This window comes from Lissotriton helveticus, chromosome 9 (assembly GCF_964261635.1).
Source record: "Lissotriton helveticus chromosome 9, aLisHel1.1, whole genome shotgun sequence".
In the NCBI taxonomy this organism is placed as follows: Eukaryota; Metazoa; Chordata; class Amphibia; order Caudata; family Salamandridae; genus Lissotriton; species Lissotriton helveticus.
In genome coordinates, this window is record NC_136070.1 from 12,469,023 (window position 1) to 12,613,201 (window position 144,179).

General features: G+C 51.9%; 1 protein-coding gene across 1 annotated transcript; it reads left to right on the forward strand.

Annotated features, from left to right (window-relative positions):
- Positions 1-23,755: 23,755 nt before the first annotated feature.
- Positions 23,756-93,270, forward strand: FOXA1 (forkhead box A1). Its single transcript, XM_078659354.1, has 2 exons — positions 23,756-24,313; positions 88,892-93,270. The coding sequence occupies exons 1-2, from the start codon at positions 24,239-24,241 to the stop codon at positions 90,131-90,133; spliced, it is 1,317 nt and encodes a 438-aa protein (XP_078515480.1). The 5' UTR covers positions 23,756-24,238; the 3' UTR covers positions 90,134-93,270.
- Positions 93,271-144,179: the final 50,909 nt, after the last annotated feature.

Consider the following 144,179-nt stretch of genomic DNA (forward strand, 5'->3'; position numbering starts at 1 on the left):
GGAGCACAGCGTGGGGCCGTCTACTCCCTCGTCGCCATTGTCAGGTCTTAGGACCTGGGCTGGGTGCATGTACAATGCGCGCCGCGCAGGAACTTACACGGACACCGGCTTTGGTCTGCGCGTGGTCCCGACTGACTCCGGGCCACGCCTTCTTTATTTTTATACTATACGCGGCGTCCGTACGACACCACGTATGCGCACGCTTACGTGCGCCAGAAGGCTAGACTGCAAACCTGCAGTTCTTCAACATTACAGGGGCCTCTGAGGCCCAAACAGAAGTGCCACCCAGAAGTGTCCAGATGCAGAGGATCACGCACAGGCGTCGAAGGGGACAGAGAAGTGGGGTTCCACTCTCAGTGATGGTCCATAGGTGGTCCGGGGCCCTTCGACCTGCATCCCCAAACCTCAAAAGTTGCAAGCCTACAGCACGGCACCTCTGCAAGCACTGACTGCGCGTATGATGCTCAAGTGCCCGCGTGATGGCACTTCACAGGCACTTACATTCACAATAGTTGGCTTTCTCTCTCATGCTGATAGGTGTCCACAGCTCCTGCCTGGACCCCCCACCGCCCCACGGGTCCAGACACAGTTTGTGGTGCTGAGCTGAAGGCACCGGCCCTCTCTGACAATCTCCAGGTGAGCCCGGGGCACCCCTCAAGGTCTTGTGGGACTATCCAGGGGACAGCGGTGGAGTCTGAGCCCAAGGGACTCAGCACGGACAGCTGTGGGAGCTGACCCTCCCCTGGACCTGAAGCAGTGGAGATGGGTCTTCCCCAGGCACAGCTGCTGAGACCTCGTGCTCTGGAGCAGGCAGACATCACAGGGCTCCACAGGTCCTTGGAAGCAGCTGTTCTCTTCTAGACAGGCTCTCCTCTGCAAGCACACTCCAGATCCCCTCTCTGCAGACGGGATGGCTCTCTGTGCCTCAAGGCAGCCCAGCAGTACCCCTAGAAGCACTCCGAGCAACACGCCCAACAGCACTACCAGCAGCACACCCAGCAGCACGCCCAACAGCACTCCCAGCAGCACTCCTAGCAGCACTAGCAACAGCACACCCAGCAGCGCTCCCTGCAGCACTCCCAGTAGCGCCCCAACAGCACCCCAACAGCATTCCCACTAGCACACCCAGCAGCACTACCAGCAGCACTCCTAGTACCACTCCAAGCAGCACTCCTAGCAACACTTCAAGACAACATGCCCAGCAGCATTGCAGCATCATTCCTAGCAACACTCCCAGCAGCACACTCAGCAGCACTCCCAGCAGCACTCCCAGCAGCACTCCTAGCAGCACTCCTAACAATACACCCAGCAACACTACCAGCAGCACTCCTAGCAGCACTCCCAGCAACACTCCCAGCAGCAAGGCCAGCAGCACTCTCAGCAGCACACCCAGCAGCAGTCCCAGAAGCACTCCTAGCAACACTCCCAACAACATATGGCACTCCCTGCAGCATTCCTAGCAGCACACCTAGCAGTACTCCCAGCAACATGTCCAGCACCACTCGCAGCAGCACTCTCAGCAGCACACCCAGGAGTACTTCTAACAGAATTCCCAGCAGCACACCCAGCACCACTCCCAGCAGCACACCTGTTAGAAGGGGCGATCCCAGGGGGACAGGATATGCTCTCCCGACCACCCCGTGACCCACCTCTCCTAGGAACGCTGCCGAGCACAGACGGGAGGCCCTCGCAGGGGAGGGCTTCGTATCTAGGATCGTACACACTGAGCTTCCACCACACATATAAACGGACGCCACACCGTAGAGTTCAGTATTCAAGGTTATTTATCAACAGTTGATATGAGGTAATACGAGTACGTATTTACAAGGCGATCTAGGGATCGTAAAGAGTCTCGGTTGTGAGGAATAGGGATGCGGGATAGTCACAGTACTGGGACCAGTACGAAGCTTACCCTGCGCACAGCTCTCAATCCTCGAGCCGGGGGATACGGTAGATGGGGGCCTTACTGCTGCTCCACTCACTTCTTCTCGAGCCAGGTCGTACAGGTAGCGTCGATGGTCCAGCCGGACCAGAGTACTCCTCGAGCCGCGACAAAGTCAGCAGGGCTTGATCCGGAGTGAACGGAGTGTCGGTGAGTTCTTGGGGAGCCGCGACCATGTCAGCAGGGCTCAAGATGTTCCACGAATGTCCTTTTCCACAAGGATGAGCCGCGACGTCGTCAGCAGGGCTCGCACAAGTTACAAAGTTCCAGTATCGATCTTCTTTCTCAAAATGGCTGAGCCGGGGATTTCCAGACGCCTATCAGGGCCTGGAGCCAGCTCTCGGGGAGGCCAGAGGTGTGATCGAAACCAGTCCCCAGGGGGAGGCCAGAGGTGTGAGGGAAACCAGTATCCCAGGGGAGGCCGGAGGTGTAATCGAAACCCTTTGGCCTATCTCCCTCTGAGGAAACCTTCTACCCCCCAGCCGGGCATGGCGCGTTGGAAGCCTAAGTTTCGCTGGGGCCAGGGTCATGCAGGGGGCTATGGAGTCAGGGACCTCGGGAAGGGTGATGGCTACCGGGGGCCCTCAGGGCTGATTGCGGCTTCTGGGTGCCCGGTACCGGGAGGATAGATGGCAGGATGCGGGGATGGTCGTCCGTTTGGTAGGGTCCTGTAGGGAACGGGGCGGACAGGAGACGGGACGACCAGGGGTTTCTGCTGCACAGGGATAACTGTCGGGGTGCTGAGGATCGGGGGGAACTACGCCACAAGGCCAGGTCCAACAACACCCAGCAGCACTCCCAACAGCATTCCCAGCAGCACACCCAGCAGCACTACCAGCAGCACTACCAGCAGCACTCCTAGTACCACTCCAAGCAGCACTCCTAGCAGCACTCCCAGCAACATGCCCAGCGGCATTCCCAGCATCGTTCCTAGCAGCACACCCAGCAGCACACCTAGCAGCACTCCCGGAAGCACTCCCAGCAGCACTCCCAGCAGCACTCCAAACAGCACTCCCAGCAGCACTCCCAGTAGCACTCTTAGCAGCACTCCCAGCAACACGCCCATCAGCACTCCCAGCAGCATGGCCAGCAGCACTCTCAGCAGCACACCCAGCAGCACACCCAGCAGCAGTCCCAGCAGCACTCCTAGCAGCACTCCCAACATCATGTGGAACTCTCTGCAGCATTCCTAGCAGCACACCTAGCAGCATGCCTATCAGCACTCCCAGCAACATGTCCAGCAACACTCCCAGCAGCACTCCTATCAGCACTCCAGGGAGCATGTGGCACTCCCAGCAACACACCTAGTAGCACGCCCAGCAGCACACCCAGCAGCACACCCAGCAGTACCCCCACAGCACTCCCAGCAACATTGCTAGGAGCACACCTAGCAGCACTCCCAGCAGCATGTGGCACTCCAAGTAGCACTCTCAGCAGGACTCCCATCAGCACTCCAAATATCCCTCCTAGCAGCACTACCAACAGCACAGCCAGCAGCACTTTCAGCAGCAATCCTAGCAGCACTACCAGCAGCATGTGGCACTCCAAGCAGCACTCCCAGCAGCATGCCCATCAGCACTCCAAGCAGCACTTTCAGTAGCATTCCCAGCAGTGACCCCGCAGCACTCCCAGCAGCACTCCTAACAACACTCGTAACAGAGCTCCCAGCAGCACATGGCACTCCCAGCAGCAGTCCTAGCAGCATTTATAGTAGCACACCTATCAGCACTCTCAGCAGCATGAGGCACACCAAGCAGCACTCCCAGTGAAGGAAGTGACCCGATTAGGTCCACCCGGGTCACTCGCGACCATCTCTCAGGTTTCCATACAAATGAAGAGTTGGTCAGACAGTAGAGAATACAAACCAAGTATATTTATTCAGGGCACTCGAGCGTAGCCCAATCTGCCCAGTCTCTATGGATTGCTGCAGAGGGGACTGACATCAGAAAACATGGGGATACATTACGTAGGATTCAGAACCAATGAAGACACGCCCAGACTGGAAATTTCCAGATGGAGGCAGCTACGCAAAGGAGGTACAGAAGGATAAATTTCGATCCTGACACCGGGTACACACAATCTCTACACCAAGGTCGTTCTGCCCGTGCCCGCCACTGGACTGGTGGGAGCAGGCCTCTATCTAGTTTGAAAAGTATGTGCTAATAAGAACAGTGTATTCATTAGTGCATCAAGGCCCAACCTAAGAGGAAATGAAAATTACCAAAGCTGCTTCTTGCAGAGACAGAGAGTGATTAGTTTTGATCATGACTCAAAGTGGCGGCCAAACATAAAATGGTGCCGCGATTGCTAACTTATGCAAAAATTAGGCTGGTATCCGTCCTTGAAATCCTCAAACACGATACGGAGAGTAATCCACGTCAAATCCCGGTGTGTTGCGTGTGGATTAAACACGGATTACTCTCTGTATTGAGTTCGAGGATTTCAAGAACGGATACTGTTGGATCTGGCCTCGTGGCGTGGTTCCCCCCGTTCCTCAGCACCCCGTTAGCCTAGCTCTGCACCCAGAAACCCCTGGTTGTCCCGTTCTCTGTCCACCCCGCTCCCTACACGACCCACCAATTGACGACCAGCCTGCATTCCCCATACTCCTTCCCAGTACCGGGCGCCCAGAACCTGCATCACCCCACAGGGCCCCCAGCCGCCATTTTCCCTGCACGAGGTCCCTGACTCCCTAGGCCTCGCCTGACCCCGGCCCCAGCGAAACTTAGGCTCCAGCCGTGCCATGCCCGGCTGGGGGGTAAAGGGCTCCCTGAGCGAGAAAAGACCAAGGAGTTTTGATTGCACCTCCGGCCTCTCCTGGGAGACTGGTTTCCCTCACACCTCTGGCCTTCCCCTGAGTGCTGGTTTCGATCGCACCTCTGGCCTCCCCGAGAGCTGGCTCCAGACCCTGCTGAACGTCTGGGAATTCCCGGACGCATCTTCAAAAGGATCAAAGGGCCAACCGCCGGACCTCTCCAAAGACCAGCCCCCGAGGCATGAGACCTCTGCCTGCGAGGGTCCGGACATCAAAGGGCCACTGGACTATATCAAGGGCCGCCCAAGAACTAGCGGGCAGTTGTATCCTGGACAAGAGAGCCCTGCTGATCTGATCGTGGCTTAAACCTTGGGGAGAAGAATGAAAACTTCGAACTTATTGAGCCCTGCTGATGCTGTCGCGGCTCCTCCTCGTGAAGACGGAACTGGAACATCGGAGCCCTGCTGACCTCCTTGCGGCTTGTGGAACACCCTGAGCCTAGCTGACGTGGTCGCGGCTCCTCAAGAACTGACAGACATTCTGTTCCCTCCGGATCGAGCCCTGCTGACCTCGTCGCGGCTCGAGGAGTACTCTGGTCCAGCTGGACCATCGACGCTACCAATACGACCTGGTTCGAGACGAAGTGAGTGAAGCAACCAGTACGATCATCATCTTCCGTATTACCCCGGCTCGAGGATTGAGAGCTTTGCTCAGGGTTCGCATCGTGCTGGCCTAAAGATTGAGACTGTTCCGCTTCCCTCTTCCTATTTCCTGAGACTTTACGATCCCCCGATCGCTTGTAAATACGAGTGCATTTTACTTATACTGTTGATAAAGAACTTGCTTATTGAAATCCACGGTGTGGTGTCCGTTCATAAGTGTGGTGTGAGCTCAGTGTGTACGATCCTAGACTCGAAGTCCTCCCCGGTGAGGACCTCACGTTAAGACTCGGCATTATTTGTGGGAGAGGTGGGTCACGGAGTGGTCGGGAGAGCATAGCCTGGCCCTCTGGGATCGCCCCGTCTAACAGATACAAGCCTAATTTTTGCCGTTACTGAGTGATGGCAATTTATTAATTCTCTCACAACATCGCCTCTGATGGACGCATTTTGAATTTTGATGTTATATACTTGAAAACAGCGATAGCCATTCAACTCCAATTGCATATTGGATACTGCAGTTGGCGCCCTGAGGAAGTCTTTGGTTAAATCCAGAGGACAAAACATGTGTTGACATAAACCTGTGGCTATCTGTTCTGTTGCTGTTTTGTTATTGAAGAACTAAAAAACGAACTGTACCACGAAGGATACAGAATAAAGATTAAAGAAGAAGTACATTAAGAAGAACACTGCATTGACTAATTGTGGCTGAAATTATGTGACGCTAGCTCAGGAAATTGATTGTGCATTGTTGGACTTGGCCCTTTTTGCCGGGTCATCCCTGAACTCTTTTGCCTTCCTCCTGTATTTTGTCTGACCTGTTTGTGTTGGTTTTATTACTCTGGGCACTTTACCACTGCTGATCAGTGCTAAAGTGCCTATGCTCTCCTTATTGTACATTGATGTATGAATTGGTGATTCCATAATTGACTGTTTTGGTTTACTTGTCAGACCCTAGTACAGTGCACTGAGTGTGCCCTGGGCTTGTAAACCAAATGCTGGTGGTGGGCCTGCAGCACTGGTTGTGCCACCCACAGAAGCAGCCTTGTAAAATGTGTCTAAGGTCTGCCATTGCAGAGCCTGTGTGCAGTCTGGTACTGTCATGCTGACTGGGCAAGTGCACACCTAAACCTTCCCTTTTCTTCATATCAGACACCCCTATGGGAGGTCCAAGGGCAGGGTGCATTGTAAGTATACGGTAAGACAAGCCCTGATGTGTGTGGCATGTCCTAATAGTGAATTATAGCCATTTTTATTTTTCACTGTTGAAGGCTACCTATTCTCCATAGGCCAGAATGGGCAGTTAGATTATTACATTTTATAATCCTAACTGACTTAGGGAACACGGTAGACATTCGAGTTTAGTATGCCTGAACTCAGAATGATAAAATACATCTTTTAGTAAAGTTTATTTTACCACTTTTAGAAAGTAGGTATTTGCTTGTCTAACCATTCAAACCTGCCTCTGCTAGGTCGTGTGTTCCTATGTCTGGTTTTGTGAGTGACAGGGCTGGGGAATTCCAGGAGACAGGCTGAGTCACCCAGTGGTGAATAGAGAGATCTGCATCTAGATGGGAGGGAGGAGTTGCACCTGAACCTTGAATAGGGCTGTGCCTGCCTTCCACAATGCTGGCTCCACCCCCTGGGAGCGGCTGATGTCTCTGCCCTGCACACTGAAAGAAGAGAAGGAGCCCTGTAAACAAAGTTCTCCAGGGCTGTACTTGCCTTCCACAATGCTGGCTCCACCTCCTGTGGGGCATCTGATGTTTCTGCCCTGCACCGAAAAAGGAAAGAAGGAGTCATGTAAACAGAGTGCTCCAGAACTGGTTTGGACTGGGCAAAGGCCCATCTGCCCTCAGAGGACAAAGGATTTTGGGGTATAAATATTGGGACCCTGATCCCATGAAATTAGATCACTTTTGGACTACAAGAAGAAACCTTTGCTGAGGAGAGGAACCAGAAGAAACTGAGGATCTTTGTCCTAGTTGGAAGGCGATATTGGTGATGAGTACTGTGAGGCATATTATCAACGGCCACCGATAATTATCGCTGGCCGTGCTTAGCGATAATTTTGTTATCGCAGGCTATCTCTGGAATTTATCGCCCTGGTAGCGCGTTATTAACAACGCGTTTCTCCAGGGCGATAAAAATTCCTGCGATAGCGAGGTTCGCTGCAAAACGGCGATAACCTTGCTGATACGACCCTGTGGTCGTATCAACATAATCCACCCCCAATGTTAGGGATAGGTTAGTCTACATTTTAGGAGACGTTAGTTTTTGGAGAAAACAGCGGTTTTCTCCAAAAACTAACATGTGCTAAAATGCTGGGGCAGCCTTGTAAATATCGCGATGAGCACATCAGCGATATTTTACAAAGTAGTCCATCCGGGGAACGCTCACTTTGCATCTCATTAGAGATGCAAAGGGAGGCGTTGGGAAAAAGGGTGCTAACATGCGATTATGCATGTTAGCACCCTCTTGTAAATAGGGCGATAGTGTAAACCAAAAAAGCGGAGATAAAGCCCTTGTAAATATGTCCCTGTTTCACTTAACCTTGCGCAGCATATTCCCCACTACCTTTTCTGTATGTGCTTTGACAATATTTGGTAACTCTGACAGTATAACACACCCGGAGCACAGGCACAAATTTACACAACATTTCTCGGCCCTGACAGTATAACACACCCGGAGCACAGGCACAAAACTACACAATATTTGCAGCTCTGATAGTATAACAGACACAAAGCAAATACATAATCTACCCAACATTTGTCGGCTCTGATACGAGAACACATGAAGCGGAGACATAAAACAACACAATATTTAATGTTTCTCATAATATAACACCCAAAGCACAGACATAAAATTACACAAGATTTGGTAGTTCTGACAGTATAACACATTTGAAACACAGGCATCAAACTACACACTATTTGTTGGCTCAGGTAGTATAACATACCTGAAACGCAGACATGAACCACAAACTACACAACATTGTAGGCTCTGGTAGGATAACACACTTGCAGCGAAGATATAAAACTACCCAATATTTGTAGACTCTGATAGTATAACACACCCAAAGTACAGAGATAAAACTACACATTTGGCGGCTGTGATAGTATAACACACTTGAAGCACAGACAAAAAACTAAAATATATTTGGTAGCTCTGACAGTATGACATACCGAAAGCACAGTCATAAAACTGCAAAAATGTTGTCGCTCTGACAGTATAACAGACTTCAAGCACAGACACTGAACTACACATTCTTTGGTGGCTCTGAGGGTATAACACAACTGAAGCACAGACATAAAACCATACAACATTTGACGGCTCTGATGGTATAACACACCCAAAGCACAGACATAAAACCACACAAATTCTGTCAGCTCTGATATTTTAGCATACCTGAAGCACAGACATACAACTGCACAATATTTGGTGGCTCGACAGTAAAACACAATTGAACTGCAGGCATAAAACGATACAATATTTGAAGACTCTGATATTAGAACCCAGTTGAAGCACAGACATAAAACTACACAGCATGTATAGGCTCTGATAGCAGAACACACTTGCAGCTAAGACATAAAACTATCCAATATTTGGCGGCTCTCATAGTATATATAACAAAAACTCTAAAAAATATTTGAAAGCTCTGATAGTATAACATAGCCAAAGCACAGACATAACACTATACTCTGGCAATATAACACACTTGAAACACAGACATAAAACTGCAAAACATTTGTGAGCTCTGCTTGCATAACACACTTTAAGCACAGACATTAAAATTGACAATATGTGGTGGGGCGGATAGTATAACACACCCGAAGCACAGATATAAACTACTCAACATTTGTCGGCTCTCATTGCATGACACACCCGAAGCAAAGATAGGAAACTACACAATAATTTGCAGCTGTGATTCTTTAACATACTTGAAGCACAGACATAAAACTACACAATGTTTGTTGGCTCTGGTAGTATAACATACTTCAAACACAGACATAAAACTAGACAACCATTGTCGACTCTAGTAGTGTAACACACTTGAAGCACAGACACAAAACTACAATGCATTTGGTGGCTCTGACAGTATAACACACAGAAAAACAGAAATAAAACTTATCAAAAACTCTCGGCTCTGATCGTATAACTCATCTGAAACACAGACATAAATCCACTCAATATTTGGTAGCTCTGATAGCATAAAACACCCCTAGCACAGACATAAAACTACACAACATTTGTTGGTTCTATAGTAGAACGTGTATGTAGCACAGACATAAAACTACACAACATTTGTTGGTTCTATAGTAGAACGTGTATGTAGCACAGACATAAAACTACACAACATTTGTTGGTTCTATAGTAGAACGTGTATGTAGCACAGACATAAAACTACACAACATTTGTTGGTTCTATAGTAGAACGTGTATGTAGCACAGACATAAAACTACACAACATTTGTTGGTTCTATAGTAGAACGTGTATGTAGCACAGACATAAAACTACACAACATTTGTTGGTTCTATAGTAGAACATGTATGTAGCACAGACATAAAACTACACAACATTTGTTGGTTCTATAGTAGAACATGTATGTAGCACAGACATAAAACTACACAACATTTGTTGGTTCTATAGTAGAACATGTATGTAGCACAGACATAAAACTACACAACATTTGTCGGCTCTCATAGTATTGCAGACTCGAAGCACAGATTAAAATGATCCAATATTTTTCTCCCGAAGGACAGACATAAAACGACACGGGGCCAGATGTAGGAAGCCTAATTCCGGTCGGTAACGGCCGAAATTACCGAATTTCGGCCGTTACCGAGCGGAATTAGGCATTTGAAATGTAGGTGGCTACATTTCAGATTCGGTAATTTAATTTAAGGAATCGGTAAATTACCGAATTCTTAAATACCGATTTGATAAATTACCGAATCTGAAATGTAGAAAGCACTCAAGTGAGTGCTTTTCACCTGTAAGGATTCCTTATTTACCACCAACTACAAGTTGGTGGTAAATAACGAAAACTGTTAAAAAAGCTATTTTGTGCTTTTTTAACAGTGCCATGTGGCAGACATACATGCCCTTAGGGCATGTATTTGTGTCACGTGCACCCATGCACGATTCAGGGGTGCAACAGGGTGTCAAAGTGACACCCTGCCACCCTTATAGGTCTTCCCTCTTACGGATTCGGCATTTACTGAATCGGTATTCCCCATTCATTCCTATGGGCCTGGAGGCCCATAGGAATGAATGTGAAATACCGATTCTGTAAATACCGAATCGGTATTTAATTTTACCGATTCGGTAAAAAATACCGAATGAATAGCTACATACCATTTACCCATTCTAAAATACCAAATCGGTAAAATTCGGTATTTTAGAATCGGTAAATGGTATTTACCTACATCTGGCCCCTGAAGCACAGACACAACACTACACAATATTTGTCGGCTCTGATAATATAACACACCGAAGCACAGACACAAAACTACACACTATTTGTCGGCTCTGATAATATAACACTCCTAAAGCCCAGACATAAAACGACACAATATTTGGGGACTCCGATAGTATTTTTAAAGTTTAAAAAGGTAATTTTATTAAGATGTAAAATACAAATTTCGATAGATGTCATATAAAGCAAGCAATTATAACATTCAAATAGGAAAAAGAATCGCATATCAAGTAAATCAAATGTGGTAAACTGTGCTAGTTAATACCCATACACATTAATTAAATAGAGATAATATTAACGATCATGTAACGTAGAGTGTCAAGGAGGCTTCGAGACTTCTTGCTCTGCGGGTGATCTCATATTACAGCGATTCGCTCTTCCATCGATATACTGAGTAACAGGGGACCATAAAAGTAATCGCTTCATAGCGAGAGAAGGGGGATACACGTAAGCTGTATCTAATCTGTGGTTATGACAGACTGCGTACCACCAAGGCTGAAAAGACAATTTGGATAAGTCTTTCCAATTTTTTGTGATTTGCTGAAATGCCACTGCTATGAGCAAGTGCAAAATTCATGCACTTAAGGGACAATCATCCCAGTGATCTGACAGGGAACCTAAAAAAATATTAGCGGGGGAAAGAGGAGCTACACAATAAAAAATCACGACTATCTGCTTCCAGACATCCTCCCAAAAATCCTGTTACAAATGTAAAAATGTGTTTGACTGGTGTTAGCTGCTCTGGAGGTTTTTCTGATCTTAGTCCACCTTTTTGTCCAGGTGGGATTTGAGCAAACCTTCCCAAAATCTTGTTCCCAAGCTAATTCTGTCTTCCTTTTGTCTCTGGTGTTAGTTGACTTATTAAGGAAAGTGTAAATGTTAGGAACTCTAGGGTATGTGTGAAGGAGATTATGAAAAGGACTATTGTTTTGAAGGGTATTAGGGGTAGATGAAGGAAATTGGGAAAGGGAGTGGCATATAGCGTCATATAATAGTAAGTATTTATTTTGAAATGAAGGAGGAAGGTCAAATAAGGGGCTAGCCTGAGAGAAGGACATCACTCTAGCTGCCTAAAATACTTGATGTACCCAAAGTAAGTCCCTTTGTCTCCAAGTTTTCCAGTAGAAAGGGTTACCTTTGATCAATATAAGTTTATTGTGCCATTGAGTGGTATTAAGAAACATTTCGCAATTATCATGGCAGAATGAAAGAACCGATTCTAATAAGCGAAATGAGTCTTTAAGAATGGGAGTGGATATATGCTGGGGTTTACAGGTGAACGGCAGGTATTTCTTAACCCCTCCCATGCTCATGACGAGCTGAGCGCATCATGACCGCCGTGGCGCTCACACGCGGGGATAATTCCCCTGCTCTGCTGAACGTTCCACGGAAACGGGTGTGGTCATGACGAGTTCAGCTCGTCATGAGCGCAGCGCCACCGTGCTGCATGACGAGCGAGCTCGTCATGAGCACCGGGGTGCTGCGTGCGCCCCCCCTCCCCCCAGCACAGCGGGGGAATTACCTCCACGGCCAAGGGGTTAAAGGAAAAGGGAGATAAATAAGATTGCTCAAGTGATACCCAGAGAGGTGGAGCTCGTGTGGAATCTGATATCCCATTGGAGGTTTGGCGTAATAGGAATGCCTTATGGTATTTGGGAAAATCACGGAAGTTAACACCTCCCTCTGTTTTTGGGCGCATTAGTTTTAATCAAGACATGCGAGCTTTCTTGTTGTTCCAGAGAAAAGAAGAAAGTATATAATTAATTTTCGTGCAGGACTTTGACGATATAGCAAGTGGAATATTAGATATAGTTTAAAAGATAATAGGAGAAAGCATCATGTTGATAGTATCTAAGCAACCACACCATGACAAATAAAGCGGATGCCATCTGCTCGTCAAGTCAGCCAACCTTGACAAACATTTCTCAACATTCGTGGAAATTGAAGTTTTAATTGATGGAGCAAAATAAATGCCTAAATATTTTATATGTTTGGGATTCCTTGTGAACTTAGTACTAATAACGTCTCCATTGAAGGTAAATTTGGTCAGGGGTAGAATCTCGCAAGTTTATAACCAGAGATGAATGAATATGAATTCACCTCTTGTAAAAAGTCGGAAAGGGCAGATGGAGGATTTGGGATATATAATAAGACGTCGTCAGCATATGCTGCCAACTTCAGCTGTAAAGTATTCGATTTGAAACTATGTATTTCCTGGTTTTGGCGTATTTTAAATAGGAAGGGCTCTAAGGCTAAATTGAAAATAAAAGGAGACAAGGGGCATGCGTGTCTTACCCCTCTGCCTAAGGTAAAGTGAGGGGAAGAAGTGTTATTTACGTAAACTGCCGCTTTAGGATTTGAATAAAGGAGAGAAATCAGAGAGGTAATTTTTGGGCTAAAATCCAAACCATTTGAGAGATTGAACAAAAAAGGCCAATGGACTCTGTCAAAAGCTTTCTCACCGTCCAATGCAATTTCCGCTAGAGCCTCGGAAAAGTGGGAAGATTTAGAAAGAATATCAAAGAATAATCGAGGGTTATCCGTAATGTAGCGTCATTTAACAAAACCTGACTGTTCCCTACCAAGAAGATCTGGAGGGTAGGAGTCCATTCTCAAAGCCAAGGCTTTGGAGAAGAACTTATAGTCTATGTTCACTAAAGAAATTGGTCTGAAATTCGTACAGTAGCGCAAGTCTTTACCATCTTTGGGAATGAGGCAAATCAAGCCTTCAAGGAATGAACCAATAGCTTTGCCTTTTTGTAAGAAAAAAGATATGAGAGTAGATCATTTTGGGATGAGTAATTGAGAAAATTGCATATAAAATTCAACAGTGAACCCATCAGGGCCTGGAACTTTATCCTTTTTGAGTGTAAGTAAAGCTTTGTGTATCAAAGGGTTTTGTTATGGAAGAGATATTCTGTAATATGAGAATCTGAGGGAGAGGTATCTGATGTATATTGTATTGTAATATATTGTAATTGCATTTATATAGTGCTTCCTACCCCTGACGAGGCGTCTAAGCGCTTTTTCGGCGGGTAGCACGCTACTCCGGGACTCATAGAGGATTAGTGTTGAATTAGTACAGTGAAACATGCAAGTACATTTTAAGTGGTGGATAGGTTAGTCAGTTATTTGGATTTGGAATGATAGCAGAAGGATAGAGGAGGAAAAAAGGTTTGTATTTATGTACCGCTTGTTACCCCTGATGGGGGTGTTGACGCGCGTTATTCAGGAAGCCCATAAATGATTAGTGGTGAATTAATATGGTGAAATATGAAAGTAATTTCAGTGGTGGATATTAGTCCGTTATTTGGAGTGAGAAGGATAGCGGAGGGATAAAGGGGAAGACAGGTTTGCATTCATATAGCACTTGTTACCCCTGATGGATGTTGAAGCGCTTTTATGGCTAGTAGCACGCCACTCCGGAACTCATAAAGGATTAGTGTTGAAAATTAGTATAGTAAAATATGAAGTAATTTGAGTAGTGGATATGTTATTCAGTTATTTGGGTAGAGAAGGGTAGGTGGCGGGATAGTGAAAGGAAAGAGGTTTGTATTTATATAGCGCTTGCTACCCCTGATGGGGTTTTGAAGCGCAAGTAGCACGCTACTCTGGAACCCATCAGGATTAGTGTTGAATTAGTATGGTGAAACATGAAAGTAATTTTAGAGGTGGATATGTTAGTCAGTTATTTGGAATGAGAAGGGTTGGGGAGGGGTAGAAAAGAGGGAAGAGTTTAGAAAGGTTTGTTTTAGGGGATCGGTATAGTAAAAGAGGTGTAAGATGATGCAAGGAGGTTTAGAGTAGGAGAGAGTCTCGAAAGGGTTATTTTGGGGATTATAGTAGTGGTATGGGATTTGGGGTTAAATGAGAGAGTGGATGTAGAGGATATATTGAGCTAAGTATAGGCTGAGAAATAGGGAAGTGCATTTGAAATGCTAAATTAGAAGAAAGTGATAAACATATAGATCCATAAGTACAGTGAAAGTATATAGATGCATAAAGGAGGTATGTATATTGGGCAGCATTTCTGGCCCTGGCCCTGGTCAGTCTCAAACAGGCTCAAACAGGCAACTGCCCTTGTCCTCTCCGCCCTTAGCCTCGATGCCCAGGTTGAGACGCCCTAAGCTTGGCCTTTTATAGCCCTAGTAATCAGGTGACCCCGTCAGCCAAAGGGAAACCTAGCCCTAACACTATCCAATCACAACACTAGCGCTAAAAATCTAGAACCAATAGGAGACCAGGACCTAACAGCCAATCTTAGCCCTAGTCCAAGCACCCAATCAGTTCAAAAACCCTGAACTATGTCCAATAAAGGCCCTAGCCCTACCAGTAGTCCCACCCCAAGTCCAAGCAACCAATGACACAGGAAGCCCTTGTCCCTACTTCCAATAGAAAGCCTAACCCTACTCTTAGTCCACAACCAGTCCAGCAACCAATCACTCCAGAAGCCCTAATCGCTACTTCCAATTAGAGGTCTAACCCTAGCCCTAGTCCCACCATAGTCCCAACAACCAATAACACAGGAAACCCTAGTCCCTACTTCCAAAAGAAATCCTAACTCTAGCCCTAGTCCCAACCCTACAATGATTGAATCAGACACAGAAACCAATCAGAACACTCAAATACCCAACCAATTAGGACACTAACCCTAATCCAAAAGAAACATCAGATACAACCACCAATCAGTGCACACATGTACCAACCAATATCAGACTATGTAAGGTCCCAGTGATCTCAGACCAGGTTTGCTGGCCAGGGAGTTGGAAGCTGCTTCTCCTGTTCAGAATCTCCTTGGAGACAGACAGGCTCAATTCACACTTTGGACTTCTGCAGGTAAAGGCCTCACTTACTTGAAATCTAACAATACTGTTTGAATAAAACTTTACTCCCCCTGCTGGCCAAAAACCGAAGTGCACAGGCCCCAGTAAACACAGTTTAAACAGCTCACAGAAGCACCCTCTGATGTAGAATAACCCTGTTGCTGGGGGTGGGGGGGAGTAGGGGGGCTGGTTTCACTGGCTTGTGAACACAAAATGGGGGCTGGGGGTGCACTGTTTTAACATACAGGTCTTAGCACAGAGCAAAGGAGAGATTTGCAGGGAAAACTGAAAGTCATCAGCAAAGAGAGGGAAAAACTACAGAGTTTGGACTGCAAATCCCACAATTCAACACGTTAAATGGAAGCAATCATGGGCAGGAAAAAACACAAGTTTAAAACACAAAACAGGTGATAAAATATCCAATCACAGGCAGGTTAAAACTACAATTTTTAAACTGTAACAACCACAGGCAAAGACAGAAATCACAGAAAGGCAAAATCGTTTTTTTAAAAACTTTTTGGGGGGGGAAGAGGCAGCACTAGTCTGCCTCCTTACCACTTCCTGGACTCTGCTCACTGCAATCTGGGGCACAGGGAGGCTGCAACTCACAAGATGGAGGAGAATGATTTGGGGTACACCCAGCAAGGCCTTAAGGGGCCTGGGCAGGTGTGAGAGGAGGGCTCAGACTTGCCTGGTAGTTGAATAGCCAATCCCTGGTCCTGGGTCTGCTGGCCTAGGAGGGGGGGCTTGGGGGCTGGGGAGCTGCTTTTCCTGTTCAAAATCTCCTAGGAGACAGACCGGCTCAATCCACACTTTGGACTTCTGCAGGTAAAGGCTTCACTAACTTGAAATCTAACAATACTGTTTGAATAAAACGTTACTCCCTCTACTGGCCAAAAAACAACATGCTCAGTCCCTAGTAAGCACAGTTTAAACAGCTCACAGAAGCACCCTCTGATGTAGAATATCCCTGTTGCTGGGGGGGGGAGCAGGGGGGCTGGTTTCACTGGCTTGTGAACACAAAATGGTGGCTGAGGGTGCACTGTTTTAACATACAGGTCTTAGCACAGAGCAAAGGAGAAATTTGGAGGGAAAACTGAAAGTCATCAGCAAAGAGAGGGAAAAACTACAGAGTTTGGACTGCAAATCCCACAATTCAACATGTTAAATGGAAGCAATCATGGGCAGGAAAAAACACAATTGTAAAACACAAAACAGGTGATAAAATATCCAATCACCGGCACGTTAAAATGACAATTTTTAAACTGTAACAAACACAGTTGGTTGGGAATCTAGAATTGCTTCAATGTTAAGTCTATTATGTTTAATTTTAAGGTAATTTTCCAGGAGTTTGCCTGACTTGTTCTGTCTCCTATGGAATTTTGCACTGGGTTTTAGAAGCTATAATGAAGCATTAGCTGTAGATTCTTTATTGAATTTGCGTTTGGTATCAATAAGTTCATTTAAACAGTCTTTTGACCTAGAGGTAAAGTAGGAGTGCTCCAGTTTCTTTATTTTTGCGAAGAGATCAGTGGATTTTTTCCAAGCGATGTGTCTCTTTTTGGAAACGTAGTTAATAATAAAGGGACATATTATCAAACAGGGCGTTAAAATTATTGCCGTTTTAGCGGCAGAAAACTGCCCCTAAAGCGGCGATAATGGGCTTGATAATATGCCCTGGAGAATTCAAATAGAAGTCCAGGTTCACACCATAACATGGGTTTCTATTGGAATTCACAAGGGCATATTATCAAGCCCATTATCGCCGCTTTAACTGCAGTTTTCTGCCACTAAAACGGAGATAATTTTTAACGCCCTACTTGATAATATGCCCCAAAGTCTTTTTCTGTCGCTTAAAGGTGTCCCAAATGATGTAGAGTGGTAAGCCATCCGAATTATTGAGGTTAAAGTATTCATGCACAAAGGAGGTAAAATTACGATCGAGAAGTAAGGAATTATCAAAGTGCCAATGATTGGATAAATTGGGTTTGTTGAGAACGCCTAGTACGATAGAAACTGGGGCGTGATCTCAAATTAAAATAGAGCCAATGTCAGCGGATTGTAAGGACTGTGAAATGTTATGGTAGACGAAAAATAATCAATACGTGACTGAATTTGGTGTACCGGTGAAAAATAAGTATACTCTCCTGTGGTGGGATTGGAAAGTCTCCAGGCATCCAACAACTTTCATTGCTTAATGGTTTGTAGAAAAAGGTTGTGAGCTTTGTTCTGTGTGAAGGAAGCTAGGGAACTACGGTCAATAAAGGGATTTGAAATTTGGTTGCAGTTACCCGCAAATATGAAATTGTAATGAGATTATTGTGAAAGATTTTTTGTAAGATTCGCCCAAAATAAAGAATCTCTTGTGACAACAGGATGTGGGAGCACACCGCTGACCTCTCAGGCAAGGTTCCCCCTTGGCATTCTGGGACATGCAGTCTCTTGTAGCTCGCTCCGATATTTTAGAGTGTTTCGCCAAGGTTGGCGCAGATAGTGCTGATCTCTAGACATGTGTTTCTGGTTTATTAACCGTCATCAGTAGAGAACACAGTCTTGTATTTTGGAGTTTTCTGAGTAGGCTGACAAACATTATATCAGGTCCGGTACCTCTCACTGGTGCCCAGTTGCCTCATCCACGAGCTCGTCAGCTCAATGGTTCACGGGAGTACTCCAAGGGTGTAACAAAGGCCCCCGCAGCCCACGCGGTGCGGGGGGGCCCCTAGCTCCAAGAGGCCCCCTCGGCACTGAACTCTGGCCGGAAGAGCTCCTGATTGAGCCCGGAGGGGGGCCCCCTAAGTACCGTGCAGGGAGGCCCCCTCACTTTTCGTTACGCCAGTGGAGTACTCTAAATAGACAACAGAATGTGGGAGCACACCGCTGACCTCTCAGGCAAGGTTCGACCCTGGCTTTCTGGGAAATGCAGTCTCTTGTAGCTCGCTCCGATATTTTAGAGTGTTTCGCCAAGGTTGGCACAGATAGTGCTGATCTTTAGACACGTGTTTCTGGTTTATTAACCGTCATCAGTAGAGAACACAGTCTTGTATTTTGGACTTATGACATAGCGTGGCAAATCCATTCCTTTTGCTATTACCTGAGGAAAAGAAAACTGTACCCACCCAATCCCTTTTTAATTTCAAAGATTCTTTTTCGGTGAGGTGGGTTTCTTGTAATAGAGCAATGTCTGCACCAAGCTTCGATAAGTGTGTTAGTACACGCTGTCTTTTGATCGGGGAATTTAAGCCTTGTACATTCCATGAAATGATTTCCAATGACATAAGAGCTTTAATGCAAGAATGAAATAAACCACAATATGCATATGAAGGAGTTAGCACAGTACAAACCTTATAGAAGATAAGCATCATTCCGAACAAGAAGATAACTATCACAGAAATAGCTTGAACGTTAATATTGACATATTAAAGAGGGTTAGAGGGCCAAAGAAAATATTGACGAAGAATATAACGAGAGGACAGAAAGAAAAGAGATAGATGGAAGAAGGAAAAAAGACAAGAATAAATACAAAAATCAGAATAAAAATAGACAAAAGAATGCTCATACCTACAAAATTCTAAAAGAAGGTGGAGGGGACCACATGACAGGAAGGCAAATCCGGACTCCGTCGACAGCACAAATAAACCACCATAACCAACCAGATACAGAACACTGACAGGCACAAATACAGAGGAGAATCAACAAAAACATATCAAATTTAAGTATACACAAAAGTACAGAGACAAAGGTCAGAAGAATATATAAAACAAGCCTTGGCATAACCAATAGGTCTCGCTTTTTGCGAACTTCTAAGTATTTAGTTATGCAGCACAATGTCTTTCGTGCAACCAAATCTACTGTTGCGTGGCTAAACACTTATAAGGTCCCAAAGGTGAGACCTATTGGCTATGCCAATGCTTGGTGTGGTTGTGTATGTGGTTGTGTGTGTGTTTGTGTGAGTGGTTGTGTGTGGTTGTGTGTGTGTGTGTGGTTGTGTGTGTTTATGGTTGTGTATTTGGTTGTGTGTGTGTGGTTGTATGTGTGGTTGTGTGTGTGGTTGAGTGTGCATTTGTGTGTGTGTGGTTGTGTGTGTGTTTGTGTGTGTGGTTGTGTGTGTGGTTGTGTGTGGTTGTGTGTGGTTGTGTGTATGTGGTTGTGTCTGGCTGTGTTTGGTTGTATGTGGTTGTGTGTGTGTTTGTGTGTGTGGTCTGGTGTGGTTGTGTGTGTGGTTGTGCGTGTGTGTGGTTGTGGTTGTGTGTGTGGTTATGTGTGTGGTTGTGTGTGGTTGGTTGTGTGTGTGGTCGTGTGTGGTTGTGTGTGAGGTTGTGTGTGGTTGTATGTGTGGTTGTGTGCGTGGTTGTGTGTATGGTTATGTGTGTGGTTGTGTGTGGTTGTGAGTGTGGTTGTGTGTGTGGTTGTGTGCGGTTGTGTGAGTGTGTGGTTGTGTGTGTGGTTGTGTGTGTGGTTGTGTTGTTTTTCTCCATGTTTGTGTGTGCTGCGCCATTTTGGATCTTGCTGCAGGATCCCGCGGGAGTTTGTCGACGTCATCGCGGCTTGCCACCTTGCACAGCGAGAGTTTGGCAACGTGAGTACGTCATAAAGACCCGTGATCACGCATCGCGGGAGTAAACACTTACGAACACGTAGATGCGGCTCGGCAGCGACAATCTCGCAATTTCGCACAAGAAATCCACCAGCAGGCAGCATAAACCTTGAAAATTATGATTTTTATCAGAATAACTCCTCAGGTTGACATTTGCCTGCACTTTTTTTTTTGCAAGGAGTCCATTTTGGGTGGGGGGGTGGGAGGAAGGAAGTGCCCCACAGTCTCCAACTTCCTGTTCCTGTCCAGCAGGCTCCTCCCAGTGCTTTCTTCGTGTGCTGGTCACTTTGATTTGGATCTTGACCTGGAAGGGTTACTTTTTGTGGATGCTGCTGGATATTTGGATTTTTGCAAAACTGAAAGCACTCCGCAAGTGCAAAAGTTCAATCTTATCATTAGTAACCATTCCCTGTAGTGCTTCCTGAGGGGCCCCTTCAGAGTTCAGTTGCCTACTTGCAACTATTCTATGACCCTGCTCTGACCCTCACAGCAGGCTCAGAGAATAGCTACAAGTATACAGCAACGGTCCTGTTAAAAAAATTACACTGCAACAGAAAGCAATTACAGATAAGGAAGCAGGTGCCAGCCTGGAAGTTCAAATTCAGTGACACATTAATCAGCCCCTAATTCATTCATGTCAGTTGAGGCAGGGCAGGTGTGCTTTTCCCCCCATAATCTACAGTGATGAACTAGAGGGTGGCATGGGTGAGCCAGAGGGTGGCAGTGGTGAAACAGAGGGTGGCAGTGGTGAAACAGAGGGTGGCAGTGGTGAAACAGAGGGTGCTGTGATGAACCAGATGTAGAAACAACATGGTCGCGACCGTTGCTACCCGACAAGTAAGTTCGCGTTTGCGAACTGGTAAAAAACCCTTGCGAAATGGCAGAAACACTTACGAACACAAATAAAAAGGAATCCTCAAAATTCGTGAGAGTTCGCGGATTTTGCAGATTGCGAATCCGTAAATACGCAATTTCGCGGATTGCCAATTCGCAAAATCCGCCCATGCTTAGTGTTGATCTCGGCGTGTTTCCAGCTCTCAGGGAAGGTTGCGGTCTTGAAGGAGAGGTTGATGATGTTGCGCTGGTGGGGTGCGATGGAGCTGCCGGCTTTGTTGAAGATGTGGTGTGGAAAAGGGTCAGATGGCGAGCCGGAGTGGATTGTGCCCATGGTCTTGATTGTGTCTTTAATGCTCACGTTGGCCTAGGTTGTCAGGGGGTTGTGGTCGGTGGGGTGCGGTGGGTCCGGTGTGTTGGGGCCTGTTGGGGTTGTTCGGGGGTTGAAGCTGTCATGGATGTCGGCGATCTTGCGGTGGAAGAAGGTGGCGAGGGCTTGGACGGCGGGATGTCGTTGGCGTTGGAGCTGGGGTTGGAGAGTTCTTTAACTACGTTGAAGAGCTCCTTGCTGTTGTGGGCGTTGTTGTCGAGACAGTTTTTGAAGGAGGCTCTCTTGGCGGTCCTGATGAGGTGGAGTGGTTGCGATTGGTGTCTTTGTGGGCAGTGTGGCTGCCTGGTCAATTCACGCTGTGCCATATGTTCTCTAGCTTCCGGCAGGTGCGCCTAGACGCTAGGAGTTCCGGGGTGAACCAGTTGGCTCTCTTGCTGGTGTCTTTGAGGGTATGTTTTTTCAGCGAGTCTAGGGTATTGGCGCAGTCGTCCATCCATATTCTGAGGGTGCGCGCACCGTTGTCGGGGTTGGCGGGGTTGGTCGGAGGATTGAGTGCGAGGTTTGTCTGTAGTTGTACTTCGATGATTTTGCCCCAGCGGCGACGGGGGATCTGTAGGGTGTGGTGATGTGCGACGGGGTTCCGAAAGGTGTAGTGGATGCAGTGGTGGTCGGTCCAGGTGTGTTCGGAGATGTGGCTGAAGGAGACGTGGGGGCTTGAGGAGAAGATGGCGTCTAGCGTGTGTCCGGTGATGTGGGTCGGCGTCGTGACGAGCTGTTCCAGTCCAAGGTTGGCGAGGTTGTCTATCAGGGTGGAGGAGTTGCTGTTGTTGTTGTTCTCCAGGTGGAAGTTCAGGTCTCTGAGGAGGATGTAGTCGGTGGAGGTCAGTGCGTGCATGCTGATGAAGTCGGCGATGGCGTTGCAGAATTGTGGTCGGGGTCCGGGTGGTCTGTAGACGAGGGTGCCTCTTAAGGTGGTCTTGGGGTCCGTGTGGTTCTGGAAGTGCATGTGTTTGGCGGTGCTGAGCGCGTCATCGGTGCTAGTCGCAACCCTGATGCTGTTCTTGTGGACGATGGCGATTCCTCCTCCCACCCCGTTGGTGCGGTCTCTGCGGGCCATCTTGTATCCGTCGGGGATGGCTATGGAGATATAAAACGACACAGCATTTCTCGGCACTAATCGTATAACAGACCTGAAGCAGATACATAAAACCATGAAATGTTTGTAGGCTCTGATAGTATAACACACTAGAAGCACAGACATAAATCTACACAATATTTGTAGACTCTGATAGTATAACACACTAGAAGCACGGACACAAAACTACACAATATTTGTAGACTCTGATAGTATAACCTAGAAGCACAGACACAAAACTACACAATATTTGTGGACTCTGATAGTATAACACACTAGAAGCACGGACACAAAACTACACAATATTTGGTGACTCTGATAGTATAACACACTAGAAGCACAGACATAAATCTACACAATATTTGTAGACTCTGATAGTATAACACACTAGAAGCACGGACACAAAACTACACAATATTTGTAGACTCTGATAGTATAACCTAGAAGCACAGACACAAAACTACACAATATTTGTGGACTCTGATAGTATAACACACTAGAAGCACAGACATAAAACGACACAATATTTGTAGACTCTGAAAGTATAGCACACCCGAAGCCCAGACACACCTCCACCCCTCGTCTCTGCTCTGATTGTGACTCTCCTGAAGCCCAGACATAAAACGACACAATATTTGTTCACTCTGATACTATAGCACACCCGAAGCCCAGACACAAACCTCCACACCTTGTGTCAGCTCTGACTGGGCCCCTCCCGCCCGCACCTGCCGCAGGGACAGGTGTGGAGACGTCCAATACCTGCTCTTTTCTCTGCTCAAACAGATGTTTTAGGGGCGTCTGGGGGGGCTACAGGGGCCCCCCGCAGCTCGGACCACCAGTGGCCCCTGCCTTGTGTGGCCCCTAGGGTTGTGTGATTGTTTCGCTGTGTTATCTTGTGTTCTCACGTCTCTTGGGCCCCAAGCGTGAAACAGTTAATGGGGGGGGGGGCACCTCCTAGAGGTAGCGGGGGGGGGGGTGATGGGACAGGTGGAGGAGGGAGGGAGGGAGGGAGGAGGAGTGAAGGAGAGACGAGGTAGAGAGGGAAGGAGTGAGGGAGGAGAGAGGGATCGGCGGGGGAGGGGCAGGAAAGTGAAAGTATGTGGAGGGAGAGGGAGGGGGAGGGGAGGGCCTGGAGGGGGGAGGAGGAGGAGGAGGAAGAGCTCGACAGCAGCCTTCAGCCTCCCACCTCAGTCCGCACCTCTCCCTGCTCAGGTGCAGAGCGCTGGGCACAGAGGTGGGCGCTGCGGCTCTAGCGCTGCCTGTGCGGAGGGCGACAGGTGGGCGCTGTGTCTGCTGAGGGGACCGAGTGGGCGCTGGCTGTACGGAGGGCGGCTCTAGCGCTGTCTGGACTGAGGGCATCAGGTGGGCGCTGTCTGATCTGAGGAGAGCGGCTCTAGCGCTGCCTGTGCTGAGGACACCGAGTGGGCGCTGTCTGGACTGAAGGCATCAGGTGGGCGCTGTATGAACTCAGGACATTAAGTGGGCGCTGTACAATCTGAGGACATCAGCTGGGCGCTGTATGAACTAAAGGTTCCAGGTGGGCGCTGTACCTGCTGAGGGCACCGGGGCAGCGCAGCCTCCGCTGGACCCCGGCTGGGGGACCCCCGCAGCCCTGGGCCGTCTCTGAGGGGGGCTCTCGAGTGCGACCTCCCCAGGCTGAATGTCTGCCCCCGCCCCCCCTCTGCCATGATGTTAGGGGCGGTGAAGATGGAAGGACACGAAGCCCCCGACTGGAGCAGCTACTACTCGGAGCCGCAGGAGGTGAGTGTTTGGGGGGCTCGGAGGGGTGGAGTGGGGGGGGTCACTATCTGTTGAACAGTCTGGAGAAGGGATGTCCCGTTCACCTGGTGCCGCCACCCCTCTGGGGCACAGTGGGGGAGGGGGGGGGGCGGGGGGCTGTGGGTTCAAAGAAGCTCCTTCCGGCCGGGGGTCGGACTCCTGCACCCCTGGGGTCCCTGCGGGCTTCGGGGACGGCCGGGGACGGTCCTTGCCACTGCAGCCCCTGGGGGTGCCCGGGGCAGGTGCCTCCCGGCCTCTGGGGGTGCCCGGGGCAGGTGCAGCGGGTCTTGGGGTTCTTGCAGTCAGCGGGTCTTGGGGTTCCTGCAGTCAGCGGGTCTTGGGGTTCCTGCAGGTCTTGGGGTTCCTGCAGGTGCAGCAGGTCACGGGGTTCCTGCAGGTGCAGTGGGTCTTGGGGTTCCTGCGGCGGGTCTCGGGGTTCCTGCGGGTGCAGCAGGTCTTGGGGGGTCTTGGGGTTCCTGCAGGTGCAGCGGGTCTTGGGGTTCCTGCGGGTGCAGCAGGTCTTGGGGTTCCTGCGGGTGCAGCGGGTCTTGGGGTTCCTGCAGGTGCAGCGGGTCTTGGGGTTCCTGCGGCGGGTCTCGGGGTTCCTGCGGGTGCAGCAGGTCTTGGGGGGTCTTGGGGTTCCTGCAGGTGCAGCGGGTCTTGGGGTTCCTGCAGGTGCAGCAGGTCTTGGGGTTCCTGCGGGTGCAGCAGGTCTTGGGGTTCCTGCGGGTGCAGCAGGTCTTGGGGTTCCTGCGGGTGCAGAGGGTCTTGGGGTTCCTGCGGGTGCAACGGGTCTTGGGGGGTCTTGGGGTTCCTGCAGGTGCAGCAGGTCTCGGGGTTCCTGCAGGTGCAGCAGGTCTCGGGGTTCCTGCAGGTGCAGCAGGTCTCGGGGTTCCTGCAGGTGCAGCAGGTCTTGGGGTTCCTGCAGGTGCAGCAGGTCTCGGGGTTCCTGCAGTCAGCGGGTCTTGGGGTTCCTGCAGGTGCAGCAGGTCACGGGGTTCCTGCAGGTGCAGCGGGTCTTGGGGTTCCTGCGGCGGGTCTCGGGGTTCCTGCGGGTGCAGCAGGTCTTGGGGGGTCTTGGGGTTCCTGCAGGTGCAGCGGGTCTTGGGGGTCCTGCGGGTGCAGCAGGTCTTGGGGTTCCTGCGGGTGCAGCGGGTCTTGGGGTTCCTGCAGGTGCAGCGGGTCTTGGGGTTCCTGCGGCGGGTCTCGGGGTTCCTGCGGGTGCAGCAGGTCTTGGGGGGTCTTGGGGTTCCTGCAGGTGCAGCGGGTCTTGGGGTTCCTGCAGGTGCAGCAGGTCTTGGGGTTCCTGCGGGTGCAGCAGGTCTTGGGGTTCCTGCGGGTGCAGCAGGTCTTGGGGTTCCTGCGGGTGCAGAGGGTCTTGGGGTTCCTGCGGGTGCAGCGGGTCTTGGGGGGTCTTGGGGTTCCTGCAGGTGCAGCAGGTCTCGGGGTTCCTGCAGGTGCAGCAGGTCTCGGGGTTCCTGCAGGTGCAGCCGGTCTTGGGGTTCCTGCAGGTGCAGCCAGTCTTGGGGTTCCTGCAGGTGCAGCCAGTCTTGGGGTTCCTGCAGGTGCAGCAGGTCTCGGGGTTCCTGCAGGTGCAGCCGGTCTTGGGGTTCCTGCAGGTGCAGCAGGTCTCGGGGTTCCTGCAAGTGCAGCAGGTCTCGGGGTTCCTGCAGGTGCAGCCAGTCTTGGGGTTCCTGCAGGTGCAGCAGGTCTCGGGGTTCCTGCAGGTGCAGCAGGTCTTGGGGTTCCTGCAGGTGCAGCCAGTCTTGGGGTTCCTGCAGGTGCAGCAGGTCTCGGGGTTCCTGCAGGTGCAGCAGGTCTCGGGGTTCCTGCAGGTGCAGCCGGTCTTGGGGCCCCTCCTGTGTCCGGGCCCCTCCTGCTGACACCTGCAGAGCCAGCCTCCTCACACGTCCCCATGTCTGTCCTGCAGGGCTCTCCGCCGCCGCCGGGTGGCGCTGTTCAGCCTCCTCCGCGCTGCCAGTCCCGGGCCCGCCGGCAGCCTCAGGGGATCCGTGTCCAGGGAGGAACCGGGGGCAAGGAGGGGGCAGAGGGGCAACCAGGCGGGGCTGGGGGGGGCAGAGAGGGCAACCAGGCGGGGCTGGGGGCAGAGGGGGCAACCAGGCGGGGCTGGGGGCAGAGGGGGCGAACATGCGGGGCTGGGGGGGCAGAGAGGGCGGGGCTGGGTGCAGAGGCAGGGGGCAGCACAGGGGGCACGGGTGCCAGGCAGGAGCTGCAGGGGGGGGGCACGGGTGCCAGGCAGGAGCTGCAGGGGGGGGCACGGGTGCCAGGCAGGAGCTGCAGGGGGTACGGGTGCCAGGCAGGAGCTGCAGGGGGGGGGCACGGGTGCCAGGCAGGAGCTGCAGGGGGGGGCACGGGTGCCAGGCAGGAGCTGCAGGGGGGGACTCGGGTGCCAGGCAGGAGCTGCAGGGGGGGCACGGGTGCCAGGCAGGAGCTGCAGGGGGGGCACGGGTGCCAGGCAGGAGCTGCAGGGGGGCACGGGTGCCAGGCAGGAGCTGCAGGGGGGGGGCACGGGTGCCAGGCAGGAGCTGCAGGGGGGGCACGGGTGCCAGGCAGGAGCTGCAGGGGGGGGGCACGGGTGCCAGGCAGGAGCTGCAGGGGGGGGGCACGGGTGCCAGGCAGGGAGCAGGCTTTCTGGGCACAGAGTCCTGACACTGGGCTGGGTCAGGAGCCTGGGTTGGGGGAGGGGGGCTGCACCTCCGGGGGGGCACCAGAGCGGGGGAGGGGGGGCTCTGGACACCGAGACCAGCCCCTCCCAGACTCTAGACTCCCCTCAGAGTCTGGGAACCCCCAAACTTCCTGAAACTCCTGCGTGACTCGGAGTGAGTGGGGGGGGGGGGGGCAGTGCTAGGCCTGCGAGGTCCCCCGGGGGTGGGCGACACAACTAAGACCAGGTGCATTTAAAACCGGATTGTGATGATTCTTCTTAAGTACGTTTTTATCTACTCCAGGGGGGTATTGCCATGATTGTAATTAATCAAACAATAAAAAAGAATTTGGTTTGGTTTGAGATGCGTTGTCGCTGCCGCGGGTCAAACGGTGCCAGGGTCGAGGCTTTTCACAAAGGTCAAAGGGCGTCCGTCAGTGGCTCGGTTCTGAATCCGTCGCTAAAGTGGCGCAAAGGGTGAGATCTGTACTAGGGCAGCGTGACCCGGCGTGAAACCTACAAACGAATCTAATAAAAAGGCGCCTCGATATTTCGCATGAAATGCCTTTTTTGCCACATGATCCGGCGCTCCCCGGACACATACCTCCAGGGCTCTTGAATAGCGCTTCGTGGCACGGTTCTGCTGCTTCTAAGCGCTGTTTATACTTTTGAAATCACCTCATTTCAGGGGTCTTCGCTTCAGAGAGAGGTCGAGGGGCACGAATATTCACCCCATCGGAGGGGGGTTGGGAAAAACTATTTAAATCCACTTCAAACTCTGGGTCTGCGGCAGGACGGGGGGGGGGGGGGGGGTACGGTGGGATCATTTTTTTTACATTTATTATCTGGACCCCGATGACTTGAAAATGGGGGGGGGCAGCGCGGCATGGACTGGGGTCACCCGGTGCTCGAATCAAAAACGGAGATATGAGAACAACGAATGGAGGTCAGTGTTATGCATCTGCTGATAATTTCTATATTATAATATCTCGTATTCCTATATGTTTTATTCTTGCTCCGCCGCCCGCGGTCGCCCTCCTTTCTAAACCCGGATATTTTTATATTTCTAGGTCCCTCGCCCCCGCTCCTCCACTGTCTACAATATATTTATTTATTGACCGTTTTAAATTAAAATCCGCTCTTCTCTCACTTTAGGAGTCCCCGGACAGGGTCACTCAGGCCCCCGCCCAAGGATGTCTCTTTATTGATAATTGAAGCCGTTTCTGTTTATTTCCGATATTTCGATAGCGCCCACCGCTCCGCCCGGAAACCAGGCGCTTTACTGAAAACGAACCCCCTCTTTGCAAGTGAGGCCGGGGTCAGGTGCAAGGGGAGGGCCGGGTGGAAAGGCGGGGGGGGGGGGGGGACACGCACCCCACGGTGGGAAGGTGCGTGAGCTGAGGTGGCATCTCTGCGGGGGGGGGGGGGGCGAACCCTCACTTCTGGGGGTGCGGACTCAGACCCAAGAGGGCAGGGGTGTCACCTCCCTCCCCACCCCAGGGAGCTTCACCCCTTCAGGCACCCCGTCGGCGCTTTATATGTGCGTGACCCGTCCTCGAGGCGCTGTGCACGCCCGGGGGGGGGGCGCCCCGAGGACGCCGTGGGTTCAACGCTCGCTGCTGACACTGGCGGGGCCTGACGGCCGCACTCAGCCTTCCAGGGTCGGTGCAGTGACTCCCGTCACGTTTGGGAATAGACAAATGGAATTCACAGCGCGTAGAAACGAAACTGCGTGCTACAAGGCGCTATATAAATGAGGTGATTATCAATATTGTAGGCACTAGTCTACGTGGAGCATTTATAGGAAGCGACGAGTCCTTTCTTTTATAATTTTTGATTTACAAGCGAGTTCCCATATTTGTTTGTTAAAAGCTCTACTGAAAGTAAAAGGGGGGGGGGGTCCTATACTGTGAAGCCGACCCCCCCTCCCCCTCGGGGGGGGGGGGGGGGTACAGAGGGCCAATCAGAAAGCCCCCCGCTCACCCCGGCGCCGGCCAAAAATGTATTTTGACGGAATCCGTGACGTTGTCGTTTGAAGGAGACCCCGAAGCTGTTCACGGGCCTCTTTTGGGGTCATTTACTCACATGTTTGCACCAGATACGGTCTGATTGCGAATTAACAAAATGTATATTTGAAAAAACATCTATGTCTCAAACACGAAATGTTTTGAAATATATTTTGCATAGTCTGATATTGCGTTTAATACGATTTACGTTTACAGAGTGCGTTCTGTCCGTGGGTCCGGCCTCGCAGCACTATAAGAACACGGGTCACTCCTCTCCGGTGCAGGAGGGGGTCACCGCTGTGCCTCTGGTCGCACAGACACCCGCAGGGGTCGCACTATTATAGTGCGACCCCTGCGGGTGTCTGTAGTCTATAAGGACACAGGTCACTCTTCCTCGGTGCAACGGGTGCAGGACAAGACACACAGACATTCGCATGGGTCGCACTTTAAGGACACGGGTCACTCCTCCCGGTGCAGGGAAGGGTTCCTTGTTCTTTGCCCTTTGAATGGTTTAATTCGTTTGTTTTTCCTTTTCTTGAAGGTGCCTTCGTCTGTTCTCACATTCATTCACCTGAAAGACCGCCAGTACTTGCATTATATTATTTTTTTGCCCCATGTTTGACCCTTTCCCCCACTCCATGGCCCGGGCCTGGGCCACAGGTCCCCATCTTTGTATACATTCTATAGGCGCAGATGTAGGGTGGAGAAACACGCGCCCTGCGGCCTCTAGGCGCCATATGTGATCCATAGCTCCTCGGTGCGCACATCACCGGCCCCACCTGTACGTCTCATAAATAATACACAGGAGGGCGTGCCCCGGGGGCGCCTCTGGGCGCGCTGAGCACACCGTGTAGACGGCACTGTGTACATTTAACAGACCCCCCCTCCATCCTATGCCCCCCCCCCCCGTGAAACAGATCCTGCTCTCCCTGATCACCCCCTGCAGACACCTCACGCACAGGGCGTGGGCCCCACGCACTCTAACGCCTGACAGCCGGACCTCCTAGCGCCTAAACACGAACGTGCGCAGATAAAGCCCCGACACCGGGGGCGAATGCAAGCGAAATTTTACTAAAAAAATAAAAATAAAACCACGGCGAAATATACAGACATGGCCCAGTGCGTAAAACACACCGCGGGGTCGAGGCGCTATGAAGGTGCTACAAGCGCCCAGATCTACCCTTGTGTTCCTCCGGCCTCGGGTGGTTGAAGGGCAGAACCAGCCCCGCCAGCACCACCGGGGCTTCCAAGCGGAGCTCAGCCGTAGGCCGGAGCCGACCGAGCTATCCCAGCTCCGCGTGTGTCAGCGTGACCCGGCGTGACCGGGCGTGACCTTCTGCTCCAGCCCCGTGTCCCGGCCCGGGGCGGGTCATTATAATGATCACAACGGAGTAAATACAGGAGGGGGGAGCGCTCCAACCGCCTCAGGAAGCGCCTAGAAAAGGGCGCATACGAGGCAGCGACCCCCCCATTATAGGAGTCCCCCCCGGCCTCTGTGCCTGGTGCATGGAGGGGTCTTTATATTCATATTTCTATACTTCAAATATTGTACTGGATTGTTACGTCTCTTTGCATGTACGTCTGTCTGTCTGTGTTTGTACATCGGCCTGACTCAGGGTGCGTCTGTCTGTCTGTCAGTCTCTGCGCGTACCTACCTCCCCACCGTCCGTCTGTCTATCATATCTGTCTATTATCTACGTGTCTGTCTGTATGTGCACCTATCGTTCTGCCTGTCTGTCTGCGCATCTGTCTATTGTTCTGTATGTCTGTCTGCGCATCTGTCTATTGTTCTGCATGTCTGTCTGCGCATCTGTCTATTGTTCTGCATGTCTGTCTGCGCATCTGTCTATTGTTCTGTATGTCTGTCTGTCTGCGCATCTGTCTATTGTTCTGTATGTCTGTCTGTCTGCGCATCTGTCTATTGTTCTGTATGTCTGTCTGCGCATCTGTCTATTGTTCTGTATGTCTGTCTGTCTGCGCATCTGTCTATTGTTCTGTATGTCTGTCTGCGCATCTGTCTATTGTTCTGTATGTCTGTCTGTCTGCGCATCTGTCTATTGTTCTGTATGTCTGTCTGCCTGCGCATGTATTCCTCGTCCTGTCGCTCTGTTCAGGTGTGTGTGCCTCAGTCTGTCAGCCTCTCCGTCGACCCGTCCACGGGCCCGTGTCTGTCCGCCGTCCCCCCCCCCCTCGGGCGCCTGCAGTGCCCCCCACCCCGGTTGGGGCAGTCTCTTGGCGCCGGGGCTGCGCCCGCGGGGCTCGGCGGGGGTTGCTCCTTCCAGACACACGTGTGTTTGTTAATGACAGATGCAGGATCAACATGTGACATGTGACGCGTGTTGTCCAAAGGGCTGGTGCCAGACGGGGCCTGTCCACGGGGTAACGGAACTTGAGGGGCCCCCGGCACCGCGGGGGGCCTGTGTTTCCCCCCCCCCCCCCTGGCGCCGTTGTTGCTAATGCCAGGGGCATAAACCCATCGAAGGGGTGCCCTGCGGATGCCAGCTCTGGGGGCGGCGCTGGGGGGAGGGGCGGATGGGTCCGATGCCCACAAGGGGATGTCCTGCCCCCCTTCTGTCCCCCCCCCCATGCGGCAGCCCCAGCCACGTGTCCCTGTGCACAGGTCACCTTATGCGCACCCTGGCACTCCCGAGAGCAGGTGTTTGTGCAATACTTTACTCGTCTATAGCGCCTTGAGTGGCGAGAGTCCCCTCGAGGCGCTGTGTGCGGTCAGGCTGGAGGCGGGATTGACCGCTCGGCAGCCCCAGCCACGTGTCCGTGTGCACAGGGCACCATTTACGCACCTTGGCACTCCCCAGAGCAGGTGCGTGTGCACAGTAGCACTTCACTCGTGTATAGCGCCTAGAGTGGCGAGGGTCCCTCGAGGCGCTGTGTGCGGTCAGGCTGGGGCGGGATTGACCGCTCGGCAGCCCCAGCCACGTGTCTGTGGGCACAGGGCACCATTTACGCACCTTGGCATTCCCCAGAGCCGGTGCGTGTGCACAGTAGTACTTCACTCGTGTATAGCGCCTAGAGTGGCGAGGGCCCCTCGAGGCGCTGTGTGCGGTCAGGCTGGGGGCGGGATGGACCGCCCTGCAGCGGAGGCTGGAGACAGAGAGAGGGCCTCAGAGCAGGTCAGAGGGGCACAGAGAGGCCTATCGGAACGCCTGCTCATCCAATCCCTGGCCTCTCTGCAGCGCACACACAGCAGCGCCCCCCTGGGCCAGCTGCGCTTGTGATTCCATTCAAAGGTGTGGCAGGGAGGCCGGAGCTGTCGGAATATTGACAGAGCCTGCGGGGCTCGGGGGTGGGCGGGGCGGTGCGGGGAAGGAAGTGTGCGGGGACTAGAGCGCGGGCAGGAAAGGGGGGGGGGATTCACAGAGGGAGGGGGCTTCAGAAAGGGGCGGGAGGGATGGGGCACGCTGTCTGAGAGACCCCGGAGGCAGGTGGTCTCAAGGGGGGACGGGGTGAGTGACACTCGAACTGCACCCCCCTGCTGGACATGTTGACATCACTGGTGTGTGCACGGGTGTCTACATATATGTACACACACCTGTAGATCAAGACCCATGGAATGACGCGCTGTGCGCGGGGGCCACCGGCGGCCGCGGATTCTGCAGACTTTATTTCTGTCTCAAATGTTTCAAAAGGTACTCAAATGCAGCGACACGTTGTGGCGCAGTGCCCTGTCAGTGCAAAACAATGTAAACACGAAGTAAACCGAATTCAAGATGCACCGCAGAATTTGCCTTCTCTTGGCTCATAATTTAATCAATCCGGCCAAATAAATTGGCCCCCCTCACATAATTCCAGTGTCTCATATATATATATATATATATATATATATATATATATATATATATATTAATACTCACACACACACACACACATATATTTATAAATATGTATGCATACATATATATTTATATATATATATATATATATGTACACACACATATGTGTATATGAGAGATTCCGCCGCTCCAGCTTGGATGCTTTATTCTCGCCTCAGCTTGCAGGTACGGGCACGGAGCACAGATTTAAGATGACGATTATTGTATTAGTGCTGCCGATATGCACACACATATATATATATTTATACATATATTATAAATATATATATACACACATCTCTCTCTATATATATATATATATATTGAAGAACGGAACCTGAATATCAGTCTCAACCCTCAATTCCAAATACCTCACCATAGAGGCAGGCACAGGCTCCTTCCAAGTGCCAAAGTGCTTTTATTGATTTAATCCATATAAACCAGCGGAATGCTTTGTCCATGACGCGTTTCGACCGCGGCCGCGCGGTCTGGATCACGTGACTCACCTTCTTTTAACCCCTTGTGCCGCGTGTGCCTCTCACTCATGGAGATACGCAAGAGACTTCCATATTGTATGTTAACTTTACACGCTTTTAACAAACCATGACGTCATTTCCGTTTCCAAACACCTACAATGTACAATAAATAGGTCATTATCAACTTGTGGTTAAAAATGATGTAAAAAGCACAGAATTAATGCACTTTAAGCCTCGAGCGTTTGCTGCTGCAGGGGTCTAATGTTGCCACTTCCTTAAAGTGCAAACTGATCAACAAAGTGCAGAATATGTGCAAAGTGCGAACTGAGGGAAATGGAGCAGCATCTTAATGTTACTATCCAGATGTTTACAGGACTCGGAGCCTTCAATAACTCACTCTCTTTAGATTGAATGGATTATTGTCAATAGAATGACTGGGGCAAGAATATAAAAAGGTGAGACTTTAATTATCAGAGTCCTCCGCCTATAGAAATGGTGCCATATTATCCTATACTGGGTCTATCTATTCCCATCACATTACAGCATAAATGCATTTTATTCTAAGTTACCTTCAGTCTGCTCGCCTCGATACACACAGATATCAATAGAAATATACAGCAAGCTATAAAGAATTCTGGAATGCCAATATAATATATGCAATCATCACTGAAGAAAACCTTTCTTACTTTCATTCCATGTGTAAGGGCAATGGTTAAAACTTCCATTGATTGTCATTTACAAATCGATGCCTTCATTGTGGTATTGATGGTTGTATTAAGGCGCTGCGCGTGCTACTCCACTTTCTAAAGCGACTCCTGCTTACATTACCTCAAGAAAACTTTTAAATATTCCTAAAACGTGCAATGCGATCAACTTTATGATGTTGACTTCACACTGAAAGTACTGCCGCAGTCAGATGCTTCCACAGGCCGTAAAAAAGTTTGTTTTTATTAATTTTTATATAAAAAAAAAAATGGAGATCCTGACTAGTGTTACGCCCATTAGGGATCTTAGGGGCATATTAGCAAGAAATAGCGATATTTATCGCCAAATTCGATTGGCACATTTTTCTTTATCGCTGCCTATCGCTAAATATGTTAGCAGAGAAAACCTGCTATTAGCAACGCTTTTCTCCATTGTGCTAAAATATCCACCGATAGCGGCAAAATGTGAGAATATCGCTGGAAATCCAGCGATATTCACTCATTAACGCCAATGGGGACTTAACCTGACAATCCACCTCCCATTGGATAAACAGGTAAGTCATATATACTATAATCTAACGCCTGCTAAAAACATTGATCTCTTATTTAGACAATATTCAGCAGGTCTCAGACCAGCATCGTGCGCTATTCTAGCGTACAGCCAAGCAATGTCCATCGCTATTAAAATGTAATCATTGTGCCAAGGCACTTCATGTATTTTCCTTAGAAAATCTCCTGTATCCTTTATATACGACGATACACTCGCGACAAATTCTTGCAAAAAGAAGTCAACGTATTGGGAGATCTTCTCAAGAAGGCCTTTCCTCACGAAGAAGATCGGTCGTCCTGGTATCCGTGTCATTAACTTGTGCACTTTAGGGACGAAGTCCATTACTGGCACAATCGGGAATTCATTGAGTAGAAATCTAAATTCATCTCTTGCAATCAAACCCTCACACTTCCATTGAGCTCATTCTTCTTTCAATGTTGTTTTTTCTGTCCTGAAATGTTGATCTGTTGTTCTTAAATAGCAGCCAGTGTCATCCAAATGTCTGTGGGCCTCTTTAGGATTTTCCACCTTTGGCCAGGGCACTACATTTCATCCCTTGTCAGATTTGTTTACAGTGATTTCATTGTTGTTATTCAATTGCTTCATTACATTGTGATATTGTATTTCCAAATAATTGTGTTTTTCTATTGCTTGTTCTTATTTTGTCGTGAGCTTTTTCAACTCATCAACAACACGATGATTGAAAATATCGACTGCATCCCTGGGCATTAAATGCATAAATGTTGAAACAGGTTTAAACCGGCTCTTTGTTGTTCCTGAAATGTCTTTACCTGCTTCCTCCATTGCTTGTTGGGTCTATATGGTTGACGTGAGGGTCTCATCTTCATCCTCTAGTGCTTGTAATGTTCTTACAGTTCCAACGTCAGAAGCCTGTAAAGTATTGTACTGGCTGTCCAATCTCTGATTTTTGGGTGGCTGATTAGAAACATTCTTAAGTAAAAAAAAAATTGTTAGCTCAAGTTTTCTTATACATTTAAACACGTTGATCCGGGTTTGATTGTAATTAGATTTGCTTTCTGGACAAAAGGTAAGGCCCAAACATAGTATTTGCCTTTCCGCCTTTGTTAATGCAACATCCGTTGAAATTAATTACTGTGGTGTCATTTACTTTTACGTTCTCCTCCACTTGTTATTTTGTGGTCTCTTGTTTACGTTGGTCCTTAAGTTTTCTCCTCACCCATCTTCTTATATATATATTGTGCCCGATTAACTTTGAACCAACTGGATCGGTGTGGCTCGTTCTTCGTTTCCGGACTGGAGTGAAGTTTTTTGTTGGATATATATATATATTGTTATATATTGTTATATTGTTGAAAAAACCCTCCTTGGACCCATCTATGCCGGGCAGCTACCGCCCTATCTCTCTCCTTCCGGCCGTGGCGAAAGTCTGTGAGAAAGCTGTCGATAAACAGCTTACCAACTACGTTAAAGGTTCTGGTTTGCTCCATCCAGCCCAATCGGGCTTCAGAGCCTCTTGTAGTGCGGAGACCGCCCTTGTCGAAATCACTGAAGCAATCAGCAATTGCTTGGATGCTGGTGGCAGAGCGACCCTAATTTTGTTGGACCTCTCTGCTGCGTTCGATACTGTGCCTCACTCTTTGATATTGGCCCACCTTTCGGATATTGGTATCGCTGGGTCTGCATGGAGCTGGCTAAAATCATTCCTGGAGGACAGATCGCAGCAAGTTTGGCTCCCCCCGTCCTCATCCGCACCTTAAAAAGTGACCACAGGAGTGCCTCAGGGCTCCACCCTGAGTCCTCTCCTTTTCAATATTTATGTCACCCCACTGGTTCAGCTGGCGGAGGAGCTGGGTGCTAAGATCATCGCATAGGCTGACGATACTCAGCTCCGTTTCTCTTGGAACAAGAATGACGCGTCCACTCTTCAAGCTGGAACATGCCTTTCGGCTGTGTTTCAATGGCTCCTCTCCGCGCACCTTAAATGTAATGAGGACAAATCAGAGCTCCTCCTGTTTGAGACTTTTCCACCCGAGTTTAGGGAATCACTCTGGCCGGTGGACTATCCACTGCCCAATTCCGTGGGGCAGCCTACCAAAAACCTCAGAATTTGGTTCAACGGAAATCTCCGGGTTGCCACACAGATTAAGAGGCTAGCGGGGCAATGCTTTGTCAATCTTAAATCCTTCAGGAAATTCCTCTCCCCTCCTCCCTAGGGCAGCCAAGGAAATAGTTACCCGTGCCGTGATTCTCTCACGCATCGATTATGTGAATGCTCTGTATATTGGCCTGGAGAGAAGATTGCAAGTGGTGCAGAACGCTGCGGCAACGTCTCTTCTTAACATCCCTGTGAGATCTATCATAAAGCAACACCTGCATGATCTTCATTGTTCCGGTGGTTGAAAGAGTTAAATTTAAAGCCCTCACCTCAGGAATCGCTTCAAGTTCTATGCTCCCATGAGACAGCGGCGTTCGGCCCCGCAGCTTCCGGCGGTCATTCCTCGTTACCGGCCCACGCGAATGGGCCGCTCTTTGGCCCATAGGGCAGCGGTGGCCTGGAGTCTCTTCCTTGGGACCTTCGTGGTATTCAGGACCCGAGGCTTTTCAGGAAACGGTTGAACACCTTTCTCTTCATAACGTTTCGTTGACCTCCACCCCTACCTGGTTCACACCGGGACACTCTTTGAGTAGCTGTGCGTGCTATAATTGTCAATAACATAACATAACAACATATATATTCCAGACCTGCACAAAATCTCCAGATTGCGGCGTCTAGGTATTGTCGGTAGCCCCACTACCTTTATCTGTGTTGTGTCCCCTTGTGTGCCCCCCTAAACTCACCCCTTCAGACACCACTGGCCATTTCTGCAATGTTTTTCATTATTAATACATGACTATTTGTAGACATTACTGCAGTGTTTATTATTAATAATACATGGCTATTTGTAGACATTGCTGCAGTGTTTAGCTCTAAAAATACCTGGGTATTTGTAGCCATTCCTTCGGTGTTTATTATAAATAATACCTGGTTATTTTTAGACAGTCACTCATTGTTTATTGTTAATAATATCTGAGTATTCGTAGATATTCATGCAGTGTTTATTATTAATAATACCTTGGCATTTGTGGTCATTCCTAAGTGTTTATTCTTAATAATACTGAGGTCTTTTGGGACTTCCTTCCCACTTCAGGTGTTGTTTGGGAAAACAGACCATGTAACATAGATTTGCTTCTATGAATCTCACCACCAGAGTGGAAAGTGTGAGACCATTTTTCACAATCATGTGAACGCTTCTAGTGCTGTCAGAACAATGCAACATTAAAAAGAACATACATAGAGAAGTGCCTTTTAATGTCGCATTAATTTGGAACATTCATGTAACATGGCAAGAAGCCACGATAGACTTACTTTCCATTCATATAACTTTCCAGATCTTCCAGATATAACACAACATCGGTGACGTATGTACATGTATTTTCATTTTCCTCGCATGCAGTAGCATTTCAACTAAGTGTTGACAGGAGTGGTGTCAGGGGTAGCAACCCTTGCTCCCGAAGACTAGCCTCGGGGTAGGGCCGGGAACATAAGTCCATTAGTATAAAATTTCCCTATTTTTTAACCATACCAGATAGAGGTAAAAATGAAACATTTTTCCTACTAGCCAGGTACTTTTAACCAACAGGCTGTGGCCGGAATTCTGCGCCTATGCGGCTCATTCCGATCGCAGGTGTGGTCATGACGGCTAACAGCCGTCATCAGCACACGCCCACCATAACTGATGACGACCGGGAGCCGTCATCAGCACCGAAGGGGTTAATCTTCCACAACCTCGCATGTTGTCTTCATCTAGTAAAGACAACACTAAAAAGTGATCCCAGTCACTCGTCGGTCGTAGCACGCCTTCCGCAGCGGACCGGAAGGACGCAATGATGACGCATGCCACCGAGGGGAAACCCTGGAGGGTGAGGCTTATCTAAAGAAACAACCCCTGAAGTGGAAAGGAAGTCCCACAGGACGGGTGGGCTCCCTTTGTTTACAGTACGACCAATAGAAGGACGAGTCCTTTTGTCTGTCTCCTCTGCCGCTCCTTTCTTGTTTTTTGGGTATTATCGATAATACTTGGATTACTGGAGTGTTTATTTCAGATAATGCCCTGTTATTATTATAGTATCCATTGCCAATAATGCCCTGACACTATCACAGTGTTTATTAATGATAATACTCTACTGTTACTTCTGTCTTTACTACTGATAATGCCCCGGGATTATTGCAATGATTTTTTCCAATATTGCCTTGTATGATTGTAGTGTCTATTAGTGGTAAAGACATGGTACTATTGCAGTGTTCAATACGGATTATACCCCGGTATTATTGCAGCGTCTATTACTGATAATGCCCTGGCATATTTGCAGTGTCTGTTACTGATAATGCCCTGGTATTAATGCAGTGCCTGTTACTGATAATGCCCTGGTATTAATGCAGTGCCTGTTACTGATAATGCCCTGATATTAATGCAGTGTCTGTTACTGATAATACCCTGGTATTATTGCAGCGTCTATTACTGATAATGCCCTGGTATTAATGCAGTGCCTGTTACTGATAATGCCCTGGTATTAATGTAGTGCCTGTTACTGATAATGCCCTGGTATTAATGCAGTGTCTGTTACTGATAATGCCCTGGTATTATTGGAGTGTCTATTACTGATAATACCCTGGTATTATTGCAGTGTCTATTACTGATAATGCCCTGGTATTAATGCAGGGTCTATTACTGATAATGCCCTGGTATTAATGCAGTGTCTGTTACTGATAATGCCCTGGTATTATTGGAGTGTCTATTACTGATAATACCCTGGTATTATTGCAGTGTCTATTACTGATAATGCCCTGGTATTAATGCAGTGTCTGTTACTGATAATGCCCTGGTATATTTGCAGTGTCTATTACTGATAATGCCCTGGTATTAATGTAGTGCCTGTTACTGATAATGCCCTGGTATTAATGCAGTGTCTGTTACTGATAATGCCCTGGTATTATTGGAGTGTCTATTACTGATAATACCCTGGTATTATTGCAGTGTCTATTACTGATAATGCCCTGGTATTAATGCAGTGTCTATTACTGATAATGCCCTGGTATTAATGCAGTGTCTGTTCCTGATAATGCCCTGGTATTATTGGAGTGTCTATTATTGATAATACCCTGGTATTATTGCAGTGTCTATTACTGATAATGCCCTGGTATTAATGTAGTGCCTGTTACTGATAATGCCCTGGTATTAATGCAGTCTGTTACTGATAATGTCCTGGTATTATTGCAGTGTCTGTTATTGATAATGCCCTGGTATTATTGGAGTGTCTATTAATGATAATACCCTGGTATTATTGCAGTGTCTATTACTAAAACTGCCCTGGTATTAATGTAGTGCCTGTTACTGATAATGCCCTGGTATTAATTCAGTGTCTGTTACTGATAATGCCCAGGTGCTGACGCCGTGTTTATTACTGATAATGCCCTGGTATTATTGCAGTGCCCAATACTGATAATGCCCTGGTATTGATGCAGTGTCTATTACTGATAATGCCCTGGTATTATTGCAGTGTCTGTTATTGATAATGCCCTGGTATTATTGCAGTGTCTAATACTGATAATGCCCTGGTGCTGACGCCGTGTTTATTACTGATAATGCCCTGGTATTATTGCAGTGCCCAATACTGATAATGCCCTGGTATTGATGCAGTGTCTGTTACTGATAATGCCCTGGTATTGCTGCAGTGCCTGTTACTGATAATGCCCTGGTATTGATGCAGTGTCTGTTACTGATAATGCCCTGGAATTAACACAGTGTCTGTTACTGATAATGCCCTGGTATTATTGCAGTGTCTGTTACTGATAATGTCCTGGTATAAATGCAGTGTCTGTTACTGATAATGCCCTGGTATTGATGCAGTGTCTGTTACTGATAATGCCCTGGTATTATTGCAGTGTCTATTACTGATAATGCCCTGGTATTATTGCAGTGTTCATTACTGATAATGCCCTGGTATTATTGCAGTGCCCAATACTGATAATGCCCTGGTATTGATGCAGTGTCTGTTACTGATAATGCCCTGGTATTGCTGCAGTGTCTGTTACTGATAATGCCCTGGTATTGATGCAGTGTCTGTTACTGATAATGCCCTGGAATTAACACAGTGTCTGTTACTGATAATGCCCTGGTATTATTGCAGTGTCTGTTACTGATAATGTCCTGGTATAAATGCAGTGTCTGTTACTGATAATGCCCTGGTATTGATGCAGTGTCTATTACTGATAATGCCCTGGTATTATTGCAGTGTCTATTACTGATAATGCCCTGGTATTATTGCAGTGTCTGTTACTGATAATGCCCTGGTATTATTGCAGTTTCTATTACTGATAATGCCCTGGTATATTTGCAGTTACTATTACTGATAATGCCCTGGTATATTTGCAGTTACTATTACTGATAATGCCCTGGTATTATTAGAGTATGTTACTGATAATGCCCTGGTATTGCTGCAGTGTCTAATACTGATAATGCCCTGATGTTAATGCAGGGTCTGCTACTGATAATGCCCTGGTATTAATGCAGTGTCTGTTACTGATAATGCCCTGGTATTGATGTAGTGTATGTTACTGATAATGCCCTGGTATTGATGCAGTGTCTATTGCTGAAAATGCCCTGGTATTGATGCAGTGTCTATAACTGAAAATGCCCTGGTATTGATGCAGTGTCTGTTACTGATAATGCCCTGGTATTATTGCAGTGTCTGTTATTGATAATGCCCTGGTATTATTGCAGTGTCTGTTATTGATAATGCCCTGGTATTGCTGCAGTGTCTAATACTGATAATGCCCTGGTATTGATGCAGTGTCTGTTACTGATAATGCCCTGGTATTATTGCAGTTTCCATTGCTGAAAATGCCCTGGTATTGCTGCAGTGTCTGTTACTGATAATGCCCTGGTATTGCTGCAGTGTCTGTTACTGATAATGCCCTGGTATTGATGCAGTGCCCAATACTGATAATGCCCTGGTATTGATGCAGTGTCTGTTACTGATAATGCCCTGGTATTAATGCAGTGTCTGTTACTGATAATGCCCTGGTATTATTGCAGTGTCTGTTACTGATAATGCCCTGGTATTATTGCAGTGTCTGTTATTGATAATGCCCTGGTATTATTGCAGTGTCTGTTATTGATAATGCCCTGGTATTGCTGCAGTGTCTATTACTGATAATGCCCTGGTATTGATGCAGTGTCTGTTACTGATAATGCCCTGGTATTATTGCAGTTTCCATTGCTGAAAATGCCCTGGTATTGCTGCAGTGTCTGTTACTGATAATGCCCTGGTATTGATGCAGTGTCTGTTACTGATAATGCGCTGGTATTAATGCAGTGTCTGTTACTGATAATGCCCTGGTATTATTGCAGTGTCTATTACTGATAATGCCCTGGTATTATTGCAGTGTCTGTTACTGATAATGCCCTGGTATTATTGCAGTTTCTATTACTGATAATGCCCTGGTATATTTGCAGTTACTATTACTGATAATGCCCTGGTATATTTGCAGTTACTATTACTGATAATGCCCTGGTATTATTAGAGTATGTTACTGATAATGCCCTGGTATTGCTGCAGTGTCTAATACTGATAATGCCCTGATGTTAATGCAGGGTCTGCTACTGATAATGCCTTGGTATTAATGCAGTGTCTGTTACTGATAATGCCCTGGTATTGATGTAGTGTATGTTACTGATAATGCCCTGGTATTGATGCAGTGTCTATTGCTGAAAATTCCCTGGTATTGATGCAGTGTCTATAACTGAAAATGCCCTGGTATTGATGCAGTGTCTGTTACTGATAATGCCCTGGTATTATTGCAGTGTCTGTTATTGATAATGCCCTGGTATTATTGCAGTGTCTGTTATTGATAATGCCCTGGTATTGCTGCAGTGTCTAATACTGATAATGCCCTGGTATTGATGCAGTGTCTGTTACTGATAATGCCCTGGTATTATTGCAGTTTCCATTGCTGAAAATGCCCTGGTATTGCTGCAGTGTCTGTTACTGATAATGCCCTGGTATTGCTGCAGTGTCTGTTACTGATAATGCCCTGGTATTGATGCAGTGCCCAATACTGATAATGCCCTGGTATTGATGCAGTGTCTGTTACTGATAATGCCCTGGTATTAATGCAGTGTCTGTTACTGATAATGCCCTGGTATTATTGCAGTGTCTGTTACTGATAATGCCCTGGTATTATTGCAGTGTCTGTTATTGATAATGCCCTGGTATTATTGCAGTGTCTGTTATTGATAATGCCCTGGTATTGCTGCAGTGTCTATTACTGATAATGCCCTGGTATTGATGCAGTGTCTGTTACTGATAATGCCCTGGTATTATTGCAGTTTCCATTGCTGAAAATGCCCTGGTATTGCTGCAGTGTCTGTTACTGATAATGCCCTGGTATTGATGCAGTGTCTGTTACTGATAATGCCCTGGTATTAATGCAGTGTCTGTTACTGATAATGCCCTGGTATTGATGTAGTGTCTGTTACTGATAATGCCCTGGTATTGATGCAGTGTCTATTGCTGAAAATGCCCTGGTATTATTGCAGTGTCTGTTACTGATAATGCCCTGGTATTGATGCAGTGTCTATTACTGATAATGCCCTGGTATTGATGCAGTGTCTGTTACTGATAATGCCCTGGTATTATTGCAGTGTCTGTTATTGATAATGCCCTGGTATTATTGCAGTGTCTGTTATTGATAATGCCCTGGTATTGCTGCAGTGTCTATTACTGATAATGCCCTGGTATTGATGCAGTGTCTGTTACTGATAATGCCCTGGTATTAATGCAGTGTCTGTTACTGATAATGCCGTGGTATTATTGCAGTGTCTGTTACTGATAATGTCCTGGTATAAATGCAGTGTCTGTTACTGATAATGCCCTGGTATTGATGCAGTGTCTATTACTGATAATGCCCTGGTATTATTGCAGTGTCTATTACTGATAAGGCCCTGGTATTATTGCAGTGTCTGTTACTGATAATGCCCTGGTATTATTGCAGTTTGTATTACTGATAATGCCCTGGTATATTTGCAGTTACTATTACTGATAATGCCCTGGTATTATTAGATTCTGTTACTGATAATGCCCTGGTATTGCTGCAGTGTCTAATACTGATAATGCCCTGATGTTAATGCAGTGTCTGCTACTGATAATGCCCTGGTATTAATGCAGTGTCTGTTACTGATAATGCCCTGGTATTGATGTAGTGTCTGTTACTGATAATGCCCTGGTATTGATGCAGTGTCTGTTACTGATAATGCTCTGGTATTGATGTAGTGTCTGTTACTGATAATTCCCTGGTATTGATGCAGTGTCTGTTACTGATAATGCCCTGGTATTGCTGCAGTGTCTATTACTGATAATGCCCTGGTATTGATGCAGTGTCTGTTACTGATAATGCCCTGGTATTGATGCAGTGTCTGTTACTGATAATGCTCTGGTATTGATGTAGTGTCTGTTACTGATAATGCCCTGGTATTGCTGCAGTGTCTATTACTGATAATGCCCTGGTATTGATGCAGTGTCTGTTACTGATAATGCCCTGGTATTATTGCAGTTTCCATTGCTGAAAATGCCCTGGTATTGCTGCAGTGTCTGTTACTGATAATGCCCTGGTATTGATGCAGTGTCTGTTACTGATAATGCGCTGGTATTAATGCAGTGTCTGTTACTGATAATGCCCTGGTATTATTGCAGTGTCTATTACTGATAATGCCCTGGTATTATTGCAGTGTCTGTTACTGATAATGCCCTGGTATTATTGCAGTTTTTATTACTGATAATGCCCTGGTATATTTGCAGTTCCTATTACTGATAATGCCCTGGTATTATTAGAGTCTGTTACTGATAATGCCCTGGTATTGCTGCAGTGTCTAATACTGATAATGCCCTGATGTTAATGCAGTGTCTGCTACTGATAATGCCCTGGTATTAATGCAGTGTCTGTTACTGATAATGCCCTGGTATTGATGTAGTGTCTGTTACTGATAATGCCCTGGTATTGATGCAGTGTCTATTGCTGAAAATGCCCTGGTATTGATGCAGTGTCTATTACTGATAATGCCCTGGTATTGATGCAGTGTCTGTTACTGATAATGCCCTGGTATTATTGCAGTGTCTGTTATTGATAATGCCCTGGTATTATTGCAGTGTCTGTTATTGATAATGCCCTGGTATTGCTGCAGTGTCTATTACTGATAATGCCCTGGTATTGATGCAGTGTCTGTTACTGATAATGCCCTGGTATTATTGCAGTTTCCATTGCTGAAAATGCCCTGGTATTGCTGCAGTGTCTGTTACTGATAAGGCCCTGGTATTATTGCAGTGTCTGTCACTGATAATGCCCTCATATTATTGCAGTGTCTGTTACTGATAATGCCCTGGTGTTAATGCAGTGTCTATTACGGATAATGCCCTGGTGTTAATGCAGTTTTTGTAACTCATAATTCCCTTATATAAATGCAGTGTTTTCACTGATAATGCCTTGGTATTATTGTAGTGTCTATAAGTGAAAGTGCCCTCATATTATTGCAGTGTCTATTACTGATAATGCCCTGGTGTTGATGCAGTGTTTGTTACTAATAATGCCCTGGTATTATTGTAGTGTCAATTACTGATAATGCCCTGGTATTATTGTAATGATCAAAAAGAATGAGTCACTGGGGTCAGATCCCAGAGTCTCTTGGATATGTTCTGATGGGGCCCCTCGCCCCACTGTCACTGCTGCATGAATCCTCATAGGGTGCTCCCTCTGGGGTCAGACAAGAGGGGCTGCCTGTCAGACCCCCAGCCCCCGGTCTGCTGTGCCTGTCGCTAGACTGTTCGTCAATAATGATGGGGTGTCCAGTAACATGCAGACCCTGGGGAATGACAGCAGCAGAAAGCAGAGGTTCTGTCGTGAAAAGGATCTTTACTTGCTATGTGTAAAGTTTGTCCTCAAAGATTTAGGACAATCAATGAATATATAAACCACACTACTGACAGACATTAGAAACGAGGCACTGTTTGCTTGAAAACATGTGTAAATGACTGATATATTTAAAGCCATATATAATCTGTGCTAAAACATGAACAAATATTGAGGGAGCAGACCTAATATAGACTGTGAACAATGTTTGTGACATATATATATATAAATGTTTGAGCGTGTGTCTCATAAATAACACAGGTGCTATCACAATAAACAATCTAAGACAGTCAACACAATTACCATATATACACATAAATTCTTTTTTGCGCCCAAACTGTAGTAGAAGGCCCTAAAAAAGACGTGTTTTTCATCCTGTCTTGTACATGTCTATTTGAGCATGGTACGCTGTGGCAACGCCAAGACACCGCCGGGTATTCGTGCGCTTTTATAAATTTCATTAACATTCATATAACGTCGACGTTTCGACCCCCAGAAAGCGTGTGGTTGGGCAACATCACATTGGGGTCTTCTTCAGGACTAGAAACACAGTAGTGCACAGCCTGTTATGCCAAAATCTCAGGAAAGAAGGTAATCGCGTGTTATCCTCCCTTATTGGTAAAAAAGCCTTAATGTGCGGATGAGAACTTCAAATCCGCGTCAATGTCTTGACGGTGCTAATCGTGTGCCTTCTCTGTAACAGGCCTCCAAGATCTAGAAGCACAAAGTGCCACCCAGGTACCGCCGGCGTGCTGAGACATCAGCCGGGCTCGTCGTTCAGTCCCGCACCTCTGTAGAAGTGACCTGTGTATATATGTTAATTGTGTTGACTGCCTTAGATTGTTTATTGTAATAGCTCCTGTGTTATTTATGAGGTACACTCTCAAACACACACACATATATATATATATATCATCGCTCTTGCTCCTCCGTGGACACAGAAGGCGGCTTTCCGCCGAAACGCGTTTGTCGCTGGCTATGGAATAAAGTTTGTTTGGAAAATGCCCCTGCGAGTGCGATGTTCTTTCTAAAACCGGAGGAGCAAGAGCGACGATAATTTGCGGAGTCTACGTCCGCATATCGCACCCGCCCATGAGTGCTTCGTTAAAAGGTGGAGTTGGAGCAGTATATATATATATCTATATATGTCATAAACATTGTTCACAGTCTCTACTTAGTTCGGTCCCTCAATATATTTTTATGTTTTAGCACAGACAATATATGACTTTAAATATATCAGCCATTTTTATATGTTTTCAAGCAGTGTCATAGTCATTTCTAATGTCTGTCAATAGTGTGGTTTATGTATTAATTGATTGTCCTAAATCTTTCTGGACACACTTTACTCATAGAAAGTAATTTCCCTTTTCGTGGCAGAACCTCTGTCGCTGGACTGTCCATCGCTGACAGGCAGCGGGCCCATCTTAGGTCTGGCTGTCCATCGCTGACAGGCAGCGGGCCCATCTTAGGTCTGGCTGTCCATCGCTGACAGGCAGCGGGCCCATCTTAGGTCTGGCTGTCCATCGCTGACAGGCAGCGGGCCCATCTTAGGTCTGGCTGTCCATCGCTGACAGGCAGCGGGCCCATCTTAGGTCTGGCTGTCCATCGCTGACAGGCAGCGGGCCCATCTTAGGTCTGGCTGTCCATCGCTGACAGGCAGCGGGCCCATCTTAGGTCTGGCTGTCCATCGCTGACAGGCAGCGGGGCCCATCTTAGGTCTGGCTGTCCATCGCTGACAGGCAGCGGGGCCCATCTTAGGTCTGGCTGTCCATCGCTGACAGGCAGCGGGGCCCATCTTAGGTCTGGCTGTCCATCGCTGACAGGCAGCGGGGCCCATCTTAGGTCTGGCTGTCCATCGCTGACAGGCAGCGGGGCCCATCTTAGGTCTGGCTGTCCATCGCTGACATGCAGCGGGCCCATCTTAGGTCTGGCTGGCACCGCCGCTGACTGTCGACCCATTGCTGACAGTTCTTTGAAGTGCCCTCAGACTGGACTATGCTCCGCCCACTGCCAGTCTTTTCTCTCAGCTCACGCTATTGGCTGTTTGGTACCTATCACCCCGCCTGGGACGGAGTGCTTCCGCGTCAATGCAGGGGGGACTATTTGACCCCCAAAAGTCCTCTGAGGCCACGCACTTTGCATGCTCGCATCGAGGCGCTGCACACAGACAGCATCGGGCGCCTCTTGTTTCTACACCGCGGCGCTCTTTTTTAATGAAACTAAGTTTCTTTATTCGTCTTTTTATTTAAGCCATAAAAGATAAAATAATTTGATAACAATAAAATATAAAAATCAATAAAATCACCAGTAAAACAATAATTTTCCATAAAACATTACTAATATACAAAAATGTCATCCACAGTCCACCTTAACAAATCCGTCGCGTTCCTCTATTTCGCAAATAGCTAGAAATCATCCCTCATAAAAGCAGCTCCGCTGATCTAAAAGCATTTATAAGTGCAAGAGGACAGGTTCAGCTGAGTAAAGTGCTTCTCTTTAACCCTGGAATGATACATTGTGACACATTTGTAGAAGAACAACACAACTTGGTAAAGTGCATCAGGTCCTGTTTTGAAATCAGATCACAATTTCAAGGCTCTGCTAATTCGGATTTAAAATCCCGGTCTAGTGGCTTTGCTAGTGCTTGTTTTTCCTTGCGGTTGAGGGGTGGGAGCGTGTTTGTGGAGGGGGCCCAGACTAAGCTTCCCACGGCCTCCCCCTGCTGCCATGGGACACTGTGTGCCTTGTTTCTTTGAGTTGGGGGGGGGGGGGGGTGCCTCCCGGATGTGTGCACTCCTGAGGCGCGTGCAACGCAACAGCACAACAAACCACATCCGGCGTCAGCGGCCACCTGACTAGTGCTTCACATGAGTCACACAGCGCCTGGAGCTGAGGCTGAGCCTCGTGGCACCTGGTGTCCCAGGACGCAACCCCCCCCCCCCCCCCCCCCACGCCTGCAGAGTCTCAGACTTGTGGGCCCAGTGTCTAGATCTGTGTGGAGTGACACTGCACTAGAGTTGTATATCTGTGAGTGATATTGCACTAGTGCCTATAACTGGGTGGAGTGACGCTGCACTAGAGTTTTATATACGGGTGAAGTGCTGCTGCACTAGTGTTCTACATCTATGTGGAGTGATGCTGCACTAGTGTCTAGATCTATGTGGAGTGACGCTGCACTAGTGTCTAGATCTGTGTGGTGTCACGCTGAACTGGTATCTTATATCTATGTGGAGTGACTCTGCACTAGTGTCCTATATCTGTGTAGAATGATACTGCACTAGTGTCTAGAACTGGGTGGAGTGACGCTGCACTAGTGTTCTATATCTGTGAGGAATGACGCTGCACTAGAGTTTTATATACGGGTGAAGTGATGCTGCACTGGTGTTGTATATCTGATCGTAGTGACGCTGCACTAGTGTTCTATATCCAGACGAACTGATGCTGCACTACGGTTCTATTTCTGTGAGGAGTGACACTGCACTAGAGTTTTATATACGGGTGAAGTGATGCTGCACTACTGTTCTATATCTGTGTAGAGTGATATTGCACTAGTGTTCTATATCTGTGTGGAGTGATGCTGCACTAGTGTCTAGATCTGTGTGGTGTCACGCTGCACTGGTATCTTATATCTATGTGAAGTGACACTGCACTAGTGTTCTATATCTGTGTAGAGTGATATTGCACTAGTGTCTAGATCTGTATTGTGTCACGCTGCACTGGTGTTTTATATCTGATCGTAGTGACGCTGCACTAGTGTTCTATATCCAGACGAAGGGATGCTGCACTACTGTTCTATATCTGTGTGGAGTGACGCTGCACTGGTCTTTTCTATCTATGTGGAGTGACCTTGCACTAGTGTTCTACATCTATGTGCAGTGACCCTGCACTAGTGTTTTATATCTGTGTGGAGGGATGCTGCACTAGTGTCTAGATCTGTGTGGTGTCACGCTGCACTGGTATATTCTATCAATGTGGAGTGACACTGCACTAGTGTTCTACATCTATGTGCAGTGACCCTGCACTAGTGTTTTCTATCTGTGTGGAGTGACGCAGCACTAGTGTTCTATATCCAGGTGGAGTGACACTGCACTAGTGTTCTATATCTGTGTGGAGTGACGCTACACTAGTGTTCTATATCTGTGTGGAGGGATGCTGCACTAGTGTCTAGATCTGAGTGGTGTCACGCTGCACTGGTATCTTCTATCAATGTGGAGTGACACTGCACTAGTGTTCTACATCTATGTGCAGTGACCCTGTACTAGTGTTTTATATCTGTGTGGAGGGATGCTGCACTAGTCTCTAGATCTGTGTTGTGTCAAGCTGCACTGGTGTTGTATATCTGATCCTAGTGACGCAGCAGTGGTGTTCTATATCTGTGTAGAGTGACGCTGCACTAGTGTCTAGATCTGTGTGGTGTCACGCTGCACTGGTATCTTCTATCAATGTGGAGTGACACTGCACTAGTGTTCTACATCTATGTGCATTGACCCTGCACTAGTGTTTTATATCTGTGTGGAGTGATGCTGCACTAGTCTCTAGATCTGTGTTGTGTCAAGCTGCACTGGTGTTGTATATCTGATCCTAGTGACGCAGCACTAGTGTTCTATATCTGTGAGGAGTGATGCACTGGTATCTTATATCTATGTGGAGTGACTCTGCACTAGTGTTCAATATCTGTGATGACTGACGCTGCACTAGTTCTATATCTGTGAGGAGTGACGCTGCACTAGTGTCTAGAACTGGGTGGAGTGACACTGCACTAGTGTTCTATATCTGTGAGGAGTGACTCTGCACTAGTGTTCTATATCTGTGTGGAGTGAGGCAGCACTAGTGTTCTATACCTGGGTGAAGTGACACTGTACTGGTGTTCTATATCTAGGTGGAGTGACACTGCACTAGTGTTCTATATCTAGGTGGAGTGACACTGCACTAGTGTTCTATATCTAGGTGGAGTGACACTGCACTAGTGTTCTATATCTAGGTGGAGTGACACTGCACTAGGGTTCTATATCTGTGTGGAGTGAGGCAGCACTAGTGTTCTATATCCAGGTGGAGTGACACTGCACTAGTGTTTTATATCTGTGTGGAGTGACGCAGCACTAGTGTTCTATATCCAGGTGGAGTGACACTGCACTAGTGTTCTATATCTGTGTGGAGTGACGCTGCACTAGTGTTCTATATCTGTGTGGAGGGATGCTGCACTAGTGTCTAGATCTGTGTGGTGTCACGCTGCACTGGTATCTTCTATCAATGTGGAGTGACACTGCACTAGTGTTCTACATCTATGTGCAGTGACCCTGCACTAGTGTTTTATATCTGTGTGGAGGGATGCTGCACTAGTCTCTAGATCTGTGTTGTGTCAAGCTGCACTGGTGTTGTATATCTGATCCTAGTGACGCAGCACTGGTGTTCTATATCTGTGTAGAGTGACGCTGCACTAGTGTCTAGATCTGTGTGGTGTCACGCTGCACTGGTATCTTCTATCAATGTGGAGTGACACTGCACTAGTGTTCTACATCTATGTGCAGTGACCCTGCACTAGTGTTTTATATCTGTGTGGAGTGATGCTGCACTAGTCTCTAGATCTGTGTTGTGTCAAGCTGCACTGGTGTTGTATATCTGATCCTAGTGACGCAGCACTAGTGTTCTATATCTGTGAGGAGTGATGCACTGGTATCTTATATCTATGTGGAGTGACTCTGCACTAGTGTTCAATATCTGTGATGATTGACGCTGCACTAGTTCTATATCTGTGAGGAGTGACGCTGCACTAGTGTCTAGAACTGGGTGGAGTGACACTGCACTAGTGTTCTATATCTGTGAGGAGTGACTCTGCACTAGTGTTCTATATCTGTGTGGAGTGAGGCAGCACTAGTGTTCTATACCTGGGTGAAGTGACACTGTACTGGTGTTCTATATCTAGGTGGAGTGACACTGCACTAGTGTTCTATATCTAGGTGGAGTGACACTGCACTAGTGTTCTATATCTAGGTGGAGTGACACTGCACTAGTGTTCTATACCTGGGTGAAGTGACGCTGTACAAGTGTTCTATATCTAGGTGGAGTGACACTGCACTAGTGTTCTATATCTAGGTGGAGTGACACTGCACTAGTGTTCTATATCTAGGTGGAGTGACACTGCACTAGTGTTCTATATCTAGGTGGAGTGACACTGCACTAGTGTTCTATATCTAGGTGGAGTGACACTGCACTAGTGTTCTATATCTAGGTGGAGTGACACTGCACTAGTGTTTTATACCTGGGTGAAGTGACGCTTTACTAGTGTTCTATATCTAGGTGGAGTGACACTGCACTAGTGTTCTATATCTAGGTGGAGTGACACTGCACTAGTGTCCTTAATCTGTGTAGAGTGATATTGCACTAGTGTTCTATAACTGGGTGGAGTGATGCTGCACTAGTGTCTAGATCTGTGCCAACAGTTATCCCCGCCAAAGATGCAGCGTACTGCAATTCTGCAACCGGCACAACTCGAGCCGTGATCTGGACGGTCTAATTGACTCAAAAGCGGGATAATCTGAAATACACGCTATCATTGGTCCAAATCGATCCACTTCTCTCGACCTGCACTCCCTCCCCGCCTAAGGACCTGTCTTGCATGAAAGGCAATTGTTTATAATTCCAAGACAAACATGATTTATATATTTGTCCTGAAGGTGATGCCATTTATCTTGTCTTTCGGCATCGAAACGTCGTCGACACAATAGGATCATATGTACTGAATATGCTTGTGAATACTATGTACAGTGGTCACTCAAACTACAATCAAGTCTGTTCACTGATTATAAGTATACAGACCGGTTTACTCGCTCTTGCCTATACTTGTTGTTTTGTCTTGTTCACTGTGGGTCACGGGCTCTGCCCCCTTGACATTACTTTCTGATTGTGTGCATCGCCAAATAAATTCCTGTCCGGCTGGACAAAGGACATAAATACTATTCCAGTTTGTGTCTATTCTTACCCTGATCACCCAAACTACTAGGGTCCACTGTTTTTTGTAATATAGATCTGTGTGGTGTCACGCTGCACTGGTGTTCGAGAACTGGGTGGGGTGACGCTGCACTGCACTAGTGTTCTACAACTGGGTGGGGTGACGCTGCACTGCACTAGTGTTCTACAACTGGGTGGGGTGACGCTGCACTGCACTAGTGTTCTACAACTGGGTGGGGTGACGCTGCACTAGAGTTCTATATCCGGGCAAAGTGATGCTGCACTACTCTTCTATATCTGTGTGGAGTGACGCTGCACTAGTGTTCTACAACTGGGTGTGGTGATGCTGCACTGCACTAGTGTTCTACAACTGGGTGGGGTGACGCTGCACTGCACTAGTGTTCTACAACTGGGTGGGGTGACGCTGCACTGCACTAGTGTTCTACAACTGGGTGGGGTGACGCTGCACTAGAGTTCTATATCCGGGCAAAGTGATGCTGCACTAGTGTTGTATATCTGAGCACAGTGATGCAGGACTAGTGTTCTACATCTTTGTGTAGTGACACTGGACTAGTGTTTTACATCTGTGTGGAGTGACGCTGCACTAGTGTTTTATATCTGTGTGGAGGAGTGACACTGCACTAGTGTTTTATATCTGTGTGGAGTGACTCTGCACTAGTGTTGTATATCTGAGCATAGTGATGCAGTACTAGTGTTGTATATCTGTGTAGAGTGACGCTGCACTAGTGTTTTATATATGTGAGGAGTGATGCTGCACTAGAACTCTATATCTGGTCGTAGTGATGCAGCACTAGTGTTCTATTTCTGTGTAGATTGACGCTGCACTAGTGTTCTATATCTATGTGGAGTAATGCTGCACTAGTATTCTATATCTGGGCATATCTGGGCATAGTGTTCTATATCCGTGTAGTGTGTCATTGCACTAGTGTTCTATATCTATGTGGAGTAACGCTGCATTAGTGTTCTATATCTGTGTGGTGTCACGCTGCACTAGTGTTGTATATCTGAGCATAGTGATGCAGGACTAGTGTTCTATATCTATGTGGAGTGATGCTGCACTAGAGCTCCATATCTGGGCATAGTGACGCAGCACTAGTGTTCTATTTCTGTGTAGATTGACGCTGCACTAGTTTTTTATATCTGTGTGGAGTAATGCTGTACTAGTGTTCTATATCTATGTGGAGAAACTCTGCATTTGTGTTCTATATCTGTGTAAAGTGAAACTACACTAGTGTTCTATATCTGTGTGGAGTGACGCTGCACTAGTGTCCTATTTCAGGGAGCAGTGACGCTGCCCTAGTGCGCTACATCTGGGAGGAGTGACACTGCAGTAGTGTCCTATATCTGTGTGGAGTGACGCTGCACTAGTGTCCTATTTCAGGGAGCAGTGACGCTGCCCTAGTGCGCTACATCTGGGAGGAGTGACACTGCAGTAGTGTCCTATATCTGTGTGGAGTGACACTGCAGTAGTGTCCTATATCTGTGTGGAGTGACACTGCACTGCTGTTCTGTAACTGCAAGGAGTAATGTTGCCCAAGTGTTCTATAATTGCTGGAGTGACACTGAACTGGTATTTTATATATCCCTGGGTGGTGAACTATGCTCCGCTCGCGGAGTTTGCGGAGTTTCCCGCACTCCGCATTAAGCGGAGCTCGCAGAGTTCTGAAAAAGTCCACGGAGCTGAGTTTTTTTCCTCGCTCGTGATCGTCAACGTCAAGTTGGCAACCCCGAGCGAGGAAAATCAACCTCCCGGCGAGATTTATCCTCGTTTACGATCGTCAACATCAAGTTGGCGAGCGTGGAAAATCAACCTCCCGGCGAGATTTTTCCTCGTTTACGATCGTAAACATCAAGTTGGCGAGCGTGGAAAATAAACATCCCGGCGAGATTTCTCAACGCGGGGTGGTCAGGTTTCTCACTGCGAGTGGTCGCGTATGCTCGCGATGGCTCGTAATGAGAAACTGTTTGTTTGTGTTGAGAAAGCTGCTGCTCGAGTAAAAATCTACTTGAGCGGCAGAAAAGGGAAAGAAAGGACTGTTTGCTCTATGCAAGGTGTCGTTCGCGATGATTGCACAGAGCGGACAAGCATCTGCACTATGCAATCACCGCGAACGGCATTTTTCTATGGAACTCCGCCGCTTGCGGAGCTCCACATAGCGCAGCAGAGTTTTTTTGCCATTTCATGGAGTTGCGCTGCGCGTAACTCCGCGAACTCCGCCCAGGCTTAATTTTATATCTGTGTGGAGTGACACTGCAGTATTGTTCTCTATCTGTGTGGAGTGATACTGGACTATTGTTCTACAATGGATGTAGTGATGCTGCACGAATATTCAATGTCTGTGTGGAATGGCGCTGCACTAGTGTCCTGTATCAGGGTGGAGTGACGCTGCATTAGTGTTCTATATTAGAAGGAGTGACGCTGCAGTAGTGTTCTTTAACTGCAAGGGGTAACGTTGCACTAGTGTTCTATAATGGGTGGAGTGATGCTGCACGAGTATTGAATGTCTGTGTTGAGTGACACTGCACTAGTGTTCCATAACTGGACTGTGTGCAGCTGCAGTAGTTTCCTATCAGTGGGTGAAGTGTTGATACTTTAGTGTTTTATACGTGAGTTTAGGGGCACTGTAGCAGTGTTACATAAGTGCATGGAGTGACATGCAGGAGGGTTCCGTATCAGGGAAGAGTGACGCTGCACTAGTATCCTATAAGTGGGTGGAGTGCCGGTGCAATAGTGTAATATAAGTGCATGGAGTGACGCAGTAAATGTCTATGTCTGGGTGGAGTGACGCTGCGCTAGTATATACGTTGGTAGTGTGATGTGCAGTAGTTTTCTATCAGTAGGTGGAGTGTTGACACATTAGTGTTCTATAAGTAGGTGGAGTGACACTACTGTAGTGTTATATAGGTATGGTGAGTGACATGCAGTAATGTTCTACATCTGGGTGGAGTGACGCTGCACTAGTATCCCAAAAGTGTTTACTATGACATGCAGTAATTTCCTGTCAGTGGGTGGAGTGTTGACACTTTAGTATTTTATAAGTGGGTGGAGTGACACTGTAGTAGTGTTATATGAGTGCATGGAGTGACGCAGTAGTTGTCTATTTCTGGGTGGAGTGACGTTGCACTAATATCCTATAAGTGTTTAGTGTGACATTCAGTAATTTCCTATCATTGGGTGGAGTTTTGACACTTTAGTGTTTTATAAGTGGGTGGAGTGACACTGTAGTAGTGTTATATGAGTGCATGGAGTGACACGCAGTAATTGTCTATATCTGGGTGGAGTGACGCTGCACTAGTATCCTATAAGTTGGTAGTGTGATGTGTTGACACATTAGTGTTCTATAAGTGGGTGGTGTGACGTGCAATACTGTGCTAGAAGTGCCTTGTGTGACATGAAGTAGAGCTCTTTATCTAGATGGAGTGAAGCTGCAGTAGTGTCCTGTAGGTGGGTGGAGTGAAGCTGCAGTAGTGTCCTGTAGGTGGGTGGAGTGTTGACGCATTGGTGTCCTATAGGTGGGTGGAGTGTTGACGCATTAGTGTCCTGTAGGTGGGTGGAGTGTTGACACATTGGTGTCCTATAGGTGGGTGGAGTGAAGCTGCAATAGTGTCCTATAGGTGGGTGGAGTGTTGACGCATTGGTGTCCTATAGGTGGGTGGAGTGTTGACGCATTAGTGTCCTGTAGGTGGGTGGAGTGTTGACGCATTGGTGTCCTATAGGTGGGTGGAGTGTTGACGCATTAGTGTCCTGTAGGTGGGTGGAGTGTTGACACATTGGTGTCCTATAGGTGGGTGGAGTGAAGCTGCAATAGTGTCCTATAGGTGGGTGGAGTGTTGACGCATTGGTGTCCTATAGGTGGGTGGAGTGTTGACGCATTGGTGTCCTATAGGTGGGTGGAGTGTTGACGCAGTAGTGCTCTATAAGTGGGTGGAGTTATGTCATATTAGTGTTCTGGGTGGAATGAAACTGTAGTGGTGCTCTATATCTGGATGTCTGGATATACTGATGATGTACTGGTGTGCTAAATGTGAGTGTAGTGAAGCGCAGGAGTGTCCTACAAGTGGGTGGAGTGATGTTACAGGAGTGTCCACTAGGTGGACAGAATGAGGTGCAGTAGCATTTTCTATATGGGTGGAGTGACGTTGTAGTGACGTCCTGTAAGTGTGCAGAGTGGTACACAGCAGTGTTCTGTACGTGGGTGGAGAGGCCCGCAGCACTGTGGTCGAAATGGGTGGAGTGGCGTTGCTGCATGGACGTCATTTAGGGGTCACTAGGGTCATAGTTGCGACCCCTGGCACTGTCTTTGCGACCGCTGGCTTCAGCGGTGGTACAGTCAGTACCAAAAACACAGGGGTGATTCCCCACTGTTTATTTTCTGTCTTTTTCGTTATACTTATAGTGAATAATAGTGCATTATTCACTGTTGGTGTAATAAAGAATGGGGCACAACTAGTTGAAATGGGACCTTGGTGGCAGCTAAGATAAGTAAAACAGGCTTTTAAATGTCTGTTGTGAGTATGCTTGTGCGTGAGAGTGTGTTAATGTGAGAAGGTGTGTTTAGGTGTGAGTAAGTGTGAATGTACGTGTAAACGCATGTGTGAGAGATTCAGTGACAGGTAGTGAGTGAGACAAAGGCCTCATTTATGAAAGGTGTCGCATTGCTGGTTGAAAACATCGATGCAACACTTTCACTGTACCCACCTTGAGACCCCATGGATGCGCTGTATTTACTGTACAGCGCTCCATGTCGCAAGGATTGACCAGATATGTCAAGAATCCTGGTGTATCTGGAGGCGCTGTAATGATGCATTGATGGAGTGTGCCACAAAACAGACGCAACTCGAGGAAAGTGTCATTTCACATGGGTGAATCTCACGTAAAACGTCCCGCGTCCGTTCTTACGCCTGCGTGAGGATTTGACGCAGTGAACTTGTAGAAGTGGTGCAGTGAAATCTCATAGATATCACTGCGCCACTTCTACAAGATATAATGTAGCGCTGGGGTTTACAAAGTGACGCATCTACGTAGATGCATCACTCTGCAAACATGGCACAGTGTGGCACATTTTTCACGCCCCCGCAGCGTCACACAAAGTGACGCAACGGCGACGTAAGCCCTTGGAAAACAAGGGGCTAAGTATCAGTAAGACTGAGTGAGCCATACTGAGTGAAGATAAGTGACTGCTAGTGAGTGTGAAGGAATATGAATCAGTGTAAGGGTACAAATGGGGGTGGGGTCGCACACTACTCACACACCGGCGGTGTCGCCCCTAAGGACTCTGGTCAATGTAGTAAAGTGTTCGCGATGCATCATCTTTCGATCTTCTGCTATCTTCGCTGTCTTCGCCATCCCTGGACACGTGTTTCGGGGTATTACCCCTCATCAGCAGGGATAGGCCGTGTACTGGGGTTGCCGATGGCTGCCAATATCTGCCAGGTATAGTACCACTCAGGCGCGTAGGTGCGGGATACCAGGGTCGTCAGCCCGCTGCTCAAGGGAGCTTTAAAGTTACAAATGGGGGTGGGGTCGCACACTACTCACACACCGGCAGTGTCGCCCCTAAGGACTCTGGTCAATGTAGTAAAGTGTTCGCGATGCATCATCTTTCGATCTTCTGCTATCTTCGCTGTCTTCGCCATCCCTGGACACGTGTTTTGGGGTATTACCCCTCATCAGCAGGGATAGGCAGTGTACTGGGGTTGCCGATGGCTGCCAAAATCTGCCAGGTATAGTACCACTCAGGCGCGTAGGTGCGGGATCAGTGTAAGTGAGTGTTAGAGAATGTGAGTGAGAATGAATGAGTGAGTGCGAGTTAGTGAAAGTAAGTGAGTGTGAGCTTCAATGTAGTGTTATTCTTGCAAGCCTGTGTTTGCCTCTCGATTACTGAAGGTAGTTCTCATCTGGTAGACACACGCAGTAGGATACCTGTGCTGGCCTTCTTGAGTGGCACACACCTGTACCACAATACTGACACATGACAGGTAATCATTGACATCACGAACACCCACGGTAAAGTACAGGTAATGACATAGTAAAAGTAATGCTTGGGAGTATGCAGTGCTTCACCACATTCATTTAAAAATGTCACAGGGGGTGGGGAGAGACCACCTAGTGGCCTGGCTTCACTCACTCACTCACTCACTCATTCACTCACTCACTCCAATTCAGACCAAGTGTTACGTCCTTTGAACTTTAAAAAATCAAGTAACAAGAATGATATAGATGGCATCTAAAATAGGTATGTGTGCATGTGTGTGTGTGTGTGTGCGGGTGTGTGTGCGTGTGTGCTCGTGTGCATGTGTGCGTGCGTGCGTGTGTGTGTGTGTGTGTGTGTGTGAGTGCATGCGTGTGCGTGTGTGCTTGTGTGCGTGTGTGTGTGTGTGCATGCGTGCTTGTGTGCGTGTGTGTGTTCGTGTGCATGTGCATATGCGTGTGTGTGCGTGCGGGTGTGTGCATGTGTGCATGTGTGCATGTGAGTGTGTGCGTGTGCGTGCGTGTGTGCGTGTGTGCATGCGTGTGTGTGTGCTCGTGTGCATGTGTGCATGCGTGTGTGTGCGTGCGTGTGTGTGCGTGCGTGTGTGTGTGTGCATGTGTGTGTGTGAGTGTGCAAGTGTGTGTGAGTGCATGTGTGTGCGTGTGTGCTTGTGTGCGTGTGTGTGTGTGTGTGTGTGCGTGTGTGTGTGCTCGTGTGCATGTGCATATGCGTGTATGGACCAAAAAGAAGGGAATATATTGAAGAAAATCTTGAAGGTCTCTGAATCTACACCGGTGCAAGCTCTAAGACTTGAATTTTCAATCACAAGTTCCTATGCTACAGCTGTTGCTAATGTTATCAGGTGGGCTTACAATCTCCTTCATGCAAAAGAAGGATCACTACGATCCTTGCTAAAGATCGAGACCTTTGATCGAGACGCTTCAAATCAAATATTCTTCAGAAATATGACCGTGGTATTTCAAATAGCTAAGATCAGCACTGAAATTCTGCTCACCTGGTCACCTTCGCAACTGAAACTTTTTTTAAAAATGTTTTACTCCTAAATTGAGTTTTGAACTTGATCTTGCACACTGTAGCAAATTATCTTTGTATAAACTCTACTTGAGACATTGGAGTACAAGCATGCACAGACATACCTAGGGTTTTCCCTCACACATGGTGCAAGGAGGGCAATTACAATGCTGCGATTAGGTATTTTACCAGTGTTAACTTTCACATCAAGATGGACATCAGGGGGATCCCCATTATGTACTCTCTGTCAGGGGGGAAATCAGAACATTGAGCACCTTTTATTTATATGCCCAAACGAAAACGTAGTAACAGCACGGTCAAGACATCTTGATCCTATATACCGTAAATGTAGAATTTCATCGGTTAAAGAATTGTTACTTGTGTGCAAACAACCACCTAATGAATTTGTATGTTACAATTTCTATACATTTTTAAAACCCTTTTTAACATTATATTAACCTGTAATGAATCCCTTTTCCTGTAACCGTCTTTTTATACAATATTTGTGGTCCTCAGTTGAGTACCAAAACAAATTAAAAAAATTAGATTTGATTTGATTTGTGTGTGTGCATGCGGGTGTGTGCATGTGTGCATGTGAGTATGTGCATGTGTGTGCATACGTGCGTGCGCGTGTGTGTGTGCATGCATGTGTGTGTTGCATTAATCATGGTGTTATAAAGGAGCTTCAGTGATTTCAATTGTTGTGATGTCAACAGGGTTAAGGCCATGTGACATGACTTCCTTGAAAAAATGAAGGTCAAGGGTCATCTGAAGTCACTTTCTGTGATATCATTAAGGTTAACTGGCATGTGATGTCACTTCTGGTATCCCTGGCATTTTGGTGATACCATGCCCCTGCGGTGCAGTAGAGTTGTATACATTTGCAGAATGGGTATGGGATGTACCCAAATGGCTACGACGATCGACCTCAAATCTGGGGGAGCCGGGTTCAAGTCTCGGCAACGAAGCTCAACATCCTGTGATTCTGGGCAAATCACTCAATCTCCCCGTGCCTAGCAAAATGAATGTGTCCTCATGTAACGCAACTGGTGCTCATGTAAAGGGCTCTGATACCTGATACTTTTAGATCAAGTTCTCACTATATAAAACTTCAAAAATGGTGCAGTAGAGTTGTATACATTTGCAGAATGGTGCAGTAAATTTGTGTACATTTGCAGAATGGTGCAGTAAATTTGCATATATTTGCAGAATGGTGCTTTAGAGCTGTGTGCATTTTCAGAATGGTGCAGTAGAGTTGCGTACATTTGCAGAATGGTGCAGTAAATTTGCATACATTTTCAGAATGGTGCAGTAAATTTGCGTACATTTGCAGAATGGTGCAGTAGAGTTCCATACATTTGCAGAATGGTGCAGAAGAGTTGCATACATTTGCAGAATGGTGCAGTAGAGGTGTGTACATTTTCAGAACGGTGCAGTAGAGTTGCATACATTTGCAGAATGGTGCAGTAGAGTTGTGATACAACAAAAAATTCCCTATCTTTCCACAAGAAACTTTTGTAGTGCACCCACTAATTACTCAAGAACCCATTAATGCCACATACACATATACAAACAAAAACTTCTATTAAAAACATTTCTGAATACACACAATTCAATTATAAGAAAGTTGTACAATTTATTCCATACATTATAATATTTTACACAAGAAAAAGTGCCATACAGTGAAGATTAAAAATGTGTCAATACACATGAAGAACAATAAAATACAGGTTGTCGACGCAGCGTTTCGGTATTCCTATTTAACACCTTCATCAGGACAAACTTCTTATTAAAAACTGGGATTATTGCAACCTCTGTAATCAATTTGAGGTTATTCTCAATTTCTAACCCTGTCTTCTTCTTTTGGTTGGATGTTTCTACTAATTGTAGTTAGTCTGGTAACCCTCTCTGGATCAGGTACCCTAAGAGTTTCTTGATCTATAAATTCTCTTTGAGGACAAGGGAGCCACCGAAGTCTATTATCTTATAGTTTGTGGCCACTAATAAGAAAATTAAGCCATAGGAGGTGCGCGTGACTGGATTTCTTGATAATCGCGCCCGGTTTCTGTTCCTGTTTCCTCTTTTAAAGCTGGTGTAGTTTAATTACCCAACTATAGTGAACGGGCCGGCCTCCCTGCTCCACTTGTCGCTCGTTCGTTCGTTTTGGGAAAGTGTGTATGTGGCATTAATGAGTTCTTGAGTAATTAGTGGATGCACTACCAAAGTTTCTCCATGTTGTGGAAAGATAGGGAATTTGTTTGTTGTATGTTTACCTCTCCTTGTCCCTTAATGGATTTGTAAGGAGACCTCCTTTCTCTTTGGCAGTAGAGTTGTACATATATGCAGAAGGGTGTAGTAGAGTTGTACACACTTGCAGAATGCTGCCGTAGAGTTGTACACATTTATAGAATAGTGCAGTAGAGTTGAACACATTTGCAGAATGGTGCAGTAGAGTTGTACACATTTGCAGAATGGTGCAGTAGAGATGTACACATTTGCAGAATGGTGCAGACAGTAGAGTTGTACACACTTGCAGAATGGTGCAGTAGAGTTGTACACATTTGTAGAATAGTGCAGTAGAGTTGAACACATTTGCAGAATGCTGCAGACAGTAGAGTTGTACACAGTTGCAGAATGGTGCAGACAGTAGAGTTGTACACACTTGCAGAATGGTGCAGTAGAGTTCTACACATTTGTAGAATAGTGCAGTAGAGTTGAACACATTTGCAGAATGGTGCAGACAGTAGAGTTGTACACACTTGCAGAATGGTGCAGTAGAGTTGAACACATTTGCAGAATGGTGCAGACAGTAGAGTTGAACACATTTGCAGAATGGTGCAGACAGTAGAGTTGTACACACTTGCAGAATGGTGCAGTAGAGTTGTACACATTTGCAGAATGGTGCAGACAGTAGAGTTGTACACACTTGCAGAATGGTGCAGTAGAGTTGTACACACTTGCAGAATGGTGCAGTAGAGTTGAACACATTTGCAGAATGGTGCAGACAGTAGAGTTGAACACATTTGCAGAATAGTGCAGACAGTAGAGTTGTACACACTTGCAGAATGGTGCAGTAGAGTTGAACACATTTGCAGAATGGTGCAGACAGTAGAGTTGTACATTTGCAGAATGGTGCAGTAGAGTTGAACACATTTGCAGAATGGTGCACACAGTAGAGTTGAACACATTTGCAGAATGGTGCAGACAGTAGAGTTGTACACACTTGCAGAATGGTGCAGTAGAGTTGAACACATTTGCAGAATGGTGCAGACAGTAGAGTTGTACACACTTGCAGAATGGTGCAGTAGAGTTGTACACACTTGCAGAATGGTGCAGTAGAGTTGAACACATTTGCAGAATGGTGCAGACAGTAGAGTTGAACACATTTGCAGAATGGTGCAGACAGTAGAGTTGTACACACTTGCAGAATGGTGCAGTAGAGTTGTACACACTTGCAGAATGGTGCAGTAGAGTTGAACACATTTGCAGAATGGTGCAGACAGTAGAGTTGTACACAGTTGCAGAATGGTGCAGTAGAGTTGAACACATTTGCAGAATGGTGCACACAGTAGAGTTGAACACATTTGCAGAATGGTGCAGACAGTAGAGTTGTACACACTTGCAGAATGGTGCAGTAGAGTTGAACACATTTGCAGAATGGTGCAGTAGAGTTGTACACATTTGCAGATTGGTGCAGTAGAGTTGTACACACTTGCAGAATGGTGCAGTAGAGTTGTACACATTTGTAGAATAGTGCAGTAGAGTTGAACACATTTACAGAATGGTGCAGACAGTAGAGTTGTACACACTTGCAGAATGGTGCAGTAGAGTTGAACACATTTGCAGAATGGTGCAGTAGAGTTGTACACATTTGCAGATTGGTGCAGTAGAGTTCTACACACTTGCAGAATGGTGCAGTAGAGTTGTACACATTTGTAGAATAGTGCAGTAGAGTTGAACACATTTACAGAATGGTGCAGACAGTAGAGTTGTACACACTTGCAGAATGGTGCAGTAGAGTTGTACACATTTGCAGAATGGTGCAGACAGTAGAGTTGTACACACTTGCAGAATGGTGCAGTAGAGTTGTACACATTTGTAGAATAGTGCAGTAGAGTTGAACACATTTGCAGAATGGTGCAGACAGTAGAGTTGTACACAGTTGCAGAATGGTGCAGACAGTAGAGTTGTACACACTTGCAGAATGGTGCAGTAGAGTTGTACACATTTGTAGAATAGTGCAGTAGAGTTGAACACATTTGCAGAATGGTGCAGACAGTAGAGTTGTACACACTTGCAGAATGGTGCAGTAGAGTTGAACACATTTGCAGAATGGTGCAGACAGTAGAGTTGAACACATTTGCAGAATGGTGCAGACAGTAGAGTTGTACACACTTGCAGAATGGTGCAGTAGAGTTGTACACATTTGCAGAATGGTGCAGACAGTAGAGGTGTACACACTTGCAGAATGGTGCAGTAGAGTTGTACACACTTGCAGAATGGTGCAGTAGAGTTGAACACATATGCAGAATGGTGCAGACAGTAGAGTTGAACACATTTGCAGAATGGTGCAGACAGTAGAGTTGTACACACTTGCAGAATGGTGCAGTGGAGTTGAACACATTTGCAGAATGGTGCAGACAGTAGAGTTGTACACAGTTGCAGAATGGTGCAGTAGAGTTGAACACATTTGCAGAATGGTGCACACAGTAGAGTTGAACACATTTGCAGAATGGTGCAGACAGTAGAGTTGTACACACTTGCAGAATGGTGCAGTAGAGTTGAACACATTTGCAGAATGGTGCAGACAGTAGAGTTGTACACACTTGCAGAATGGTGCAGTAGAGTTGTACACACTTGCAGAATGGTGCAGTAGAGTTGAAAACATTTGCAGAATGGTGCAGACAGTAGAGTTGTACACACTTGCAGAATGGTGCAGTAGAGTTGTACACACTTGCAGAATGGTGCAGTAGAGTTGAACACATTTGCAGAATGGTGCAGACAGTAGAGTTGTACACAGTTGCAGAATGGTGCAGTAGAGTTGAACACATTTGCAGAATGGTGCAGACAGTAGAGTTGTACACACTTGCAGAATGGTGCAGTAGAGTTGAACACATTTGCAGAATGGTGCAGTAGAGTTGTACACATTTGCAGATTGGTGCAGTAGAGTTGTACACACTTGCAGAATGTTGCCATAGAGTTGTACACATTTGTAGAATAGTGCAGTAGAGTTGAACACATTTACAGAATGGTGCAGACAGTAGAGTTGTACACATTTGCAGAATGGTGCAGACAGTAGAGTTGTACACACTTGCAGAATGGTGCAGTAGAGTTGTACACATTTGTAGAATGGTGCAGTAGAGTTGAACACATTTGCAGAATGGTGCAGACAGTAGAGTTGAACACATTTGCAGAATGGTGCAGTAGAGTTGTGTACATTTGCAGAGTAGTGCTGCGGCCGTGCTGTATAAACGGGCGGAGACGTTTGTTAGATCCATGGGGTGTATTTCAAATGACCCCTGTGGTTTATTACTGATGAGACCAGGGTTCACACTAGGCAGATTGTGAGGCTGGAATCCTAGGATGACCTTTGGCCCCTTCCAGTAGGTGGAAAAAAGGAATCTAGTCTGAAACCCCTGGTGTTTGGTGGGTTAATGTGGTGGTGGCTGGACTGGAAGCCTTCCAACTTCCGCTTTCACTTTCCTTTTTCACTGTGAGCTCTTCGGTGGAGCCTGCTGGGCAGCGCGCGTGTCTGTGGAAAGGAGCTGTTGTGGCTTCCCGAATGTGTGACGTTACAACGCATACATTTACAACGTATGCACTTACATTGCAGTTTTTACATCACAACATCCACTATAATGCATTCCATTACATCGCATGCTAACTTTACAACGCATACCATTACATTGCATTTAGGGTAAGTGTTGAATAGCGTAGGGGTAAAAATTACTATTCTTACTCCAGGGGGTGCAACAGTAGGGTAAGTGTTGGATAGTGTAGGGGTACTATGCGTTGTAATGGTATGCGTTGTAATGTTATGCCGTGTAATGCCTGCGATGTAGTATCATGCGTTGTAATGCCTGCGATGTAGTATCATGCGTTGTAATGCCTGCATTGTAGTGACATGCGTTGTAAGTGTAGTGTGATGTAATGCCTGCATTGTAGTAACATGCGTTGTAAGGGATGTTGCGATGTAATGACTGCGTTGTAAGTGTGGTGCGATGTAATGACTGCGTTGTTAAGGTTGTTTCCCAAATTCACGGGGCTTCCAGCACCCCAGGGGCTCATTTGCTTGCGTCTTATTCAACGGCTCTCCTTGTTGCAGCTGCCCATGGAGCACAACCTCTGTACCACCTGCCTGTCTCGTGTTTGTCCCGCCCATGGAGCACAACCTCTGTACCGTCTGCCTGTCTCGTGTTTGTCCCGCCCATGGAGCACAACCTCTGTACCACCTGCCTGTCTCGTGTTTGTCCCGCCCATGGAGCACAACTGCCCACCCTCTACACTCCATGTTTCTCTCTCATGCACTTTTCCTCCACTCGTGTTTCTCTCCCGTGTTGTTCTCTTTCACTCCACACTCTGTTGCTCTCACCCTCGTGTGCTTCTCAGCCGCTCCCTGCGCCTCTGTCACACGCGCCTTGATCACGTGCACGCGCCTCCCCTCACCGCGTGCTCCATGCTCTCCTTCCTCTGTTCCAGTCTTTCATCTTCTCTCCATGTGTGCTTCTCTCCCTCCGCTGTGTTGCTCTCTCCTCTGTGTGAGGCTTTCGTCTCCTCGCACCGACTCACTCCACTACGCGCTCATCTATTTCCCCTCATGTCTTTTCTTAAAATGTGCATTTCCTGCAAAAAAATCTTTGCTTGTTTATTTACTGATCCACGTGGTGTTCACCGTCTTTGATCGCTGAATAAAAATGAAAGGAAATGGCTCCCATGTCATTCCACCGGTGCATGCGTGTGCTCTCACGCATGCTCACGCATGCTCACGCATACATCGCGCCTGGGGGTCAGAGGGGCCGGGATGATGGTGTCCAGACCCCCAGCAGGGGGGTGAAGCCAGCGCCCAGGGAGGCCGGAGGGCGATCGAAACCAGGCGTCCGGGGACGGCTGGAGGGCCATCGAAACTCCCTTTTCTCCGGGATCTGTCGAGTGGCCACCTGACCACCTGGGTGGATCTTGGTGCCTCAATGTCTGGGCTTCGCTGGACCTGGGCCGGGGCCGAGGCCACGTGGTCGGGACGTGGTGGGCCCAAGATGGAGTCGGGCGCGGCCTCGTGCTTAGGTCGTGAGGGTCCCATGATGGAGCCAGGCCGGTAGTGGGGGTCCGGGATGGTGACCGGACCAACAATGTTGGGGCGTGCAGTGTCGGGCAAAAGGGCTGCCCGATGCTGGGTGGAGGGCCGATGTCGTCCTGGGCCCGCCATGCGGGAGGGGTAGGACCACGCCATGAGGCCGGGTCCAACACGCGTCCCCCCCCAGCTGAAGGCAGGGGAGAGTCACCCATCTTCTTGGGGATTCTCCTCGCCGAGGCGGAAGAATCGGGACAGGCCGTCAGCATTGGCGTGGTCGTTGCCGGGGCGATGCTCCACCGTGAAGTCCATCCCTTGCAGGGAGATGGACCATCGCAACAGTTTCGGGTTTTCTCCCCGCATCTGCATCAACCACCGCAGGGGCCGGTGTTCGGTCTGGACCCGGAAGTGGGTGCCGAAGAGGTAGGGCCGGAGCTTCTTTAGTGCCCACACGACGGCGAAGGCTTCCCTCTCGATGGTGCTCCAGTGCTGTTCTCTGGCCAGCAGCCGCCGGCTGATGAAGGCAACGGGAAGGTCGATTCCCTCAGGGTTCACTTGTGAGAGGACCGCCCCAATGCCGTGCTCCGAGGCGTCGGTTTGGACCACAAACTCTCGGCTGTAGTCGGGGGCCTGGAGCACAGGGGCGGTGCACATGGCAGTCTTTAGAGCCTCGAAGGCTGTTTGGCACTCTGGGGTCCAGCTCACCTTCTGGGGTAGCCTCTTGGAGGTCAGTTCTGTGAGGGGCCCCACAATGCTTCCATAGTCTTTTATGAAGCGCCGATAGTATCCTGTGAGCCCCAGGAAGGCTCGGACGGCTGTTTGGGTGATCGGGGGCTCCCAGGCCCGGATGGCGTCAATCTTTGGCTGGAGGGGAGCCACCAGGCCGCTCCCCACTTGGTGTCCCAGATACATCACGGACCCTTGGCCGATCTGGCACTTGCTGGCCTTTATTGTTAGTCCGGCCCGTCGGAGGTCCGACAGGACCTCCCGGAGGTGGGTCAGGTGCTCACCCCAGTGGCGGCTGTACACCGCAATGTCGTCTAGATAGGTGGCACTGAATTCTTCTAGTCCGGCCAGTACCCGGTTCACGAGTCTCTGGAAGGTGGCCGGGGCGTTTTTCATGCCGAAGGGCATCACTTTGAAGTGGTAGTGGCCATCAGGGGTCGAGAAGGCCGATCGCTCTTGTGCTCCAGGGGTGAGGCCGATCTGCCAATACCCCGCTGTGAGGTCGAAGATGCTGAGATATTTGGCGGCCCCCAGGCGATCGATCAGTTCATCCGTCTGGGGGATGGGATGGGCGTCAATCCGGGTGACTGCATTCAGCCCCCGGTAGTCAACACAGAACCGGAGCTCCGGGGGTGTGCCAGGGACGGTGGCTTTAGGGACCAGGACAACAGGACTGGCCCAGGGACTGTCGGAGGGTTCGACTACCCCCAAAACTAGCATCTTGGCCACTTTGGATTGAATGCAGGCCCGAACGCGGTCGGGCACTCGGAAAGCTCGGTGTCTTACAGGCGGGTTGTCTCCGGTGTCCACATCGTGGACACACCACCGGGTGACTCCAGGGGTGAGGGAAAATAGGTCTGCAAATTGCCCCAGCAGCTCCCGGCAGTCTTGGTGCTGTTCTGGGGTCAGGGTAGAGGAGAGTGTGACCCCTTCGATGGAGCCGTCTTTCTCGGTGATGCTCATGAGATCTGGTACGGGTTCGGAGTCGTCTTCAGCTCCGTCATCGGTCGCTAGCAGCAGACTTAGTTCAGTGCGGGCGAAGTGTGGCTTGAGCCGGTTAGCGTGCAGAACCCGGAGGGGGTTCCGGGGGGATTCCAGGTCCACCAGGTAAGTGACGGGGCTCTTGCGCTCCACCACTTTGAAGGGCCCCGTCCATTTGTCCTGGAGGGCGCAAGGTTCAACCGGGGACATGACCCAGACTTGCTGGCCCGGCTCGAATTCGATGGATGAGGCGTTCTGGTCATACCAGCGTTTCATCTCCTCCTGACTGGCCTCGAGGTTGGCCTCGGCAAGTTCCCGGAACTTCCGAGTCTGATTGCGGAGTGTCAGGAGGTACTGGTAGACATCTGGTGGGGCACCCCGGACAGCCGTCTCCCAGCCTTCTTTGACCAGGCTGAGGGGGCCCGGACCGGGTGCCCATACAATAGTTCGAAGGGGCTGAACCCCAGGGACTTCTGGGGTACCTCTCGATACGCAAACAGGAGGCAGGGCAGCAGGACGTCCCATCTGCTTCGTAGTGGCTCGTCTAAGCCTTTGATCATCCCTTTCAGTGTTCGGTTAAACCGTTCTACAAGTCCATTTCCTTGGGGGTGATACGGGGTGGTGAACTTATATGTGACCCCGCACTGTTGCCACAGGGATCGCATATGCTTGGAGATAAAGTTTGTACCCCGATCACTCACGACTTCTCGGGGGAAGCCGACTCTGGAGAAGATCCCCATCAGGGCTCGGCCTACTACTGGGGCCGTGATGGTTCGGAGGGGAATGGCCTCAGGATAGCGGGTGGCATGGTTCACCAGAACGAGGATGAAGCGGTGCCCCTGAGAGGTGCGGGGGTCCAAGGGCCCCACGATGTCGATCCCCACTCTCTCGAAGGGGGTGGTGACCACAGGAAAAGGCTGGAGTGGGGCCTTGACTTTTCCCCCGCTCTTCCCGCTGGCTTGACACGTCGGACAGGATCGGCAGTGGTTGTGCACATCGTTGCGCATCTTCGGCCAGTAAAAATGGGTCACCAGGTGGCTGTAAGTTTTATCCTGCTCCAGGTGCCCGGCGAGGGGCACGTCGTGGGCCAAGTTCAAGAGGAAGTCTCTGAAACGGAGGGGAACGACCAGTACTCGGCTGGCCCCTAGTTCGGCAACTTTCTGCTCGCTTTAGAGAAGGTCGTGGTCCCAATAGACCCAGTGGGACCCCGAGGGGCCTCCCGCGGCTTGAGTGGCGGCTTGTTGTCGGATTCCCTCGAGGGAGGGACAGGTTTTCTGTTCCTGACGGAATTGTTCGCGGGTGGGGCCACCTTCTTGGCGCCATTGAGCTAGTTCTGGAAGGTGGCCGAGCTCGGTGAGGTCTTCATGGTTGGGCCCCTGGAGGCCAGGTTCAGGGTCGGCGTCCTCGGGGACGGCGGCTGGTGGCGGTGCGGGCCACTCTGCTTCCTCGGTCGGAGCATCCTCCGGTGGGGCGAAGGCTCGGGCGGACATGGAGCGGGTGGTCGCACAGACCCACTCTGGAAGGCCTAGCATCCCCAGATGCTCTGTCCGCTCGACGCTGGCCCAGGGGGAACTTTCCAGGTCGTTCCCGAGGAGGCAGTCCACGGGGGCATCGTCCCGGACGGTCACCTTCAGCATACCCGACACCCCTCCCCATTCGAAGGGGATGCGGGCCATCTGGCACAAACTCTCGGAGTTGTCCGCCGTCTGCACCGGGCACATGATATTGGGGAGAATTTGCTCTGGGGTCACCAAGTGGAGTCGGACGCTGGCTCCAGTGTCTCGGAGGGCTTCGGCCCGGCGGCCGTTGATGGTGACCCATTGGGGATATTTCTGGGTGTTGCCTGGAATTGGGTCTCGGGGGACCATGTCTCGATCACCCAGGCATGCCAAGATCATGGCGGCGGGCTCCCACTCGGCCTGTTCATGGTCGTTGTTGTCTTCCTCGCCTCTTTCTTCCCCCAGGGCGGCAGCCGCGATCTGGCGGTTGGGAGGACCGGTGGTGCCGGGTCGCTGGTTCATCGGGCAGAGGGGGTCATTGGCGTAGTGACCCTGTTGCTGGCATCTGTGGCACGTCACATTCGGGCGGGGCCCGGGTCGGGCTAGGGGAACCCCCCTTCGGCCCAGGGCTGGTGAAGTGGAGGTAGGGGAGGACCCCGTGGGGGTGTCTCGTCCCCTGCTCTGGCCTCCTCCGCCGCCTCGTGGTCGGTGGTTCCCCGGGGATCCCCGGCCGTAGTCTCCCATCGGACTCCGGGGGACTCGGGTGCTCACCCATCTATCCGCCTCGACAGCGAGTATTCGGGGCTCAGTCAGTTTGCTGTCGAGGAGGTGCTGCCGGAGTTCGATGAAGCAGTTGTTGGACAGATGTTCCCATATAATGAGGTCGACCAACTGCTGGTAGGTGGTGACCTTGCTGCCTTTGATCCACCCCTCGAAGGCTCTGCTGTAAAAGTTCACGTATTCCACCCAAGTGGTACCGGGGATTTTTTTACAGTCTCGGAATCACTGCCGGTACATCTCGGGGTGAGTCCATAGCGAGTGAGGAGAGCGGTTTTCATGTGCTCGTACGAGGTCATCTCGGCATCGGGGAGCTCTAGCAGGGCGTCTCTCCTCTCATTGACGAACTTCCCCCACAGGCCGGCGCCCCAGTCCTTGAGGGGTACTCGATGTGCGGTCATGGCGACCTCGTAGGCTTTGAACCACTGTTGGATGTCGTCGTTCTTGTAATATTCCTTGACGACATAATTGGGTATGTGCACCTTTGTGTCCAAGGGCGGGGGCGGGGGCGAGGTCTTGCCCCCGGAGGCGTTGGCATCATTCGTTTTGGCCTTGAGTTCTAGTTCTTTTAGGCCGCGCTCATGCTCGAGCATGAGTCTCTTTTTATCGAGGTCTCTTTGTCTTCTCTTCTCTTCCAGGTCTCCTTCTAGCTGTAGTTGCTCGAGTGCGATTTTCCTTTCCGCCAGCTGTAGTTCTCCATCCAACCGGAGTCGGGCGAGCTCCAACTCGTGGAGCCGGTTCCTCTCTCGCTCTCGGGCATCTTCGTGGGGGCTCGTGCCTGGATTTGCGGGTCTCTCCCCCGCTGGGGTCGTGTCGGTCTCCGGGCGTCCGCTCGGGGCCGGGTTGTCTTCATTCCGGGGTGGTGTCTCATCGGCATCCACCCATGCTTGTAGGGCTGATTTAAAGTCTTCCTTGGTGCTTAGCCCAGTGGTAGCAATGCCCAGATCTTTGCAGAATTGTTTTAATTCTTTGTGACTGTAATCTTCCATTTTTTCTTTCTGGAATTCCGTAGTCGGTCTTGTCTCTTGCGTAGTCATGGTCGTAGTGTGTTTTTCTCGGTAGTGAGTGAATCACCCTCTGTACGATCTGCGTCGGCTCGGATCCCGTCGCTTGCCACCAATGTTAGAAAGGCGATCCCGGGGGAGGCAGAAGATGTCTGACTGACCACCCCTAGGTCCACCCCTCCGTCGAGAAGTAGCCGAGCGTTATCGAGAGGCCTCCTGGGTGAGGGTCCTCTCCTAGGATCGGACAGCAGGGTAACCACAACACTACAAACGGACACCACACAAGAGGTTAAGTTCTTAGGCTTTATCAAGAATAAAGGTTGCTGGGTCTCAGCGGTATATACAGGCAGATCGAGGGATCTGTAGAGTCTCGTAAAAGGGACAGGGTAGCGGGACAGTCTCGGTATGGATACGGGAAGGGATACCCTGCGCACAGCTCTCAATCCTCGAGCCGGGGGTTCCGAGAGGTCGAGCCGCGGCAGCGCCAGCAGGACTCGACAGGTGGTCTTAACGGAGAGGAGGCCGCGGCAGCGCCAGCAGGCTCTCAAGATGGTTCAGCCGCGGCAGCGCCAGCAGGCTCTCAAGATAGTTCAGCCGCGGCAGCGCCAGCAGGCTCTCAGGTGGTTCAGCCGCGGCAGCGCCAGCAGGCTCCTAGGATGGTACAGCAAAGGTGGGCCGCGGCAGCGCCAGCAGGCTCTCAGGGTCTCTTCAGGTTACAGGCAATGAGTTCTTCTGGTGTCGGCCGTGACAGCGTCAGCAGGGCTTCCAGTCCAGGATACAACTGGCGTCCTACTCCGGGGCGGGCCCAGATATAGGACTGGAGTCCTTTGATGTCCGGACCCTCGCGCCTGGAGGTCAGAGGGGCCGGGATGATGGTGTCCAGACCCCCAGCAGGGGGGTGGAGCCAGCGCCCAGGGAGGCCGGAGGGCGATCGAAACCAGGCGTCCGGGGATGGCTGGAGGGCCATCGAAACTCCCTTTTCTCCGGGATCTGTCGAGTGGCCACTCGACCACCTGGGTGGATCTTGGTGCCTCAATGTCTGGGCTTCGCTGGACCTGGGCCGGGGCCGAGGCCACGTGGTCGGGACGTGGTGGGCCCAAGATGGAGTCGGGCACGGCCTCATGCTTAGGTCGTGAGGGGCCCATGATGGAGCCAGGCCGGTAGTGGGGGTCCGGGATGGTGACCGGACCAACAATGTTGGGGCGTGAAGTGTCGGGCAAAAGGGCTGCCCGATGCTGGGTGGAGGGCCGATGTCGTCCTGGGCCCGCCATGCGGGAGGGGTAGGACCACGCCATGAGGCCGGGTCCAACACCTCTCATCTCAGCTTACCTTTCGTCTCAGTTTACCTTTCAGCTCAGCTTACCTTTCGTCTCAGCTTATCTTTCATCTCAGTTTACCTTTCGGCTCAGCTTACGTTTCGTCTCAGCTTACCTTTCGTCTCAGTTTACCTTTCATCTGAGCTTACCTTTCGTCTCAGCTTACCTTTCATCTCAGCTTACCTTTCGTCTCAGCTTACCTTTCGTCGCAGTTTACCTTTTGTCTCAGTTTACCTTTCGTCTCAGCTAACCTTTCGTCTCCGCTAACCTTTCGTCTCAGTTTACCTTTCGTTTCAGTTTACCTTTTGTCTCAGTTTACCTTTCTCAGTTTACCTTCTAAGTGTTTAGAAGTTTCTAACGCTAAAAGTTCTATGTTTAGTCCATGTTAGCTGAGGTTTTATCCTTTAATTTGCTAGTCGCTGCTCATGTTGGGTTCTGACGTCAGCAGCACCCCTGAGGAAAGGGGGGAAGCGAGCACTGAGAGCGCTTAGTTAATAAACGGGCCACGTCACGTAAAGCGAGCACTGGGAGCTCTGAGTTAAGACACGGGCCATGTCAGGTAAAGCGAGCACTGGGAGCTATGAGTTAAGACATTGGCCATGTCAGGTAAAGCGAGCACTGAGAGCGCTTAGTTAATAAATGGGCCACGTCACGTAAAGCGAGCACTGGGAGCTCTGAGTTAAGACGCGGGCCACGTCACGTAAAGCGAGCACTGGGAGCTCTGAGTTAAGACACAGGCCATGTCACGTAAAGCGAGCACTGGGAGCGCTGAGTTAAGCCACAGGCCACATCACGTAAAGCGAGCACTGGGAGTTCTAATTTAAGACGCGGGCCACGTCACGTAAAGCGAGCACTGGGAGCTCTGAGTTAAGACACAGGCCATGTCACGTAAAGCGAGCACTGGGAGCGCTGAGTTACGCCACAGGCCACGTCACGTAAAGCGAGCACTGGGAGTTCTGATTTAAGACACAGGCCACGTCGGGTAAAGCAAGCACTGAGAGCTCTGAGTTAAGACACGGGCCACATCATGTAAAGCGAGCACTGGGAGCTCTGAGTTAAGACATGGGCCACATCGCATAAAGCGAGCACTGGGAGCTCTAGGTTAAGACGCGGGCCACATCGCATAAAGCGATCACTGGGAGCTCTGAGTTAAGACACGGGCCACATCATGTAAAGTGAGCACTGGGAGCTCTGAGTTAAGACACGGGCCACATCATGTAAAGCGAGCACTGGGAGCTCTGAGTTAAGACACGGGCCACATCGCATAAAGCGAGCACTGGGAGCTCTGAGTTAAGACACGGGCCACGTCACGTAAAGCGAGCACTGGGAGTTCTGAGTTAAGACACGGGCCACATCGCATAAAGCGAGCACTGGGAGCTCTGAGTTAAGACACGGGCCATGTCAGGTAAAGCGAGCACTGGGAGTTCTGAGTTAAGACACGGGCCCCATCGCATAAAGCGAGCACTGAGAGCTGTGAGTTAAGACACGGGCCATGTCAGGTAAAGCGAGCACTGGGAGCTATGAGTTAAACACGGGCCACGTCAGGTAAAGCGAGCACCGGGAGCTCTGAGTTAATACACAGGCCACGTCGGGTAAAGCGAGCACTGGGAGCTCTGAGTTAAGACACGGGCCATGTCAGGTAAAGCGAGCACTGGGAGCTCTGAGTTAAGACACGGGCCATGTCAGGTAAAGTGAGCACTGGGAGCTCTGAGTTAAGACGCGGGCCACATCGCATAAAGCGAGCACTGGGAGCTCTGAGTTGAGACACGGGCCACATCATGTAAAGCGAGCACCGGGAGCTCTGAGTTAATACACAGGCCACGTCGGGTAAAGCAAGCACTGGGAGCTCTGAGTTAAGCCACGGGCCACATCGCATAAAGCGAGCACTGGGAGCTCTGAGTTAAGACACGGGCCATGTCAGGTAAAGCGAGCACTGGGAGCTCTGAGTTAAGACACGGGCCACATCGCATAAAGCGAGCACTGGGAGCTCTGAGTTAAGACACGGGCCATGTCAGGTAAAGCGAGCACTGGGAGCTCCGAGTTAAGACGCGGGCCACATCGCATAAAGCGAGCACTGGGAGCTCTGAGTTGAGACACAGGCCACATCATGTAAAGCGAGCACCGGGAGCTCTGAGTTAATACACAGGCCACGTCGGGTAAAGCAAGCACTGGGAGCTCTGAGTTATGACACGGGCCACGTCACGTAAAGCGAGCACTGGGAGCTCTGAGTTAAGCCATGGGCCACGTCACGTAAAGTGAGCACTGGAAGCGCTTAGTTAAGACACGGGCCACCTCAAGTAAAGCGAGCACTGGGAGATCTGAGTTAAGCCACGGGCCACGTCACGTAAAGCGAGCACTGGGAGCTCTGAGTTAAGACACGGGCCAAGTCGCATAAAGCCAGCACTGGGAGGTGTGAGTTAAGACACAGGATGCGTCACGTAAAGCGAGCACTGGAAGCTCTGATTTAAGACACAGGCTGCGTCACGTAAAGCGTGCACTGGAAGCTCTGATTTAAGACACAGGCTGCGTCACGTAAAGCGAGCACTGGAAGCTCTGAGTTAATACACGCTCTGCATCGCGTAAAACGAGCGCAGGGAGCTCTGAGTTACGACATGGGCCACGTCGCGTAATGCGAGTACTGGGAGCTGTGAGTTAAGACACGGGCCACATCGCGTAAAGCGAGCACTGGGAGCTCTGAGTTAAGACACGGGCCGCATCACGTAAAGAGAGCACTGGGAACTCTGAGTTAAGACACGGGCCGCATCGTGTAAAGCGAGCACTGGGAGCGCTTAGTTAATGCACAGGCCCTATCACGTAAAGCAAGCACTGGGAGATCTCATTTAAGCCACGGGCCACAATCCGTAAATCGAGCGCTGGGTGCGCTTAGTTAAGCCACGGGCCACGTCGTGTAAAGTGTGCACTCGGAGCTCTGAGCTAAGACACGGGCTACATTGCATAAAGCGAGCACTGGGAGCTCTGAGTTAAGACACGGGCCAAATCACGTAAAGCGAGCACTGGGAGCTCTGAGTTAAGACACAGGCCACATCGCGTAAGGCGAGCACTGGGAGCTCTGCTTTAAGACACAGGCCACGTCATGTAAAGCGAGCATTGGAAGCTCTTAGTTAATATTCGGGCCGCATTGCATAAAGCGAGCCCTGGCAGCTCTGAGTTAAGACACGCTCTGCATCGCGTAAAGCGAGCTTAGGGAGCTCTGAGTTACGACATGGGCCGCATCACATAAAGCGAGCACTGGGAGCTCTGAGTTACGATGCGGGCCACGTTGCGTAAACCTAACACTGGGAGCTCTGAGTTAAGACACAGGCCACGTCGCGTAAAGCGAGCACTGGGAGCTGTGAGGTAAGACACGGGCCACGTCACGTAAAGCGAGCACTGGGAGGTGTGAGTTAAGACACGGGCCACGTAGCGTAAAGCAAGTACTGGGAGCTGTGAGTTAATACACGGGCCACGTCGCGTAAAGCGAGCACTGAGAGCTGTGAGTTAATACATGGGCCACGTTGTGTAAAGCGAGCACTGGGAGCTGTGAGTTAAGACATGGGCCATGTCACGTAAAGCGAGCACTGGGAGCTGTGAGTTAATACACGGGCCACGTCGCGTAAAGCGAGCACTGAGAGCTGTGAGTTAATACATGGGCCACATCACGTAAAGCGAGCACTGGGAGCTCTGAGGTATGACACAGGCCACATCACATAAAGTGAGCATTGGGAGCTCTGAGTTAAGACATGGGCTGTAGGAGAGTACGATCTGCCTCTAATGGTTACCCCCCTTTTTTGCTGATGTATCACTGTTTTTGACTTAGACTGACTGGGATCCTGCTATCCAGGACCCCATCTAGCTGCTTTCTCCTTTAAATTGATTGCATGAACTTTAGGTAAACTCCAGATTGGATTCTGGGGTACCCTTATCGGTCCCTAGTATATGGTACACCATGGACCCAGGGCATAGGTACCCCAGAGACCTCCCAGGGGCTGAAGCATGTATTGTGCCACCCCCTGAGAGACCATTCAAAATGGCACCACAGGTCTGCTCCTGCAGCCTGTGTAAGGTGGTGCATGCACCCCTTACTAAGATATAGGTTACCTATAACACTGCACATATAAACCTATCAGTCACCCCTATGGCAGGCCTTATCAATCCTGAAGGCAGGGTGCTGGGTTTTGTGTGAGATGGTGCCCCTGCATGGTCAGAGCCCCTCTGCAGCCTTAGGAACCTATTCTCTGGGGTTGTCTGTGATCCAGCCAAACCATGTATATTTAAGTGCATTATAACCTCGCTGTAAATGCTAACTTTAAAACGGCTGCTTAGAAACATGTCGTGTTTGGTGTCAAACACCTTGGAATCATACCTCCTCACCAGTAACTCCCTTCTAGAACCACTACTGTGAGTCACTGGTCTACCCGGTACCAGCTTTCTCGACCTGGGCAGCACGAAATGGGTGCTACCAGCCACAGACATGAGTCTGTCCTCCTGCTGCTGAGCCAAGCTCGAGAGGAGGAAGGCCTGACAATAGGTTTCCTGTCACAGGGAGGTGTGACCACCCCCCAGACAGGCTTTAGTGTATTGGGGCTGTTGGGTGCACTCTGAGAGTGCCTGAAAGTCTGCACTGGGGGCATATTTGGTCTCCCCGTGCATAGCCCAGTTCAAACCAGTTGCAGGAGCCATTTGCAACTAATCTAGCACAAAACTCGACACAGGACAAGGGTGTAGCCATCCCCTGTCCTGTCCCTCCCCTAGGAGGGTGCCCAGAGTTTGTCCAGCCCCTTCCCTGGGTATAAAGTAGGAAACCTGACAACAGGACTTTAGATTTTACCTGGACTAAACTCTGCTACAGAAACCAAGTACTTCAATGGTCTACACTTTGCTGGACGACAGAAGAATCTCCCTTGGAGTAAAGGTGTTACTCCCCTGCAGCAGCAGGCACCTAAACGCATCTGACCGGTTTGCATCTCCCGAGCTCCTGAGGACTCCGAAGATTTCTGCAACACAGGAGGTGGGTTCCCGAGTGTCTCTGTGGTCGATCTGCTCTCTCAGCAATCCTGAGACCAGTATCCCTCGTGGGGACCGTGCAACCTGAACCCCTGTGCACCGTGTACTTTTGCAGCAGCATATGCTTTTTGGCGATCCCGGAGGCTGTGCTTTGGGCTACGTGTAGTGCTGACGCCGAGCAGCATTTCCACCGAAGATTTCCGTCCTGCACTCCACGAGTGCTCTGCGGGCCTGTACTTCGTGATTCAGCTCGAGGTCCCTTCGCGATCCCTGGTCCTTTGGCCTGTGGGTCCCTGCGAGGGTAACTTTGATTTCCCGTGGACTTCCCTGGTTGCTCCAGACGTGCCCTGACTCCCCATAGCTTGGAGAGTCTCCTGGACCTTGCTGGTCCTCACCGTAACTGGTTTCCTCTGTCCACTTGGGTCGCATTTGCCAAGGCTTGTTGGTGTTCAATCTGGACACTGACCCCCAGCACTCGACATCCTTCGTGGGACAGTTCACCTCCGGACTTTGGTCATCATCGATATCTCCTGGTCCCCGTGGCTGCAGAGTCAAGCTTCACCTCTTCTCACCTGAAGCACCTGACATCAGTGAGCATTTGTCTATCGTGCCCCTGGTCACCCTGAAGAGACTTAGACTCTGTTCCCTCCTTTCATGTTCTTCTCATGTCCGATCTAGGCTTGGATCACACCGGACACTTTTCATCTTCCCGGCAGCCGCACTTCTTCGCATCACGCCATTGAAAACTACAAGAGTTTCCAACACCATATGACCCCCTATGCACCCGGCTCCTCTGGGATAAGTAACACGGGTACCTCGGTACTCACATGGGTGCTGGCCTTAGAACCTTCTATGTTCCAAAGGGTTTGCTTGAAGTCCTCTCCGATGTGTCCTTAAACTGTAATTTTCCAACCGCGACTTTCCCATAGAGTTGTACGGAGTTCGCGGCTGTGTTCTCACACTGCACACGTCCTCCGTGGGTCCCCTGTGTCACTACCTTGGGTGGTTCCTTGGGGTTCCAATGATTCTACGTGCTCTAGGCACTGTGTCTAGTCAAGTCGTTGTTGTTATGCCATTTGTTTAGTATATGGTTCGGTCTCCCCCTGGAGCCCGCTGTGTATTGTGCTATTTACTGTTGTTCTATTGATTCAGTATTGTGTGCCTTGTGCCCTAATCTCATAAAGAGGTTAATAGTGATTGTTTAGTAATAAATACATATATTTTATATACATTCCATGTGTGGTTCTCCTTTCATTTGGTTACTTAGGAGGTTCTGCTCTGGTAAAACAAGCTGCTTTACATTCCTTCAAGACTTAGCCTGAAGGCTGCTCTCCACAGCTACCACCAGGATAGCTTTCAATAAAGGTTGTCTTTAACCTAATCACCATAAGGGTTGTTTGGACTGGTACAGTGTGCCCACTTTAATTAGTGGACAGCATATACCAGGCCAACTTCTCACACGGGCCACATGGCGCAAAACGAGCACTGGGATCTCTGAGTTAAGACCGTCTCTGCCACCGTGTTGGGCTGGCTGAGGTCTCAAGTAGTTGAAGAGCAGGAGCAGTGTGATTTCGCCACATTAGACAGTGCCAAGGGGTTGTTTGGAGCACAAACCTTCAAGTCATGTGCTGCTTTTGGCTGGAAACGTAGCAACATTTGTTGACATACCTAATGTTAACACCAGTACATAACACAGTAACATACACAAAGCAACGTTGATGCATTGCATCGAAACAGAACGCAACACACAACAACAGAACACACTATAAAGTCACATTACAATCACGCAGAACAGAACCAGGGCAGCCCCAAACACAACGCAAAACATCACAACAAACTGCCAACCAAGAAGCAGACAGAAACAGTCTTGGCACAGAGTAGAGGCTCTAGAATCCTGTTTTCATAACACGGTGGTGAAAAGCGTGTGCAACCACCACTGCCTTAACCCCCCACCAAGAGCAGGAACTACTAGCGCCAGACAAAAAGTTTTTCGATCTGGTCGCGAGTCTTAAATTAGCACTTGCAGAGCTCACTTGGGGGCAGTTTTGCTAACTTTTCATGCAACGCAGCCAGAAACCTTGTGTGAGAGGGAGAGAGTGATACAACGCTGCGCTGGCCCATGAGCCGGAGCAAACACGAACCGCAACGCATGAGCCAACACACCCACGCCAAGGATGCGCGTGATGCCAAGCAAAGCTTTGTACTAACAAAGTTTGGGGAAATTAACATATTTCTCAATGTTAACAATGTTACCACCACTCTCAATGAGACATACAGGCCTATTTACAAGGAAACTGTCGGAGCGCGCTGTTAAGCCAAACTTGCTAACGCCGCGCTCCAACAGTTTCCAAACGCAGGGACGTGCCGTATTTACAAGAATGCAGCGCACCTCTGTGTTTCCCCCTGCGCTGGCGCTAAAATTAGCTGCCTAGCGCCAGCGCAGACACCCTTGCACCGTAGTGCAAGCGTGCCGGCTTTGCAGAGAATGATTGCTTATGTGCATGAAGGTTCCCCTTCCTGCACTTAAATAATCGATAATGTCGATGGGTATCTTCTGTGCGCTGCGGAATGCAGCACCTATAGAAGATGCAACTCATCATTTTCTAATGATTGTTTCTGTGCAGGAACGGACACCTTCCTGCACATGACCAATCACAACTGGCGATCTGCTCTTTCCATGTGTGCTGCAGAATGTGTAGACAGTGGCGCAGGTAGAGCTTTTGACACACCGGGGCGGTCCCTTAGTCGTCCAGTGCCGGAAAGAAGGGGGGGGGCTGGCGAAAACCATGACGAGCGGTGGGGGTGTGGGTGACAGATTACAACGAGCAGGGGGCGTTTAGCGTTGCCGACGAGGGAGAATAAAAAAAAACAATACTTACCTTGCACTTGTGGTTCGCCGCCGTCCCCAAAAATGAGACACCTGGGGTGGGACGTCCCCACCGCCCTCCCACCCCCACCCCAAGTCTATGTCTCTGCACATAGAAACAGCAAAAACAAGGAGAAATTCATCATCTCTCCTCATTGCGCCTGGTTAAGACCAGGTTTTCCCTGGTCTTTTTTTTGGGCGCCGCCCGATATTTACGCTACCCTTGTAAATAGGGGGCAGCGTAAAAAAGTATTGGGTGTTACGGCGGAATTTAAGGGGCGGGCAATAAGTGTTGTGGTGTACAACACTCATTGCCCGCCCCTTTAATGCATAGAGCTGTGTAAAAGGGGCATTACTTACAAGGCGGAGTTAAGCCACGTTAAATGGCTTAACACTGGCTTGTAAATAAGGCAAAGGGGTTATCGCTACCAGAACGTTCCAAAAAGTGAAGTTCTGGTGGCGATAAGCCCTTGTAAATATGCCCCACAGTGTCTTTGGGTGAAAAGCGCTGTCAACAAACGTTAGTAGGTCGGCCTTTGCATCAAACACTATGGGATGTTCAGGCCAATACCCACGTACCACCCGTGCTGCGCCTCTTTGACACAAAGTAACGTAATGGAAAGCAGTGCGTAATTTTACTTCCTGTTCGTCCAGGGCTACTTTAAAGTGCAATTAAGTTTAGAAGTGGAAGTTAAATCCCAATAATTTATTTTGCGCTGGTTTGTGTCACTTATGACCATTGTTTTAAATTTATTTACAATTTGCCCTACTGTAGTCAGTTCCCTAACCCCATCCTTGTATTCTGCCTGTGCATACACTGTACACAACGTGTTCATCCCTGTAAAGCGCTCTGATAACGGGTCATGTTCGCGCTTTATAAAACCTCAAATAAAAATAATAAAATAAAATAATAAAATTATTTTACTTAAATTTACTAAACATTAATTAATAAACAAATGCTAGTGAGGTGGGATTTTTAAATTATGTTTAATACATATTAATACATTAAATTAATCTTTCAATTAAGTTATTTAATGAACATTGACTTTGATGAGATCATGTGCTGTAGCATTTTATCTTAGCAGTTGCAGGTTAATGATAATTATGTGAATTTCCATTTTTATTTTGCATAATTTTATTTATGATCTAATTTTTTCCTTCTTTATGAAGTTTCCGTCCCAGATGTGTGGATCTGTGCCCCCCAGTGACCAGTTACTAGTGGTAGCTTCACACTCGTCATTTCATTCGTGCATGTCTCCACTCCCTGGCTTCAGTCTACTCGTAGGTGTGAATCTACATTCGGGAATGGTGAATAACAAAAAACAAAGGGCCTCGTGTACAAGGAATTGGCGCAGGGCAGCGCCGCAAGGCTTCTTTCAGCGCTGCCCTGCGTCAATGTTTAACCACATGCGCGTTTTCCCGCTGTGCGCTGAGAATCGGGGAATCCCGCGGTTCATGACGAGCTGAGCTCGTCATCAGCGTGGAAGGGGTTAAGGGCAGGAAAGCACGATTTTCGTGAAATACGGTGCAATCCTGCCCTTTCTCCCTGTGCACCATTTGCTGTCTTGTGCCAACATAGGGACCGTGGTGCACGCGCGCCTCCATTGCAGGCAGGGTTATGTTTGTGCAGGAAGGGGCACCTTCCTGCAGAAAAACAACTCACGGCGATGTTTCCCCCCTCCCTTCTATCTGTCCTGCAGAATGCAGCACTCATGCAAAGATGTAAAAACGAGGGAAATTCAAATATGTGTTCTTGTTGCGCCTGCTCTGGGGGGCGTAAAGGTTTGCCGCTGCTCCAGGGTTATGTGTTCTTGTAAATCTGGGACAGCGTCAGAATCCATGGGTGCTGCGAGGGAACACCCACCACAACGCCCATCGAACGCCTCCTTGACGCAGAGTACGGCTACGCAGCGCTTTGTGGCGCCTTGCCGTACTCCATATCTATGAGGCCATGCAAAGCTATGCAGGGTGGCTTTGCGTCCACTAATAGATATGGTAGAGAGGGTATCGCCGCTGGAGGGTCAAAAAAGTGCCGCTCTGGTGGCGCAGGCCCCCTGCAATGGCGGAGGAGCGTCGCCCGACTGGTTCACAGCCGGCAAATGAAAAATAAAACAATATACTTCATCGTTTCATTTTTTTAGTTGCTGGCTGAGCCTGCGTGCAGTCGCATGGGGCGGGGCCAGGGCCACGGGAGGGGAGGAGGAGTGCTATGTGCACTCTCTAAGTGCGCATGTATGATTGGCCGGCCGTCTCAGGCCAGCCAAACTCACATGCACACTTAGGTTTCTCCGGCACGGCTGCATTGAACAGCCGTGCTGGAGAAACTGCACAGCCTCCCTGTCCTGAGCAGAGCGTCTTTCCAGCCGCTCAGGCCTCTCCCCGTGTTGCAGTGTGTGCATTGCACAGGGAGTCTGTGACGTGGTCCCAGTGTCTGCTGAGACCAGGAAGACTAAGTTGCGGCGCGGGAGGCGGCGGGCAACTGGAGGTAACTTTTCCTTTCTTTTTGTATTATTATTATTATTATTAAACTCCACCCCCGCGCTCCCCCTGCTAAGCTCCCATCCCCAGTGCCTCCTCCACCCACCCCACCACTTTTCATCTGTGGCGGTCGTCACTGGCCTCTTGTAAATACAATTTAAAAAGGGTAGATTTCCCACTACATGCAAGAGTAAATACACATGAGTCAACCTGCAGCTGTAAGATTATTATTGAGACTCGGGTCAAAGGTCATCGCATGTTCCATGCCAGTTGCGCCCCCTTCATTGGTACTTACCAAGGTGGACTGATGCCTCCTGTCTGGCCTCTCCCGGGCATGTGGGGTCCGGTATCTTCACGCCGCATAATAACATCCCAGCTTCAAGCTTGGCGCCCCTACAACCGCGCCCCAAAAGCAGCTTTCATTGGTCGCGGACCAGCGGCCTTGGAGCACCAGTGATGGGGTCAGTGGAAGCCGCGTATCAAGGAGTGAGCGCGGAAGGGACTGGGCTTTAACCCGTTGGGTGCTGCTGTCGGATAGCAGCCGTCGCGAGCACTCCCTCGGTAGTGCTGCGCACGTCTGTTAGCCGACGGGGCCCGCCCGTTTCTTAGAACGTTCTGCACTGGCGCGGAACGTTCAGAGCAGCCAACGGGTTAATGGTCCCTGTCAAGAACTATCGCCCTTCGGCCCAACAGCTCATACTTTGGACGTCTGGCGTCGGGCAAATAGGAGACTCGGCCGGCTGGATGTCCTGACTCGAGCCACTCCGCTGTGGTCAGCTCAAAAATTGGGAACACGGTGTAATCAACCTGGGTTCGATAGATGGGACGCCATAGGTATCTCTACGGTAGGCCATCGATGGAACAAAGGGGGGAATACGAAAATTTGCAGAATTAAGAAAAGGATATGACCTGGCTCAGGGAGAGGTCTTCCGGTATTTACGGATCCCTCATGCTCTTAAAGCGTCACTCCCGGCAAACAAAGATACACCGGAGTCAACCCCCCTGGAGGACAGGATACTTTCTGAACCCATGCTGAGAAAGGCCGTATCACTAATATATGCAATGACCTATCCGATCCATACCAAACCCTCCGCGAAAAGTGGCAAAATGATGTCGGACCAATCGAGGACGATGATTGGCAAACGGCTTTAATGTCCCCAAAAGAGGCAGCCGTCCCTCTTAAATTTCGCCTTATTCAGCTAAAAGTGCTACATAGAGCCTATTTTACAGGGGTCACTCTTGCGAAGATGGGGCGCAGAGAAGATCTGCCAATGTCGCGAGGAGGCAACCTTCGATCGGATTATGCGGAATGCCCAGGTATACGGGCCTTATGGGAAAGAGCCACACGCCGCATAAATTCAAATTCAAATGTATTGTTTGATTACTAAAAACCATAAGAAAATGTTAAAAGCATGTGCCTCATGAATACATACACAAAGATTTAAAATGAAACAAAAAAAGACCCAGGTTAGTGCAAGGGCGGTGCAATAATCTTGCGATAAAAGAGTTGAAATTAAAAATTCGCCGTATATACATTTGTCTTTTACGGATCAGGCTCATTGAATAACATAACAATTACGTAATGATTTTAAAAAATCTAGCAAAGGAGACAAAATAAATATGGCAGCTAGTTTTGAAATGCTGAGAGTTTCCAGTTAGGCCTGGCGGAGCGGGCCGGTGGCCACTGGAGTTTTTATTACGAAGAAACGGCAAGGCCGATCGGCGGGGGAACGGCTGCCTTCTCGTTCCCGGCACTTTAGCAGCTCTGATGACAAATGTGGTGAACCGGATGTCCAGCTTTGTATTTTCTTGGTTCATATCTGCTATTATGGTCCGGCGACACGTGCGAGCGCCTAGTTTGTCCCCCTCCGCTCGCAATAGAGTCCTTCCGTCTTTTAGCAGCGCTGGGCGTGGCAGGTGATGTGCTTCATGCTTTCGGAGTGGTAGCCGCAGTCCCTGCATTCGAGATTGAGACTGAGGCGCCGCCATTGGGGCAAATACTTTAATAAGGGCCACTCGCCTGGCCTTAGGGGGGCCATGAAGTTAACCTTCCAGAAGAGGGAGCATGTGCTTGATAAGTAAGCCACACGCCACATGCAAAGAGGCATGGGGAACAAGATTAAAACGACACCACAACTGGGGCTCCTTAACATATGGGAGGGAACAGACCTTACGGGGGGGGGACAGCAATGGGTCACTTTGGGCTACACACTGGTGAAACGCACGATAGCAAGAGCTGGGTGCAGCTGGGGGGCCGTCTCCCGGGAGCTTGGGAACTAGATAAATGCATGATGGCTGAAAAGAAGGTATTTAAATCGAGAGGATGCCCCAAGAAATGGGATAAAAACTGGGGCAAGTGGAACATGTACCGGGGTGAATTGTGTACTTCGCCTACTCTGGTCTCTGGTTCTGTGTATAGTCTGGTTGCTGGTTCTGTGTATCCGCTGGTCCTGTGTATCCTCTGGTCTCTGGTTCTGTGTACCCTCTGGTCCCTGGTTCTGGGTACCCCCTGGCCTCCGGTTCTGTGTATCTTCTGGTCCCTGGTTCTGGGTACCCCCTGACCTCCGGTTCTGTGTATCCTCTGGTCTCTGGTTCTGTGTATTCTCTGGTCCCTGGTTCTGGGTATCCTCTGGTTCTGTGTATCCTCTGGTCTCTGGTTCTGTGTATTCTCCGGTCCCTGGTTCTGGGTATCCCCTGGCCTCCGGTTCTGTGTATCCTCTGGTCCCTGGTTCTGGGTACTCCCTGACCTCTGGTTCTCTGTATCCTCTGGTCTCTGGTTCTGTGTTTCCTCTGGTCTCTGGTTCTGTGTATCCTCCGGTCTCTGGTTTTGTGTATCCTCTGGTCTCTGGGTTTGTGTGTCCTCTGGTCTCTGGTTCTGTGTACCCTCTGGTCGCTGGTTCTGTGAGTCCTCTGGTCGCTGGTTCTGTGTACCCTCTGGTCCCTGGTTCTGGGTACCCTCTGGTCCCTGGTTCTGGGTACCCTCTGGTCCCTGGTTCTGGGTACCCCCTGACCATTGTGGCAATACTTTAATAATAATAATAATAATAATAATAATAATATCCTCTGGTTCTGTGTACCCTCTGGCCACTGGTTCTGTGTATCCTCTGTTCTTTGGTTTTGTGTATCCTCTGGTCCCTGGTTCTGGGTACCCTCTGGCCTCTGATTCTGTGTATCCTCTGGTTCTGGGTACCCTCTGGTCCCTGGTTCTGGGTACCCTCTGGTCTCTGGTTCTGTGTATCCTCTGGTTCTGTGTATCCTCTGGTCCCTGGTTCTGTGTATCCTCTGTTCTTTGGTTTTGTGTATCCTCCGGTCCCTGGTTCTGGGTACCCTCTGGTCTCTGGTTCTGTGTATCCTCTGGTTCTGTGTATCCTCTGGTCCCTGGTTCTGTGTATCCTCTGTTCTTTGGTTTTGTGTATCCTCTGGTCCCTGGTTCTGGGTACCCTCTAGTCTCTGGTTCTGTGTATCCTCTGGTTCTGTGTATCCTCTGGTCCCTGGTTCTGTGTATCCTCTGGTTCTGTGTATCCTCTGGTCCTTGGTTCTGGGTACCCCTGGCCTCTGGTTCTGTGTATCCTCTAGTCCCCGGTTCTGGGTACCCCCCGGCCTCTAGTTCTGTGTATCCTCTGGTTCTGTGTATCCTCTGGTCCCTGGTTCTGGGTACCCCCTGGCTCTATTTCTGTGTAGCCTCCTGTTCTTGAAACCTGTTTCTTCCTTTGACGCTATTCTTATGTCTCGCCAGTCTTGTGTCATAAAAAACCTTAAATAAAAATTAATCATATATTCACACACAGAGGCATTTTGGGGCATCGCTAGCTCCCTGTTATTCTGGGCCCTCGGATCCCTGGGCGTGTCTCACCTCTCATGCTCACATGCCATGTGACCATGTGATCGCACAATCCCTGGGTGTAGTTTCATCTCTGATTACTTTCGCTCGCCCACTCCCAGTCTCTGAGTGTGTGACCCCCTCACCCCACCCCAGGTATAGAGCATGGGGACCCCCTAGTCAGTGGATGTGGTATCCCCCGTCTATGCAGCCTTGGATGTCTGCATATGTATCACCTCTCAGGTGTATAAACCTGGGGCCTCATTTATGAAAAGTGACGCATCGCTGCGTGAAAATAGCGATGTGTCACGTTTCATTGCGCCCTCCCTGCGACATTCTGGATGTGTCATATTTACAATATGACGCATCATGTCACAAGGAGTGACAGATACGCCAGTATTTCTGACGTATCTGTAGGCGCAAAAATGACGCATTGCTGGAGTGTGTCACAAAAGTGATGCAACTTCCGCAATGGGTCATTTAACATGGGCAAGTCCCATATGACATGTGCCTGCGTCAGTCTTACGCCCGCTGTGAGGCAGGCGTAAGATATTGACACATTTGCGTCCTAGAAGTCTCATAGATTTCACTGCGTCACTTCTACGAGGCTTACTTGCATCAGAACGCCCCCTGCATACATCATACCTGGTGCATCACTTTGTAAATATGACGCAACGTGGTGCATTTTTTACGCCACTGGTGCGTCACAAAAAGTGACGCACCGGCGGCGCAAAAGTGATACAAGGTATGAGCCCTTGGTAACCTCCAATCCATAGATGTGTTATCATCTCTGCTTCAGCCCTGAGCACCCCAATGTCTGAGTGTTTGAACCCCTCAGGCATTAAACATGGTGGCCTCTTGGTGAGTGAATGTGGCGTCCCGCGGGGACTCAGGGACTTGAATCCGTGGCTCCGAGTCTCACACACATTTATCCTCCAGTCCTTGGAGATGCTGCTGTTTCGGTGGTTCTTGGAGCTCTGTTGAATCTTTGTCATGTCACTTGTTGTCATTCAAACCCTGTGTGCATAGCTTCTTTTGGGTCTCTGATTTCACCGGTGAGGGCTATTTTTCTTTCAGTGGGGTTCTATCAGTTATTATAGGTTTAAACCTAAAACCCCACAGCCTAGATATGCTGTTTCTGTGGTTCTTGGAGCTCTGTTGAATCTTTGTCATGTCACTTGTTGTCATTCAAACCCTGTGTGCATAGCTTCTTTTGGGTCTCTGATTTCACCGGTGAGGGTTATTTTTCTTTCAGTGGGGTTCCATCAGTTATTATAGGTTTAAACCTAAAACCCCACAGCCTAGATATGCTGTCTCTGTGGTTCTTGGAGCTCTGTTGAATCTTTGTCATTTCACTTGTTGTCATTCAAACCCTGTGTGCACAGCTTCTTTTGGGTCTCTGATTTCACCGGTGAGGGCTATTTTTCTTTCAGTGGGGTTCTATCAGTTATTATAGGTTTAAACCTAAAACCCCACAGCCTAGATATGCTGTTTCTGTGGTTCTTGGAGCTCTGTTGAATCTTTGTCATGTCACTTGCTGTCATCCAAACCCTGTTTGCACAGCTTCTTTTGGGTCCCTGATCTCACCAGTGTCTCCTCATCTTCTCCTTTAGGTTTACTCCTCGGTGCCAGTGAACGGCATGAACCCCGGCCTGGGGCCCATCAACACCATGAACACCTACATGACTATGACGTCCATGAACTCCAGCGGCAACATGGCCTCCAACTCCTTCAACATGTCCTACGCCAACCCCGGCCTGAGCCCCGGCGGGATGTCTGGGCTGCACCCCGGATCCGCCGGGCCCATGAATGGCATATCTGCCGGAGTGCCCACCATGGGCTCCGCCGCCAGCCCAAGCAACATGAACACCCTGTCCGGCCCGCAGGCCTCCATGAACGGGCTGAGCCCCTACTCCAGCCTCAGCCCCATAGGCTACGCCCCGTCCAACCTGAACCGGGGCCGAGACACCAAGACCTTCCGGAGGAGCTACCCCCACGCCAAGCCGCCCTACTCCTACATCTCGCTCATCACCATGGCCATCCAGCAGGCGCCCAGCAAGATGCTGACGCTCAGCGAGATCTACCAGTGGATCATGGACCTCTTCCCGTACTACCGCCAGAACCAGCAGCGCTGGCAGAACTCCATCCGACACTCGCTCTCCTTCAACGACTGCTTCGTCAAGGTGGCCCGCTCCCCCGACAAGCCGGGCAAAGGCTCCTACTGGACCCTGCACCCCGACTCGGGCAACATGTTTGAGAACGGCTGCTACCTCCGCAGGCAGAAGCGCTTCAAGTGTGACCGCCAACCAGGGGGCTGCAAGGGTACCCCTGAGGGCAGGAAAGACCCCTCGGGAACCTCAACCTCCAGCTCTGGGTCCCCCCTGCACCAGGGACACAGTCGGCTCAACCAGATGGACTCTTTGTCTCCAGTGTCCAATGCCTCCAGCAGCCCCAGGACCCAGGACCATACCAACTCAAGCCACGAGATGAAGGCTGCGTCTGGATCTTCTGGGGGGTCATCCGCCATCCCTCACGCATCTCACCCCACTCACTCTTCTCATTCTCACCACCTCTTAGCACACGAGTCCCAGCTCCACCTGAAGGGGGACCCACACTATTCCTTCAACCACCCGTTCTCCATCACCAACCTCATGTCCTCCTCGGAGCAGCAACACAAGCTGGACTTCAAGGCCTACGAGCAGGCTCTGCAGCAGTACTCGTCCTACGGGGCCACCCTGCCCTCCATACCCCTGGGCAGCACCACTATGTCCGCAAGGGGGGCTATCGAGCCGTCCGCCCTGGAGCCTTCCTACTACCAGGGCTTGTACTCTAGGCAACTCCTCAACACGTCTTAGGCCATGCCGGTTCCCACCCTGGTGTAGCCCATCCTCTCCAGGTGGGCTAGCCCCACTACGTCACTGCTCGCCTTCACCCAGAGGAGGTCTCTAAGTGAGAGGGGACAACTCACCGCAGGCTGCTGCTTCTGAAAGTTTGGTAGAGCTAGGACAGAGTCCATCACATTTCAGACACTAAGTGACTTATGAGTGACAATAGCCCTGCCCTACAGGCCTTTCAGAGGCATTGACTTGTCTGGATTTTGCCCTACCTGCTCAGGCTGGCGTAAGAATGAAACAAGACGTCTCTCCTCTGGTGCTTCTCAGCAGTCATAATGGTGGCCCGGCTATCCGAGGGTTGGATAGAGGGCCGCGGGTCCTGAAGGCTTGTCGAAACCACTAAGGTGGGTTGGTGGTGCTTCCCCTTCCACTCCTCTTCCCTGGTATAACCCCAGTGAGTTCACAGCTATTTATGTCACTGGCAGGACATTTACCCACCTCTGCATATTTACACCCTCAAGACCACCGAAGAAGCAGCGCCCTCCGGACCTTTGATAGACACTGCTTGGATGTGGGGCGCCGGCAGGTGCCGCCCCATCTATTCAGAAATGTACATTGTGTCCGCTGAATGTGATATATATATTATAAATGTACAAACTCTGCTCTCTAAATGTTACCTTTTGTGGCTGGATAGTTACTTAGGCCTCTGACCATCGACCCACCCTCCGGTTTACATCGCGCCCTTTCCTAGTATTCTGTGTTGAAGGAGCAAGCTACCGATCCGGTCCCAGGACGGACGCACTTCTTTTCTTTGCTATTTACTAAAGTGCCAAAGCTGCGCAGTTACCCAACTCCAAATAGGTCAAAATGCAGAGATCAGCCTGTGATGGTAGAGGGGTGGGCTGGGCCGGGTCTCAAAATCATGTACCCAGGTCAGCGCTGATCTGATACCCCATGGTCTGCGTGGCCAAGACCTGGTCCCTGCCATCACTCATGGTGCGAGGAGGCCGGGGACCATCTCCTTTTCTTCTTAGTGTGACGGCCATGGAGAATATCTTTGTTCCATTGTGTAAGAGAAGCTAGGGGGCATCCTTCAGCATACTGTGAGGGCACAGAGCTTCTTTCTACAGTGCCACGAGGCCTGGAAGACCCTCCTTCTCTACGATGTGAGGAGGTCTGGGAGTGTCTCCTACTCTATGGTTGGGGGAGGTCTTTAGTATCTGCTCCTCTATAGTTTGAGGAGATCTAGAAGTGTTTCCTCCTCTATGGTGTGAAGAAGTCTGGGAGTGTCTCCTTCTCTATGGTGTGAGAAGGCCTGGGAGTATCTCCCCTGAGGAAGCGTGGGAGGGTCTCTTCTGCTATGGGGTGAGGAGGCCTCAGAATCTTTCCTTGGCTATGGGGTGAGGCCTGGAAGAGTCTTCCTTCGGTACTGTACGGTTTTAGGGGATGGTGAGTTTGTTAGGTTGTAAGGGGACACAGCGCTTCTCTCCTGGCCACTGAAGAGGCAAAGGAAGTTTACTCACCTACACTTAGTAGGAGGGAGAAGGAAGACCCTGAGGGGAGCTTGGGGCATCTTTTCCCTCTGTCCTCAAGTTACGAGGGGGTAGGCAGCTTCTACTTCCTTTACTATGATGGGGTCATGATTCCTCCCCTACTCCCATATGCGAAGTGTCTCTTGTCCTTCCCTGAGGTCTGAGGTGGCAGGGACCTTCACCCCTTCCCCATCCTATGAGGAGTGCCCCCCCTTCCTCATAGTTTGGGGGGGTTGAGGGGCTGGCCCTCCAGCTTGCTGCACTATGATATGATGGAACAAAGAGCTTCTCCTGTGCTGTGATAGGAGGTGAAGGGATTTCCCCTTCACCTGCCCCATGACCAGAATCAGGGCAGGATTCATTTCCCTCTGAAAAGAGGGGGCTTCCCCTGTGCCTTTGAATGAGGGGCCAGGGAGCTTCCCATTCACAATGGTATTAGAGGCCGTGGAGCACCCTCTTCTCCTGTTCCTTGATGCGAGGGGTGTGGGGCTTTCTCTTCTCCGGCCCCTTCTTGTGAGGGCGGTGGGGCTTCCTCTTCTCCTGCCCTTTGATGTGAGGGCTGTGGGGCTTTCTCTTCTCCTGCCCTTTGCTGTGAGGGCCGTGGGGCTTTCTCTTCTCCTGCCCTTTGATGTGAGGGTCTGTGGGGCTTCTCTTTTCCTGCCCCTTGATGTGAGGGCTGTGGGGCTTTCTCTTCTCCTGCCCTTTGATGTGAGGCTGCGGGGCTTTCTCTTCTCCTGCCCTTTGATGTGAGGGCTGTAGTGCTTTCTCTTCTCCTGCCCTTTGATGTGAGGGACTGTGGGGCTTTCTCTTCTCCTGCCCCTTGTTGGGAGGGCTGCTGGGTTTTCTCTTCTCCTGCCCATTGTTGTGAGGGCTGTGGGGCGCCCTCTTCTCTGGCCCATCTTGTGAGGGCGGTGGGGCTTTCTCTTCTCCTGCCCCTTGATGTGAGGGCTGTGGGGCTTCCTCTTCTCCTGCCCCTTGATGTGAGGCTATGGGGCTTTCTCTTCTCCTGTCCCTTGGTGTGAGGGCTGTGGGGCTTTCTCTTCTCCTGCCTCTTGATGTGAGGGGCTGTGGGGCTTTCTCTTCTCCTGCCCCTTGATGTGAGGCTATGGGGCTTTCTCTTCTCCTGCCCCTTTATGTGAGGCTATGGGGCTTTCACTTCTCCTGCCCCTTGATGTGAGGGGCTGTGGGGCGCCCTCCTTACTGCCCCTTGATGTGAGGCTATGGGGCTTTCTCTTCTCCTGTCCCTTGTTGTGAGGGCTGTGTGGTTTTCTCTACTCCTGCCCCTTGATGTGAGGGGCTGTGGGGTTTCTCTTCTCCTGCCCTTTGCTGTGAGGGCTGTGGGGCTTTCTCTTCTCATGTCCCTTGTTGTGAGGGCTGTGGGGCTTTCTCTACTCCTGCCCCTTGATGTGAGGGGCTGTGGGGCTTTCTCTTCTCCTGCCCCTTGATGTGAGGCTATGGGGCTTTCTCTTCTCCTGCCCCTTGATGTGAGGCTATGGGGCTTCCATTTCTCCTGCCCCTTGATGTGAGGGCTGTGGTGTTTTCTCTTCTCCTGCCCTTTGATGTGAGGGCTGTGGGGCTTTCTCTTCTCCTGCCCTTTGATGTGAGGGTCTGTGGGGTTTCTCTTTTCCTGCCCCTTGATGTGAGGGCTGTGGGGCTTTCTCTTCTCCTGCCCTTTGATGTGAGGCTGTGGGGCTTTCTCTTCTCCTGCCCTTTGACGTGAGGGGCTGTGGGGCTTTCTCTTTTCCTGTCCCTTGATGTGAGGAGGTGTGGGCTTCCTGTCATCTGTCCCTTCTTGTGAGGGCTGTGGGGCTTTCTCTTCTCCTGCCCCTTGATGCGGGGACGGTGGGGCGCCCTCTTCTCCTGCCCCTTGTTGTGAGGGTCCATGGGGCTTCCTCCCCTCCTGCCCCTTCATGTGAGGACGGTGGGGCTTCCTCTTCTCCTGCCCTTTGATGTGAGTGGCTGTGGGGCTTTCTCTTCTCCTGCCCTTTGATGTGAGGGCTGTGGGGCTTTCTCTTCTCCTGCCCTTTGATGTGAGGGTCTGTGGGGTTTCTCTTTTCCTGCCCCTTGATGTGAGGGCTGTGGGGCTTTCTCTTCTCCTGCCCTTTGATGTGAGGCTGCGGGGCTTTCTCTTCTCCTGCCCTTTGATGTGAGGGCTGTGGTGCTTTCTCTTCTCCTGTCCTTTGATGTGAGGGACTGTGGGGCTTTCTCTTCTCCTGCTCTTTGATGTGAGGGTCTGTAGGGTTTCTCTTCTCCTGCCCTTTGATGTGAGGGACTGTGGGGCTTTCTCTTCTCCTGCCCCTTCTTGGGAGGGCTGCTGGGTTTTCTCTTCTCCTGCCCATTGTTGAGAGGGCTGCTGGGCTTTCTCTTCTCCTGCCCCTTGTTGTGAGGGCTGTGGGACTTTCTCTTCTCCTGCCCCTTGATATGAGGCTGCATGTGTTTCCCTGCTCCTGCCCCCTGATTGGGGGAGGGGGTCCTTCCAATCTCCTGCTCCTTGGTGTGAGGGTGTGTTGGGCGTCCCTTGCTTCTGCCCCTCCACATCAGGTGCATCAGTCTTTCTCTTTTCCTGCCACAGGGTATGAGGGGGCAGTAGCTTTCTTCATCTTCATCATTGTGTGCGGGGGCTTCTCCTTGTCATGCCCCTAGTGGTGGTGGGGGGGTGGCTCCTGCCCCCTCACCTTCTCCATGGCTTTAGGGAGTGAAGGACTTTCCTCTTTTGTTCCTGTTATGGGGCAGTGAGTTTCTTTTTCCCCAGGCTCAAGAGAGGTGGTTCGCTCCCTTCTCCTCTCCGGTGTGAGTGGCCGAGAGCACCTCCTTCCCTTTGAAGGAAGACGGTTTCCCTTTTCCTGCCCCTTATATTGGGGCAGGGACTTTCTTCTTCATCTTACTCATATACAAGGAGGCGTGGGCCGCTCCCTTCTCCTGTCCCTTGATTTCAGTGGTTTTGGTCTCTTGGGCCTAACTTAAGACAAAATCCTAAACTTACTACCATTTTGGTATTCACAGAAGGCACTTACTCATTTCGGTATTCACAGAAGGCATTGAGGAGTCCTAAAGTTAGGACTCCTAACTTCGGTGAATAGTGACATGAATAAGTGCCTTCTGTGAATACCAAAATGGTAGTACGTTTAGGATTTTGTCTTAAGTTAGTTCTGTGAATCGGGCCCTTCCTTTTCCTGCCCTCTCATTGGTGCTTAATTTGTGCCGTTGTTTGCAGGCTTGGCCCTGGCACTTATTCTGAACACTGCCCCTTATTTATGACCCTCCACCACATGGTGGCGCTATCATCGAGAAGAGCTCATCAACAAGGTGTTCAATATACTTGCAAAGATGAAACTAGCTGATCATCCTAACAGCTTGAGAGGACCTGGAATTCTGCAAAATGTCACACATTTGTATTTGGGGGGGGGGGAGCAGTGGGTTGTACCAACCACAGTGGCCTCGGAAGAAGTACCCTGGGCCCTGGCACTTATGTTTTTACAAGTTAAGCACTGTTCTTTGTATACGGAGGCGTGGTCGTTCCCACTCTCTGAGGAAGCAGGGTGCACTCTCTTCTCCGCCCCTACGGTGTCCGTAGGGTTCACATTATCGAGACATGTGATCGGGAGGAGTTTTCTTATTTTCCTTGTCTTAGTGCTTTCAGATTTTATTGCTATTTTATTTTGGAAAACCCTTAACTTATTGCATGGTTTACACCTTATTTTGTTACTTTTCTGATGAAATTGCTTTAAATGATGTTCGAATAAATAAATGGGGCTCACATGCTGAAATGTGTTAATTTTATAAAAGTAAATGTGATTGAGAAAGAAACATTGATTTCAAAGGTGAAATAAAAGAAAGACTTCAATGGCTGTCTCTCAGTTATTTACAAAGGGTGAGGTGTTCTGGGAGCCATGGACGCCTGTCTAGAGGCTACTGTCGAAACATTACACATGCGGGATTATACAAAGGCAGCAAAGAGGGGTTTCCAAAAAACATGGCGATGTGCCAAACCAAATGTAGTGAATTTGAGCTAATTTAGAGTTTCGTTTTGACCCTGGCGGGCAGTCCACTCCCTGTCACGATGTTGTGCTGATCTCCACCCCACCGTCTGGACTATCGCCTGCCAAATTAAAAGATTACATGCACAAAACATTTGGGGGCATATTATCAAGCGGCAGCGATAATTATCGCAGGCCGTGCTTAGCGTGAAATTTTTTTCCACCGGCTATCACTGGAAATTATCGCCATGCTAGCACTGTATTAACAACGCATAGCGCAATGGCGATAATTATCCCAGCGATAGCGATGTTTTCCATCGAACATTGCTGGTTTTTCAGCGATGTTCCATGGAAAACGGCGATAACCTTGCTGATACGACCCTGTGGTCGTATCAGCATAATCCACCCTCAATGGTAAGTATAGCTAAGTCAGCATTTTAGCAGACGTTCGGTTTTGGCTAAAACTGCGGCTTTTGCCAAAAACTAACATCTGCTAAAATACGTGGGCCTCCTTGTAAATATCGCAATGTGCACATCAGTGATAGTTTACAGGCAGTACTGCCCAGTGACGCCCACTTTGCATCTCATTAGAGATGCAAAGCGAGGCATCGGGAAAACGGGTGCTAACATGCACTAATGCATGTTAGCATCCCCTTGTAGATAGGGCGATAATATTATCGCCCTAAAGCCAAAAAAGTGGAGATAAGGCTCTTGTTGATATGCCCCTTGGTGCGTGTCTCCTCCGTGGTCTCCGAAAATGGGGGTTGTTTCTGAAAAACAAAACACTAATATCCCCCACACGCTAGAAGACTTTTCTGGCAGTGACGGGCTGCAAAAGGAAACGACATCAGAACATCTACTCTAAATAGAGCAAGTGTAATATTTTATTGTTCACTACAAAAGGACAGTGTCCCTTCTCCATTGAGCTATCAGAGTAGGTTTTGTGATGGCCAAGCCCGTGGATCGCCCAATGCAGAATACAGCCAGGGGACTGAAAGAGCATGTTTGTGATGGAGTAACCTGTCCGCCGAACTCTAAATCAGGCCCTTGTTCTTTCATGTGTTGTTCTTCCTCTCTACCGTCCTTGTTTATTGAGGATGGTATACACAATGAAAATGCTACTTAATTCCTGATGCTTTTGTACACAGCTTGTGCTACTGATGACACGCAATGAGGGCCTTTGTCACTGGAAATCCATTACCGAATTCCAAATTGTGAACAACATCTGTAACCAGTGCCCTCGGTTCTGTGACTGCATTTGCTTTAGTACAAGCAAAATCTTCTACCTGTCCAGAAAACAAAAACTTTCTATGCTATACATAAACTTACAGCAATTAGGCATTTCGATGAAGGCCATCTGAGGGGGGACTAAAGGTCCCCATGGAAGTGGGGGGGGGGGGGGGGGTGCAGCGGGTGTGCTCTCAATCCCTTTTCCAATAGTCTGGGCTTGACAATGGAACACGAAGAGCGATACTGCTGGGCTCTTGAAGGGGAACATGGACAGGCCAGTGCTTTTTTAGCATCGCAGCATCTGCTCCCTGCCATCATGCGGTCGCCCATGGGGGATTCATGCTAAATTGGAACGGAGAATTCTTGCGGCTACCCCTCTCCCGGAGCCGTCCCTCAACCAGCCGCGGTTGGTGCAGGTAACAGCGGTGGGCCGGTAGGGCCATGTAAGGGGGGATTCTAAGGGACGATGCAGAGAGAAAATGAAATAAATAACTAAGGGCCATATTATCAAGAAAGGGCGATACATTATCGGCAGGAAACTGCCGCTAAATCGGCAATAATGGGCTTGATAATACACCCTTGTGAATTCCCATAGAAGCCCAATTCCCAAGCAGCAGAAATAAAATGTTGTTGAAATTTGCAAACTTACAATAGTGCGCAAAAACATAACCCAGCAGCAACTATCAGCAAGGATTCAGAGCAGGGGGGTCACAGCCCGTTCCTAACCCACTGGAGTCCAGAGAAATGTGACACAGTCTTGTAAATAATTCGCATTCCTGTGCTTTGGAAGTGCCGCAGCATGGCGCAGCCAAAGGGCTTGCAGTGTTGCGCTGCGGCACTTTCTTGTAAATCTGCCCCCCAAGTTTTTTGGTCCTTCCTGAAACTAAGTAGATCTCTGTTTGTTCTAAGGGAGACGGGCAGCTTATTCCTGTCCACATCATCACTTCTGCAACCTGTGTCCAATGCACTTGGGGCCATTTTATACTTCGGACCACCCCGTAGGACGTGCTTAGAGCATAACCAGGCGCTAAGTGTGTCTTCATTTCCATCGATACTGTAAACGAGCAGACGGTTCGGAGGTCAGTGTGCGCCTAGAAGCCCTGGCAGGGCTGCGGCGAGTAGACGGCCATGGGGGTCTCCGGCTCAGCTGGCAGGAGAGACGCTGAACTCAGGATGGGGAACCCCACAGAGGGATGCCCGAAGCCCACAACAGAAGGGTTCAGATCATGACAACCTCGCTGAGGATCCGTGGTGTGCATCACAGCGAGTAATAAAGCACAGGTAACTGCACCGGTGAGTGTCGACCCAGGGGCCGAGCCCCTTCCCCCCCCCCACGGATGCTGCTTCTAGTTGGGGTGCAGCTGCACTGGACACAAGCATGGGGGGACACCGGCTGCCACCCGATCCATCATGGCTGAGTCGCAAGCTACTCGTCTTTTACCTCCAAGGGGGCGCAACGCAGCTCGCTGGAGTGGCCCTACCCTCGTCCAGCGCGAGACACCTGGGGTCTCCTTCTTGGGAGGTGGGTAATAGGGAGGCATACTCCCCAACCCACAAAATGCATAATAGCATGTTTGCACCCTATTTCCCAACGCCTCCCTTTGCATCTCTAATGAGATGCAAAGTGGGCGTCACTGGGCGTACCCCGGATGGACTACCTTGCAAATATCGCTGATGTTCACATTGCGATATTTACAAGGCTGCCCCAGCATTTTAGCACACGTTAGTTTTTGGAGAAAATCTCTGTTTTCTCCAAAAACTAACGTCTGCTAAAATGCAGACTTACCTATCCCTGACATTGGGGATGGATTGTGCTGATATGACCCTGGGGGTCGTATCAGCAAGGTTATCGCCGTTTTTCTGAGAACATCGCTGGAAAACCAGAGATGTTCCCTGCAAAATGGCGATAAACTCGCTATCTCTGGAATTTTTATCGCCCTGGAGAAACGCGTTGTTAATAACGCTCTACCAGGACGATAAATGCCAAAGATAGATGGCTATAATATAATTATCGCTAAGCACGGCCAGCGATGATTATCGCTGGCCGTTGATAATATGCCCCAAAAGGCGATAATAATCGCTGAACGCGTGTATCGCACTTGTCATTATCGCAGTCTATCGCCGGTTCACATCGCCGTGTTAGCGGTGTATTTACAATGCTTGGCTAACAGGCGTTGTGAAATCCGGCGTATGACGGCGATATTTCACATTACCGTGCGAAAACCAGAGGCAACAGGATGGCACTAAAGGAAGTGTTGTTAATAGGGAAATGTGGACTCAGCCGTTCAATCCACCTCCCATTGAACAGATAAACACGTCTGAAATTTACCAGACGTTAGATACCGGCGATAACCGCGGGTAGCGCAGCTTTTAATAACGCTATGGGTGTCAGGGCACGGCTTGTAAATACCGCGATGTGCGGTTACCGACTATTCCCTGTTGTTTTTTTCCGGAACGCCTTCTTTGCATCTCATTAGAGATCCGAGGCTAGGCGTGTGGAGAACGGCAGCGGACATGCGCTAATGCGTGTTAGCTCCACGTTGTTGATAGGGCGCTGACATTTTCGCCGCTTTTCTGGCTTTTAAAGCCAGAAAAGCGGCGTTATGGCCCTTGTTAATATGCCCCTCAGTAAGCAAATATAATGAATCCATCTTCACTGTTCGGGGGACTTGCAGCAAACAGCAAACCATCGACGAACGGAACCAGCGTCGACCATCCAGGGGAGAGCAGGGAACCCAGGCCCGCCCGAGAGCCTTTCGACTGACTCCCCCCATCCCTGCACACCTCATACATCACGTCTATGAGCTCCTCCCCTGAACCCCCTTTTCGCATTTCGTCAGAGATATCACACACCACTCTTACCACTTTTGCAAATCTGCAGAGGTTTGTTTAACAAAACATGCCAGGTGCAGTGTTACTATTCGAAGCACGTCCCCCCAACTGGCAGTGCGGACCCTCACTCAATTTACATGACTTGTTATAGGTTTTTGTTGGAAACCGGCTATTTCTGGTAGGCTAAGGCTGATGCCAAAGCCAGGCAGAAACCACCATTCCAGTCAGGGCAAGGAAGTCACACGCCAAGATAACCCCTGCTCGCCCTCTAGGTAGCATGGCGCGGGCAGTCTAGGCTAAACTCGGAGGCGATGTGTAAAGCATTTGCGTCAGCGCACAACAGCAACAACATACTAGGTACACCACAAAAGAGACTCCACACAAGGTTATATTAAAATACCTTTTGTATTGTCAAAACATATCAGATAGAAATTACACATGTACATTGTGCCAACTGGCACGGGCAACATTCATGAGGGATTATTTACCAAGGACAGAGCCACATGGGCCACTGTCTGAATCAACACTTTGCAGATATAGAAATACTTGTCAGAAATTAGAATAAAAGTATATAAACTTCACTGTAACACAAAGTAACAGTTATAGATCACATCCAGTAACTACTGGGAACAGGTAAGTACCACCTACGCAACCCTAAACTCCTTGGGAGACTGTCACGCAGGGGACCAGGACCTTACTAGGACCACCTGTACTAAGAAAGAAGAACCACCTAAGTATCACACAGCATTTAGGGGTCTAAGAAAGAATACATTACTCATGATGCAATAAACCTACATTCAGAGGAGTAGAAAAGACAACCACCTAAGAATGAACACATTTAGGGGTATAAACCAGAACACCTTACCCATGATGCATGAACACATTCAGAGGAGTAATAAAGAGAAACACATGAGGCCTAAAGCATTCAGAGGTGTTAAGAATAAAGCACATGATGCAGTAAAATACATTCAGGGGTGCAGCGCAAGAAGACACAGGATGACTAAACATTCAGAGGTGCAGCGCCTGGAAAGAAAGACACATAATGCATAAACATTCAGAGGTGCCATAACATAAGTCAATAGCGCAAAAACACACAGTAGGCAATTACTATTAAAAGCATAGAAATCGCATTGCGCCAACACTACATAAGCCAGTACCTGTGGCAGTCCCTAGGCCAACTGGCCTTGGGGGGCAAAGATGCCCTGAGTCCAAAGTCAGGGTGCGCTGCCATGCAGCGCCAGTCTCAAAGTACAAAAAGCCTAAACGTGGCAGCTGCCCACAAAGTGCTGGACAGCTGGAAAACAACAAAACTGCGCCAAGGCCCTCACTGGCCCTTAGGCGCCAACTGCGCCACTGCTGGAGCCACACAGGCTCTGGGCACATTGCACATGCCCCAGGCGTTGGAGCCACACAGGCTCTGCTACTGTAAATAGCCAAACGTTGGAGCTCTCAGGCTCAGCAGACAATGCCCCCTCGAGCCTTCCTGGACTCTCCAAGCGTTGGGGCGACCCACTGCCAACCGGGGCCGCCCTTGAAGCCCTCGTGGCTTCACACTGACCATGAGCGCGAGCTCGCGCTACGGGGGAGGGGCGGACACCGACAATGTGTCCCGGCGCCCCTCCCTGCTCTTCTGCCATCGTTGGAGCCATCACGTGCCCCTACGGAGCCTCTCGGGGCCCTCAGATAATGCCCCCAGAGCCGTCTCAGGCTCTACACACCGTTGGGGCGACCCGCTGCCATCTGGGGCCGCCCTGAAGCAGTGCCTCTAAACCGGCACCAACACGAAGCAAGGCGGCCCTCAAGAGCCCCTCGCGGGCCCTGTACTCACGGTGGGGCGACCCACTCACCGGCTGTCATCGGCGGGGGCTCTTCTCTGCAGGCCGCCCTCTCGCTGCAGGGCTCCCTCCGCTCACGGGAGCCCTGCAGACCTGCCGCCATCACTCTTCCTCCTCTTCTCCCCGGGCCCGGCGGTGATCATCTCCCGGCACCCGGGCTGCGGGGGCGGGACTTCCGGCCGGCCGCGCTGGGATTGGCCGGCCGGCCAGGTACTTCCGGGTCGCCGCGGGCAGCGCGGCGGCCCGATTCAGGCAGGCAGGCGGGCAGGCATTAAAGATATCGGCGCGGGCAGCCGAAATACAAGTACAGATAAGCGAGGTGGGCACTCGCAATGTAAATAAAGCGCTCCCAGCGCTAAATGACGACCCACAGCGCTATAATCCAAATAAAGCGCTCTACAGCGCTAGAAATCAGGCAGAGCGCTCCCAGGCGCTCAGGGGGAAGCACAGCGCTTCCTGCAAGCAAATGCAGCTCCTCCATGCTGCAACACGGTCCCAGAGATTCCAAGGGGGCAAGCAAAGTCCCCCCATCAGCCCAGCAAGGCAGAGGGGTCCCCCAGGAGTCCAGGAATGTCCATCAGAGGTCCAGGAGCTGGGCAGGGCTCAGGGATTCCCTGAGCCCAAGCATCAGCACGCCCCTGGCAGATTCAAGTCAGAAAACAAGAACATTTTGGAAGGGGCAGAGCCCCTTCTTATCCACAGAAAAAGCTTTGAAGTCTTTAGAAGTCTTTGTGTAGGCGAGCCCTAAGCTCTGGGAGTATCTGGTTTCCCTCTCCTGTCAGCCTCAGGTCAGAGGTGACAGGGGGCCATCGGGAGGGAGAGTCATCCAGGGTGGGCCGACAGACACAGCCTGGCACCACCAGAGCTCTTTCCACTCCCCCCTAACAGCAGATGGGGGCCTTTCATCTACGGCTTGACTCAGACCCCCCTCCTCCAGACAGTCCATCTACCAACAGGCCCAGGCATGCCTGGGCCAGGCCCATCAGCCAATCCCGTGCTAGCAGACTCACTACACAATTATGCCAACTTCTAAAAGTGGCGCTTCTGGACTAGATACAGCCATGCCGCATACACCATTCTGCGATGGATTTGGGCCCAGATCTTTTGACTGGGGGAGTGTGTGACATTGATCCACATTCAGTCCATCACTTGTTGTTTTTTGCAATTGCCGCCCTAAGTGCGCTGGGGATGCCCAGACGTGGGTCCCAGGCACTCCACACCACTTGGAGTCAAGCTAGCCGGGCTGAAGAGAGGTGTTACCTCGAAACCGGTCCGGTCCTCGGATGCTTGATTCCGGTCTGGGAAAGATATGGCTGTTGTAGTTCGGACTGAACTGTTCCCATGGGGCAACAGGGTCAGAGCTGATTTGCATAAAGCCATTATCTGACCCAGGGTGGTGTGGAGTGGAAAAAAACGATGGATTTGGGCCCAGATCTTTTGACTGGGGGAGTGTGTGACATTGATCCACATTCAGTCCATCACTTGTTGTTTTTTGCAATTGCCGCCCTAAGTGCGCTGGGGATGCCCAGACGTGGGTCCCAGGCACTCCACACCACTTGGAGTCAAGCTAGCCGGGCTGAAGAGAGGTGTTACCTCGAAACCGGTCCGGTCCTCGGATGCTTGATTCCGGTCTGGGAAAGATATGGCTGTTGTAGTTCGGACTGAACTGTTCCCATGGGGCAACAGGGTCAGAGCTGATTTGCATAAAGCCATTATCTGACCCAGGGTGGTGTGGAGTGGAAAAAAACGATGGATTTGGGCCCAGATCTTTTGACTGGGGGAGTGTGTGACATTGATCCACATTCAGTCCATCACTTGTTGTTTTTTGCAATTGCCGCCCTAAGTGCGCTGGGGATGCCCAGACGTGGGTCCCAGGCACTCCACACCACTTGGAGTCAAGCTAGCCGGGCTGAAGAGAGGTGTTACCTCGAAACCGGTCCGGTCCTCGGATGCTTGATTCCGGTCTGGGAAAGATATGGCTGTTGTAGTTCGGACTGAACTGTTCCCATGGGGCAACAGGGTCAGAGCTGATTTGCATAAAGCCATTATCTGACCCAGGGTGGTGTGGAGTGGAAAAAAACGATGGATTTGGGCCCAGATCTTTTGACTGGGGGAGTGTGTGACATTGATCCATGTTAGACGGGGACCCTGAGGGTCGGCCGGATACCGAGGGAGAGATCCCCGAGGGGGACCGTCTCCGGCGATCGTACAGACAAGTTACCTCCCTCCCCACAAACAGGCACCACACCAAGTCGATTTCAAGGCTTTATATAAGGTTCTTAAGGCAAGGATATCAGCGATACAGGAGATCTTGGACCCGGGGGTCCTCTCACTTCTAGTCTCTGTAGGGAAAGGGGGTAGCGGGACAGTCTGGGTACCGGATCGGTACAGGTGGTGGTAACAGGCGAGCTCACAATCCTCGAGCTGGAGTGTCTGGTGTCTGTGGATCGGGCCGCGGCAGCGCCAGCAGGCCAAGGTGATAGTCTCTTAAAGCAGAGGGCCGCGGCAGCGCCAGCAGGCCAAGACGATGGTTTCACGAGGCAGGGGCCGCGGCAGCGCCAGCAGGCCAAGACGATGGTTTCACGAGGCAGGGGCCGCGGCAGCGCCAGCAGGCCAAGACGATGATTTCACGAGGCAGGGGCCGCGGCAGCGCCAGCAGGCCAAGATGATGGTTTCACGAGGCAGAGGGCCGCGGCAGCGCCAGCAGGCCAAGACGATGGTTTCACGAGGCAGAGGGCCGCGGCAGCGCCAGCAGGCCAGGTCACGGATGAGTTCTTCTCGGGTCTCTCGACTCCAGGATACAACTGGTTTCCTGGTCTGGTCCTGCCCCAGTTATAGGTCTGGTCCCCTTTGATGTCCGGACCCTCGCGCCTGGGGGGCCGGGAGGTCCGGGATGAGGGAGTCCAGACACCCAGCATGGGGGTGGAGCCAGCGCCCAGGCGGCCGGGGGTGATCGACACCTGGCGGAGGAGAGCCGTTGACGATTCCTTTCTCCCATTGACTCGCCAAGTGGTCACTCTGCCTCCCGGGGGGAGGTTGGTGCCTCGATGTCGGGACCCGGCCGGGCCCGGGGTGAGGGTCGAGTGGAGGCCACGCGGCCTCGTGCTGTAGTGGTCCAAGATGGCGGCTGGGCCGAGGCCGTGGGGTGGATGGTGACCCGGGCCAGCTGGGTTCGGAGCTGGTGTCTTGTGGGTGAGGAATTGCAGTGTACTTCGGGTGGTCGTCGGGGACTCTGGCTGGGGAATGCAGGGGGAGCCAGGGTCCAGGTCCCATTGCGGGGAGGGGGCAGCCCGACCATGCGGCCTGTCCAACATGCGTCCCCCCCAGCTGAAGGCGGGGAGAGTCAGCCATCTTCCTGGGGACTCTCCTCGCTGAGGCGGAAAAAGCGTGACAGGCCGTCGGCGTTGGCGTGGTCCTGGCCTGGGCGATGTTCCACCGTGAAGTCCATCCCCTGCAGGGAGATGGACCAGCGCAACAGCTTCGGGTTCTCCCCCCGCATTTGCATCAGCCATTGCAGGGGTCGGTGGTCTGTTTGCACCCGGAAGTGGGTGCCGAAGAGGTATGGCCGGAGCTTCTTGAGTGCCCAGACTACGGCGAAGGCCTCCCTCTCAATGGTGCTCCAGCGCTGTTCTCGGGGCAAGAGGCGTCTGCTGATGAAGACCACCGGATGGTCGACCCCTTCGGCGTTGAGTTGGGAGAGGACGGCCCCCACACCATGATCGGAGGCGTCCGTTTGCACAAGGAATTCCCGGCTGTAGTCGGGAGCCTGGAGCACGGGGGCCGTGCACATGGCGGTCTTTAGCTTCTCGAAGGCTGATTGGCAGTCCGGGGTCCAGTTGACGGTTTTGGGGCTCTTTTTGGAGGTGAGCTCTGTGAGGGGCCCCACGATGCTGCCATAGTCCTTCACGAACCGCCGGTAGTATCCGGTGAGCCCCAGGAAGGCCCAGACCTCCGTTTGGCTCGTCGGGGGTTGCCAGGCCTGGATGGCAGCAATCTTGAGTTGGAGAGGGGCCACCAGCCCGCTTCCCACTTGGTGTCCCAGGTAGGTCACGGACCCTTGGCCAACTTGGCACTTGCTGGCCTTGATGGTGAGCCCTGCTTGCTGGAGGGCGTGTAGAACCTCCCGCAGGTGGCGGAGGTGGTCGGTCCACTGGTGGCTGTACACAGCAATGTCGTCCAGGTAGGCGGCGCTGAAGTCTTCCAGGCCCGCCAGTACCTGGTTTACCAGCCGTTGGAACGTTGCCGGGGCGTTTTTCATGCCGAAGGGCATGACTTTAAAGTGGTAGTGCCCGTCTGGGGTAGAGAAGGCGGATCGTTCTTGGGCCCTAGGGGTGAGGCCGATCTGCCAGTAGCCCGCTGTTAGGTCGAAGATGCTCAGGTAGCGGGCGGCCCCCATCCGGTCAATTAGCTCGTCTGCCCGGGGGATGGGATGAGCGTCGGTCCGGGTAACTGCATTCAGCCCGCGATAGTCCACGCAGAACCTGAGCTCAGGGGCAACGCCCTGGGCAGCTGCCTTGGGAACCAGGACGACTGGGCTCGCCCAGGGACTGTCTGAGGGTTCGATCACTCCTAGGGTCAGCATCTTGGACACCTCGGTCTGGATGCAGGCTCGTACCCGGTCTGGTACGCGGTATGCCCGGTGTCGAATAGGAGGGCTGTCCCCGGTGTCCACATCGTGGAGGCACCAGGGGGTGACTCCGGGGGTGAGGGAGAACAGGGAGGCGAACTGCCTCAGGAGCGTTTGGCAGTCTTGGCGTTGCTCCGGGGACAGGGCCTCGGAGAGCTGGACCCCTTCCACCGAGCCATCCTGCTCGAGGGCCCTCAGTAAGTCCGGAAGGGGTTCGGAGTCTTCTTCTGTCCCAGTATCGGTAGCCATCAGGAGGCTGAGTTCGGATCGCACAAAATGGGGTTTGAGCCGGTTGGCGTGGAGGACCCGTAGGGGGTTCCGGGCAGTCTCCATGTCGATTAAATAGGTGACTGGCCCCTTGCGTTCGATTACCTTGAAGGGCCCGGACCATCTGTCTTGGAGGGCACAGGGCTCAACCGGGGACATCACCCAGACCTGTTGTCCAGGTTCGAACTCAATGGAGGACGTGTGCTGATCGTACCACCTCTTCATGTCCTCCTGACTGGCCTCGAGGTTGGCTTTGGCGGTGTCTCGGAACCGCCGGGTCTGGTTGCGGAGAGCCAGGAGATATCGGTAGATGTCCGGGGGAGTTTTCTGGGGAGGCTGCTCCCAACCTTCCTTGACTAGGCTGAGGGGGCCCCGGACGGGGTGCCCGTACAGTAGTTCAAAGGGGCTGAAGCCGAGGGACTTCTGCGGGACCTCCCGATAGGCAAACAGGAGGCATGGAAGCAGTACGTCCCACTGGCGTCGAAGGGGTTCTTCTAGACCCATAATCATCCCCTTGAGGGTGCGGTTGAATCTCTCGACCAGTCCGTTTCCTTGCGGGTGATAGGGGGTCGTGAATTTGTAGGTGACCCCGCATTGCTGCCAGAGGGACTTCATATATCTGGAGATAAAGTTCGTGCCCCTGTCACTGACGACCTCCCGGGGGAACCCCACCCGGGAGAAGATCCCCATCAGGGCCCGGCCCACCACGGGGGCCGTCACAGTCCGAAGGGGGATGGCTTCGGGATAGCGGGTGGCGTGGTCTACCAGGACCAGGATGAACCGGTGTCCTTGGGCTGTTCGAGGGTCGAGGGGCCCCACAATGTCTATTCCCACTCGTTCAAACGGGGTGGTGACGACAGGAAAGGGTTGTAATGGTGCTTTGATTTTTCGGCCACTTTTTCCGCTGGCCTGGCAGGTGGGGCAGGCCTTGCAGTGGTTGGTGACATCCTTCCGCATGTGGGGCCAGAAAAAATGGGTCACCAGGCGGTCGTAGGTTTTATCCTGCCCCAGGTGTCCGGCAAGGGGGACATCGTGGGCTAAGTTCAGGAGGAAGTCTCGGAAGCGAAGGGGCACCACCAGCACCCGACTGGCCCCTAGTTCTGCAACTTTCTGCTCGCTGTAGAGCAGGTCTTGGTCCCAGTAGATCCAGTGGGCCCCCGAGGTATCCCCGGCGCTCTGGGCCAGGGCTTGCTGCCGGAGTCCTTCGAGAGAGGGACAGGTTTTCTGTTCGGCCCGGAATTGTTCCTGCGTGGGGCCTCCCTCCTGCCGCCATTGTGCCAGGTCCGGGACGTCCCGAAGCTGGTCGGATCCTTCTTCGGTTTGGGTCAATGGACTGGCTTCTGGGGCGGCCTCCTCGGGGATGAGCGCGGGAGGATGTTCTGGCCACTCGGGCTCTTCTGGGCTGGGGACCGCGCGGGCGGTCATGGACCGGGTCGTGACGCAGACCCATTCGGGGAGGCCAAGCATCCCCAGGTGCTCCCTCCGTTCGACAGCTGCCCAGGGAGAGCTTTCAAGGTCGTTTCCTAGGAGGCAGTCCACGGGGGCATCATCGCGGACAGTTACTTTTAACATCCCTGTTACTCCCCCCCACTCGAAGGGGACGCAGGCCATGTGGCATAGGCTTTCGGAATTGTCGGCTGATCGGACAGGGCAAAGAATGTTCGGCAAGATTTGGTCTGGAGTGACGAGGTGGCGTCGGACCGCCGTTACACTGGCCCCGGTGTCGCGGAGGGCTTCCGCCCGGCGGCCATTAATGTTGACCCATTGACCGTACTTCTGTGTGTTGGCGGGAAGGGGGGCCCGCGGAATCATGTCTCTCTCCCCTAAGCAGACCAGTGCCATGGCGGCGGGTGCCCATTCAGAGGGATCGGTCTCGTACTCTTCCTGGTCTTCCGGGATTAGTTCTTCCCCTAGGGCCGCCGCTGCAACTTGGCGGGGGGTAGTGTTCGGGTTCTTTGGGCAATTGGGATCACTGGCGTAGTGGCCGGGTCGCTGGCACCTGTGGCACGTAATGTTGGCCCGGAAACCGGCCCGGACGGCAGGGCTTCCTCGGCCAACCGGGGTCGAGGTGTTTCTGGGGGGTGACGAGGGGCCGGGGTCTCTCCCCCGACCCTGACTTCCTCCTCCCCCTCGGGGGCGATACGGTCTGGATAATTCGCTGGGTGCGTTCCTGCCAACTCGGGTGCTTTCCCACCGGTCGGCTTCGACGGCTAGTTGTCGAGGGTCGGTTAGCTTACTGTCCAGGAGGTGTTGCCGGAGCTCCACGAAGCAGTTGTTCGACAGGTGCTCCCATACGATAAGGTCAAAGAGTTGTTCGTAGGTGGTTACTCTGTTGCCCTTGATCCACCCCTCGAAGGCTCGGCTAAAAAAGTTCACGTACTCCACCCAAGTTGTACCCGGAATCCGTTTGCAGTCGCGGAACCGTTGGCGGTACATCTCCGGTGTGAGCCCGTATCGAGTGAGGAGGGCGGCCTTCATGTGGTCGTAGGAGGTCATCAGCTGGTCCGGGAGTTGCAGCAGGGCGTCCCGCCCTTCGTTGACAAACCTCCCCCATAAACCGGCCCCCCAATCGCTTCGGGGAATCCGGTGGGAGGTCATTGCCACCTCATAGGCTTTAAACCACTGCTGTATATCATCGTTCTTGTGGTATTCCCGGATGACATCTTTGGGGATGTGAACCTTGGGTTCGGTCGAGGCAGACGGGGTCGGTCGTTCGGGGAGCCCGAGGTCTTTATTCTGTTTCTGGACCTCCAGTGCTTTGAGATTGCACTCATGTTCGTACTCTAGTCTCTTTTCCTCTAGCTCCCTCTGTCTTTGCTTGTCTTCCCGCTCTTCCCTGAGCCGTAAGTGTTCCAGGGTTATTTTTTGTTCTGCCAGCTTGAGTTCCCCATCCAAGCGAAGTCGGGCAAGTTCTAATTCGTGGAGTCTGGTTTTTTCTCTTTCTCGGATCTCTTCCAGGGAGAGATCCGCTCTTTCTTTAGTTGGTGCGGGGCTTGTCTCGGTTGTTTGTGTTCGGGGTACGGCCGTACCCGTTTCCGCCCAAGCTTCTAGGGCTCGTTTGAAGTCTTCCTTTGTGCTAAGACCTGTGGTTGGAAGTCCAAGTTCTATGCAATATTGCTTCAGTTCCCGGTGGTTGTAGTCTTCCAATTTTTCCATCTGAAATTTCTCCGTTGTTCCGCTCTCTATTGACATGGTTGTTGTGTGTGGTGGGGCGAGTGACTTTCTGTACGATTATGCGTAGGTTCGGATCCCGTCGCTGGCCACCAATGTTAGACGGGGACCCTGAGGGTCGGCCGGATACCGAGGGAGAGATCCCCGAGGGGGACCTTCTCCGGCGATCGTACAGACAAGTTACCTCCCTCCCCACAAACAGGCACCACACCAAGTCGATTTCAAGGCTTTATATAAGGTTCTTAAGGCAAGGATATCAGCGATACAGGAGATCTTGGACCCGGGGGTCCTCTCACTTCTAGTCTCTGTAGGGAAAGGGGGTAGCGGGACAGTCTTGGTACCGGATCGGTACAGGTGGTGGTAACAGGCGAGCTCACAATCCTCGAGCTGGAGTGTCTGGTGTCTGTGGATCGGGCCGCGGCAGCGCCAGCAGGCCAAGGTGATAGTCTCTTAAAGCAGAGGGCCGCGGCAGCGCCAGCAGGCCAAGACGATGGTTTCACGAGGCAGGGGCCGCGGCAGCGCCAGCAGGCCAAGACGATGGTTTCACGAGGCAGGGGCCGCGGCAGCGCCAGCAGGCCAAGACGATGATTTCACGAGGCAGGGGCCGCGGCAGCGCCAGCAGGCCAAGATGATGGTTTCACGAGGCAGAGGGCCGCGGCAGCGCCAGCAGGCCAAGACGATGGTTTCACGAGGCAGAGGGCCGCGGCAGCGCCAGCAGGCCAGGTCACGGATGAGTTCTTCTCGGGTCTCTCGACTCCAGGATACAACTGGTTTCCTGGTCTGGTCCTGCCCCAGTTATAGGTCTGGTCCCCTTTGATGTCCGGACCCTCGCGCCTGGGGGGCCGGGAGGTCCGGGATGAGGGAGTCCAGACACCCAGCATGGGGGTGGAGCCAGCGCCCAGGCGGCCGGGGGTGATCGACACCTGGCGGAGGAGAGCCGTTGACGATTCCTTTCTCCCATTGACTCGCCAAGTGGTCACTCTGCCTCCCGGGGGGAGGTTGGTGCCTCGATGTCGGGACCCGGCCGGGCCCGGGGTGAGGGTCGAGTGGAGGCCACGCGGCCTCGTGCTGTAGTGGTCCAAGATGGCGGCTGGGCCGAGGCCGTGGGGTGGATGGTGACCCGGGCCAGCTGGGTTCGGAGCTGGTGTCTTGTGGGTGAGGAATTGCAGTGTACTTCGGGTGGTCGTCGGGGACTCTGGCTGGGGAATGCAGGGGGAGCCAGGGTCCAGGTCCCATTGCGGGGAGGGGGCAGCCCGACAGCACGCCCCTGGCAGATTCAAGTCAGAAAACAAGAACATTTTGGAAGGGGCAGAGCCCCTTCTTATCCACAGAAAAAGCTTTGAAGTCTTTAGAAGTCTTTGTGTAGGCGAGCCCTAAGCTCTGGGAGTATCTGGTTTCCCTCTCCTGTCAGCCTCAGGTCAGAGGTGACAGGGGGCCATCGGGAGGGAGAGTCATCCAGGGTGGGCCGACAGACACAGCCTGGCACCACCAGAGCTCTTTCCACTCCCCCCTAACAGCAGATGGGGGCCTTTCATCTACGGCTTGACTCAGACCCCCCTCCTCCAGACAGTCCATCTACCAACAGGCCCAGGCATGCCTGGGCCAGGCCCATCAGCCAATCCCGTGCTAGCAGACTCACTACACAATTATGCCAACTTCTAAAAGTGGCGCTTCTGGACTAGATACAGCCATGCCGCATACACCATTCTGCGATGGATTTGGGCCCAGATCTTTTGACTGGGGGAGTGTGTGACATTGATCCACATTCAGTCCATCACTTGTTGTTTTTTGCAATTGCCGCCCTAAGTGCGCTGGGGATGCCCAGACGTGGGTCCCAGGCACTCCACACCACTTGGAGTCAAGCTAGCCGGGCTGAAGAGAGGTGTTACCTCGAAACCGGTCCGGTCCTCGGATGCTTGATTCCGGTCTGGGAAAGATATGGCTGTTGTAGTTCGGACTGAACTGTTCCCATGGGGCAACAGGGTCAGAGCTGATTTGCATAAAGCCATTATCTGACCCAGGGTGGTGTGGAGTGGAAAAAAACGATGGATTTGGGCCCAGATCTTTTGACTGGGGGAGTGTGTGACATTGATCCACATTCAGTCCATCACTTGTTGTTTTTTGCAATTGCCGCCCTAAGTGCGCTGGGGATGCCCAGACGTGGGTCCCAGGCACTCCACACCACTTGGAGTCAAGCTAGCCGGGCTGAAGAGAGGTGTTACCTCGAAACCGGTCCGGTCCTCGGATGCTTGATTCCGGTCTGGGAAAGATATGGCTGTTGTAGTTCGGACTGAACTGTTCCCATGGGGCAACAGGGTCAGAGCTGATTTGCATAAAGCCATTATCTGACCCAGGGTGGTGTGGAGTGGAAAAAAACGATGGATTTGGGCCCAGATCTTTTGACTGGGGGAGTGTGTGACATTGATCCACATTCAGTCCATCACTTGTTGTTTTTTGCAATTGCCGCCCTAAGTGCGCTGGGGATGCCCAGACGTGGGTCCCAGGCACTCCACACCACTTGGAGTCAAGCTAGCCGGGCTGAAGAGAGGTGTTACCTCGAAACCGGTCCGGTCCTCGGATGCTTGATTCCGGTCTGGGAAAGATATGGCTGTTGTAGTTCGGACTGAACTGTTCCCATGGGGCAACAGGGTCAGAGCTGATTTGCATAAAGCCATTATCTGACCCAGGGTGGTGTGGAGTGGAAAAAAACGATGGATTTGGGCCCAGATCTTTTGACTGGGGGAGTGTGTGACATTGATCCACATTCAGTCCATCACTTGTTGTTTTTTGCATACACCATTCTGCAGCATTCATTCTCACGAGTTCATACATATCAAACTCGCCCCTGCACTCCCCACGCATCAGGAATCTACCATGGGCATACATATTTCCCATTCATTCCTATGGGAGGGCAGGGCGCTCACCATCCATACACAGAAAGCACACGCACTTTACACTGTACCACAGTGAAAAAGTGCGCAGAGGCCTAAAATCACAAACCCAGGTTCCAAAAACAGGCTAGGAAAAAGCAAAAAGTCACGGGGTGAACCTGCCCAAAGGACCGGGTCCAACAGTTTTCTACATACATTGCTTCAAATGAACATACATGTGGCAGAAACTGAAACTCCGAAGAGAAGGTGCGCAGTTTGAAAAAGAGACACGAATGTAAAGTCCCAGGGGCAGATTTACAAGGAAGTGCCGAAGCACGGCACCGCAAGCCCTTTGGCTGCGCCACACTGCGGCACTTCCAAAGCACAGGAATGTAACATATTTACAATGATATGTCGCACTCCTGTGCTCTTCCCTGCGCTGGCGCACAAACTGCAGCCATGCCCCAGCACAGGCACCCTTGCACCATGGTGCAAGGATGCCTGCATCGTGGGGAGATTGTTTTTGTGCAGGAAGGGGCCCCTTCCTGCACAAAAACAATCATTAAAGGTGATTTCCTCTTTCAGTGCGTGCTGTGGAATGCAGCACGCAATGGAAGAGGAAAAACCGAGGAGAAATGAAAACATCTTATCGCTGCGCCTCGTTATGCCACGCCTAGGGTGGCGCAGCATTCAGACGCATCTCCAGATTTACAATTTCTCGTAAATCTGGAGATGTGTCTCGTTCCCTGGGTGTTGCGAAGAAACATCCACAGCAAAACCCATGGAACGCCCATTTCATGCAAAGTGCTGCGTGTGAAGGGGCCGTATTTACAAGGACAGGAAAAGCCACACAGGGTGGCTTTTCCTGTCCTTGTAAATATGGAGTAGTAACAAGTGACATACTAGTGGTGCAGGGGGCTTGTAAATTTGCCCCCCAGGGACTGGGCTACTTACTGTTAGATCCATGCGTAATAGTGCGAAGCATGAAACTGTGGCTGAACATGACAGAAGCAAGCGTGCACTACACGGAGTAAAACAGGCACAAATAAGAAAGGCAAACGGCAGTGACTAGGCCAATAAGGCATCAGCTGTCACAGCGGCAGTTTGGGCGGGACAGTTCCCATTGGAGCCGGGTCAAGACTGATCGCCATGTGGCTGGGTCCAAACTGAGGTGGCACGGGGAGCAAAATACCGATGGACTGACAGGCAGCCCGAGTAATTACTAATTGCTGAGATTAGTTCAAGCATTCTGTCCATCACTTTTTTGCATATTTTTGGAACAGAGATTAAAGGCATATTTTTGATCAATCACTCAGTCCCTCCCATTTGTACTGAAATGAGTGACATCTTCAAGCAAATCTATAGACATTATTCTATTTACTACATCGTCCGAATAGTCCTCATGGCACTTTTCACTGTCAGAATCAAAGCCACTATAATCGCTGACACCGTCTTCAGGGGTACTCCGAGCCTTTCTTAGTGGGCAGACGATGAATAACCAACATGCAGCTACATAAGAGTATGCAAATTTAAAGGTTCAGCACAACTTCAAAAATCTTCATTCCTCAGACCACAAGGATACCCCTCAACAAAGATACTCCATCTGAACCAAACCCATGGGGTACTTTATGCATTTCTTCAACACTACTTCTAATGAGATCTATCTGTTCAGTAGGGACTACAAGAGCAACACACTCTGCTCTCACACTCGCACATATCAAACCCTTGGCATCAAGGGAAAAATCCAGAACCATCCTATTTTGCAACATAACATTCCTTCTAGCTTCTAACTGTGGAGACAGGAGTCTTAACGTTCTCAGCAACAGTTAGAACTTTACAGATAGTCCAGTTCAGTGCAGGGGAAACAGGGCACCAAAGAAGGCGGAAGTCTTTGAGATAGTTTGGGGGTTTCTCTTTGATGCAGAGGTGTGTGGCATGACAGGGACAACACAAGTGGAGTGACTGGATCCTAACCCGTCTCTGGGCCGCTGGACATAGGCCCCGTTCGCACAGTTCTATACTTCTCATCGGGTTGACTGCGGTAGTGCTGGACTCCAGAGGGGATCCAGAACGAGTAGCATTCTTCAGAGTCGGGTACACACACAGCATGCTGTTTGGGGCCATTAGCTAAGCAAAGAATGGATGCCCGACTGCCACGACCGTTGTCTTTGCCAATGTCCCATGGATCACAGCATCCACTGTCCACATGCCTCTGGGAATTCCTAGTGGGGGCTCTCAGTTGAGGGCGTGCCCTTTAGACATGTTGTGCCCCCAGTGGTCCTACTCTCAGACCCATCTGTCATGGTCCTCTCCTCAACCCTACATGGCTCTAGGTGCCGATCCCAAAGGGAGGGGCCCTTAGCCATGCCCAGTGGGCTCTGGGCGCAGGGCGCGGCGACAAGCCTCCTAACCATCTGCCCACTTTGCAACCATAAATCTCTTGCATAGCCTCCATTTAGGGAGTCCCAGGTTAGATTTCCCAAGACCCTAGAGTTAGGATAGAACAGATGAGAAAGGGATAATGGACAAGTCTCTCACTCCCCGTCTGTAGGTTAAACATATGTTGAAGACACGTGCCCGGAGGACAAAAGACATGGCGAAGGGCTCGCTGGGAAGAAGAGGAGCCTCACACCATTTTTGGGCTGCCTAGACCTGTGCATACAAAGTAGGCGATTACATAGGTATGGATTTTATACCATAACATATGATGATAGACATGGATTGAAACTGCCATGGTTATAAAACATACACCTACAAACAAAATATGAGTAAAGAGAAAAAAACTATTTTCTGATAGTGAGAATAGATAGAATCCTCACCAGATGTTCAGAGTTATGTAAAACTCCTGCGAGCACCTTATAAGCTTCATGATTGGGCCGCTGTGTTATTACCAGGAATGTTCTTGGAGCAGAAGGGGTAAAAAGGCATGACTCCACCTGCAACCAAACCAGAAGGGAATAGCTTACTACCACAAAGTCTCCAGGGCACAGCCCTCTGCTCTACTGTGTGTCCAGCCCCAGAGCTCCTCAGGGGGGCCTTCAGGAGTGACCGAGGGACCCTGGACACAGCCCTCTGCTCTACTGTGTGTCCAGCCCCCAGAGCTCCTCAGGGGAGGCCTTCAGGAGTGACCGAGGGACCCTGGACACAGCCCTCTGCTCTACTGTGTGTCCAGCCCCAGATCTCCTCAGGGGGGCCTTCAGGAGTGACCGAGGGACCCTGGACACAGCCCTCTGCTCTACTGTGTGTCCAGCCCCAGAGCTCCGCAGGCCTTCAGGAGTGACCGAGGGACCCTGGACACAGCCCTCTGCTCTACTGTGTGTCCAGCCCCAGAGCTCCTCAGGGGGCCTCCAGGAGTGACCGAGGGACCCTGGACACAGCCCTCTGCTCTACTGTGTGTCCAGCCCCAGAGCTCCTCAGGGGGCCTCCAGGAGTGACCGAGGGACCCTCAGTAACGCTCGGCTACTTCTCGAAGGAGAGGTGGACCTAGGGGTGGTCAGTCAGACCTCTTCTGCCTCCCCCGGGGTCGCCTTTCTAACATTGGTGGCAAGCGCCGGGATCCGAGCCCACGCAGATCGTACAGAGAGTAATTCACTCACTACCAAGAAAAACCCACTACGACCATGAGCACAGAATTCCAGAAAGAGAAAATGGAAGACTACAGTCTCAAGGAGCTAAAGCAATTCTGCAAAGAGCTAGGCATCGCTACCACTGGCTTAAACACCAAAGAAGACTTTAAATCGGCCCTGCAGGCCTGGGTGGACGCCGGCGAGGCGCCACCCCCGAGTGAAGATAACCCGGGCCTGAACGGAGGCCCGGAGGCCGAGACGAACCCAGCGGGAGGGAGACCCGCAAACCCAGACACGGGCCTCTCCCATGAAGACGCCCGAGAACGAGAGAGGAACCGGCTCCACGAGTTGGATCTTGCTCGACTCAGACAAGAAGGAGAAATCCAACTGGCAGAAAGGAAGTTAGCCCTCGAGGAGAAAAAACTCATGCTCGAGCACGAGCGCGTCCTCAAAGAAATGGAACTTAAAGCCAAGGCAAACGAGTCTGCCATCGCCGGGGGTAAGACCTCACCCCCGCCGGTGGACACGAAGGTGCACATACCCAAGGATGTCGTCAAAGAGTACTATAAGAACGACGACATCCAACAGTGGTTCAAAGCCTACGAGGTCGCCATGGCCGCCCATCGAGTACCCCTCAAGGACTGGGGCGCCGGCCTGTGGGGGAAGTTTATCAACGAAGGGAGGGACGCCCTGCTGGAGCTCCCTGATACCGAGATGACCTCGTACGAGCACATGAAGACCGCCCTCCTCACTCGCTACGGACTCACCCCCGAGATGTACCGGCAGCGATTCAGAGACTGCAAGAAAATCCCCGGAACCACGTGGGTGGAGTACGTGAACTATTACAGTAGAGCCTTCGAGGGGTGGATTCGGGGCTGCCAGGTCACCACCTTCCAGCAGTTGATCGACCTCATTCTATGGGAACATCTGTCCAATAACTGTTTCATCGAACTCCGGCAACACCTCCTCGACAGCAAATTGACTGAGCCACGAAAACTCGCTGTCGAGGCGGATAGATGGGTGAGCACCCGAGTTCCCCTGAGTCCACTGGGAGACTACGGCCGGGGATCCCCGGGGAACCACCGACCACGAGGCGGCGGAGTAGGCCAGAGCCGGGGTCGAGACGTCCCCCAGGGGTCCTCCCCCACCTCCACGTCGCCATCCCTGGGCCAGAGAGGGGGCCCCCCAGCCAGACCGGGGCCCCGCCCGAACGTTACGTGCCACAGATGCCAGCGACTGGGTCATTATGCGAATGACCCCCTCTGCCCAATGAATCAGCTACCCGGCACCACCGGTCCCCCAACCCGCCAGATCGCAGCCGCTGCCCTGGGTGAAGAAAGGAGTGAGGAGGAGGACGACAACCCCGAGCAAGCCGAGTGGGAGCCCGCCGCCATGACCTTAGCATGCCTGGGTACTCACGACCTGATCCCCCGAGGCCCGACCCCCGGCAACACCCAGAAATACCGCCAGTGGGTCACCATCAATGGACGCCGGACCGAAGCCCTCCGTGACACTGGGGCCAGCGTGACAGCGGTCCGCTGCCATCTGGTGACCCCGGAACAGATCCTTCCTAACGTCCTGTGTCCAGTCCGGTCCGCAGATAACTCAGAGACTTTGTGCCAGATGGCCCGCATCCCCTTCGAGTGGGGGGGAGTGTCGGGCGTGCTGAAAGTGACTGTCCGCGACGATGCCCCCGTGGACTGCCTCCTTGGGAATGACCTAGAAAGTTCCCCCTGGGCTAACGTCGAACGGAGAGAGCACCTGGGGATGCTAGGCCTTCCCGAGTGGGTCTGTGCGACCACCCGCTCCATGACCGCCCGAGCCTCCACCCCAGCGGGGGAAGCTCCCACCGAGGAGCCGGAGTGGCCCGCCCCTCCGCCGCCCGTCGTCCCCGAGGACGCCGACCCCAAACACGGCCCCCAAGGGCCCGACCAAGAAGATCTCACCGAGCTCGACCACCTCCCAGAACTCGCTCAATGGCGCCAACAAGGTGGCCCCACCCGCGAACAGTTCCGGCAGAAACAGAAAACCTGCCCCTCCATCGAAGGGATTCGACAGCAAGCCGCTACCCAAGCAGCTGGAGACCCCGCGGGGCCCCACTGGATCTATTGGGACAACAACCTTCTCTACAGTGAGCAAAAGATTGCTGAACTAGGGGCCGGCCGGGTACTGGTCGTACCCCTCCGATTCAGAGACTTCCTCCTGAACTTAGCACATGATGTGCCCCTCGCCGGGCACCTGGGGCAGGACAAAACTTACAGCCGCCTGGTGACCCATTTCTTGTGGCCAAAAATGCGCACCGATGTGCTTAACCACTGCAGGACCTGCCCGACCTGTCAAGCCAGTGGGAAGAGCGGGGGGAAAGTCAAAGCCCCGCTCCAGCCATTCCCCGTGGTGACTACCCCCTTTGAGCGAGTGGGGATAGACATCGTAGGGCCCCTGGACCCTCGAACCTCGCAGGGGCACCGCTTCATCCTCGTCCTGGTTGACCATGCTACCCGCTATCCCGAAGCCATTCCCCTCCGAACCATCACAGCCCCCGTGGTGGGCCGAGCCCTCATGAGCATCTTCTCCCGAGTCGGCTTCCCCCGAGAAGTCGTGAGTGATCGAGGCTCCAACTTTATCTCGAAGCATATGCGGTCCCTATGGCAACAGTGCGGGGTCGCCTATAAATTCACCACCCCGTACCATCCCCAAGGAAATGGACTAGTGGAACGATTTAACAGAACATTGAAGGGGATGATCAAGGGCTTAGAAGAACCACTCCGGCGCAAATGGGATGTCCTGCTACCTTGCCTCCTGTTCGCCTACCGAGAGGCACCCCAGAAGTCCCTGGGGTTCAGCCCCTTTGAACTCTTGTACGGACACCCGGTCCGAGGCCCCCTCAGCCTGGTCAAGGAAGGCTGGGAGACAGCAGTTCGAGAGGCCCCACCCGATGTCTACCGGTACCTCCTGACCCTCCGCAATCAGACTCGGAAGTTCCGGGAACTTGCCGAGGCCAACCTGGAGGCTAGTCAGGAGGAGATGAAACACTGGTATGACCAGAACGCCTCGTCCATCGAATTCGAGCCGGGCCAGCAGGTCTGGGTCATGTCCCCGGTCGAACCTTGTGCCCTCCAGGACAAATGGACGGGGCCCTTCAATGTGGTGGAGCGCAAGAGCCCAGTCACCTATCTGGTGGACATGGAGTCCCCCCGGAAACCCCTCCGGGTCCTGCACGCTAACCGGCTCAAGCCACACTTTGCACGCACTGAACTGAGCCTGCTGCTAGCGACCGATGACGGAGCTGAGGACGACTCCGAACCCCTACCAGATCTCCTCAGCACCACCGAGAAAGACGGCTCCATCGAAGGGGTCACGCTCTCCTCTTCCCTGACCCCAGAGCAGCAACAGGACTGCCGGAAGCTGCTGGGGCAGTTTGCGGATCTGTTTTCCCTCACTCCGGGGGTCACCCGGTGGTGTGTCCACGATGTAGACACAGGAGACAGACCGCCTGTAAAACACCGAGCTTTTCGAGTGCCCGACCGGGTTCGGGCCTGCATCCAATCCGAAGTGGCCAAGATGTTAGCTCTGGGGGTAGTCGAACCCTCCAACAGTCCCTGGGCCAGTCCCGTTGTCCTGGTCCCTAAAGCCGCCCCCCCCGGAGCAGCTCCGGAGCTCCGGTTCTGTGTTGACTACAGGGGACTGAATGCCGTCACCAGGACCGACGCCCATCCCATCCCCAGGGCGGATGAATTGATCGATCACCTTGGGGCCGCCAAATATCTCAGCACCTTTGATCTCACGGCGGGGTATTGGCAGATTGGCCTTACCCCTGGTGCACAGGCGCGATCGGCCTTCTCGACACCAGATGGCCACTATCACTTCAAAGTGATGCCCTTCGGCATGAAGAAGGCACCAGCGACCTTCCAGCGACTAGTGAACCAAGTGCTGGCCGGTCTAGAGGAGTACAGCGCCGCCTATCTCGATGACATTGCAGTGTACAGCCTCCACTGGGATGAGCACCTGACCCACCTCTGGACAGTCCTGACGGCCCTTCGGCGGGCCGGACTCACCATCAAAGCCAGTAAGTGCCAGATAGGCCAAGGGTCCGTGACCTAACTGGGACACCAAGTGGGGAGCGGCCAAGTGGCTCCCCTCCAACCAAAGATAGACACCATCCGGGCCTGGGAGCCCCCGGTCACCCAAACCGCCGTCCGCGCCTTCCTGGGGCTCACCGGATATTATCGGCGATTCATAAAGAACTACGGGAGCATTGTGGGGCCCCTCACAGAACTGACCTCAAAGAAACTACCACAGAAGGTGCACTGGACCCCCGAGTGCCAGGCAGCCTTTGAAACTCTGAAGACTGCCATGTGCACCGCCCCTGTGCTCCAGGCCCCCGACTACAGCAGAGAGTTTGTGGTCCAAACCGACGCCTCAGAGCACGGCATCGGGGCGGTCCTGTCCCAAGTTAACTCCGAAGGAATCGACCAGCCTGTGGCCTTCATCAGCCGACGCCTACTGGCAAGAGAGCAGCGATGGAGCACCATCGAGAGGGAAGCCTTCGCCGTGGTGTGGGCCCTCAAGAAGCTCCGGCCCTTCCTCTTCGGCACCCACTTCCGAGTACAGACCGACCACCAGCCCCTGCGGTGGTTGATGCAGATGCGGGGAGAAGACCCGAAACTGCTGCGCTGGTCCATTTCGCTGCAGGGGATGGACTTCACTGTGGAGCATCGCCCCGGCAACGACCACGCCAATGCTGACGGCCTGTCCCGATTCTTCCGCCTCGGCGAGGAGAATCCCCAAGAAGATGGGTGACTCTCCCCTGCCTTCAGCTGGGGGGGACGCCTCATGGCGTGGTCCTACCGCTCCCGCATGGCGGGCCCAGGACAACATCAGCCCTCCACCGGATCTCGGACGGCCCCTTCGGCCCGATCCTGCACGCCCCAACACCACCGGTCCGGCTACCATCCCGGTCCCCCATCACCGGCCTGACCCCAGCGTAGGCCCATCCCGACCTAAGCACGAGGCCGTGCCCGACTCCATCTTGGTCCCACCACGTCACGACCACGTGGCCTCGGTCCCAGCCCGACCCCAGCGAAGCCCCGACATCGAGGCACCAAGATCCACCCAGGTGGTCGAGTGGCCACTCGACAGATCCCGGAGGAAGGGGAGTTTCAATGGCCCTCCAGCCGTCCCCGGACGCCTGGTATCGATCGCCCTCCGGCCTCCCTGGGCGCTGGCTCCACCCCCCTGCTGGGTGTCTGGATACCATCAACCCAGCCCCTCTGGCCCCCAGGCGCGAGGGTCCGGACATCAAAGGACCTCCATCCTATATCTGGGCCAGCCCCAGAGTAGGACGCCAGTTGTATCCTGGACTGGAAGCCCTGCTGACGCTGTCACGGCCGACACCAGACGAACTCATCTCCGGTAACCTGAACCATCTGAGAGCCTGCTGGCGCTGCCACGGCCTACCTTGCTGAACCATCTGAGAGCCTGCTGGCGCTGCCGCGGCCTACCTTGCTGAACCATCTGAGAGCCTGCTGGCGCTGCCGCGGCCTACCTTGCTGAACCATCTGAAAGCCTGCTGGCGCTGCCGCGGCTCAAACCCCTCGGAACCCCCCAGCTCGAGGATTGAGAGCTGTGCGTAGGGTATCCCTTCCTCCGCCCAGAGCTAGACTGTCCCGCTACCTACCCCCCTTTTCCGAGACTTTACGGATCCTTCGATCCCTCTGTATATACTGCCAAGAACCAGCAACCTTTACTACCTATAAAAGCTTAAGAACTTGATCTCTTGCGTGGTGTCCGTTTGTAGTGTTGTGATTACTCGGCTGTACGATCCTCGGAGAGGGCCCTCATTCAGGAGGCCCCTCAGTAACGCTCGGCTACTTCTCGAAGGAGAGGTGGACTTAGGGGTGGTCAGTCAGACCTCTTCTGCCTCCCCCGGGGTCACCTTTCTAACACCTCTGCTCTACTGTGTGTCCAGCCCCAGAGCTCCTCAGGGGGGCCTTCAGGAGTGACCGAGGGACCCTGGACACAGCCCTCTGCTCTACTATGTGTCCAGCCCCAGAGCTCCTCAGGGAGGCCTTCAGGAGTGACCGAGGGACCCTGGACACAGCCCTCTGCTCTACTGTGTGTCCAGCCCCAGAGCTCCTCAGGGGGGCCTTCAGGAGTGACCGAGGGACCCTGGACACAGCCCTCTGCTCTACTGTGTGTCCAGCCCCAGAGCTGCTCAGGGGAGCCTTCAGGAGTGACCGAGGGACCCTGGACACAGCCCTCTGCTCTACTGTGTGTCCAGCCCCAGAGCTCCTCAGGGGGCCTTCAGGAGTGACCGAGGGACCCTGGACACAGCCCTCTGCTCTACTGTGTGTCCAGCCCCAGAGCTCCGCAGTCCTTCAGGAGTGACCAAGGGACCCTGGACACAGCCCTCTGCTCTACTGTGTGTCCAGCCCCAGAGCTCCCCAGGGGGGCCTTCAGGAGTTACCGAGGGACCCTGGACACATCCCTCTGCTCTACTGTGTGTCCAGCCCCAGAGCTCCTCAGGGGAGCCTTCAGGAGTGACCGAGGGACCCTGGACACAGCCCTCTGCTCTACTGTGTGTCCAGCCCCAGAGCTCCTCAGGGGGGGCCTTCAGGAGTGACCGAGGGACCCTGGACACAGCCCTCTGCTCTACTGTGTGTCCAGCCCCCAGAGCTCCTCAGGGGAGGCCTTCAGGAGTGACCGAGGGACCCTGGACACAGCCCTCTGCTCTACTGTGTGTCCAGCCCCCAGAGCTCCTCAGGGGGGCCCGAGGGAGTGACCGAGGGACCCTGGACACAGCCCTCTGCTCTTCTGTGTGTCCAGCCCCTAGAGCTCCTCAGAGAGGCCTTCAGGAGTGACCAAGGGACCCTGGACATAGCCCTCTGCTCTACTGTGGGTCCAGCCCCCTCCCCCAAAGCTCCTCAAGGGGGGCCTTCAGGAGTGACCGAGGGACCCTGGACACAGTCCTCTGCTCTACTGTGTGTCCAGCCCTAGAGCTCCTCAGGGAGGCCTTCAGGAGTGACCGAGGGACCCTGGACACAGCCCTCTGCTCTACTGTGTGTCCAGCCCCAGAGCTCCTCAGGGAGGCCTTCAGGAGTGACCGAGGGACCCTGGACACAGCCCTCTGCTCTACTGTGTGTCCAGCCCCAGAACTCCTCAGGGGGGCCTTCAGGAGTGACCGAGGGACCCTGGACACAGCCCTCTGCTCTACTGTGTGTCCAACCCCAGAGCTCCTCAGGGGAGCCTTCAGGAGTGACCGAGGGACCCTGGACACAGCCCTCTGCTCTACTGTGTGTCCAACCCCAGAGCTCCTCAGGGGGGGCCTTCAGGAGTGACCGAGGGACCCTGGACACAGCCCTCTGCTCTACTGTGTGTCCAGCCCCCAGAGCTCCTCGGGCCCTCAGGAGTGACCGAGGGACCCTGGACACAGCCCTCTGCTCTACTGTGTGTCCAGCCCCAGAGCTCCTCAGGGGAGGCCTTCAGGAGTGACCGAGGGACCCTGGACACAGCCCTCTGCTCTACTGTGTGTCCAGCCCCCAGAGCTCCTCAGGGGGGCCCTCAGGAGTGACCGAGGGACCCTGGACACAGCCCTCTGCTCTACTGTGTGTCCAGCCCCAGAGCTCCTCAGGCCTTCAGGAGTGACCGAGGGACCCTGGACACAGCCCTCTGCTCTACTGTTTGTCCAGCCTCAGAGCTCCTCAGGGGAGGCCTTCAGGAGTGACCAAGGGACCCTGGACACAGCCCTCTGCTCTACTGTGTGTCCAGCCCCAGAGCTCCTCAGGGGGCCTTCAGGAGTGACCGAGGGACCCTGGACACAGCCCTCTGCTCTACTGTGTGTCCAGCCCCAGAGCTCCGCAGGCCTTCAGGAGTGACCGAGGGACCCTGGACACAGCCCTCTGCTCTACTGTGTGTCCAGCCCCCTCCCCCGGAGCTCCTCAGGGGAGGCCTTCAGGAGTGACCAAGGGACCCTGGACACAGCCCTCTGCTCTACTGTGTGTCCAGCCCCCTCCCCCGGAGCTCCTCAGGGAAGGCCTTCAGGAGTGACCGAGGGACCCTGGACACAGCCCTCTGCTCTACTGTGTGTCCAGCCCCAGGGCTCCTCAGGGGAGCCTTCAGGAGTGACCGAGGGACCCTGGACACAGCCCTCTGCTCTACTGTGTGTCCAGCCCCCAGAGCACCTCAGGGGAGGCCTTCAGGAGTGACCGAGGGACCCTGGACACAGCCCTCTGCTCTACTGTGTGTCCAGCCCCTGAGCTCCTCAGGGGGGCCTTCAGGAGTGACCGAGGGACCCTGGACACAGCCCTCTGCTCTACTGTGTGTCCAGCCCCCAGAGCACCTCAGGGGAGGCCTTCAGGAGTGACCGAGGGACCCTGGACACAGCCCTCTGCTCTACTGTGTGTCCAGCCCCCAGAGCTCCTCAGGGGAGGCCTTCAGGAGTGACCGAGGGACCCTGGACACAGCCCTCTGCGCCCTCTGCTCTACTGTGTGTCCAGCCCCCAGAGCACTTCAGGCCTTCAGGAGTGACCGAGGGACCCTGGACACAGCCCTCTGCTCTACTGTGTGTCCAGCCCCAGAGCTCCTCGGGGGGGGGGCTTCAGGAATGACCGAGGGACCCTGGACACAGCCCTCTGCTCTACTGTGTGTCCAGCCCCCAGAGCTCCTCAGGGGGGCCTTCAGGAGTGACCGAGGGACCCTGGACACAGCCCTCTGCTCTACTGTGTGTCCAGCCCCCAGAGCTCCTCAGGTGAGTCCTTCAGGAGTGACCGAGGGACCCTGGACACAGCCCTCTGCTCTACTGTGAGTCCAGCCCCCTCCCTCAGAGCTCCTCAGGGGAGTCCTTCAGGAGTGACCAAGGGACCCTGGACACAGCCCTCTGCTCTACTGTGTGTCCAGCCCCCAGAGCTCCTCAGGGAGGCCTTCAGGAGTGACCGAGGGACCCTGGACACAGCCCTCTGCTCTACTGTGTGTCCAGCCCCCAGAGCTCCTCAGGGGAGGCCTTCAGGAGTGAACAAGGGATCCTGGACACAGCCCTCTGCTCTACTGTGTGTCCAGCCCCCAGAGCTCCTCAGGTGAGTCCTTCAGGAGTGACCAAGGGACCCTGGACACAGCCCTCTGATCTACTGTGTGTCCAGCCCCCAGAGCTCCTCAGGGGGGCCTTCAGGAGTGACCGAGGGACCCTGGACACAGCCCTCTGCTCTACTGTGTGTCCAGCCCCCAGAGCTCCGCAGGGGGGCCTTCAGGAGTGACCGAGGGACCCTGGACACAGCCCTCTGCTCTACTGTGTGTCCAGCCCCCAGAGCTCCTGAGGCCTTCAGGAGTGACCGAGGGACCCTGGACACAGCCCTTTGCTCTACTGTGTGTCCAGCCCCCAGAGCTCCTCAGGGGAGGCCTTGAGGAGTGACCGAGGGACCCTGGACACAGCCCTCTGCTCTACTGTGTGTCCAGCCCTCGGAGCTCCTCAGGGGAGGCCTTCAGGAGTGACCAGGGGACCCTGGACACAGCCCTCTGCTCTACTGTGTGTCCAGCCCCCGGAGCTCCGCAGGGGGGCCTTCAGGAGTGACCGAGGGACCCTGGACACAGCCCTCTGCTCTACTGTGTGTCCAGCCCCCAGAGCTCCTGAGGCCTTCAGGAGTGACCGAGGGACCCTGGACACAGCCCTCTGCTCTACTGTGTGTCCAGCCCCCAGAGCTCCTCAGGGGAGCCTTCAGGAGTGACCGAGGGACCCTGGACACAGACCTCTGCTCTACTGTGTGTCCAGCCCCCAGAGCTCCGCAGGGGGGCCTTCAGGAGTGACCGAGGGACCCTGGACACAGCCCTCTGCTCTACTGTGTGTCCAGCCCCCAGAGCTCCTCAGGGGAGACCTCCAGGAGTGACCGAGGGACCCTGGACACAGCCCTCTGCTCTACTGTGTGTCCAACCCCCTCCCCCCAGAGCTCCTCAGGGGAGGCCTTCAGGAGTGACCGAGGGACCCTGGACACAGCCCTCTGCTCTACTGTGTGTCCAGTCCCCAGAGCTCCTCAGAGAGGCCTTCAGGAGTGACCGAGGGACCCTGGACACAGCCCTCTGCTCTACTGTGTGTCCAGCCCCCAGAGCTCCTCAGGGGGGCCTTCAGGAGTGACCAAGGGACCCTGGACACAGCCCTCTGCTCTACTGTGTGTCCAGCCCCCAGAGCTCCTCAGGGGGGGCCTTCAGGAGTGACCGAGGGACCCTGGATACAGCCCTCTGCTCTACTGTGTGTCCAGCCCCCAGAGCTCCTCAGGGGAGGCCTCCAGGAGTGACCGAGGGACCCTGGACACATCCCTCTGCTCTACTGTGTGTCCAGCCCCCTCCCCCAGAGCTCCTCAAGGGAGGCCTTCAGGAGTGACCGAGGGACCCGGGACACAGCCCTCTGCTCTACTGTGTGTCCAGCCCCCTCCCCCAGAGCTCCTCAGGGAGGCCTTCAGGAGTGACCGAGGGACCCTGGACACAGCCCTCTGCTCTACTGTGTGTCCAGCCCCCTCCCCCAGAGCTCCTCAGAGAGGCCTTCAGGAGTGACCGAGGGACCCTGGACACAGCCCTCTGCTCTACTGTGTGTCCAGCCCCCAGAGCTCCTCAGGGGGGCCTTCAGGAGTGACCAAGGGACCCTGGACACAGCCCTCTGCTCTACTGTGTGTCCAGCCCCAGAGCTCCTCAGGGGGGCCCTCAGGAGTGACCGAGGGACTACGGACACCGCTCTCTGCTCTACTGTGTGTCCAGCCCCAGAGCTCCTCAGAGGAGGCCTCCAGGAGTGACCGAGGGACCCTGGACACATCCCTCTGCTCTACTGTGTGTCCAGTCCCCTGAGCTCCTCAGGGGAGGCCTTAAGGAGTGACCGAGGGACCCTGGACACAGCTCTCTGCTCTACTGTGTGTCCAGCCCCAGAGCTCCTCAGGGGAGGCCTTAAGGAGTGACCGAGGGACCCTGGACACATCCCTCTGCTCTACTTTGTGTCCAGCCCCAGAGGTCCTCAGGAGAGGCCTTCAGGAGTGACCGAGGGACCCTGGACACAGCTCTCTGCTCTACTTTGTGTCCAGCCCCCTCCCCCAAAGCTCCTCAGGGGAGGCCTTCAGGAGTGACCGAGGAACCCTGGACACAGCCCTCTGCTCTACTGTGTGTCCAGCCCCCAGAGCTCCTCAGGGGGGCCTTGAGGAGTGACCGAGGGACCCTGGACACAGCCCTCTGCTCTACTGTGTGTCCAGCCCCCTCCCCCAGAGCTTCTCAGGGGGGCCTTCAGGAGTGACCGAGGGACCCTGGACACAGCCCTCTGCTCTACTGTGTGTCCAGCCCCCTCCCCCAGAGCTTCTCAAGGGGGCCTTCAGGAGTGACCGAGGAACCCTGGACACAGCCCTCTGCTCTACTGTGTGTCCAGCCCCAGAGCTCCTCAGGGGAGCCTTCAGGAGTGACCGAGGGACCCTGGATACAGCCCTCTGCTCTACTGTGTGTCCAGCCCCCAGAGCTCCTCAGGGGAGGCCTCCAGGAGGGACCGAGGGACCCTGGACACATCCCTCTGCTCTACTGTGTGTCCAGCCCCCTCCCCCAGAGCTCCTCAAGGGAGGCCTTCAGGAGTGACCGAGGGACCCTGGACACAGCCCTCTGCTCTACTGTGTGTCAGCCCCCTCCCCCAGAGCTCCTCAGGGAGGCCTTCACGAGTGACCGAGGGACCCTGGACACAACCCTCTGCTCTACTGTGTGTCCAGCCCCCAGAGCTCCTCAGGGGGGCCTTCAGGAGTGACCAAGGGACCCTGGACACAGCCCTCTGCTCTACTGTGTGTCCAGCCCCAGAGCTCCTCAGGGGGGCCCTCAGGAGTGACCGAGGGACCCTGGACACAGCTCTCTGCTCTACTGTGTGTCCAGCCCCAGAGCTCCTCAGAGGAGGCCTCCAGGAGTGACCAAGGGACCCTGGACACATCCCTCTGCTCTACTGTGTGTCCAGTCCCCTGAGCTCCTCAGGGGAGGCCTTCAGTAGTGACCGAGGGACCCTGGACACATCCCTCTGCTCTACTTTGTGTCCAGCCCCAGAGGTCCTCAGGAGAGGCCTTCAGGAGTGACCGAGGGACCCTGGACACAGCTCTCTGCTCTACTTTGTGTCCAGCCCCCTCCCCCAAAGCTCCTCAGGGGAGGCCTTCAGGAGTGACCGAGGAACCCTGGACACAGCCCTCTGCTCTACTGTGTGTCCAGCCCCCAGAGCTCCTCAGGGGGGCCTTGAGGAGTGACCGAGGGACCCTGGACACAGCCCTCTGCTCTACTGTGTGTCCAGCCCCCTCCCCCAGAGCTTCTCAGGGGGGCCTTCAGGAGTGACCGAGGGACCCTGGACACAGCCCTCTGCTCTACTGTGTGTCCAGCCCCCAGAGCTCCTCAGGGGGGCCTTGAGGAGTGACCGAGGGACCCTGGACACAGCCCTCTGCTCTACTGTGTGTCCAGCCTCCTCCCCCAGAGCTTCTCAGGGGGGCCTTCAGGAGTGACCGAGGGACCCTGGACACAGCCCTCTGCTCTACTGTGTGTCCAGCCCCAGAGCTCCTCAGGGGAGCCTTCAGGAGTGACCGAGGGACCCTGGACACAGCTCTCTGCTCTACTGTGTGTCCAGCCCCAGAGCTCCTCAGGGGGGCCTTCAGGAGTGACCGAGGGACCCTGGACACAGCCCTCTGCTCTACTGTGTGTCCAGCCCCCAGAGCTCCTCGGGGGGGCCTTCAGGAGTGACCGAGGGACCCTGGACACAGCCCTCTGCTCTACTGTGTGTCCAGCCCCCAGAGCTCCTCAGGGGAGCCTTCAGGAGTGACCGAGGGACCCTGGACACAGCCCTCTGCTCTACTGTGTGTCCAGCCCCCAAAGCTCCGCAGGGGGGCCTTCAGGAGTGACCGAGGGACCCTGGACACAGCCCTCTGCTCTACTGTGTGTCCAGCCCCCAGAGCTCCTCAGGGGAGACCTCCAGGAGTGACCGAGGGACCCTGGACACAGCCCTCTGCTCTACTGTGTGTCCAACCCCCTCCCCCCAGAGCTCCTCAGGGGAGGCCTTCAGGAGTGACCGAGGGACCCTGGATACAGCCCTCTGCTCTACTGTGTGTCCAGTCCCCAGAGCTCCTCAGAGAGGCCTTCAGGAGTGACCGAGGGACCCTGGACACAGCCCTCTGCTCTACTGTGTGTCCAGCCCCCAGAGCTCCTCAGGGGGGGCCTTCAGGAGTGACCGAGGGACCCTGGATACAGCCCTCTGCTCTACTGTGTGTCCAGCCCCCAGAGCTCCTCAGTCCTTCAGGAGTGACCGAGGGACCCTGGACACATCCCTCTGCTCTACTGTGTGTCCAGTCCCCTCCCCCAGAGCTCCTCAGGGGAGGCCTTCAGGAGTGACCGAGGGACCCTGGACACAGCCCTCTGCTCTACTGTGTGTCCAGCCCCCAGAGCTCCTCAGGGGGGGCCTTCAGGAGTGACCGAGGGACCCTGGATACAGCCCTCTGCTCTACTGTGTGTCCAGTCCCCAGAGCTCCTCAGGCCTTCAGGAGTGACCGAGGGACCCTGGACACAGCCCTCTGCTCTACTGTGTGTCCAGCCCCCAGAGCTCCTGAGGCCTTCAGGAGTGACCGAGGGACCCTGGACACAGCCCTTTGCTCTACTGTGTGTCCAGCCCCCAGAGCTCCTCAGGGGAGGCCTTGAGGAGTGACCGAGGGACCCTGGACACAGCCCTCTGCTCTACTGTGTGTCCAGCCCTCGGAGCTCCTCAGGGGAGGCCTTCAGGAGTGACCAGGGGACCCTGGACACAGCCCTCTGCTCTACTGTGTGTCCAGCTCCCAGAGCTCCACGGGTGAGGCCTTCAGGAGTGACCGAGGGACCCTGGACACAGCTCTCTGCTCTACTGTGTGTCCAGCCCCAGAGCTCCTCAGAGGAGGCCTTCAGGAGTGACCGAGGGACCCTGGACACATCCCTCTGCTCTACTGTGTGTCCAGCCCCAGAGCTCCTCAGGGGGGCCTTCAGGAGTGACCGAGGGACCCTGGACACAGCCCTCTGCTCTACTGTGTGTCCAGCCCCCAGAGCTCCTCAAAGGAGGCCTTCAGGAGTGACCGAGGGACCCTGGACACAGCCCTCTGCTCTACTGTGTGTCCAGCCCCAGAGCTCCGCAGGCCTTCAGGAGTGACCGAGGGACCCTGGACACAGCCCTCTGCTCTACTGTGTGTCCAGCCCCCTCCCCCGGAGCTCCTCAGGGGAGGCCTTCAGGAGTGACCAAGGGACCCTGGACACAGCCCTCTGCTCTACTGTGTGTCCAGCCCCCTCCCCCGGAGCTCCTCAGGGAAGGCCTTCAGGAGTGACCGAGGGACCCTGGACACAGCCCTCTGCTCTACTGTGTGTCCAGCCCCAGGGCTCCTCAGGGGAGCCTTCAGGAGTGACCGAGGGACCCTGGACACAGCCCTCTGCTCTACTGTGTGTCCAGCCCCCAGAGCACCTCAGGGGAGGCCTTCAGGAGTGACCGAGGGACCCTGGACACAGCCCTCTGCTCTACTGTGTGTCCAGCCCCTGAGCTCCTCAGGGGGGCCTTCAGGAGTGACCGAGGGACCCTGGACACAGCCCTCTGCTCTACTGTGTGTCCAGCCCCCAGAGCACCTCAGGGGAGGCCTTCAGGAGTGACCGAGGGACCCTGGACACAGCCCTCTGCTCTACTGTGTGTCCAGCCCCCAGAGCTCCTCAGGGGAGGCCTTCAGGAGTGACCGAGGGACCCTGGACACAGCCCTCTGCGCCCTCTGCTCTACTGTGTGTCCAGCCCCCAGAGCACTTCAGGCCTTCAGGAGTGACCGAGGGACCCTGGACACAGCCCTCTGCTCTACTGTGTGTCCAGCCCCAGAGCTCCTCGGGGGGGGGGCTTCAGGAATGACCGAGGGACCCTGGACACAGCCCTCTGCTCTACTGTGTGTCCAGCCCCCAGAGCTCCTCAGGGGGGCCTTCAGGAGTGACCGAGGGACCCTGGACACAGCCCTCTGCTCTACTGTGTGTCCAGCCCCCAGAGCTCCTCAGGTGAGTCCTTCAGGAGTGACCGAGGGACCCTGGACACAGCCCTCTGCTCTACTGTGAGTCCAGCCCCCTCCCTCAGAGCTCCTCAGGGGAGTCCTTCAGGAGTGACCAAGGGACCCTGGACACAGCCCTCTGCTCTACTGTGTGTCCAGCCCCCAGAGCTCCTCAGGGAGGCCTTCAGGAGTGACCGAGGGACCCTGGACACAGCCCTCTGCTCTACTGTGTGTCCAGCCCCCAGAGCTCCTCAGGGGAGGCCTTCAGGAGTGAACAAGGGATCCTGGACACAGCCCTCTGCTCTACTGTGTGTCCAGCCCCCAGAGCTCCTCAGGTGAGTCCTTCAGGAGTGACCAAGGGACCCTGGACACAGCCCTCTGATCTACTGTGTGTCCAGCCCCCAGAGCTCCTCAGGGGGGCCTTCAGGAGTGACCGAGGGACCCTGGACACAGCCCTCTGCTCTACTGTGTGTCCAGCCCCCAGAGCTCCGCAGGGGGGCCTTCAGGAGTGACCGAGGGACCCTGGACACAGCCCTCTGCTCTACTGTGTGTCCAGCCCCCAGAGCTCCTGAGGCCTTCAGGAGTGACCGAGGGACCCTGGACACAGCCCTTTGCTCTACTGTGTGTCCAGCCCCCAGAGCTCCTCAGGGGAGGCCTTGAGGAGTGACCGAGGGACCCTGGACACAGCCCTCTGCTCTACTGTGTGTCCAGCCCTCGGAGCTCCTCAGGGGAGGCCTTCAGGAGTGACCAGGGGACCCTGGACACAGCCCTCTGCTCTACTGTGTGTCCAGCCCCCGGAGCTCCGCAGGGGGGCCTTCAGGAGTGACCGAGGGACCCTGGACACAGCCCTCTGCTCTACTGTGTGTCCAGCCCCCAGAGCTCCTGAGGCCTTCAGGAGTGACCGAGGGACCCTGGACACAGCCCTCTGCTCTACTGTGTGTCCAGCCCCCAGAGCTCCTCAGGGGAGCCTTCAGGAGTGACCGAGGGACCCTGGACACAGACCTCTGCTCTACTGTGTGTCCAGCCCCCAGAGCTCCGCAGGGGGGCCTTCAGGAGTGACCGAGGGACCCTGGACACAGCCCTCTGCTCTACTGTGTGTCCAGCCCCCAGAGCTCCTCAGGGGAGACCTCCAGGAGTGACCGAGGGACCCTGGACACAGCCCTCTGCTCTACTGTGTGTCCAACCCCCTCCCCCCAGAGCTCCTCAGGGGAGGCCTTCAGGAGTGACCGAGGGACCCTGGACACAGCCCTCTGCTCTACTGTGTGTCCAGTCCCCAGAGCTCCTCAGAGAGGCCTTCAGGAGTGACCGAGGGACCCTGGACACAGCCCTCTGCTCTACTGTGTGTCCAGCCCCCAGAGCTCCTCAGGGGGGCCTTCAGGAGTGACCAAGGGACCCTGGACACAGCCCTCTGCTCTACTGTGTGTCCAGCCCCCAGAGCTCCTCAGGGGGGGCCTTCAGGAGTGACCGAGGGACCCTGGATACAGCCCTCTGCTCTACTGTGTGTCCAGCCCCCAGAGCTCCTCAGGGGAGGCCTCCAGGAGTGACCGAGGGACCCTGGACACATCCCTCTGCTCTACTGTGTGTCCAGCCCCCTCCCCCAGAGCTCCTCAAGGGAGGCCTTCAGGAGTGACCGAGGGACCCGGGACACAGCCCTCTGCTCTACTGTGTGTCCAGCCCCCTCCCCCAGAGCTCCTCAGGGAGGCCTTCAGGAGTGACCGAGGGACCCTGGACACAGCCCTCTGCTCTACTGTGTGTCCAGCCCCCTCCCCCAGAGCTCCTCAGAGAGGCCTTCAGGAGTGACCGAGGGACCCTGGACACAGCCCTCTGCTCTACTGTGTGTCCAGCCCCCAGAGCTCCTCAGGGGGGCCTTCAGGAGTGACCAAGGGACCCTGGACACAGCCCTCTGCTCTACTGTGTGTCCAGCCCCAGAGCTCCTCAGGGGGGCCCTCAGGAGTGACCGAGGGACTACGGACACCGCTCTCTGCTCTACTGTGTGTCCAGCCCCAGAGCTCCTCAGAGGAGGCCTCCAGGAGTGACCGAGGGACCCTGGACACATCCCTCTGCTCTACTGTGTGTCCAGTCCCCTGAGCTCCTCAGGGGAGGCCTTAAGGAGTGACCGAGGGACCCTGGACACAGCTCTCTGCTCTACTGTGTGTCCAGCCCCAGAGCTCCTCAGGGGAGGCCTTAAGGAGTGACCGAGGGACCCTGGACACATCCCTCTGCTCTACTTTGTGTCCAGCCCCAGAGGTCCTCAGGAGAGGCCTTCAGGAGTGACCGAGGGACCCTGGACACAGCTCTCTGCTCTACTTTGTGTCCAGCCCCCTCCCCCAAAGCTCCTCAGGGGAGGCCTTCAGGAGTGACCGAGGAACCCTGGACACAGCCCTCTGCTCTACTGTGTGTCCAGCCCCCAGAGCTCCTCAGGGGGGCCTTGAGGAGTGACCGAGGGACCCTGGACACAGCCCTCTGCTCTACTGTGTGTCCAGCCCCCTCCCCCAGAGCTTCTCAGGGGGGCCTTCAGGAGTGACCGAGGGACCCTGGACACAGCCCTCTGCTCTACTGTGTGTCCAGCCCCCTCCCCCAGAGCTTCTCAAGGGGGCCTTCAGGAGTGACCGAGGAACCCTGGACACAGCCCTCTGCTCTACTGTGTGTCCAGCCCCAGAGCTCCTCAGGGGAGCCTTCAGGAGTGACCGAGGGACCCTGGATACAGCCCTCTGCTCTACTGTGTGTCCAGCCCCCAGAGCTCCTCAGGGGAGGCCTCCAGGAGGGACCGAGGGACCCTGGACACATCCCTCTGCTCTACTGTGTGTCCAGCCCCCTCCCCCAGAGCTCCTCAAGGGAGGCCTTCAGGAGTGACCGAGGGACCCTGGACACAGCCCTCTGCTCTACTGTGTGTCAGCCCCCTCCCCCAGAGCTCCTCAGGGAGGCCTTCACGAGTGACCGAGGGACCCTGGACACAACCCTCTGCTCTACTGTGTGTCCAGCCCCCAGAGCTCCTCAGGGGGGCCTTCAGGAGTGACCAAGGGACCCTGGACACAGCCCTCTGCTCTACTGTGTGTCCAGCCCCAGAGCTCCTCAGGGGGGCCCTCAGGAGTGACCGAGGGACCCTGGACACAGCTCTCTGCTCTACTGTGTGTCCAGCCCCAGAGCTCCTCAGAGGAGGCCTCCAGGAGTGACCAAGGGACCCTGGACACATCCCTCTGCTCTACTGTGTGTCCAGTCCCCTGAGCTCCTCAGGGGAGGCCTTCAGGAGTGACCGAGGGACCCTGGACACATCCCTCTGCTCTACTTTGTGTCCAGCCCCAGAGGTCCTCAGGAGAGGCCTTCAGGAGTGACCGAGGGACCCTGGACACAGCTCTCTGCTCTACTTTGTGTCCAGCCCCCTCCCCCAAAGCTCCTCAGGGGAGGCCTTCAGGAGTGACCGAGGAACCCTGGACACAGCCCTCTGCTCTACTGTGTGTCCAGCCCCCAGAGCTCCTCAGGGGGGCCTTGAGGAGTGACCGAGGGACCCTGGACACAGCCCTCTGCTCTACTGTGTGTCCAGCCCCCTCCCCCAGAGCTTCTCAGGGGGGCCTTCAGGAGTGACCGAGGGACCCTGGACACAGCCCTCTGCTCTACTGTGTGTCCAGCCCCCTCCCCCAGAGCTTCTCAGGGGGGCCTTCAGGAGTGACCGAGGAACCCTGGACACAGCCCTCTGCTCTACTGTGTGTCCAGCCCCCAGAGCTCCTCAGGGGGGCCTTGAGGAGTGACCGAGGGACCCTGGACACAGCCCTCTGCTCTACTGTGTGTCCAGCCTCCTCCCCCAGAGCTTCTCAGGGGGGCCTTCAGGAGTGACCGAGGGACCCTGGACACAGCCCTCTGCTCTACTGTGTGTCCAGCCCCAGAGCTCCTCAGGGGAGCCTTCAGGAGTGACCGAGGGACCCTGGACACAGCTCTCTGCTCTACTGTGTGTCCAGCCCCAGAGCTCCTCAGGGGGGCCTTCAGGAGTGACCGAGGGACCCTGGACACAGCCCTCTGCTCTACTGTGTGTCCAGCCCCCAGAGCTCCTCGGGGGGGCCTTCAGGAGTGACCGAGGGACCCTGGACACAGCCCTCTGCTCTACTGTGTGTCCAGCCCCCAGAGCTCCTCAGGGGAGCCTTCAGGAGTGACCGAGGGACCCTGGACACAGCCCTCTGCTCTACTGTGTGTCCAGCCCCCAGAGCTCCGCAGGGGGGCCTTCAGGAGTGACCGAGGGACCCTGGACACAGCCCTCTGCTCTACTGTGTGTCCAGCCCCCAGAGCTCCTCAGGGGAGACCTCCAGGAGTGACCGAGGGACCCTGGACACAGCCCTCTGCTCTACTGTGTGTCCAACCCCCTCCCCCCAGAGCTCCTCAGGGGAGGCCTTCAGGAGTGACCGAGGGACCCTGGATACAGCCCTCTGCTCTACTGTGTGTCCAGTCCCCAGAGCTCCTCAGAGAGGCCTTCAGGAGTGACCGAGGGACCCTGGACACAGCCCTCTGCTCTACTGTGTGTCCAGCCCCCAGAGCTCCTCAGGGGGGGCCTTCAGGAGTGACCGAGGGACCCTGGATACAGCCCTCTGCTCTACTGTGTGTCCAGCCCCCAGAGCTCCTCAGTCCTTCAGGAGTGACCGAGGGACCCTGGACACATCCCTCTGCTCTACTGTGTGTCCAGTCCCCTCCCCCAGAGCTCCTCAGGGGAGGCCTTCAGGAGTGACCGAGGGACCCTGGACACAGCCCTCTGCTCTACTGTGTGTCCAGCCCCCAGAGCTCCTCAGGGGGGGCCTTCAGGAGTGACCGAGGGACCCTGGATACAGCCCTCTGCTCTACTGTGTGTCCAGTCCCCAGAGCTCCTCAGGCCTTCAGGAGTGACCGAGGGACCCTGGACACAGCCCTCTGCTCTACTGTGTGTCCAGCCCCCAGAGCTCCTGAGGCCTTCAGGAGTGACCGAGGGACCCTGGACACAGCCCTTTGCTCTACTGTGTGTCCAGCCCCCAGAGCTCCTCAGGGGAGGCCTTGAGGAGTGACCGAGGGACCCTGGACACAGCCCTCTGCTCTACTGTGTGTCCAGCCCTCGGAGCTCCTCAGGGGAGGCCTTCAGGAGTGACCAGGGGACCCTGGACACAGCCCTCTGCTCTACTGTGTGTCCAGCTCCCAGAGCTCCACGGGTGAGGCCTTCAGGAGTGACCGAGGGACCCTGGACACAGCTCTCTGCTCTACTGTGTGTCCAGCCCCAGAGCTCCTCAGAGGAGGCCTTCAGGAGTGACCGAGGGACCCTGGACACATCCCTCTGCTCTACTGTGTGTCCAGCCCCAGAGCTCCTCAGGGGGGCCTTCAGGAGTGACCGAGGGACCCTGGACACAGCCCTCTGCTCTACTGTGTGTCCAGCCCCCAGAGCTCCTCAAAGGAGGCCTTCAGGAGTGACCGAGGGACCCTGGACACAGCCCTCTGCTCTACTGTGTGTCATTGAAAACCCACAAAGGGGGAAGACCTCCTTCGGCAGCCTCAATATATCTAGATTAAAGATGAGACAGCAGTGGTAAAACAGCAAGATACCAACCTCCTCCTACATATCAGCCAGGGGGACAGGACTCCTCAGAACAAGCAGAGCCAAGGAATCATCTACAAAGAAGATCGTCCAACCTGTTCGAGGGAGCAAGCCTTGGCAAAGACAACAGATCTCCTCTTTGAGGTTGATTGGCTTCCCTAATGGCTTTGACGGTGCTTACAGCATGGGAAAGATGCTGCAGAGCATGGGCAAAATAAAACGAAGCAAAAAAAGTGTGATGATGAGGCTGCGTCATTTCTTAGACGTGCATGAGTGGTGACGTATGTATATACAGGCCAGTACGCATGTGCATACCTACAAACTGGCACAGGTAAATTTTGTTAAAAAGTGTCCGACTCAAGATGGGTTCATAAATCCATACTACTATTAAAAAGAGAGAGCCCAAACCTTTGAGGCGGGTAAGCTCAAGAACCACAGCACCAATCACAACACCCAATACAGCATTGGAAAGGACAGTTACAGCAGAAGGACATAGGCTATGCACACGCCCACCATATACAATGCAAAGTAAAATAACCTTAGGGGTAAAGTAGTCCCTTCTGGGCGCGTGCGTTGTGCTGTCAGCAATGGGCGCGGCAATACAGTACTCCCTTGTGGGCGTGGGCGTTGTGAGAGGGGCGTGAGCAAACAGCAATGGGTGCGGAATACACGGCGCGCGGCATTCACGATGCGCAGCATTCACTCAGCATTACTGATAAAAGCCAAAATAATGGGCGTTGAGAGAGGGGCGTGGCAATGGGCGCGGCATTCACGGGGCGCGGCACTCACGCGGCATTACTGCTAAATGTTGCGCGGAAATACTTCCAAGAAAGCAAGGCGGGGGTTAAAGCGAGGCAGCCTCACCACTTACCGAAGCGAGGCAGCCTCACCACTTACCGATTTAACGGCCCAGAAATAAAGCGGAAGCACACGCTCACGTATTAACGTCTTCCTCCGCTGCTCAGGTGGGGGCTCAAGCCACTCAGCCTACCAGCGGGGATAACACACACCGCATTTTACACTGCCCTCAAGTACAGCGGACAAAGACGCTCGCAGATAGAGACGCCACGCGCTTTGACAAATTCCTCAGAGGCTCAGGCGGTGCTTAAGGCGAATCATCGTACCGCCGCCCATTACAAAACTTTCACAAACTGATATTCTCCGTCCAGATTCTAAGGAAACTAAAAATGTTGTATACCGTGAAATCTTAAAATAAATTTACCTTGCCTATTACAACCATTGCACACATTCTATTTCATCCCCGGACAACGTCGGGACGGGCTGCTAGTAAAATATAATAAAAAGTAGTAGAAAACCTCTTTTTAAGGTGGAGGGGCAGGCATCAATTTGCTGCCTGGTTCTGAAAAAATAAAACAAACGAAAGATAAAAAAGCTTTTTTTAAAAATGGTTGGGGTGGGACCGCGGAAGAACAGATCAGGGTGGAGGAAACAGGGAATCGGTAAACAAGTGAGGAAAGCCGCACACGAGGGTCAGCAATACAGAGAGTGGGAGGGGGAGTTTGGTGGGGGAGAAGCACACGAGAGAGAGCTTGCAACATGAGAAAGACAGCAAAATGGACTTCGGGCTGGATACTTGGCACAAGGAAGAAGCAGACGAGAGGCGATCTGGAAAACACATGCAGTCTCATGGAGTGCTTACTCAAAAGAAAACAAATGTTATGTTATATGTATTTGAAAAGTGCACTATCGCCCTCGAGGATATCCTGGTGCTGACAGGTGGGAGTGCCTGGCCCTACCTATGATAGGTTGATTCACTGAAAACTCAGGTCTTCGACTTCTTGCGGAATTCAAGGCCAGAGGAGGCGGCTCTGATGTGGAGCGGGAGGCCGTTCATCGCTGCAGGAGGGATGCAAGAGAACGCCCGCCCTCCTGATCTGGTTCTGTGCATGTGTGGGATGTGTGCGAGTAGGAGTGCTGCAGAGCGGAGGTGTCTGTGTAGTTGGTCGAAGGAGATGTGACTGTTCAGGTTGGTGTGGACTGAGTTGTTAGCGCCTTGAATGTGTGTGAGGAGTTTGAATTGAGCACGTAGGTGTATTGGGAGCCAGTGGAGTTTCCTGAGGTGTGGTGAGATGTGAGTTGTGTGTGGGAAGTTGAAGATAAGTCTGGCGATCTAGTTGTGTATGGTTTGTATTCTTCTAGTGGGTTCCTTGGTGATCCCGGCATAGAGGGAGTTCCCATAGTCCAACTTGCTGGTGAGTAGGGCATGAGTGACACTTTTCCGATGGTGCTTGGGAGTCATTTGAAGATCTTCCTCTGCATCTTCAGGGTGTGGAGCAGGATGCTGAGAAGGTTCTGACTTGTGCGGTCATGACCAGTTTGCAGTTGATGATTATTCCGAGGTTCCTGGCATGGGTTGTGCGTATGGATATGGGTCCGAATTCGGCCGACCACCAGTTGGAGTCCCCTGGGAGGTGTTCTAGCGAAACATTACTACTTCTGTCTTGTTGATGTTGAGCTTGTGACTATTTGCTCTCATCCAGTTAGCGACTTTGGTCATGCAGGCGGTGAACTTGTTTCTTGGTTGTGAGTCTTGTCCGAGAGGGTGAGTATGAGTTGCGTGTTGTCTGCGTAGGAGAGGATGTTGGTGCTGTGTGCACGGATCACGTTGCCCACATTTATCCTAGCACCATGAAACCAATCTGGTGTACGTGCACTTTTCCATCAATCTATAACATAACATAACATGTATGTCTTGAAGAGGATGTGGCTGCAAGATGAACCTTGAGGCTCTTGGCAGATGAGTTTGCAGGCTTCCGAGAAGTAAAGTAGTTCCCTAAAATGGAGCAGTGGAAGTATAGAAGTCAACAAAGCCAAGGAATGGTAAAGAGACAATGCTCCAGGGGAGAGACAAACACAACTAAAACAAGGTGGACAAGGAAAGCGTCTGAATGAGAAGCAAGCAAATGAAAGTCAGGAGGCCAGCCGACTACCCCTGGGAGTCACTCTAGTGGTATTGGGATCAACAAATGCAGATCCACTCCTTCTCACCCAGGCAGGAGGGCAGCAGGCAGCTGGTCAGCACAGCAGGGAAGCAGTTCTTTGGACTAGCAGTCCAGCAGATTGGTGGTCCTTTCAGTAGCACAGCAGTCCTTCCTGGCAGAGTATCCACAGGTCGGAAAAATGTATATCTGGGGTCCAATATTTATACCTGGGCCTTCCTTTGACGTGAGAGAAGCTTCTAGAAGTTTCCCTTTGACGTCCCCAGACATCCACCTCCTTTTTACTGGTTCCAGAATAAATATAGGGGTATGCAGCCCCTTGTGTGGAAGCAGGACCCAGTCTAATCAAGAGTAAGTATTGCTGTGCCCAGCTCTGCCCTCCCATCCTACCAGTGATGGCCCATCCAGGCACACCTAGGCTCTCTATTGTGTGTGGCTGTCTCGGAGGAATACACAAAGCCCAACTATCAGATACACCCAGTTATGTGACCCAGAGACAATCTGCAGGCCCTAAATGGCTAAGGCAGAAAATGCCAACTTTCTAAGAGTTGCATTTTCAAAGTTATAATTTAAAATCCGACTTAACCATGTTAATATTTTTCATTACATTTCCAAAGACACCAAGCATTAATGAGTCACCTGTTCTCGTTTGGAAGTTACAGCTTATTAAATGTGATAAGGTAACTCAAATGTTATCCTATGAGAGAGGTAGGCCTCGCAGTACTGAAAAACACAGTTAAGAGCTTTTCACTACCAGAACATTTAAAACTTAATAGTACATGTCCAACTTTTTTAATACAATCTACCCTACCCTTGCTGTCCAGGGCATTCCCTGAGGGTGACTTATATGTACTAAAAAGAAGGGTTGAGCCTGGCAAAAGGTTATTTTGCCAGGTTGAAATGGCAGTTTAAAACAGCACACACAGGATGCAGTCTCAGACCTGAGACATGTCTAAAGTGCTGCTTGAGTGGGCGGCACAATCAGTGCTGCATGCCCACAAGAAGCACTTCATTTACAGGCCCTGGGCACAGCACAGCTAGTGCCACTTTACTAGGGACATATAAGTACATTAAATATGCCAATTGGGTGTGAGCCAATTGCATTAAGTTTTAAGGAGAGATAACAATCCCTTTAGCACTGGTTAGCAGTGGGAAAGTGTGCAGAGTCCTAAAGCCAGCAAAAACAAAGTCAGCAAAACAGGCGGTCTGAAAGCAAAAACTGACGGGAAAAGCCACACCAAAGATGCCAGGTCTAACGTAGGTCGTGCAGCTTTCTGGAGCCAGGCTGCTTCCACTTGCACTCCAACATACCTGTAACACGTGGAACACCCTCTCTTGGTCACAGTAGCGTTAAAGCGGGGGAGCACCTCCTGTAGTGAGGGTGCTCCACATTTGAATCGTCATGGTGTTCTGCAATCCGCTGATGTGAAGCACGTACGAGCCTTCCTCCTTTTCTTCATCTACACTACCTTAGGGCAGTTGTTGGTAGTGTCTTCCTCACAAATGTGACATCTTGCCTGTTTGAGGAGGGGTTTCTTGCTGGGTCTGAGGAGTGCAAAGAGCCAGAAGGGTCCGTGACTGGGCAGGCAGGGGAGGTGCTCATGTGGTGTACACCCCCCTCTGCCCCTGAAGTGAAGCTCCCCCCTGCTGAGAGCCTTCCTGTCCCCAAGCTGTGACTGCTGATGTGCCTGTCTAGTCCCACTTTAAAGAATAGAACTCTGCCCACATGTGTACATGATCATTGGTGACTGCGGCTCATAATCCTGAAGCTAGGCCTGCTTGGAAACTTAGGGACACACTTAGAATTTTCTCATGCAACGCAACACTGCAAGACACCTTTGTGGGGATCTTGGATCCATTCCATCATAACATTATGTCATGTTGCCTTTCCCCCTTTTCTTCTGACCCCTGGAGATCCCCCTGTACCTTGGAGAAATTGGTACAGAGCTTTTACAAAATATTTAAGGGCCATTGGTGGTAATAGATATCGACCAGAGCGCAAGAGGCTTTTATTAGAACACAATTTAGGTTTTGAAGGTCAACCTATATATGAACATCTCCCACCGTATATCATTCCCCATGATCAAGAAGATTTAGATGAATTTGAACTAGCTGTAAAGAAATTTGAAAAACAATTTGATGTACAACCAAGTTTGATTGTTAACAGACATAAGTTTTTTACAAGAGAGCAATTGCAAGACAAATCTATAGATACCTATGTTGCGGTTTTATGTATGTTGGCTGCAGCATGTGAATTTGAACATTTTACAGGTCAACTCATACGTGACCAAATAGTAGTACGTTGTTGGGATAAAAAAGTTCAGGAAAAACTTCTCAAGTTGAGAAATCCCAATGTCATTGAAACAATTGATATAGTAAAAGGGATTGAGGTTTCACGAGAAGCACTTAGAGAACTCACCCGTAAAGAAACTAGTGGTATGACTGTGGTGAATGAAAGCACAGTTTCTAAGCAAAATAATAGTTTTAAAAAGTTTTGTTTTTTAAAGAGTACAAGAATAATTTGTTTTCTCAAAAAAATATTTGTTTTAGGTGCGGCAATTCTAAGCATGGACCTAATGGTAGACCTTGCCCTGCGAGAAGTGTGAAATGCAAAGTAAGTAACAAAATAGGGCATTTCACTAAAGTTTGTCAAACACCCAGTGACAACATTAATTCTGTTCAAGATGGAGATCTGTGTGACAGCTCAGAGGAAGAACAAAATTGTGCAAGAGGAATTAGAGATATGATTGTGGTTTCTACAGGATGATGAGTCTGATTGTGTAGATCCTTATAAACACATCGAAGTAGATGGAAAAGATATGAGACTCCTTATTGATTCTGGTGCCAGAATGACCATGATAACTGATGAGTTGTTTGATGAAGTATGGGGTAAACGTATGTTATCTCCTCCAGATAGGAATCGTGTGACATATGATGGAAGGAAGATTGAATCGTCAGGATATTTTGAGTGTCAACTCAAATTCAAGGGGTGTACCATTTTTTGGAAAGGTATACGTGGCCAAGAAGGGTTTAAATATTCTTGGATAGTATCACCAAGGTCTTTTTGGAATGACTCTTAGAACTGGGAGAGACGTGCAAGTTTCTTTGGTAACTGATGGTGAGGAAAACAGGGAGTCATTTGAGAAATGCGAAAACAGTACCAAATGGGTTGACAAATTCCCTACATTATTTGGTGACAAATGAGGGAAAATTAAGGGATTCAAACATAACATTAAAGTCCAAGACAATGGTACACATGTAAAACACAAATTGAGGAATGTGCCATTTAGTGTGCATCAAGACTTAGCAGATATTCTTAAAAAAAAGTGTGATGATGGTGTGATAGAACCAATCGAGTCATCTTCATGGTTAAGTCCATTAGTTATCACAAGGAAATAAAATGGGCAATTGAGAGTGTGTGTAGACTTGAGAAGCCTTAACAAGGTAATTTGGGTTGATTCTCACCCATTACCCAGGATTGACGACATTATCAGTACATTCTCAGGTGCTAGGTTGTTTTCCAAGATTGATCTAGCATCTGCCTATTATCAGATAGTGCTTGAGGAATCATCACAACATCTTACGGCTTTTGTTTCTCCAGTGGGTTCCTACCAATTTGAACGGATGCCTTTCGGTCTCGCAACGGCGGCAGCCGTCTTTCAACGTGTGTTAGAGAATGTGTTGGAAGGAATTGAAGGGGTGGTAACCTTCCAAGATGATATTTTAATAGCAGGAGAAAATCAATCTATTCATGACAAATGCATTTGTGCTTTTTTAGAAAGATTACAAAAGTTTGGTGTTATGGCAAATCGAGGGAAATGTGAATTTGCAAAGAATTCAATAGAGTATCTAGGTCATGTAATCTCTGAGCAAGGGGTTGAACCTAGACCTGGTTTGGTTGATGCTATAACTAAAGCACCTACACCCAAAACTAAGGAAAATGTGGCTTCATTCTTAGGACTTTGTGAATTTTATTCAAAATGTATTCATCATTTTTCAGCCAAAACTCTCATGCTAAGAGAATTATTGAAGAAAGAGAAAAAATTCTCATGGGAAAAAAACTGTCAAGATGAGTTTGAGGGTTTCAAAAAAGAAATCAGCTCAGCTGGAGTTCTTGCACCGTTTGATCCCTCACAAGAATGTATTATTACTGTGAACGCAAGTAACGACGGACTGGGTGCTACCATTGCACAGATGAAAGGCAACATTGAAGTAACAATTGGATTTGCCTCTAGGTCCTTGAGGTCTAATGAAAAATGTTTCTCTGTCATTGAAAAGGAACTTTTGAGTTGTTGCTGGGTGGTAGAAAGATTAAAATGCTTTATTCGGGGAAGAAAATTTGTGCTCAAGACTGACCACAAACCTTTAGTCAGTATTTTGAGTGGGACAACTGTCAAACACCACACTCCAAGAATAGCAAGATTGAGTTCTAAACTCCTACAGTACAATTTCACCATTGAATACATCCCAGGTGGTAAACATATAAGAGCAGATTACTTATCTCGTTCATCTTTAAGTTTTTCTGATTACTCTGAAAACTGTGAAGAAAATGACGAAGAATGTTTAATTGCAAGTGTTGATATTTGTCATGACACTACTTTTACTGAACATGAATGGTTTGATGAATCTTTAAAAGATTGAGAAGTGTGGCTC

Coding starts and splice junctions, on each gene's coding strand:
- FOXA1 (XM_078659354.1), top strand. CDS start 24,239: ATGATGTTAGGGGCGGTGAAGATGGAAGGACACGAAGCCCCCGACTGG. Junction 24,314..88,891: donor ACTACTCGGAGCCGCAGGAG/GTGAGTGTTTGG, acceptor CTTCTCCTTTAG/GTTTACTCCTCGGTGCCAGT.